General features: G+C 47.0%; 8 protein-coding genes, 1 long non-coding RNA gene and 2 other non-coding genes across 22 annotated transcripts in view; 5 read left to right on the top strand and 6 right to left on the bottom strand.

Moving 5' to 3' along the window:
- Window positions 1-5,598, bottom strand: part of LOC120897570 (ataxin-2 homolog) — a 15,680-nt gene extending 10,082 nt beyond the window's left edge. The window contains exons 1-2 of the mRNA XM_040302553.1: window positions 5,427-5,598; window positions 5,055-5,135 (exon numbers count right to left, since the gene is read on the bottom strand). Of these exons, the coding sequence (XP_040158487.1) occupies window positions 5,055-5,069 (15 nt within the window). The 5' untranslated portion in view covers window positions 5,070-5,135; window positions 5,427-5,598. The remainder of the gene's footprint in view (window positions 1-5,054; window positions 5,136-5,426) is intronic.
- A 13,667-nt stretch (window positions 5,599-19,265) lies between these two features.
- Window positions 19,266-46,096, top strand: LOC120898299 (protein kinase C). 10 transcript variants are annotated; one of them, XM_040304350.1, is made up of 12 exons: window positions 21,050-21,237; window positions 24,566-25,482; window positions 31,449-31,642; window positions 31,729-31,890; window positions 33,715-33,788; window positions 34,479-34,510; window positions 35,516-35,592; window positions 35,674-35,958; window positions 36,034-36,735; window positions 36,828-37,080; window positions 37,910-38,049; window positions 38,140-46,096. In XM_040304350.1, the coding sequence occupies exons 2-12, from the start codon at window positions 25,332-25,334 to the stop codon at window positions 38,302-38,304; spliced, it is 2,235 nt and encodes a 744-aa protein (XP_040160284.1). In that variant the 5' UTR covers window positions 21,050-21,237; window positions 24,566-25,331; the 3' UTR covers window positions 38,305-46,096. The 10 variants fall into 10 exon arrangements, with proteins under 10 accessions (XP_040160019.1, XP_040159931.1, XP_040160193.1 ...); XM_040304793.1 differs by having other exon boundaries at window positions 21,051-21,237; window positions 35,516-35,586; XM_040304085.1 differs by lacking the exon at window positions 21,050-21,237 and adding an exon at window positions 19,266-19,405 and having other exon boundaries at window positions 35,516-35,586; window positions 37,910-46,096.
- Window positions 46,097-46,485: 389 nt separating this feature from the next.
- On the bottom strand, window positions 46,486-46,567 carry Trnas-gcu. The gene has a single exon. It is a non-coding gene; the product is annotated as a tRNA-Ser (tRNA).
- Window positions 46,568-46,934: 367 nt separating this feature from the next.
- Window positions 46,935-47,016, bottom strand: Trnas-gcu. Its single transcript has one exon. It is a non-coding gene; the product is annotated as a tRNA-Ser (tRNA).
- Window positions 47,017-47,878: 862 nt separating this feature from the next.
- LOC120898699 (dynein regulatory complex subunit 5) lies at window positions 47,879-50,238 on the top strand. The gene is made up of 3 exons (XM_040304926.1): window positions 47,879-49,426; window positions 49,496-49,631; window positions 49,711-50,238. The coding sequence occupies exons 1-3, from the start codon at window positions 48,538-48,540 to the stop codon at window positions 49,976-49,978; spliced, it is 1,293 nt and encodes a 430-aa protein (XP_040160860.1). The 5' UTR covers window positions 47,879-48,537; the 3' UTR covers window positions 49,979-50,238.
- Window positions 50,239-50,605: 367 nt separating this feature from the next.
- LOC120893809 (dnaJ homolog subfamily C member 3) lies at window positions 50,606-54,210 on the top strand. Its single transcript, XM_040295922.1, has 3 exons — window positions 50,606-51,075; window positions 51,315-51,425; window positions 52,057-54,210. Exons 1-3 carry the CDS (start codon window positions 50,982-50,984, stop codon window positions 53,337-53,339), a joined length of 1,488 nt encoding a protein of 495 aa, XP_040151856.1. The 5' UTR covers window positions 50,606-50,981; the 3' UTR covers window positions 53,340-54,210.
- Window positions 54,211-54,241: 31 nt separating this feature from the next.
- LOC120893810 (transcription factor Adf-1-like) lies at window positions 54,242-55,333 on the bottom strand. Its single transcript, XM_040295923.1, has 3 exons — window positions 55,109-55,333; window positions 54,865-55,032; window positions 54,242-54,784 (listed from the first exon to the last, which is right to left on the bottom strand). Exons 1-3 carry the CDS (start codon window positions 55,269-55,271, stop codon window positions 54,468-54,470), a joined length of 648 nt encoding a protein of 215 aa, XP_040151857.1. The 5' UTR covers window positions 55,272-55,333; the 3' UTR covers window positions 54,242-54,467.
- Window positions 55,334-55,602: 269 nt separating this feature from the next.
- LOC120893812 (60S ribosomal protein L35a) lies at window positions 55,603-56,906 on the top strand. The gene is made up of 3 exons (XM_040295924.1): window positions 55,603-55,734; window positions 56,146-56,693; window positions 56,804-56,906. The coding sequence occupies exons 2-3, from the start codon at window positions 56,157-56,159 to the stop codon at window positions 56,825-56,827; spliced, it is 561 nt and encodes a 186-aa protein (XP_040151858.1). The 5' UTR covers window positions 55,603-55,734; window positions 56,146-56,156; the 3' UTR covers window positions 56,828-56,906.
- A 7,528-nt stretch (window positions 56,907-64,434) lies between these two features.
- LOC120897942 lies at window positions 64,435-128,270 on the top strand. 3 transcript variants are annotated; one of them, XM_040303175.1, is made up of 4 exons: window positions 64,435-66,690; window positions 96,856-99,023; window positions 124,523-124,824; window positions 124,904-128,270. In XM_040303175.1, exons 2-4 carry the CDS (start codon window positions 98,252-98,254, stop codon window positions 126,728-126,730), a joined length of 2,901 nt encoding a protein of 966 aa, XP_040159109.1. In that variant the 5' UTR covers window positions 64,435-66,690; window positions 96,856-98,251; the 3' UTR covers window positions 126,731-128,270. The 3 variants fall into 3 exon arrangements, with proteins under 3 accessions (XP_040159109.1, XP_040159110.1, XP_040159111.1); XM_040303176.1 differs by lacking the exon at window positions 64,435-66,690 and adding an exon at window positions 92,649-92,761; XM_040303177.1 differs by lacking the exon at window positions 64,435-66,690 and adding an exon at window positions 93,341-93,459.
- Window positions 110,096-111,276, bottom strand: LOC120897943. Its single transcript, XM_040303178.1, has 3 exons — window positions 111,050-111,276; window positions 110,862-110,979; window positions 110,096-110,774 (listed from the first exon to the last, which is right to left on the bottom strand). Exons 1-3 carry the CDS (start codon window positions 111,143-111,145, stop codon window positions 110,128-110,130), a joined length of 861 nt encoding a protein of 286 aa, XP_040159112.1. The 5' UTR covers window positions 111,146-111,276; the 3' UTR covers window positions 110,096-110,127.
- Window positions 128,271-128,290: 20 nt separating the features above from the next.
- Window positions 128,291-130,776, bottom strand: LOC120897944. The gene is made up of 4 exons (XR_005738601.1): window positions 130,416-130,776; window positions 130,269-130,342; window positions 129,864-130,173; window positions 128,291-129,788 (listed from the first exon to the last, which is right to left on the bottom strand). It is a non-coding gene; the product is annotated as an uncharacterized LOC120897944 (long non-coding RNA).
- Window positions 130,777-142,430: the final 11,654 nt, after the last annotated feature.

Raw genomic sequence — 142,430 nt, 5'->3', positions numbered from 1 at the left:
CGACGCTTAAATAACACCTACCGAACGTGTGTGTGTGTGAGTGCGAGAGAAAGAGAGAGGGACCGAGGTCAGCAAACAAAAATACCGCAGCGAATTCGCTCGTTATTTCTGGTGTTTCGATACAGGAATTACGAGCCACCGCGCTCTGGCCAGTCAATCGATCGCTCGTGTTTCGCTCTTATCTTGAGCTCCAAAAGGAGGGGGGGTTGTAGGACAGGGCTACTTTGCTGACACTCCAACCCCTCACTCGCACCCGTCAACCGATCTTCCGATCTTTGTCTTCCCTTTCGTTCGGAGGCGCTTGCGGCAGGTGAGTTTGCTTCTAATGTCCACCAGGTGGAAAAGCGGCTTCAACTATTTTGCCGCAGTTTTGTACACGACATAGCCACCGTCGTACAACATGCGCAAACGAGCTCCAAATGCTACGACGGGGTTTGTTGCCGACTTTACTCTGATTTTGTTTGCTAAACTCCACTGCGCACCAGTGCAGTGTTTTATTTTGCGATTTTATTATTGCGCTTGTGGTCGCGCTGTGGTTTTATCGCGCGCTTTGGTTTGTGTACATGTTTTTTCCCCTCCTCGCTCTCTCTCTCTTCGCCGTTGACCATTTCCATCACTGTCTGTCCGAAACCTGTCCACGGGCTGTCCAAGACCAGACTGGCCGGGTCCGCGTTACGATAGGGGAAGGCAGGAAAGATGCAGGAAGGAAATGCAGCTTTGTCGCTTGAACTCCTGGATCACCGAGCGAGTTAGACGGAGGACCGGTCAGCTAAGAAAGTGGATCCGACGCACTGTGAAGTAATTTTTATGATCACAGTTTTGCAATAATCGCTCCACATTTCCTCATTCTCTGCCTTTTCTTTATCTTTTTTGCTTTGCGAAACGTTTGGGGGTAGGAAGCGGGCAGTTGCTGTCACCTGTCCGGAGATCCGGACTGGACCGCACAACACAATGTTGCGCGCTTCGGTTTAACCGGAGAGGATTTTTTTAAAGGTACACTGCCAACTGCCCACATCGCTTAGGACAGGTTGCATTTTAATGGATTTACGCGCTCCAGCACGGAAATTGGTCGAGCTTATGATAAGCCCCAACTCTCACTTTCTAGAGTCCCTAGAGTATGCAACAAAAGAGGCATTGAAGACATCACTCTTTCCTTTACATGTTCCCAAATACGATTAATGACTGCCGTTGCTATCGTGCAACAAATTGCAAATATCGTTCGCAATAAGAATTAGCAGCAGCAGCGGCAGTAAGAACAAAAAGCGACCATAATTAACCCCGTAGACAAAAGGCAATACGCTCATTAGTGTCACCGGTACCGGTAAAAGTGAACCGTTTTTTTGTTGTGTTGGTGCCATGTAAAAGCCACAGTGCATTAAAAAAGTAACCACGTTTGGCTAACGGTTCGTGCTATTAATCATTACAACAACCACCACCACGGAGCACGGAGACGATGAATCAACACATTCCTTCACTCAAATCTCAACATCTCACCTTCCGTTTGGATTCCATTTCATTTCCCTTTTTTTTTGCTTTCTTTCTTTCATCTCCGTACACAGCGATGCAGTGACGATTGAAACAGAGAAGAGACATTCATGGAAGTAACAACCTCAAGACACATAAACACGACTGATCACTCTGCAGAGAGTGAGAGCAAATAAACGCGAACCATTTAAATCGTTCAACTGTCTTTGCTCCGAAATGGGATGACCGTGCCGTCATCGACCGAGGCTGATGGGGGAGCGGGAAAGAAAGCAACCTCCAAGGACGGAACACGCAAACACGCAAATCGGCAAAACAACTAATTTCCCTTCGATTCGCGAATCGAAAGGGACGCGCCGCGGGTATCCTGCATTGACAGTTGGTGTTTAGCGTTTTTGTTCACCAGAGTGGGTCTACTTGATTGATTTAAACAAAAAAAAGACATTCTTCTCGTAAAAGCATTAGAGATATATAGAGAGAGGGAGAACTGAAAAGGAAGTTGATGAGTGCCTTCCAGCATACCTTTGTCCCCGTTAAGGGTCGGTCATTCTTTAGTAATATTGAGTTATGTGTATGAAAATACGAAAAACTGCCAGCATTTGTAATTATCTAAACTGCTCAATCATGCGTTGATTTGTCGTAAAAAAAAAGCTCCACTCCAAATAGGACGCATTCACACTCGGCACACTGTCACGAAGCACAAAAAAAAACAAATCGAGAGAACCAACGTTTAACTGCAACACAAAAGACTTCGATGCGCGCGTGAGAAAAAGTAGGCGACGAACCCCCAAACCAGCGGCCCGGGTTCGTACTGGGGACCGTTGGGTCTGTCCCCTCCGTCGCCTCTTCCCAACAATCACACGTTGAGCTTCAACGAGGCGCTTCTCGTCTGGTTTATTGATTCATTGCTCCGCAGTTGCATGCCGTAAAACCGTGCGCCGGAAGTGCATTTGATAAAGCGATAAAGAAAGACCAGCCAGGGACATTATTTAAATTTACATCCGCTCGACCGGGCTTCACCACCACCACCACAGGGGTTTTAAGGTGGGAAGGCTCCATGGCTCCAGCGGGGTTTAAGAGTAAGTGAGCATAATTTTTATTTCCATATGCAAAACGATTCTCCCACCCGTGCGGGGCGTCGTCCACTTACATGTCCGAGGGCGCTACCACGCGAGTCGCACCGGCAGTCCGTCAAGGAACTGGATTGAGCTGTCGAAGAAGCTCACCACATTACGCTAAAGCTTACGCGCCCTCCTCCCCCATTAATGGGCCGCTTTTCTTTTCCGATCCGTTCCGGAGAGGAGGGAAGAGGTGCTATAGTGCAGTACGGTGACAAAACGGGATGCTAAAAAAAAGTGTTTGCTCAAATTATACCAATCACCCGTGCGCATAAAAATGGTAATTGGTCAAACATTGTGCGGCCGCTCGTGACGCCAGGGGACACCGGACATCATGTCGGGTTTCCTTTTTTCCGTAGCCATTTTCTCTCCCTCTCTCTCTCCTGTGACAAATCCGTGAAAACCCCTCCATTCATGCCATTCGAGCGATCGATTCGGTGCACGCGGCCGGTGCTTATGAATGAGCAGCGCTGCCCAGACACGAGTGATCAAGCGATCAATGGTCCGGATCGAAGCGTACAGCCGCACAATGTGAATGGGCGGTGGGAATTGGAAAAGCGATGGAAACATAGTGAAGTGTGTGGGAAGTGTGATGGGCCGGACACTATTGGGACTGTTCGTTGCTCTGTCGGTTTCGATGCGGTTGCTCCGCCGGGTTGTTGTGTTTGTCCGCCACTTCCCACAACGAGCAGCAATTTGTTTGCTAAATACAACGAGGAAGATTTTCCTCATTTTTTCCACCCATTTCCTTCCCATCGCTTTGGCTTTGTGCCATAAGCCGCTTTATATACCACGTTTCCTGCACCTCAGCTTACACCTCTGCTGATCGAAAAATTGAACCATTGCCGGCTTAATAAGAACATATGAGCCGTCAAATTTGACTCTCCAGCCGCTGGAAACTCCCAAATTAGGTCCGGCAAAGTACCCGGATCGCCGCGAGGCCAACGATTCAGTCAACTAGCCAGTCAAGTAGTAAATTTTCCCTACTTTTTCTCTACTTTAATACTTCCTCCGCGCGAACGATACCGGGCTCAGAGGAGAGATTGTACATTTTAAACCAATGGGAAACTCATTTCGATTGTGTCCGGAATGGAAATGAGAGACATTAGCGATTGCTGATCGGATTGGTGTAATGTGTGGGTTTAGGCTTTAGATGTGGTACAAAAGGACACTCCACTCACTAATGCGTGTGTTTGTGCATGATGCAAGCATTGGACCAACTGGCCAGCCACAGAGTTCGTCCAAACTGGCACAGGACCAACTGCGGGACCGATTGTGTAATCGATTGCGTTTTCTTGCACCACGGGGAAGGTATTATTATTACCCGTTCCTCGATCCGTTCCCTCCGTCCCATCCAATTGGCTCGATCGCTCTACTTCACCCCAGCACAGCTCCTGTCTACGGAACGACCGGGGTCGTTTATCATGCCGGTGATTATCGATCGTAGATTATTAAAGTGAAAACGGAATGTGCGAACGAACTTGCGCTGGAGCGGAGTGGACTGAGGCTGGGGAGGAAGTCATGGCAAACATTGAACGACAACCAGACAACGCGAACGGTGTGTGTGTGTGTCGACAAAACGGAAGACATTTGTCGAAATGGTTTCAAAGTCTAGACGCAGCTTGAGCTGAACGAGTTGATTGAATGCGATTAATGCGTCGATCGCTGCTGCTTGGGGTCCCAGTGGGGGTGAAGAAATTGTTCAGAGATTGATGCTTTTGTCTCTACATTGCCGTCATGTTTATGAGCTTCATCATACAAAAAAATACCAATTAGATAGAATTATAGGGAAATTCCTAAAATTTTGCAAAATTTCAAACAACATTGTATGAACCATTTTCAATTTGTTGAGTTGAGTAGTTCATTTTAACTTAAACTATTTCAAGGACTAACATAAAATTTCTTTTATCATAATAGTACTGTAAGTAAAATGGACTTCTTCTTTTGCACAACAACCGTTATCGGTCAAGGCCGTGACTGTTCATCACCATTACTGGGCTTGGTTTTCAGTCACTTGTTGATTGCACATAGCAGGATAGTCTATCCTACCGTATGGAGGCACGTTCCATTCGGGGCTTGAACCCATGACGAGCATATGTTTTTGAGTCGTACGAGTTGACGATTCTACCACCAGACCGGACCAAGCAAGCCTGATATAAATAGGGTAAAATAGGCTGATCAATGTACTGTAGTATGTAGTTGGCTACTAAATAGGATAATCAATCCGATCACTTGCCACTTTATCAACTATTGTACCAACCAGCAAACATTACAATAATTTAAAAAAACACACTCAACACAAATTAATTAAGCTAACAGCCTTATTTCAACAAGTACAACAAACAGAAAAACCAAATCCTTTTTATGTAAACATAAAATCAAGACGAAGTGCTAACTATCGTTCACACAATTGCTAATAAATAAATTGCTACATATTATGCATAAAATACTCACCATTTTGATCACCATTAGAATGGCATTAAATAAAATGTCACACTGCTTCACTGTTTTTTATGGCTTTTTATGCGTTGTTTTCTAAAAAAAATAAACAAACAGAACACGTGAATTAACACTTGCGATACACTTTTTCCCGGTTTAGTCTGACGCCAGTTCAACAACAATTGGAATACAAGTTTCCCTCACTGTCCCCCTGGGAAACCACTTGAAATTCTGCACTATTTAGCCACGTTTTTGAAATATTACTGTAGCTCACAATCAGTCTATCAGCAATGTTAATGTACACTTTCGCAATGTTTGTACGATTTTAAATCACACTCACAGTACAATTCGATACTACGCCCCAATCGTTAAGGATCGCAAACTAACCTAAAACATGCACAGACAGCGCGCTTTGTCCAGCGCTCCCGCACAAACCGACCCAAATGGAGCAAAAAGCACGTGGTCGTTGGATTATGGTATTAAGTGCGCGCGGTTTGTTTATCGGTATTCGCAGCGTTGCAAGTTTGCAGCGGGCAGCAGCACGATTTTATCCCGCCAACCGAAGGCACCGAACTAAAACAGTCCGATAGGGTGCAGGGGCAATTTATATCCGTTCCGGCGCGCGCAAAACCACAAAACCGCAACCGTCACCGTCGTCGCCACCTGCGGCCCAAACCTGCCGGCACTGGAGGCTGGCAACGCTCGCGCCTATATTTGCTTCGCTCCGGTCCCCAGGTTTTGCTTTCGTTTTCATACACTTTTACTCTCCTTCGGCGGAGAACACAACACCGCGGTGTCTCTTTTGTCCAGTTTGTCCCATGCACACACGCCGCCATGTGGCTCGGAACAAGAAGGGCAGACACATGCAACCACACTCATGGCCCGCATGAGGGCAAGGTCTTTGGCGCGCGCTCTTTCTCTTAAGGTTGCACTGCGATACGTACGTTTGCACCGCGGTTGCTCTCTTTTGCTACCCCCAGGTGGATGGTGGATTGGCTGTCCACGATCTGTAGCACATGCCGGACGGTCTGAAACCCTTTTAGTAGCGTAATGTAGTACAACATATGTAAATTGGATATTTTTATAGACTTATTTTAATTTGATCATATTTCGAATGACCGAAAGAGCTTAGCTTTAGGTTGTTATCAATCATATTTGTTCAATGGAATTTAGTTAAGTCGATCTCACCTCATGCGCCATGCGCCATGTGGTCCTTCGAACCGGATCACCATGCAGCGAGGTAAGATTTGGTCCTTCGAACCGGTTCATATGAACCTTTAGCCCTACTCGCAGAGTCTACCATATCCATTTGGACTGCTGTATCGACCAGCTTTGTTGAGAAGATCACGTCATAATACTGACATCGAACTGCCGCGAACTTGAAAGAATGAAAGAGAGAATAACTGCAACGAAAATCAATCATTAGCACCTGTACGCATTTTCGCTTCAAGGGTTAATTCATACTTACTCCCATTTCTTCTCAACCAACCGGTCTCCGGGATTGTACTTTCTTCGCTCTCTGTCGCTCTCTTTCCACCGCCCGCCCGACCCCTTTTCATTGCATCCTGCAACTCCCTTGCGATTGCGTATTGTTTCCTTTCGTCCACCACTTCGTCATCTCATCGCAAACAGCTTCCAGCGCAGACAGGCTTCCCGCAGAAGCTGCCGCTCACGTTCCATTGGCATTGGCGCTCCGGGAGTTGAACCTCGCCCCTTCACCAGCCGGGGCGTTTGCTGTTGCTTCGGGACACTTGTTTGCACTGGTTCTGTGGGTTCCTGTCCGGACCCCTTTCCTTCCTCATCGGTCCATCGGCTCGGGATTCGATCGTATCGCCGCCGGCGGGACAGTCAACCAAGCGAAGTAGGGGAGAGAATAAGGGGGGTCTGTTCCGATTTTGCGTCGTTTTTTTGGGGTGCGTTTTGCCTTCCTCTCTCTCTCTTGCTCTTTCTCTATCGCTCATATACCTGACAAAACATTCCCCCCACGGACGTGTACGTGCCCGCGATGAAAGATATCCATTTATTTTCACATCCAACGCCCGATCAGTTTGCGAAAGCTCTGGAGAAATGAAGTGATACACACAGAGACATACACACATACACGCAAACAAAAAACAAACCCCTTAACCTAGCTTTAATCATCAACGGAGCATAATAAAAATGCGCAAAGTCCACCACGCCGCGCGGGATTGGCAGGTTGAGTAATAGAAGGTAAAAGTGTCCCCCGAGCACAGTTGCCACCGGTCGCGGCCGAGGCGGCATGCTGAGTGCCCCCTTTTAGGAGTCCCACCAAGCCTGAGCGGGTTGGAGGGCAGCGCACAGACAGAACAAATCAAGTGCAAACCGGGAAGCGCATTACGTCAGCAGAGTAGTACGCCACCGACGTGCCGGGACGGAAGGAAGCAATAAGTTTGCTCTTGGTCTTGGTTTTCTTTGCCTTTGCCCAGCACTTGTCATTCTGTGTTTAGCGTGGGAATGCATGCCGTTACGTAAGAAAAACTCTGTCGGCCAGGACCACTTATTATGCCATGCCAAATTGATTAGAGTGTGTTAGAAATCAATAATATTTGGAACATGTTCATTACGACTTTAATGGGAAGGTGGTAAATTATCAGACCTCATAGCCAAGCGAAATGAAATTTGATCCGGCTGCGGCTTTTCCGGGAGCTGGAGTAATTATCCAGGAGGCCTCCAAGAACGGTTAGTTGTTAAATAAAGCTAGAAAACCTTCCTCATGACTACTTTCATCGCTAGCTGCACAAGCTTAGACAGTAAACGCGAGCTCATAAAACAATCGTCTTGCCTGCACAGTACCACCAACGAAGAGATGTTTGCCATTTTTCTTTACTGAACTCGTAAAATGCTGCAACTATTGGCCAGGAGATCGGAGTCCGGCGCACCTGAACGAAAGTAAAGTCAGCCCTTCGAATCAGCAAACGACCTCGACAGCCATCGATGCTCCCCAGTGCGTAAATGCATTTTAAAAAAACTGCTCCGTGAAAGGCTTGTGCTACACTCATTCTTTCACGTGGAGTGCGGATTTGAATACATCCAAATACAGCAACAAAAACCCCACAAACAAAAATGATGCTCTTCTCCTCAATTGCGCCATCAGGAAAAACAAAAAAAAAATGAAAACGGATCGGTTTTAGACTGCCCTTAGGGCAAAAGTCCCATCGCAACCCAAATTGCTTCTACACGCAATGCTGTCCCTTTTCGGTTTGCATGCAGAACATAAAGTGGGTAAAAGGCGGCTTCCCTCTACGCACAGGGACCACCAGCACCACCACCACCACCACCATCGGACACTGAAGCTCGTAATGATCGGTCGCAGTAATTCGTCAACGAAATGAGCCTTCGCCATCTCCTTCTCAGCACGGATCCTATTCCGGCCCTGCCCGGGCTAGTGGCATTACAATTATTGGTTTGCCTGCAAAACGAGGGTTGATTGAAAAACAGCACACAAACAACGCACACACATATGTGCAGAAAGAAAGGAAATAGAGGGAGCACTGAAAGAAAGGCGAAATGGTTTGTGTGCGCCCGCCTGGACCGACCGCTGCTTTGGGGTGCTGCTGGTGAGTTTTAATTTGCTTGCGATTTTAAAACGCGACTCTAATTATTTTAGCCTCCACCATCGAGCCGTGGCACACGCCGTCTGCCCCGTTCGCGATGATGATGGTTTGGTAAAAGCAAGTGTGTGTGTGTGTGTGTGTGTGCCACATGCGCCAAAAGCTCTTTACATCTCCGCAGCAAACTCGCTGCTCTAATTTGTTGCGCAATCCGAATCCGACCGGGCCGAACTGTCACGCCGGGAACAGGCGTACCAATTTTGTCCCAATGTTCCAAAGCCGGGGACATGATTTGGGTACAGTATGTGTTGTTTTTTTTTAGCCCCTTTGAGTGCCGAAGAAAGTTCACCTAAGCGGTTCCTTATTCAATGGCGCGCACGCGCGCCCGCTCAACCCAGAGCTGACATCCAGCGAGCAGATTTACTTTGACAGCAGTGGAAACGATTATTCGCGAGTTTACGCTTAATTTATTCATCAGCAAATGGCTCTGGAACGAGAATGGGATGAGATGGAGTAGCGAGTGTGGCGCAGGTGAGGAGGGTGAAGTAATTTGGTGGTTAGAGCTGTAGAGTGTAACAAGCGCAAGCCGCAATAGGGTGCGTGTACGTCTAGATGGGTGTATGACGAAACGGGCCTGGCTGAGCCACCCAGACGCACCAATAGCCGGCGGTGAAATGGAATCTCTGCGCCACAATGTGCCCTCCTTTTTTCTGTTTGTTGGTGTTGGAATTTAAACCCTTATTATTGAGTGCGAGCTACATTCATCCCAACGACGCAAAGGTAAGGGCGATCGATCCGAAATTTAAACGCTGGAAGCAATCCCGAGCACGTGATTCAGGTTTGACTCTCGATCCATCCCCAGAGACGCACCTCGTCAGGTACCGGTACCCCTTTTTAACACCTACGCCCCGTGTGTGGCCACACGGCACACGCCCGGGAGGCCGGCTGCTGGTAACGCCTTCACACGAAAGAAGATTTTTGGGGGTTGTAGTTTTTATTTTTTTTTTTTTCTCTCGGGGGCATTTTTTGTTTGAATTTTGGTTCATTCCCATTCCCTGTCCAAAAATGATTAACAAAAAAACGGTTCGAATTTGGTTGATTGATGCTACTCGCTCCGTGCTGCGCTTGTACCTCTTCACGCGGCCTTCAGGCGTCACAAACACGTTTGAAAGTGTGCCAAAAAGTTGATGTTTCGCACTAGTGATGGTTAAAGTTGGCAAAAATCCGGTGTCAACTCCGATCCGACACCGATACATTCGGAATCGGCTCCCAGCGTCATTCGGAGTCGTCCGGAGTCGTTCGGAGACGTCCGAAGTCTTTCGGAGTTATTAGAAGTTATTCGGAGTCGGAGTCATCCAGAGTCGTTCAGAATCGTTCGGAGTTATTGGAAGTTATTGGGAGTCGAAGGCATCCAGATTCGTTCGGAGTCGTCAGGAGTTTTTCGGAGTTATTGGGAATTATTCGGAGTCGGAGTTATCCTGAGTCGTTCGGAGTCGTGTGGAGTTATTGGGAGTTATTGAGAGTCGGAGTCATCCAGAGTCGTTCGGAGTTATTGGGAGTTACTGGGAGTCATTCAGAGTCATCCAGAGTCGTTCGGAGTCTTCCGGAGTCGTTCGGAGTCATCCAGAGTCGTTCGGAGTCGTTCGGAGACATTCGGAGTCGTCCGGAGTCGTTCGGAGATGTCCGGATTCGTTCGGAATCGTCCAGAGTCGTTCAGAGTCTTTCGGAATTGTTGGGAGTTATTGGGAGTCGGAGTCATCCAAAATCGTTCGGAGTCGTTCAAAGTTATTGAGAGTTATTGGAGGTTAGTTATTGGGAGTCGGAGTCGACCAGAGTCGTTCGGAGTCGTTCGAAGTCATCCAGGTCTGCCTTCGGAACAAAGGCCTGTATACGAAGTTCACGCGCAAAGTGAAAGACAAAAAACAAAACGAAATGAAATGCCTGATCACAAGCACATTAAACCACACGGCTCCTGTTGACTCTGACCGATTCCGATTCCGGTCGACTCCGATTGACTCTAGATGACTCCGAATGACTCCGATCGACTCCGGACGACTCCGACTATTTCGATCGACTCCGACGGACTTCGAACGACGACTCCAGATAACTCCAGATGACTCCGACTCCAAACGACTTCAGGCGACTTCGAGTGACTTTGAACGACTCCGAGCGGAACTAGTGGTTCGGATTTTGCCGGAGTCTAAATCGGACAAACAATAGCCGGAGTCGGATCGTGGGTGCGCTCCAAAGAGCACATCACTATTTCGCACAACCGAAAGCAACAGCAACAACAAAAACATGCTAACGACACTCGCTACTAAAGAAGAACACTGATGATCTGTGTGTGCGTGCGGTGTGGTTGCGCTTTATTTGTAAAATCATCAATCAACGCGATCGTCAACATTGTAAAAAAGGCTCCGTTTTGCATTTTAATCAAAGTTGCCAATGATTTTGTGTCATTTTGGAAAGCTCTCACTTTCTTTCTCTCTTTCTATTGCAGTCTTTCTTTCTCTTTCTATTGATTAGACGGTTAGCCACAACACAGCACGCATGTGAGGTAGAAAAGTGGTCACAGAAAAATAAAAATTAAAACAGCTTCCCTACCGCAAACGATCATTACCAAACGCCACCGAAGGGGGAGCTTCGGAACGGCCGGCATGAAAATAATTTTATAATATCTCTAACGAACGTATCAATCACGTGTGTAAGTATGATTAATACACACCAATCAGCATTCGGCCAGTGTTTTAGTTTTGCTCGCGCCCTTTCTTTCTTCTCAGTTTACATAATCGCCGTTCCATTGGCCGTTACATGTTGAAGTCCCATATCACTCACTCAGACACGGTAGCATGGTGGGTGCGCTTTCCATTCATATTCCAATAAATGGTGTCTCTCAGCTTTAATCAATCAACGCGATTGTCTTCTGCATCTGATTGCAGTATGCATCCCGAGCGAGCATTGTGGTTTAATTTGGCACTCAAATTAGAAACTAAAACCAAGCAGCCTTCCGTTATTGCGTGTAATTTACTGCCGTTACAACTTGCTCATTTGTGCTGTACACCAATAATTTAGCATGCTTCATAAGGTGTGGTGTGCTTCAGTTTAGTTGCTTATTTGAAGAGCAATTTTTACAAGGACAATTCGCTTCCGCCTTCCTTTACACGACGACGAAATGTGTTAACAAAAGCAGAAAATAATAGTCTTCCGTTGCCAGTGGTGTGTTGAGTGCCGGGAACGAATTTTCGACTGTGTCATACACTGTCAGCATGTTTTTTTGTGTGTGTGTCTAGTCTCCATCCCTCACTTCGATGTGCGAGTCTGTTCCGGTGAAATTGGTTCGGACGTGTAACGTGTTATGAAAATTATCAACAACAAAAAAACGGCCGCAATTCAATGTTTTTTTTATGGCAGGATGGGAAAGGTCGCCTAGAGGCCGGCTACTACTGCTGACTCGTGCTGCTGGTAGCAACTGGGGCACACTGACGTCTGTGTTAGCGTTCCCCGGCTTTTGCTCTGGTAACGGATTTGCTTTGCATTTTATCTACTTACTTTTTGACATCTGTACGACACAGCCACACGCACCACCCTTGGCGGCGAACGGATCGTAACCCGGCCGCGTGGATCACTTTCGATCATGAGCCGCGCGCGTGGCGAATCGTACAAAGCGGGGAAACGTGAAGGAGAGGAAATGTGGTGTAAAAAAAGAGATCATCGCGGAGAGATGATTGATTAGATCGTATCAATCAAATGGGATTTTCCCGGCCGGCAAGCATAGGTTGTGCTGGGGTTGCTGAAGTTTCGAGACCCGTCAGGCCAATGCTAACGATCTGCCAACGGACGGCAAACAGCTCCCAAACACCCGGGACCCGGGAACCAATCGTACCTGCTTTCTGTCACTCATCGAAAGTTGTACCTCGCTGAGATATGGAAGAGAGAGAGAGAGAAGAAAAAAAAAAGTCAACCGTCCGACCAAATCGACAGATAAGTGTTGCGAACCGTCCACATGCTTTTCCTCCTCATTTCCTCACGCCGCCTGTATGTGTGTGTGTTTTGCGTGTGTTTGCGCGAAATGAAACATTCCAAAGCACCGACCGTTTTGCGGGAGCAGCAGTGATGAGGAAGTGTGTAAAGATTGGCACCGCGTCGTAAACAAGGGAAGGAATTCCTCCACTCATAATGAAAGGCATGCTGTATTTAGTCGCTTGAGCAAGCGCTCGAAACGGCTTTTAGGATGGTTGCAGTGTGTCGTTGCGGTACATTTTAACAGGTGGAAAAATGTTTTATTTTGTTTAATTTATTGGCTTATTCCCCATTTTTTAAGACAGTTTCATGCGAAAACCGCGTTTTTGGAGAAAAAATGATATATTTACAAGGAAATTAGCATACATTTAGGCGACTTTTTGCTCAACGCAAAGGATCCTTTTACAAACATCCTTGACACATTAACCCAAATGTATGCAATCCGCAAGACATACTCTAGCAGGATGCACCAAGGCGTGGGATTTTGAAGGGGAAATTCCAGCCAACGGTTTAAACAGTTAATATACAAAAAAGCTGCCTTAAAATGCTTTAAAAATGCACATTGCTTAACGTCCACCGCACGGAGGAACGCATTATTTCATGACTGCATGACTGATTTGTTACAGTTAGGTAAGATCCAACTCTATTTTTTATCGTAATGCTCAAATTTGTCACATATTTCGGGCCCCTAAATGTGTCCCGGGCGTCTAAAGTAAGCAGCGAGAAAAAAAAAACCCAAAACGACCCCATAAAGCGTTCACCCCGAGGGCAGTATTAGCAGCAGCACAACCAAACATTCAAATGCACAACCGAAAACCGATTCATCGCACTCCAGGGTAAGCTTGCGACAAACTGGAACAGCACATACGTGAGGATAGTTTAATTTTCTTTCGCCGTGTGCTTCCTTGCACTAACGCCAGCCGAAAAGAGCGAACGAACCATCCAGACCACCTGGTGCCGGCGGCTGGCCTGGGCTGGCAGTATCGTCGTTTGTTGAATGAGTTTTTTTTAAACCAGCGTTCGAGAAATTAAACAAAAACCGAGACCCATTGGCGGCATTAAATAGCCTAAAGCGCACATGTGTAACCGGGGCGCTTTTGTGAAATGGTTTGCGAAATTCAGGCTAGCCGCTAACCAACAACAAACAACACATTGGCGCTGTGTTTGGGGAGAAGCTTCCCTCACCTCCTCATCTAAATGAGCCAAAAAATTAACTTTCTGCAAATTATTTTCCTGTCCCGACCGATTGTTGCGGAATCGGGCGACCGTCAAACGGCACACACACGCTACGTGCGTAATACACATTTCCCTCCAGGCTAGGTGGCCCAAAGGGTCTCCTGACCATTTCATTCACCAGTCCAGCCAGTGGCAAAAGAGAAGAGCGGGATAAGAGAAAGAACTCATACCGTAAAGCTTCCTGCTACCGGCGAACGAGTGGCGCGGGAGTGGCTGTCGGACTCGCCCTTCTCCCTTCGGAGCCTTCGGGCCATCGTTTCCGATCGATTCCGGTTAAGGTATGAATGCAGGTACATTGTGGGGCCCCGTTCGCGTGATGCAATCGACACGTGTGGTCGATCCAATCGAAAGGGTGCGCAATGAAAGTGTATCCTTTGTTTAGTTGCAATGGGTGTGGCTGATGATTTGTTTTTTGATGATGCATTGATTCAAGTGATGCAAGAACGGCACTAGCAGGCGAATCAGAATAATGCAGCACCGGCTTAGCGCTCCTTTTAACCCTTGCCTCAATGACCTTTGTCCGTTCAATTGAGGCAAACATGAGCGACTCAAGACCACTATCTAAACGAAGCATTCACTGCTTGCTTAAGCCGACGCACGTGAACCGATTATCTTAACTAATGCATTCCTTTCCCTTGCCAACATCAGCACCGCCTCATAAGAGAAGCTTTTACCGGTCCACCGTAATTGAATGAACAACACGCGCAATACGCTGACGAACAACGGGCTAATGATGATCGAGTTTCAATTGAACGTGCACAGGCAATGCAAACGGTCACTGGCGACAAAAGAAAAACCCGTGGCTCACAACGACTCGTGGCTCTCGACCCGGTTTGGCTCCTTGTTTTCCCCGGCCGCGGGAAATGCAACAACACGTGCCGGTTGGTGTGCTGATGTGTGGCACGCTTAATTGAATCATTCCACCGGAAGGCAAACCGCTTCCGTGATGCTGCTCCCATCCTGCCCAGGTGCTGCTGTTCGGTTAATATGTGGATGTGTGTGTATGTGTGAATTGCATGCAATCACGATATTGGTTACAATGCATAAAGGGGGAACACTTTAAATTGTGTCTTGTACATGGAGAGGTTAAGCTCACTGAGCTTGGTACAATTCAGGGTAGCGAAGACAAATAAGTAGATCGACCCGTGAAACAACTTTACAAATCACTTCATTGCATGAACTCACCAGTTGCGCAACCTGTAGAAGCATCCAAACCCTCGTTGCTGTTTGTTTTCGATCCCTTCAAAGACACACTGCCATCGCCCACACAATCGCAGCCACGCGGTTTGCTGGAAAGGACCAGCGAAAACCAGCCCCCCCTTTCCAACTTTCTTTATATTCAGTTGCTGATCGGGGTACTACACCGCGGGTTGTCATTGTGCTTGCAGGGTTGCCACTACGGAGCGCCAAAAATGTTGCCATCTGTTGCTAATCAGGAATCAAGATCCATCTCAAGCACGCATCGTTTTTGTGCGCGATCCGACGACACGCGTGATTATTATCATACGTTTTATGGCCTATTTTGCTTTTTGAACGTTGTTGCGTAATGCTTGTCCCCGTCTCCAAACGGTACGCCTCCATTGTTTGGATTGCAAAACCAGAAACAAAACATTAAATTTTGCCAACGACCCAATTTCTTCTACTGGGCCTGCCGGTTTGTTTATGTATACATTTCAAAGGCCATGTATTATCGAAAGTAGTAACAATGATGCAGAATGTGCAAACGGGGCTACAGCACTATCATCTAGCCAACCTTACATTTGCTCACCGCTGCTATCAGTTGCTGCCGGATTCCGGGGGCGAACCGATAGTTCCTGTCGCTCCAGCAGCCCGCGTATCTCGTCCAAGCCTTTGTTCTGCTTCCATTCGATTACGAAGCGCACGGCAGCATCCACAAACTCCTGCACCCGCAGCCGGTTTGCCACAGCAATCATCACACAAAACTGACGAAAGTTGGTGAAATACTCCTTGTCAAATGTGGAGCCGGTCTCACCGCTGCCCGTGTTCCGATCCATGTTCTGCTCCTGGTTGTTGGGAATCTCCGCCTCTTCGCTGGCGTCGATGGTTCTGCTTCCCTCCGATTCGGTCGTTCGCTCGCACCGTTCCAGCCACTGAAGAATGTTGCGCAAAGAGTTTTCGTCCGCTTCCGGAACGTTCATGATGGTACCGGCTTCCGAGGATGCTTCCTCCGCCAGCTCCTCCAGCTTCTTTTCCAGCACGGATGATTTCTTCAGCAGGTGTCGCTTGGCGGTGATTATTTTACCGTCCTTCGTCTTCAGCTTGATGGTTTCCATTGTGCAGCGAATAAAGTAGAATGTTACGCTTAGAAAATGTTACTTTTTCTGCGTTTTTTCAAATGTTTAATTTCACTCCAATGAAAGAGAAACACAATCTGTCAAGAAAAGCAGAAAAAAGTCAACGAAAACACGAAAGGTTCACGATTTTCCCCCAAGGTGTGTGTTGCGTTCGCCAGGGTGGCAACGGTTTTTGAACGAAGCGTTTAAATGTGTTCGAACAAACTTGACGAAAGTCGCGCGTACCTTTGCGGGCGGCCGCCATTCACCTTGGCCGCTTGACGATGACAGCTTGCACAGTTCACGGTGCATGCAGCAAGCAGAGTGACCAGAAATACCGATTTATCTGTATTCCTACCGATTTTTTATATGCCTACCGATTCACAGATGACCGCCCTAAAACTACCGATTTTCCATTTATCCTACCGAAAATCACAGATATTTAATTTTTCAGTCGTTTAAGCTTAATCTGTGGCGCTTGGGTTGCTGTTTCAAGGATCGCTATCCTCATTTGTTACTTATCGCGCTGATGCACGTTTGTTTGCCTGGCACTTTTTAGTTTTATCCGTTAAAATTTAATGTTCCTAATAAGTAGAACATGTCACTTGTGGGGATTCCGAGAATTGCTCGTCAAAGAAAATTATTTAAATTTGAATTTGAATCTCGCTGTCCGCGGTTTAAGCTCACCTGACAGACAAAGAGAATTAAATTTTCAGTCGAGGGGTAGGTACAAACACACGGTGGGGGTCCATCCCAAGATCGGATCCGAAGTCCGTTGTTTTGGGCTGAAAATTAAAAATGGCGGATGGAGCGCTACCACGGAGAGAATGCGCTCTATTGCATGCCTTTAAAATGTACGAGGCAGAGCGCCAGTGAGTACCACTAAAAAGAACGCTCGCTCGAGCTGTTTCATTGTATTTTCCTCAGAAATTGAAGAAAATGAAGAAGAAATTGATCGTTAAAATAGGGTAACTGTACCAGTTTTCGGCAGTGTACCTATTTTCGGCAGGGTAGCTAAAAACGTGAAATTCTTCACAAATGCGGTAAAAAATTTCACAAAATACAATTTTGTAGTGAAGGTGTACTTATTTGATATTCACATACGAAGTTTCACACCATTTCATTACGTATTTTCCAAAATATCAAAAAAAAAGTGCTTTTTTTCGGCAGCTTTGCTGTCAGCCAATCGTTCGGCAGGTTTTGTGACTAAGACAATCAGAACAGTAAAACAATGAAAAAGTGGTGTATATTAAAGATTTTATGCTTATTTAATTTATTCTAACTTGTTCGGAATTTTAAAATCACGATAAACAGGTTATTTTTTCACTTTAAATGCTGCCGAAAATAGGTACACAGTAAATGTTCATTTTTGACAGCTCAATGTTGTGGGCTCCTGCCGAAACTCGGAACAATAACACACTTTGAATTTGGCTGAATATTCCTTTTAAAATTGATCAGAACACTACAATGCGTATGTCGACACATAATATGACCTTTCTTGTACCAAATATCACCAATTGTACGACAAACAATGCACTAACTTAAGAGAAAAATAAATATATGTAAGCCAGTTCACACCGTACGCTATAACCATCAAACTGTCAATGGCTGCTCTGTTTAAACGTCGCATCAAAATGGCTGTCAAAACGTGCCAAAAAAAGCAACATAAAATTAATAATTAAAGTGCTTTTTAACACCAATCTTAGGAGAGTAAGAGTGTTAAATTGCTTTAAAAAATTTTTTGTACATATTCACATTGATACAAACATTTTCTGACCCGTATTCGCGCTGCCGAAAATAGGAACACAACCTGCCGAAAATAAGAACAAACTGCCGAAAATAGGAGCAAAATCAATGTTTGCATTTTCACGAATATTTATGAAAAAGGGCTTTGAACCGGCAAATAAAAAATATTGTAACATACTATGATAGTTTATCAACCAGAATAACAACACTTTCAAGAAAAATAATGAAAAATATTGATGTGTGAGCAATTTTTGTGAAACTGCTGCACTAGCCTGCCGAAAACTGGTACAGTTACCCTAATTGATTAAATTTAAATGGTTGCGTTCTCAACAGTGCTCCTGCCGAAATCTGCCAATATAATCTGGCCACACTGGCTCGCAGGGCAAAAGCTTGCTCGAAAGGTCAATAACCGTCGCAAAACGTCAAAAACGACCGTCGCCAGCGCCTCGAAATCGTTGCGAGTTTCGCTCGCTGGCGACGTCGGTTTGCAGTACATGCGACGCCGGTTTTGACGTTTTGCGACGGTTTTGCGACGGTGGCCGCCAAAAAGCTCGCCTTGCCCTGTGTGCAAAGTGACCAGAAATACTGATGTATATACAGGTGTCCCCCGAGATACGACAGTATTTGGGACCGAAAAAATGTCCCAAAGCAAGGCGTAAGTCGAAAAACGATATAGTCGAAAGTCGATATTCAAAAAAATATATCAATTTCTTGTCAATGACAACTTTTAACTGTCAAAATCAAAATCGTCGTATCTGCGAATCGTCGTAACTCGAGGGGGTCGTAACTCGGAAGACGCCTGTATATATATCTAGAATTTGAAGGAAAAAATTTAATTTTTTTTAATCATTGAACTATAAAACTCAGCCAAACAATCAAATCAATCTAAATAATCCAGCGAAAATCAAATGACAGCACGTACGATAAAGTTGTATCCAATGGAGCACTGCTGCGGCCCTAAGCGGTCGGGTGGAGCTCCGAGAAAAAGAACTTGCCACCACTGAGAAAAAAATGTGCATCTTAGTTCTTCTTTGGCTTAGAATTCCCAGGACAATTTTCACATCGACACTTCAGAAAGACCTTCATTTGTGTAACCGCTGACCCAAATCTAATCTATATCTTAGATAAAGGATGCATATTCTCGTGAGATGGAAGTTTCATTTTGCGCATTAGGTCCCCCCCCCCACCCATCCCACTTAACACTTCTTTCGCTTTTACTTTTTTTAACTCAGTTAAGTTTTGAGTTTGAACCTACCGAAAACTACCGATAAAATTTTGATGCGCCTACCGAAAACCGCCAAAATAATCTGGCCACACTGGCAGCAAGATGCTCGTTTATTTACAAAACAGCACAGCGTCGAACGAGCAGGTTGAGTGAAAGCTGGTGTGCTGAATTGCACTGAATAATCTGCTCGGGAAAAGAATTTGCAGTCGCTAAACATGATTAAAAGGTGTAGAACGTTTAGCTGAAGCAGTGTACGAGGCTGGCACCGTGTCGGTTCGTATTATTTCTGTTAAGTTTTTTCAGATTCCGTCAATGGCTTTGCGCCAATAATGTGTTGATTATGAATTCGTTGCGCTACAGCTCTCAAGTTTGTTGTTGTTTTTTTGTTTCACAATAATGTTGTTAAAAATTGTGCTAGTTCAGAAATCAGTGCATATTTGTGGTGGAAAATTATGAGTGGAAATGTATACTGCTTTACTTTGGTGTGGTGCACTGTGGAATGATGATTCGGAGTCATAAACAAACAAACGAAGGAAATCAAAAAAAAAATAACACACTCATTAAAGGTAAACCAGAACATTGAAATTTGAACAGAATTTAGCAGCAATTTGTGGATAAAGTGGCTTAAAAGTTCATTAGTTTTGTAGTGTTGTACAAACCATAGTGATATGCGTAGCTGTAATTTGATCTATGTTCTTAAAAGAGCAAAATCTTTTTTTCTCACAAAAGACAAAAGACGATCGAGAGTGAAGTGATCGATGAACGTAAAATGTTAGCAAAAACTGCTATAAAAAATGTAAATGTTCCGTTGGTATAATTTAATTATTGATTTTAGTACTAGTACTTAGCATAATAATAATCGTAAAATACACCAGAACATTAATTTCAGCATTTTAAAAATAATCACAGTCAGCACTATGGCTGTTTGAGCATCAAACACACTATATGAAAAATTAGAAGAAAAAAAAAGCTCATTGGTCAAATGTGGCCACCAAGAGCCTTCAATATGGCTTAAACTGTTTAAGTTATTTCTTCAACAGACCGCAAAAATGATTTATTTAAGGATTTATTTTAGTTAGGAGGAACTGAATCAGCCGAATTGCTTGATCGACTCCTATCCGGATCGTTCCGTTTTAAAAATGACATCGATCATTTTTCCGGTAGCGTGATAAAATAAGTGTTTTTTGCTAGGCTTAAGCCCACGTTTGGATCTTAGGCTTATGTTTATATTGAATTAAAAACCGCTGAACGAAAAATACACCTAATGTGACATAAATCGGAATGATTCCCTTTATCCATATTTTGCTTATCCACGCTGCATTATAATTAACTAACTATTCAAAATTGTAATGTTGTAATGATTAATATGTTCCATTACTTATTCTGACCTACTTGTATATTGAGTATACTCAGGGCAGAGGGACGAATGTGAAGCAATTTGCAATTATCAAAAGGCTACACCATCAGGATACTTCCAAAGGTCGCAAAAATGTAAAAAAAACAATAGATAATTAACATTACATTCTAAAAAGAAAACTTACACACAATAACGATCATGAAAAAATACAGAAAATATAGACGAATTGAAATGATTGAGGTTAAAAAAGTTTTATAAACAATATATACAAATATTTGTAACATTTGTTTATAGAGCTAAATCATGAGAATGGTGGAAAATGAATTGAAGATAAAAAAGTAAATTAAATAAATTAAATTTAACTGATATTAGGGAACATTCCACAGCTGTTAATTTAAAAAGCACAAAAAAAATCCAAATTCACAAACGATATGCAAAATGTTCACCACCCCCCCACAAATAAATGTGGGGCCACTTGCCGAACACTGGCTAGATTACACGAGCGACTGCGACTGTATTGGGGAGCTGGCACTCGCGAACGGCACGAGAAGTCCAACTGGACGGTCGGTCGAGAAACAACCGCGAGTCTTCGTTGCGCGCACATCGCGGATTGTGGTGTTCTCTCGCGAAAATTCGTGATGTGATGGTCGACGGTTTCGTGCAGCAGCAGCAGCAGAAGCAGGAGCAGACAGCCAAGTGTATCTAGGTGGCCATGGTTTTGCGCGTTCCCTGGCCAAGTTAATCAAGGGTAGGCAGCGGGAATTTCGCAGTGGGGCCTGCACGCGTTGTTCGTGTGTGAGTGTTTGCCCGTGTGCCGTGCAGAGCCCTGCATTTTTGTGGAACCGAAATCGGTGGGAGGGGAAGTCAGAGGGACCAATAACCACCACCCAGCAGAAGCAGCAGAAGGTCTGGACCCAGAATCGCAAAAAAAAAAAAGGCTGAACAGTAGTGTCACCGAAACGCCCTTTCCATCGTCCATTTTTTCGTCTCCATTCTGGATGGCAGGATTGAAGCAAAAAGGGCCATCAAAGTGTGCTTGCTCTAGTGCACAACCCCTACTGGGGAGCGGGGGATAATTTTGATCCAGTCGTATGTGGAGTGGGGGAGATGGAGGTGAAAAAAAGAATGTGTGCCTACTAGTCGTCGTTTTTCCCCGGGATACAAGTGTGCGTTCGTGCGTGCGTGCGTGAAAATGTCTAGCCCTGAAAAAATGATAGGGTTGGAGCAGTAAAACAGGGCGAGAACAGCAAGAGCAGCAGTGTAGTGCTAATTTTTCCTTCGGGGCGAAAATTTCGTGCAGCTTTTCATCCACCATACGCACACACACACACACATACACACACACGCGCAGCTGTGTGCGTGCGTGTCGCAGAAACGGGGCAGGTGCGTACGTTCGTACGCATGTGTTTGTTGTATAAAAAAAGCAGGCGATGGGGAGCGTGAGCTATCTCTACGCGCGCGTGTGTGTGTGCACGTGCGCTAGCGTGTGTGTGGGGTTTGCAAGGTGACAGAAACACACGTCCAACACACGCGCACACACACACACACACACACACACACACACACACGCACACTTACACAAATACACACGCACACACGGATCAAGTTGTTGGGAAGCAAAATGGTTCTGCAGGATCCGAAGCAGGAGCGAGCGGAAGAAAAGGCTGTCCAACTAGGCCCCCCCCTCCATCACACCAAAAGGGAGGGTTGATGGTGTAGGGGTAGGGGTGGAAAGAAGTCCAAAACCCCCAACCGTCCTCCCGATGTGTGTTTGTGTGACCTGTGCGTACGTGTGTGCGCGCTTTTCTGCCCCAGTGTGTGTGTGTGTGTGCAGTGAAACGACGATTTTTCATCGTTTTCCTTGCGGGGCAAAAGCTTCAAGCACGGCTAGCTGCGCGAGGAAAACGTTCCGTGCCAAGGCCTGCTGTGCACGTTCATTGGGTGTGCGCGTGCCGTGCATGTGTATGCGTGTGTGTGTGTCCACAGCGAATGAGGTCCTAGCTAAGACGGGCAAAAAAGGGCTCCAAAAGAATGTTAGTGTGTGTGTGTGTGGCAATGTTTCCAAAAAGGGTTTGACAGTGAAGAGATATGCCTCCGTATAGCTTTTGGGAATAGAATTTTCCACCGATTTTCCACGATCGAATGGCAAAAAAGGAAGAAGGGCAGGCACCGTGGAGAGGGTGGGAAGTGTTGGTTGGAGAGTAACACAACAGTGGCTGTGTGTGCGTGTGTATGTGTGCGTCGTGTGTGCTCTGCGCGCGCGTGTGCGAGAGAACAACCTCGACACTTGCCTATAAGTGTATGTGTGTGTGTGTGTGTGTGTGTGTGTGCGTGTCTGTTTCTGTGTGTTTGTGGCCACTAATGAGCGCAAGGCAACAGAACACCACTGAGTGTAACGGTGTGTACTACACCACTTTTGGGCACCCGAGAATATAGGGCCCACTTCTCGTAACACACACACACACGCGCGCGCGCACACACATACACTCAAGAGTGGGCTTTTCCGCGCGCTCCTGCGGACATGCGTTTTTCTTGCTCGCTCCCCGGACTCGCTGCTGCTGGACTCAGCTTCATCACCATTTCCCAGTTCATCGTCATGCAATAAATGGGGCGATGAAAGTGTCGTTGCTGTTGTTCGATTGCTGCTTCTTTTACCCCTTCTCCCCTTCCCCTTATCAGCAGGTGGGCAATGGTAGCAGGCAGGCTGGCACATTTTAGTAGCTAATCAAAACATTTCACTACTAGCACAAAGCAGCACCCCGTTTTCCCATTGTGCAGCAAGAAAGGTGACTACCGTACCGGAATGGTCTTCCAGCCAAGAACACAAGGCACTGTACAGTGTGTGAGTGTGTGTGTGCGTAATGTCAAACGTCTATCAACAACAGAACCGTGTGCTTGTCTCTGCTTTAGCGCACGGGCGAGGGTTAGCACCCACCCCCGTTCATCTCTACGAGGACAATCAGCTCTATTGTGCGTTAATAATCATGGTTTTGTTGCCGCTGGCAAGCGTACCATTCAGTTCAAGGCTGCAACAATTTGTGTGCTTTTTTCGAGTTGTTCCAAAAATCAACATCCCTAACCTAGTTGTGTCCATGCACAATCGTCGTGGACCCCTATCCTGTTTTAACAGTGCCCCATTCGTAGCAGATTCTCGCGAAAGGTTGATGGTTGATTCCCCGTTTTTGGGAAGATCCTAGAGCGCCACCATTTTCTTGGCAACCAGTTTCCTCCAAGGGCTGGCCGTGTGATTTTTCCCAGCCTCCTAGGTAGGCTACTTGCCTGGTTTGCTGTGCAGCCACCCCAAACCAACCTAAACACGCGCTGCAGAGAGGGAGAGGCTCCTGGGTAATATGACACTTGTCACGAGACGGATACGAGAGCAGCAAAACTACAACGGAAAAAAAATCCCTACACACTACACACGGGCCTGCCTAATTAGACCTACTACTGCTGAGCCTATCCAATACGAATGGGGGGGTGATTGAAAGAAGGGAAAAACAGAAGGTCGGAGGGATTGTAATGTCATGTACCGTTCGTAGTAGACAAGTGGCGTTGGCATTAGCAACAACACGCCAGTTCAAGCGCGTTGGGTAGAAATGACTGTGCTTGTACGTGTGTGCGAGCGCCCGTGTCCGTGTATGTGTGTATCATGCGGTCTAATGTGTGCAAAACGCGATGCACAGAAGTGTGGACCACACTAGTGCACACCGTTAGTGGTCATTAGGAATTGCAATCCCTCTTTCCCTTGTGTGTGTGACTGGCCCTTTGGTCGTGCAAGATACGAGGATTTGTCACGGCCACAAGGATCGTTATTGTGCTAAGTGGTTTGGAGACAGTGGAGTGAAAGTGAAGACGTTGTGTGTGTGTTTGTGAGTGTGTCTCTTGTGCGCTGGGTTTTGCTGGTTCCTATATGCCCAAAAGTGTTCAGTGTCAAGTCTGACCAAAAGCGGAGGGGGACGAATTTAATGAGCCTCCCATTCCCGTGCGTGTGTTTTGTGTGTGTGTATATGTGTGTGTGTATATGTGTGGAAGGAAAATGTGTAATGGTTGGCTTTTCTTTTCTTCCCCCTTCGCAGAATCCCGCCGTGTTGTCGGCAGTGTTGTGTTTATTTTTTAGCTCGAAAGTTCGGTGCAACGGTGACTGCTGACTTGCTAATTACTTCCACGCCGAAGTGTAATTCGGGATTGGGCGCGATTGGGAAAACTTGATCTCTGTTTTCCCTTTTCCCATCAACCCGAGCAAGTGAATTCACACCAAAGTGCAAGTGCTCTGGCGCTCTCTTTCTCTCTCTCTGTTGTGTGCGCGTGTGTTTGTATGTGTGTTGTGCTGGCAGGATTAGTGTGAGGCAGCAGTAACTTCTTCCCCCCGTCCAGTGCCGCCTAAACATCGGGCCACACACGCACGCACACACCGTCACCTACCCCCATTGACAGCGGTAGCGGAGGAGCGACAGCAGAGGAGGAAATAAGGGCCATTCGTTGTCTAAAAAAAATATCTAAACACGACGAACGGGTCATTATCCTTCCACTTGCAAGCGAGCAGGAAGAAGAAACCGTGCACACTTGTCTCTCGTACCCCGCCAGGCTGCTCATTCCAACCATCCCCCTTAACTCATCGTTGTTAAAGTGGAAAGTGAAGTGATCATATAGGGCAGCACCACCATACACCCAATTCCCCCACGGCTCCCAGAACGCCCTTCCAGAGTCAGCGGAAGCACCACCCCGCGGATACCGGGAGACGAGTGTGAGAGATAAGGAGGTAGAACACGCAGAAGAAAGGAGTGCAGACACGACAACAGGACGACAAACAGAGAGAGAGAGGAGAAAACTAGGCCATTCATCATGTTTACGGGTACGCTGCGGTTGAAAGTCTGCGAGGCGATCGGGCTGCGGCCGACGGACTTTCAGACACGGCACACGATGACATTTGGCCGGCTCGGTGATCAGCTCATCGATCCGTACGTGTCGATAGATGTCGACGAGAAGTTCATAGGTAAGTAGTAGTAAAATGTGTGTTATTATAATGGATGCGAGGATGAGGAAAACTTTTTTTGTTCTTTTTTGATTTGTTTTCGTCATGACGTGCATATGTACTGGAATGAGATTCGATCGCACGTACCGTGTTGTCTGTGGCCACGTACTTAGGCACGGCTCCATTCCGCTAATCAGTCAAGATGCGTTAAAATTCCAATAAGATTGCTCATTACAAAGCCAATCAATTCGAAAAGTGTGTTTTTTCTATCATTTAATCATAGACAAGCATAAAAAAAATCCACTTCTATCGTCCGAAGAACGATCGAGCAAATTTTCCCCCGCGCTGCAATAATTAAACCCATGTGATGATGAGTTGGAAAGGAGGGGGTGGTTGGTGTCCTACAACAAAACGCTCTTGAATTTATTTATTTCTGTTTCCCAACGAGAGCGCGAGTTGTGGGGAGAGGGGGGGGGAGGGGGCGCCAGTTTGACATTTCGGTTGCGAGAGCAATGTGCGGTACCGTGCGCGCGGAATTGGAAATGAAAATGGCTGCCCGCGGTACCCGTTTGGAGCGCCAGTCAATGCTTGGGGAGCGCAAGCGAAACCGTAGCAACAACAACAAAAAAAACACTCTCTCCCCCACACACACACACACACGCGCGCGCGTACAGTTTGGTCGGAAAATGGGAAAGCAACCACACGGCTGCTTTCCCGCACGGCCGTAGCAAATATGGTGGCAAACGCGTTCGAAGAGCACAAGAGAGAGAGAGAGAAAGAGCACGTTCTTGCTCTGGTGTTCCGACAGGTCAGGGTTTTCCCGACGGCGAGGAAAAGCAAGCGCGCGAGACACGATTCACCTTGTACATCTGTGTGTGTATGTGTGTGTGCGATCCCGCTTGGTCAAGCTTCTTGTGTTGTCAACCCAAAAGGTGGAGGAATTTCGTGACGAAACGACGAGGCGTTTCGTGTTGCGAGAATGCACAACATTACCACCAAGGCGAGTTTTTTGCTCGTGTGGTGCGAAAATTAGGGTTTTGTTTTTTGTTTGTTTGTGAATTAAAAACACTCTTGATAACTAATATACGCACAAGAGAGGGGCTTTTTTGTCATCTTAAATACCTCAACATGTGGACATTCCGATAGCTGCTCGTCTGCTGTTCCATTCAGTTCTCGATTTTCCTCGAAGCTCTGAGTTGTTGGAAAAACATTCACATTCAGTGAGAGCGAGAGAGCAAACGAAAAAGCGAGTGATAAAACGCGAGAGAATGCCTTGCTGCTGGTGTGCGTGCAACTGTTGTTTGCCTCATGGCGGAGGGAAAATAAAGTGTGTCCAGTTTTGATAAGATTTCCCATCCTTACTGTGTGTGGTTTTAGCGAAATTTTATAGAAAATCATCTTTCACAACCTTTAAAAAAAACCCTTTCTCTTTCGTCAACCCGTTGCTACATGTTTCGTCCCTTTTCATCGTCGCTCAATGGCACATTTCATCGTACCCCTCCATCTCTCATCCCCCCCCCTGTTTTTCACCCCCAAATGTTCCCCGGTTCTCTCCCATGGCGGACCTTTGCTACCGCCGATGCCGACATTACGGGCACGAAGATTCTCTCGCTCGCGCGCACCGCACCGTCTTAAAGAATCGAGCACCAAGTGTGCCACCATCAGCGACGGATGCTTCTTCCTTCGGCATTCCTGTGCGCACACGAAATGATGGTGCCCCTCCGCTACCACCCCCAACAGTGTGTGTGTGTGTGTGGGTTTTTTTTTGCTTCCTTTCATCTTTCGCACTTTGAACCAGCACAAACACACACACTCGCACGAAACTGTGCGTCTATTCGAAACGTTCGCTTACCATGTTGTGTGTGTTGTTTTTTTTTTAATTTCAATCTTTCTCGTCTTCTTCTTGCCCTTCCCCATAGCACCCAATTTTCCCTCAGTAGCTCATGTGTGTGTGTGTGTGTGTCGTTATGCCGTGCCGTTGTGTTTTCTTCGTGTTTCGGCAATGTTCCCTTTTGCAACACCCCCCGCGCACTACCGAACCGCTTAAGCGCGGTGTGTTCTGTCTCGTGCACAGAACCTCCCATCGACCCTCCCCTCTCCTCCACTCACTCCCGCTCACTGCTCACTGCGGATGGGTTCGTTTTCATTTCGGCGGAAATGCATACGCGCGTTTCGAGTTTTCTTTACCGACGAACCCCTCCCCCCGCACGGCTGGCTTTTCCTGCGTCTTCTCTCTGGGGTTCCAATCGTCTCGCGGGGGTGGGGAGGAAGGGAATACATTTTAGGGTGGTTTCGCAAGACGCTAGACCCACTCTGTGCCGCCGTCCCTTTACCAAGGTCACTATCACAAAGTGGGAAAGGTTGATGAAAATAGTTTTTCGAATGGGTCGGTCGGTCGGTCGGTCGTGTGTTGCGTATGATGTGGTGTAGCCGCCGGTAGCAAGCCAAGCAGATATGCTTTCCAGAACGATCACCAACAACGTTCTGCAGGGGCAGGGGAAGAAGTACGGGTTTTGATGAAGATGATGGGTTTGGGAAATCGTTACGGGGCCAATACGGATCGGTCTAGCTGATCTTTGTTGCTTTCTAATACTTTATGCGGTTTGATATAGTAAGAGTAGAACCATATCGTGCTTCGATCGATACCAATGTGTTGCCGTTTCTTTGCCTGCAAGTGTTATTTGCTGCCACTGCTTGCCCCACTGCCAATGTGTTCACTGCAAATGCCTTTGCAATTAGGAAACACACTACACCTGAGCTACACACCTAAACAAAGATCGACCTCGCACACCACAAACAAACGCCCTTTCTCTCTCTCTCTCTCTCTCTAACCTCCGCTACGTTCGATTATGAACTGCATAATCATTTATCGGCAGAGTGCAACCGTGCGAACGCAAGCCTACAGCCGATGCTAATCGATTTGCCAATCGATCGGACTACAAGCAACTGGTGCGGTGGATATGGGGGTCGATCGCTGTAGTGGATCGTACCGCTCGAGCCAGCGGAGTAATGACTCAACAGTACCGCTAATGTACCGTTACAACTAAGCCTGTGCGAAGGGTCTAAACAACGGACTGGCTAATGGCTGTGCGAGCACAATTGATTTTACGCGCGTATTTACTATTTACTCGATAGTGTGTCAGCAGTAGCCGGTGTTGACAGCAGCTTCTGACGTTTTTTTAAATGTTTGTAATGAATTCCAAAGAATTTTTGTAAATAAATTTTGATAGCATCATTCCACCCCAGTGCCACGGAACGTTCGCTATTTCGCGACGGAACTGGTCTGCCACTGTCCTTCAACCGCCAACAGATCGCATCTCATTATCTTATCAACGATTTGCCTGCCCTTGCATGATGATGATGCTGGTACAGCAGTGACCATAAAAACCACACACACACACTTACACTCCACACAAACCAAGAGCGGGCAGGGGATGAGAATAGAGTGAGAGATACAAACATACGGCACTACGATAACGGTGCTGCGATATCTTATATTACTGTCCAGGGAACCAGTATTAAACCCTCGCGCAAGCCTCGATGTTTGTAAAAAGTGGCCCCTCTAGCACCAATGTATAAACCCCGAATAACCTAGAACACACTTCCAAGGTCTTTCTGTGCTGTGCGGGGGGGTTCCAAAACATTTCACAATAATATATTTTGTCGCAATGCCATGCACACACACGGGTGCGCGATGGACAACAACGATGGGCAGAGGGAGAACATGCAGTTTTGATGTTGTTGTGCTGTTTTTATTATTTTTTCAAAAACACACACAAAACCATCACCCGTGGGCCAATGATGAGCTCAATTAAAGCCGATTTATTATGTAAAGTAGGTCAATGAAAGCAGCCAGAAGAAAGCATTGCAGCGGTGGTGTAAGCACGAAGCGCGAGGAAGGTTCCGTGTTTTTGTTTTTTCCTTTTTTCGATCCGTAACGTGTCGCTCAGATACGAGGACAACACGGGATGGGAGCAAGGTGGAAGCGCTGGATCGAAACATCTCCTAGCGTCTTAGTGTGTGAGATCTGCCTGAAGATGATCATCACCTTCGCAAATCGTTTTGTGTTGACAATTAAAAACACACACATGCAGTATTCCACAGTTTTTCAAGCTACTTTTTAATGTAAACATTGGGATTTGCCGCCTGAAAGAAGTTCTACCACATCACTCGCATGTTTCATTATCATCATACAGCGTTTTCCGAATCAATTTTCAATGTCAACAACATTTCTCATTGCTTTGCGAGATGTTTTTCAACAGATGTCAAATGTTGCAAATGCATCATAATAAAATTTCAATTCTTCCACATGATTTTCAACACGTCTTAAGCTGGAATGAGTTTGACAGTTCTTTATGATGTGTTGAAAATCATGCGGATGAATTGAAATTTTATTGTGATGCGTTTGCAACATTTGACAGCTGTTGAAAAACATCTTGGAGGCGGTGAATAATTATGTGCACATTGGAAATTGGCTTAGAAACCCCTCTAATTCAGGGTTTTCTAGGTCAGCTTCGAATGTAATCGTTGTTATGCACCGCGTGCAAGATGGTAAACATCAATATGATATTTCATTTCCATCATCATGATTTTGAAATTTCTTCAGCATGATTTTCAACCCATCTCCTCAAGCTAGGTTGAGTTTGACAGTTCTTTGTGATGTGTTGAAAACCATGTGTAAAAACTGAAATTTGATCATAAAGCAAATACACTATTTGACAGCTGTTGAAAAACATCTTGTATGCGGTGAATAATTATGTGCACATTCGAAAGTGACATGGAAAACCCTGTAATAAATTTAAATTTCTCCATCATGATTTTCAATACTTCAACGGTCAACGAGTGATGAGATCCGGCTTCAAACCCCCGGTGAAAAAACGATGGCAACAGACCTTTGAAGTGTTGAAAATCATACTGAAGAAATTAAAAGTTATTATGATGGAAAGGAAATATCTGCGTGATGTGGAAACACATTTTGCACGCCGGAAAAAGCAATGTTTACATTCGAAAATGATTTGGAAAAACTTGTAATGCTTCGTGTGTTGCAATCACCAAAAAGTTGCAGTCATTCTAACAGATCTGATGCTGTTATAATCCATCATGAGTAAAACAGAAGTGGGTTGATGATCACATGATCATACTTCGTTCCTCTTTACCAACACTGTGTTGTGACAGTGTGCTGTGATTGGACCTGGACGACAATCCACCCAACACACCCATGCACACTAGCAGCTTCCTTCCACTGTCCCACTCTCCCCCTCTCTCCCTCTCTCTCCCTCTGTGTGCTAATTTAAAGTGAATCATCTTGGCAGGGCGCGTAATTAGATGTAAACCATCCACATCCCGCGCGCAACAGTCTTTATGGAGGATGCATTCGCTCTCTTTCCCTCTCTCTCTCTCTCTCTCTCTCTCTCTCTCTCACACACACACACACACACACACACACACACACACACACACACACACACACACACACACACACACACTCTTACTCTTTCCTATCTCTCCCACGCTTTTTCCTCACCCATGCTCACTGAGTGGCGTGCCCGGGTTTCGTGGAAAATTGCACTTTACCGAAAGGCGAAACACTTTGATGTTACGCTTTCAGTGACGAACGGGTTATTGGAGGGTTCCACTTTACCCCGGCGTGAATGACACGTGATTTTTACGTCTCACGCGCTTAGCTATGCGCGGCCCCAGCTTGCACTACCCTTGTGTGTGTTTATGGAGGGGGTTTGTATTCCCGTTCCACGGAACTCGTTAAATGTGAGTGATTTATTTTGGGCTGCGTTAATTAGCACGCTGTGGGGACAACTTTTGGCTCAATTAAGGATCGTGAGTAATGGTTGGAGAGTGGTTCTGCAATTGCAACCTTCATACTGAATAACACTTTGTTGGTCATATTGCACTGATCGTATCAGTCAGCTGTAGTAGAAACATGGAAACTAATTGTATTTTTATGTCATTTTTTGTGCCCTCCCCCCCAGATCGGTCCACCACAAAGCCACGTACCTTCGATCCGGTGTGGAACGAGAGCTTCATACACGAGGTGGAGAACGCGAACGTGCTCGGGATGACAATCTTCCACGAAGGGCCGATCACGGACGTGTTCGTGGCCAACACGACAATAGCGTTCGATGATCTGGTCACCCGCAACGAGTCGGAGCAGCAGGATTTTTGGGTAAGGAAACACACACAACAAAAAACAACCGTCTCGATTCAGCTTTATTAACAATCTCTCTTTCACTCACTCTCCGAAATTCCCAGGTCGATCTCGAACCGCAGGGCCGGCTGCACGTGAAGATCGATCTCCGATGGACGCAGGACGCCAACAATGTAGCCTCGCAGAACTCGTGCCGCCGGGCAGTCGTCAAGGATCAGCCATTTTTAAATCGCCGCCGCGGTGCAATGAGAAGGCGTGTTCATCAGGTCAGTTCGGTGGGAACATCCTGTCCCTTCCTGTGGTCTGTCCGCACCTACCCTTGGCGGGCAGTTTTCCCCCTCCGCGCCATTCAATGTGGGGTTGGGCAATGCCCTTTGCATTTGTTCATTTGATGGGAACGAATGACGTCGTCTAGTAGCCTGTGTTGCCTGTTGAGAATGGTGGTTGCTGCTGTCATCGTAACTAAGTAGTAGCACCTACACAAACCAATGTAGCAGTAGCAACAAAAACATGTAATCAATGCTATTTGAAACGGCTGGCATGAGGGGACAAACTCAAACTCAACGTTTTCTGAGCAGGAGAGTGTGTGTGTGATGCGCTTCTGCCACAAATTGAAAAGGGGAGGGGAGGGTGCGGCGTGTATGCTACTATCACCCACCGTCGGCCGGTCGGTCGCAGCATGGATGGCAGTGATGATAGGTCGGAACAAGCATCATATCCCGCGTTTTGTGCAGTTAACGTGCGCGCGGGTGTGTGGGTTTGCGCTTCGAATTGAATTGATTAATGCGCTTCTGAAACTGAACGGCCGGAGGACGACACGACGTAGGACTATTGTTTTCAGTCGGCCGCAGAATATACCGACGACAGTGTGCAGTGTGGTTCGCTCGCTGGGACTTGGGCGAGGTTATTTTGGAATTGATTGAACAAGGTGCGCTCGTGCAAGAATAGTTCAACAGATAAGCGCGGTAAATTGTGTATGTGTGTGTTTGTGTAGCTTTGATGCAACAAGTTGAAGGATAAATCATCACCGAGCATTGGAGGCAGGCCACAAATGTATCATCTGTAAGGAAGGATTTTTACCCACACAGCCAACGATAATGCGCCTCCATCGTGTTCTGCATGAAGCACCATGCGTCTCCATGCGCCGAAGGAACTTTGTCTAATTTCATCATTTTCATCATTTTTCAACTGTGAAACGATTGGGCCTACTCGGGCCCAAATAGCAAACAATGTTTGTGCGGGAAACACTGCTGACATAAATGTCGTTTCTGGAGTTGCGCTTTGGACAGTGACGACACATGATTGATACTATTTTTGCAAATGCCAACGATATGTAATGCGGGCAAATGACGGGCTGGTAAGATGTTGCAGCGCGCGAATGATTTGTACGGAAGCCCGAACACCTTGCCCGCTCGCTTGCAGCAACCAGTTGGATGATGATGATGATGATGATGAAGGAGGAAACATCTGATCTTCCGCCCACTTCATAGCCGGCTCTACCTGTGCACGGCTCAGCCATGATCGATGGAAAGCAAACGACGCACTGTTTCTCTGTGTTTGTATATGTGTGTGTGTGTGTATTTTCTATGTGTAATCGAGAAGGAATTCTCATTTACTCTGCCATCGTGTTGTTCCCGTTTCCTTGTTTTTTTGCATTTGTTTTGCCTCTCGTTTGCTCGGTTTTGCAAGCAATTGGGTCATCTAAAATAAGCCTGTATCCGCATCAAAATGATTCACCATTGATGTGTGTGTGTGTCTGGTTGTGTGGAGTTTGTTTTTAAGCTGCCTTGATTGATGGCGAGCAAATCATGGATAGAAATTTCCAAAGCAGCAAGCAACAGCATCAACAAAAACGATACCAATACACACTGTTGCAGCTACTATCGTCCCCCGAGTGTGCAGCAAAACACAACACAGCGTTTGTTTCCGTTCTGTGTTGCGATGTTGCGATGATCGAGTTGTTATTTCCTGGTGGTGCGGAGGTTTTTTCCCCCCAAACATTTCCCAATCCCCAATAAAAACGGGTTCCACCTTAAAGGGATCGGTAACTGATCGTGTTGTTTTTTTCTCTCCCTCCCATCTATTTCTAGGTTAATGGTCACAAGTTTATGGCCACATTCCTGCGCCAACCGACATTCTGTTCCCACTGTCGCGAATTCATATGGTAATGTATCTACACTGGTGATGGGCTTTGTTTTGCAAATTCGGTTTTGGGGTTTCGGTTTTTGGTTTTTCATTTTTATTTCGTTCGCCTTGTTTTACGGTTTCGGTAGAGAATGTGGGGTGTTGATTATTGGGTTTGCGTTTAACTTCCTTTCACATCTCACAACTAAATACGGCATAAGCCAGGGACTGTCAACTAGCGTGTATTAACGTGTTTTGTTTAAAGTAAGGATTAATACATGCAAATACTAACTTCCATAATGAAGGACACTATTAAGGGTGGGAACACTACTAATTGGAAAGCTTTTAGAAGGATAACAATCATATCTGTTATCTAAATGATTAATACTGGTGGTTTCATTTTTTTGTTTTTTTGATAAACTACTTCATTTATACTAACCGTGTTGTCTGCCTTGGTTGCGGTATGAGTTTTGTTTTGTGTTTTAAACCAAAATTCAAACTTTCTAACACATTGTGCCACCTCTGTCTGTCACGTTGTCATTTTTATTTCGGCAATTTTGCCCTATCGACCCCCGTAAAACGGGCATGCCCAAGTACGAATTGTTCCAACACATTCAGCGACGAAGCTCTTCCGTCTCTCGGACCTCGTGCAGAAAAGTTGTAACCCCGTTTTGTGTGTCGCACATTTTCTTCTCTCTTTCTCTCTCTTTTTCCGGATACTCTCGTACAGGGGATTAGGCAAACAGGGCTATCAGTGTCAAGGTAAGAAGATGCGCATTCCACTCCAGCCGTTTCGCCGTCGCGGAGGAAGCGAACAGAAAGCTGGAATTTAAAAAAAACACACACGCAACAAAAGCGACAAGAAAGAGAGATGGTTGTGATGTGTGCTTTTATTTTTGTCTCATTTTCAATTACTGTCTCTTCTCTTTCATTTTCGTATTCGTATTTTGCTGTGTTTGGGTTTGGTTTTGCTGTTTGCTGTCTAACAAATCGTTTATTTGGTCGCTTAATGTTCACTTTGCAAATGTTTTATCATGTTTTATCTTCCTTTCTTGCTGTTCTTTGCCATTTTTTTTTGCTCTATGGTTTTATACTGCCTTTCTGCACTAATGTTTCGTTTATTAGTAGCACTCACACATTAATTTCTTTTTTTTTTTCATAAATGAAACACACTTTTGCCTTCGTTTGTTTTCATTTCTTCGTCTGTTCACCTTTAACACCAGCATCCTTGAGCATTCCGATCGGACTTTTTTTCTGTTGTTGTTTTCCTTCTCCGATAGTACACTTTCGACGTTTTAACATCCGTTTATTCGCATGCTGTTTGGGTTTTGTTCTGTCCTCGTTCTTTCTTTTGTATTATTAGCCGTGCGCGCATTGTCCGGGTCAAAACCATGGTCTTGGGCATTCGACTATTCTTCAATGCACTCTGCTATGCGTTAATTCATACTATTACTACTATTACTACTATCCTACCTCTGCATCTCTCTCTTTCTCATTTGCGCTGTCACGCGAGGCGCGTGATCGCGATGGTTTTTGTTTGCATTGTTCGCCCTTTCGTTCGCACGCTGTTTGTTTCTACCGTTCTGTTGCTGTTCTTCGCCTTCTGCCAACTGTCCAACGGTCTCTCTTTCTATGCTGCAGCGATCATCCGCTCGAAATGCGGATAGTATCCGTTTGCCGGTAGCTTGCCGGTAGCGTACGATCGTTCGATCAACACGCTCTGGTGCCACACCCGCAACACTACTAACCTTCCCCGCTCCATTTCAGTGTGCACGTGCGTCGTCCACAAGCGGTGCCATAGTTCGGTCGTAACCAAATGTCCAAAGAAAAAGGATGAGGTAAAGGTGAAGTTTGAACAATGCCGTTTAGCGTTTTGAAAAAAAAAATCATATTAACACATGATTCTGTCTCTGTCGTTCGTTTAGCAAACCAAACCGACACCAACGGAGGCAGCCCAGCGGTTCAATGTAAATATGCCACATAGGTTTTCAGTGCACTCGTTCAAGCGGCTGACGTTCTGTGATCACTGCGGGTCGCTGCTGTACGGCATCATCAGGCAGGGGCTGAAGTGCGAGGTGTGCAGCATGAACATCCACCGGCGCTGCGAGGGCAACGTGGCGAACAACTGCGGCATCAACACCAAGCAGCTGGCGGAGCTGCTGAACGAGATGGGTATCACCATGGATAAAACACCACCCCGTAGATCTAAGGTAGGCGAGGTTCGGTGCATTAAGATGCAACATTCCCTGCTAATGCTCACACATTTCTCCTTCATCTGCAACCAGTACTCTAACCAAACGACTAGTGATAACCTATCGATGTCGGAGCGCTCGGACGACACGAGCTCGCTGGACACGCTCTCGACCAAGAGTGGTGCGGAGGGCGAGCTGGGTGCCCACGGCGGTGGCGGCGGAGGCGGTGGCCGGGGCGGAGCCGGCCACTCCTCCAAGGTGGGCGGGCCGACCATGGGCATGCTGGTGAACCTCGGCACCGACGACGACGGCAATGCGCGGCCGATGCCGGGCAAGGTGTTCCTGAACGACTTCAACTTCATCAAGGTGCTGGGCAAGGGCTCGTTCGGCAAGGTGATGCTGGCGGAGAAGAAGGGCACGGACGAGGTGTACGCGATCAAGGTGCTGAAGAAGGACGTGATCCTGCAGGACGACGACGTGGACTGCACGATGACGGAGAAACGCATACTGGCGCTGGCCGCCAAGCATCCGTTCCTGACCGCGCTGCACTCGTGCTTCCAGACGCCCGACCGGCTGTTCTTCGTGATGGAGTACGTGAACGGGGGCGATCTGATGTTCCAGATCCAGCGGGCCCGCAAGTTCGACGAGCCGCGGGCCGCCTTCTACGCGGCGGAGGTCACGCTCGCGCTGCAGTTTCTGCACCGGAACGGCGTCATCTATCGCGATCTGAAGCTGGACAACATACTGCTCGACGCGGAGGGCCACTGCAAGCTGGCCGACTTTGGCATGTGCAAGGTGGGTGTCGGGCGGGTGGCGGGCTGCACGGGTACGGGGACGCTTACTAATACGCCATTTTGCTAATACGCAACAACACCCCGCTTTTGCAGGAGGGCATAACCGGGGACAACCTCACGTCGACGTTCTGCGGCACGCCCGACTACATCGCGCCCGAGATACTGCAGGAGCTCGATTACGGCCCGTCGGTCGACTGGTGGGCGCTCGGTGTGCTGATGTACGAAATGATGGCCGGCCAGCCCCCGTTCGAGGCGGACAACGAGGACGACCTGTTCGAGGCGATCCTGCGCGATGACGTGCTGTACCCGGTGTGGCTTTCCCGCGAGGCAGTCTCGATTCTGAAAGGTAGGTTTCGCTGAAAGAGGAAACCGTGGGAAATGTAACTGGAAGCGTTCATATTAGTTGTGGGAGCTCGGAATCGGACCTACCGGATTCCAATTCCGTGTTCAAACTGAATTGCGGAGCCGATTCCGATCCTGGAATTGATTCCGATTCCGGACACGATTCCGGAATTGACTCTGGAGACGATTCCGAAGTCGACACCGGATCCGATTGACTGATTTCGCTTCTGAAACTTCTTATTTCAATCCAAGAACTGATTCTCATTCCGGAACTAATTCCAATTCTGGTGTCAATTCCATTACCGAAGCAAAAAGCGATTCTTAGGTTTATTCCGATTCTGGAACTGTATTCTGATTCCGGAACCGACTCCAATTCGGAGCCAATTCCGATTCCGGATCCGATTCCGATTTCGGAGTCAATTCCGATTTCAGAGCCAATTCCGATTCCGGAACCGGTTCCGACTCCGGAACCGGTTCTGACTCCGGAACCGGTTCTGACTCCGGAACCGGTTCTGACTCCGGAACCGGTTCTGACTCTGGAACCGTTTCCAGAACCGATTTTGATTTAAGAGCCGATTCCAACCGAACCAATTCCGGATCTGATTCCAATTCCAGAACCGACTCCTATTCCGAAGTCGGCTCCAATTCGGGAACCGATTCCGGAATTAATTCTAGAAACTGATCCCGGTCCTAATATCCGGAATCGATTCCAGCAAACTTCCGAACTAGCCGAAACCGATTCCGACGAAAACTTCATTTTACCCATCACTAGTGTATATTGCTCATATCTTGTGTGTGTATTCTTTTACTTTCCCGCCCTGCACCGCCTACAGGATTTATGACCAAAAATGCGGCCAAGCGGTTAGGCTGCACCGATGGGGAAAACCAGATCCGCAGTCATCCCTTCTTCAAGGATATGGACTGGGAGGCGCTGGAGCAGCGCAAAGTTCGACCACCATTCCGGCCACGAGTGGTACCGAAAGCTTACCCTCCGTTGGATTCTGTTAGAACATCAGTAACAGTTTTCGTTTTTTTCTCTCATCCTTTTTTCACACCCTTACAGCGAAGTGCGCGCGATGCACTCAACTTCGACACCGAGTTCACCAAGGAGGATCCCGTGCTGACGCCGGTACCGAACGATATCATCCGGTGCATCAATCAGGACGAGTTTGCTGGCTTTTCCTTCACCAATCCGGAGTTTGGGCCGGAAAGGAAAATCGTTTGCTAAGGTAGTGGCGGCGCTGGCCCGCTCGTTGGAACGATCTCTGTCGTATGTGTTTATCTTTGGAAAGCGTATGTGTTGTGTGTGCGCGCGTGCGTGCGTGTACGGAAACGAGATGGACAGCAGTACTGGAAACTACTACTACTACTACTACTATTACTACTGTACTACTACTACTACACACAGCATCGCAGAACGCACCACCAGCTGGCTCGTCGCATCCCCCCTTGCATTGGGCCGCAGCATGAGGTTTTTGACTGACCGCCCCAGCCAGCACACACGCATTACCCGCACGTCGGTTTGTTTCTGCAGGTCCATCGATCCACACCAACGGCAGTGCCTCTCCGTTAGTTGGTTGTTATCGTGTCGGCAAAATGGGAGACAAAACGGTTTGCTTTGGATATATGTGGTGATGTGCACACACACACACACATATTCGCACCATTAGCGCATCTTCCGTGTATAGTTAAGAAGATTTACCTTTTCGTTGTTCACGCGGCAGTTCTGGGTTTTTAAGTGCAAAACAACACTAAAACATCCACCCCGGGGAATTTGGATGGTGATGGTGCATCATCAGGCACAGGGAAAATACGTCCAAAATGAAAGGAACATAGAGAGCAAGAGAGATAGATAGAGGAATGGAGATGGAGGCAATGCAAAAGTAGATTCTTGAAAGAAGCAAAACGCGTGTACCTCGGCAGTGGTTACTATCATCCGTCGTGTGGAGTGGAGGATTTAACGTTTAAGATTGTTAGCGAACCAAGAATATGTAAGTGATGTGTAAGGGTCGGTGGAGTGTTAGCCAGGACAGGTCAGATATGATATATCATTCTATACGTGTTTTAAATTAGTATTATTATTAACATCTTCCCGTTGTGGTTAGGTTGATGTGTTAGTGAATTTACGGTGGTGCAAATGTGAAATGTGCAAAAGGGGGGGAGAGACAGCGCACGAAACGCGGCAGCGGGAGGAACGTTCTAAACGGAACCTTTTCGGGGCATGTGTGTTATGTGTTGCCACGCGGTCAGACAGCCATGCTGTGTGTGGATTCTAAACAGCACAGAGCATGGTGAAAATGTTTTACTTCCCTAACCAGCATTAGCAAGCGTTTCGTTAGCGATCAATACCAACAGTTAAGCTTGATGTTAGTTCTATCGTTTTGTTTTTTTTTGTTATTATTGTACGATAATGCTTATACAATCTCTGTCTCTGAGTTTTATGGTACTGCGACTGCAGCCAGTACACCAGTGCCACTACGTAATGCAATCTCATTGGAATTGGAACACTACGTGTTATCGTTAGAGCGATTGGGCGCATTATTGGTAGGTGTTTTTTTGTGTTCCAGTCTAGCAGCAAATGTAACCGTTTGTTTTGTTGTTATGTTAGCGCGCAACGTGCTTTTGTTTGCACGAGTTGGTTTTTGTTAGCCCCTAATTTGTTGTTAACGTTAATGCACTACGTTTTGGGGTTTGAAAATTTCCGCCTGAGATTCGCATTTACTCTATCCTTACAGCAGGGGTTCACACAAGCCGTGTGTGTGCGTATTATGAAGCGATATTTAGTTTGCTGTGGGTTGGCGGGTGTGTATAGACGCACCGCTATTCAAATGCTAGTCATTATTAGCCCGTGCTACGTAAGCAAAAATCATCCCCGCAAGTGCTATAGACAAAATCCTTATTTAAATTACGTTTATTCCGTAAGTCGTAACTCTGCTAAGGCAACGTGTTGGTGCGTCAATCAATTACTCGTTCTAGATGGTTTTTATCGTTACTACTCGTGGTTTTTATTAGTGTGTAACATACTGCTACCAAAGATAACCGGAAGGCGGCTGCCAGCAAGGCAAAACCCATCGCGTCTCCTTCGCGGTGGTGCCCGATAATTGCAACTGTGCTTTAATTTGTATCTCGAACGCAAGAGGAAATTAATGTTCCCAAATCAGAACCTAAACAAAAATGAAAACTCACTCACATCACATGTCCATGCGCTTGCGGCACTGAGTGGGGTTGTGCGTTCATTCGTTCAAAGCAAAACAATAAAGAAAGGAGCCAATCTCTTAGTTAACGTTATACTCCTTCATTTTTTCTGTTGAAACCTGCGGGACGGAGGCGCATGGTGCGTGGAGTGGAGGCGGTGGTGTTAGGGAGTGGGGTTTGTGGGTTCGTGCTGGAATGACCCTTGCCATAGGTTAGCTAATTGTTAGTACACTAGAGAAAGGATATACGTGTTATAACTATGCAAATCAGGTTGCAAAGTGTTTGCTGTAAAACGTGCAGTATTCGGTTTTTCTTCTTCTTTTAAACAAACAAAAAACATAGCACAACTTATTTATAGTAATCTTAATGTGTAATGGATTGATGTTGACTAGTGAGAGAATGTTTATTGTAGACAAGCGCGTGGGGGGGACAAGCAGTTGACAAACAAAACCAAAGGCTTTGTTGCATATAGCTTGGACCGACCCCCACGACCCCGACGGTTTGTGTGTGTGGCTAAGGAGACAGGCTGTTTTTACACAGGCAGGATGGTGATGGGATGGGCGAAGGGATAGAAAAAGAACAAAAACGGATTCATTTGCTTTATCTCAGCGTTAACCTTTCTTCCAAACAAAACAAACCATAAAGCAAAAGTAAACAAACTTGTGGCATATCTATTTTGTTTTAATTATAAACCCAAATGAGAACAAGTGTAACATACATTAGTAAGGCGTCATATACTTCACACACACACACGCGCGCGTGCAAGCATAAATAGCGTATAGGATGTCCTTTGCGTTTTGTTACAATTGTGTCAATCAAATGTGTAAACAAACAAATAACCGCAACAAGAACAAAACAAAAAGAAAACCAAACAAAGTATGTAGGGATGGGCTGCTTCGCCCGTGGCACACAATAGGGGGCAATATGTTTGTATTTAGTTGTTACTATCGGTTAAACGTGTTTCGTCGTTTCGTGGTACGGTTTTATTGTGATTGTCGCATGTGTGTAGTACAGCGGCGTCTGGGTGTTGGGAGTTGTCGGAAAGAGAGAGAGAGAGAGAGAGAGAGAGAGAGAGAGAGAGAGAGAGAGAGAGAGAGCGAGAGAAGGAGCGCGCCCAAGCATAGGTAAAGCGCATACAAAACAATACAAGCACAATGTAATCGTACTAGCTCTCACTACAGTTGCAAATAGAAGAGAAGAAGAAAAAAGAGAAGAAGAAGAACTGCGCGGAGGCTTTGAGCTTTGTTATACGGGTGAGTGTGTGTGTGTGTGCCGGTGGGCGTTAGACATCGGGGCAGAAGAGAGATGTCCGAACAAGTAATAGATCTGTATGTACTATAGCATGTTGGGAAGGAATCGTTTCTGTCTTGCTTTTTACAGACACACACACATACATACATACACGCACACACTTCCACATATTTGTTTTTGTTCAGTCCTTTCTTACTGATGCAAGTGATAGCGAGGGGAAAAAAGCCGTACTCATGAACGCCGGGCGGGTACACACGAGTCATGAGAATGAATCACAAACCAAACCCTCAAGCACTTGAGATAGGCAAACTGGGCAAATGTTATAAGTAAAATAAAAGATGCAAAAAAATCCGTCTGATAATATTAAAAAAAAAAACACACACACACATCTACGATAGGAGATTTATAAAGCAAAAAAAAACAAACACTCACACACACATAAACTAGGAGCATTAATGTAAAGCACCTGAGGACATCAACAGACAGGGAGGGCTCGATGGAGCGCGGGAAAACACTAGATGGAGCGAGCGTGTAGTGTATGCTTTACTGGACAAAATAGAACAACATACACTCAAAGCAAATAGCATTGTACGGCATCATCCGTACGCAGTTGTGGGGTGCGTGCTTGAGTCGTGTTGAGTATTTAGTGAAATATTGTAGCATTTTTTGGCAACAAAAACAAAATATAGCTCCCCGTGCGACGGAAATGCCAACGACACTGAACGCCTTCATTATGCTCGTTGTGTTTTTTGTTTTTTTTTCTCCTTTTTTTTCTTAAACAGAGTGAAGTGCTGTACAAAATAAACCTTCGCTTGAACTCAGCCACACGTTTCGTTGTCGATTCGGTGATGATCAGTATGGACAATTGTAGATTTCACATGTTAGATTTCTGTAACACTGTGGGTCCTTTTCATTCAAACAGCTCGATCCTGAATGGAACGCGCCCTCTCTCGCTCTCTCTCACTGCAGTGTAACAAAGGATTGTAGAATTAATGTTGGTGTATGTGTTTTAAATAAACAAAAAAAAGAAGAAAAAGAAGGAAAACACAGATAGCCACTGCTGTAGATGGCAGTGAAGCCATCGAAGGAAACCATCAATACAGAATTCAATTGGCATTGAGAGAACGTGGCAGATGGAGAGGGGATCCGTGTAAGTAGGTTACATATTAGGTAGATTACAAACACTCCAAAATATTCCGCAACAATGCCATAATTGTCCCGAGACCGTGACCGGTCGCTGTGGCCAATGCAACCGAGAACAAAACAAGAGAAACACGCACCCACACACACACACACACACACACACACACACACACACACACACACAACAATTCTAAAATCGAATCTTGTTACTGCTGTAATGATCGGAAACAGAAAATGTAAGAAAACCCACATTAAATAGAGAAAGAAACAAAAAAAAAACTACAAAACACACCACACCTCAAACAAGGCGTTAAACATTGTGTAATTGAGCATAAACCAAAACAAAACGGGGAAAACAAACACAATGGGGGAAATGGAAACAACCATACAACAATAAAGAAGCAAAATATGGAAAGAACAAAACCAAACAACAATAGTATAAAGAACAAATCTAGCAAAACAGCTGAACTCGAAGCTTGCTAGGCGGTGAAAACCGAACAAGATATGAAAACAGAGATGCAAACAACAAAAAAACAAACAATTAAATGGATCGTATTGTAAAATGGAGGGGGGAAACAGTTTGTTTCTATTGTTTACGAAAGAGTGTAAGCTGTAAGCGTTGTGTGACTGGGAAAATTGAACATACACACGCAAGCATCTAATGAAAAACCACCAAGCACTGCGAAAAACATACACACACACACACAATTAGATGAGGCAAAAAATCATATAAACACATAAACAAAAAAACACATACACCCAAAAGCAGCAGTAGAGACGATTTGTGTGAGTATGTGTGTAAACGTAACGCAAATACAATGGGGAATGGGGCGAGCAAATATATTGCAAAAACAGAACAAAAAAAACATATATACATAGATATATACATATACATATAGATATATACAAATAAATATAAGAAAAAAGTAAAAGTGAGAAAATAAATTAAGAAATTTGTAAAAGCTGAAGCGAGCGGCAAAAGAGAGAGACACACACAGTCCCCAATTTAATACAGTTACACACACACAAAGAAGGAGAGTGCGAGAGAGAGAGAGAATGAAGACGACATACATAGACAAACAAAATAGGCAAAACCAAAAGAGTAAAGCAAAGTATTTAGTACACAACCCCTCAACAAAAAAAAGCACAAGAAAACAACAGTGCTACAGCTGGGGCAAAACATGATCTAACTCTCCTCCGGAGCGGAGTGTGACGCAGGTTTAGTAGTTTGGGCTTTGGAACAGAAACACACACACACACACAATGGCGCGATACTTTAGCGCCTACTGAGAGTTTATCCGATCCGTCAGCGCAGCCATGTTGTATGCCCTTCTTCCCCCTCCCTGCCATCGAAATCGCTGTTTTAGGGTATTACAATGTATGTATCGGATGCGTGTGCGCGTGTGTGTGTGTGTGATATCCTGTTTGTGTGCTGCAGTGCATTTACGATCGAATTAGCACTTGCGGTTCCTCTCGGTTCAGTGAAGAAGCATATCCGTGAGTGGCAGGAGAGAGAGAGAGAGAGAGAGAGAGAGAAAGAAAAAGAGAAAGGGAGATAAAGAGAGGAAGAGAGAGAGACAGAGAGAGATAGAGAGAGAACAATTGAAGCAAATCAAAATGTGTCCCACCGTGTACCTAAGCAAAAACCACCATCCCTCCCCCAAATCTTATCCGATCTGCTCCGACCTTTAGAGATATCGTTAGAGAAACCTCCATTGCAAGAGGTTTGTTGGTGTTGGGGTCCCGTTCGATCATTTCTTCCCTATCCTTCAAATTCATTGATGTGTTTGTGTGTGCGTATGTTTGTGATACTTCTAACAAATTGTGTGTATGTGTGTGTGTGTGTGTGTGTGTGTGTGTGTGATGCGGTTGGAATGTTTACTTTTAAGAATTACACTTAGGAAGCATTTTTGAGTGCGTGCATGTGTGTACGGAAATGTTTGGAAATGTGCGTGTCTATGTATATGATTGGTTGAGCTTAATCGGAGTGAAAGTGATAAATTAAATAAGTCAGTTGTTGCTTTTGTTCTCTCTCTCTCTCTCTCTCTCTCTCTCTCTCTCTCTCTCTCTCTCTCTCTCGTGCTCCCTCTCTCTCTCACTCCATAGTTTGGAACCGATGATAATTGAACGATAGGATATGCCAACAGGTGTGACTGTATGAGTGTATGTGCGCGTGTGTGTAAGTGTAGTTTTTGTTGTTGTAATACTGCGTCGTTTTCCTTCACCTCCTTGTTCAAATGCTTCTGTCATTCTGTTTGGCCACTGTATAGTGTGATAAAAGTATATTTGAAGAAGAAAAAAATCCCCCCTTAAGCAGATGAAGCTTTTACTGTTAAAAGAAAACAAAACAGTTAAAACACAACAAAGCAAACTGGGTGGTGAAAAGAGCTAATCAAATTTTAGTACGATGCGTCCGGGGGTGGTAGTCCAAGATTCCCCCTCATCAGATAAATTTTCCAATTTTATCTTCCACGTCCTGCAAAAACAAAAAACAACACATGCAAAAGAAAAAAAAAGAAAAGCGAAATTGTAACAACAGTCAATGGGGGGGGGACACAATTGTCGTCGCAAACGGAACGGAAATGGATTTGAGGCAGGGACGCAAGAAGGGTGTCGATGGGCAATCCAATCGCTGTTTCTATTTTTTGTTTTGTTTTGTTTTTTTTTATTGGTAAAATAAGGGACAAATTAAAAGGGAAGAAGGAACAGAGAAATACATACACCTTTCATTGACACAAGGCACGACACCAGCTTCTCACAGTAGGCCCTGGAGGTGAGCTTTGAGCGTCGTAATATGTAGATTGTCGTCCCCCTTCCCACACACTTTTGATTTTTGGTGCGTCCTGCCCCGTGTGAGTGTGTATGTATGTATGCGTGTGTGAATATATGTGTGTGGGTGTGTGTGTGTGTGAGTGTGTGTATGTGTAAAGGCGCAACAGTACGCGGCGGACGAGAAAAAGCGCAAACCTTTGCGGAAAGCAAAAGAAATATAAAGAGAAAAACAACAAACAAACAAACAAACAAACAAACAAACAAACAAACAAACAAGCAAAATATGATACAAAACTGGGAAAAGCCTGATACAGAAAAACCCCACTTTTATGGAGAAAAATTGATATAGGAAGAAGCTAAACTAAACAAACAAACAAAAAAAGCAAGTGAAGAGACAAAACAAAAGGAAACCCAAAAAACTCCTTTAACCCGCCACCGGCCGATGAAGAATAGAAGCGTCTCGGTGTGTAAGAAGAAAGCAGCGCAAGGAGGGCATGCATGTGCGTGGAGTGGTGGGTGTGTTGGGTTGGGTATGTCTGGTGTCCGTGTGCTTATGTGGGCGGCTTTCCGCAACCCAAACGGTCAAGGGAAAATCGCGCATAGATGATGGACAGCAGCAAAACGGAACACAGACATACGCTCACGAACACATCCCCGGGAAACCAGGCACAAGAAAAAAAAGGATAGGCACACAAAGCATATAGGATGGGTCGTGCGTGTAGGGGGAGGAAGAGGGAAGATAGAACAAAATCATTCATTCGAAACAAGGAGCAAAACAAAACAAGAGAAAGAGAGAATGAATATATATGAATATAAATACCAAAAAATATTATATAACAAGAAATAAATATATATATATACATATATAACAACATGTGATTATACCACGAGAAACATGCTGACGAGATGTTATTTGTTTGTTGATAGTCGTTGTCGTTCTTTCATCGTGTTCCTCATTCCGCATCATTCCCCGTAGTTTCGCACAAAAACATTTAAATTTAAAGACACATCACATCCTACGTAACCATAAAAAGAAAACTTGTCTGCTCGACGAGGATGGGATTCGAACCCACGCGTGCAGAGCACATTGGATTAGCAGTCCAACGCCTTAACCTCTCGGCCACCTCGTCATGTGGTGGCTTCGGCGCCCTGTTTCAAACTGGAAACATACATTTATTTTATTGTTGCATTTTCTAATGTATTTTTCTAATAGACAAGCAGCAAAAAAGCGGCCCATATTTTGTTTAAACAATCACTAAAAAGAAGAAAAAAACTGTATTTGCGCATTGGCTTCTTCCTCTTAGAAGTACTACTACTACACACAAAATTCCGCTCACCCTTGCATTTAACACACGCAACACACACATACAAATGCACAATCCAATCAAATTTTGTAAACAAAGCCTCACCTCACCCTTCTTTCTTTTTCCTCTTCCACAACACAACAGCTGTTCCAACAGTGTGTGTAAACAAAACACAACAACAAAAAGCATCGCCCGACGAGGATGGGATTCGAACCCACGCGTGCAGAGCACATTGGATTAGCAGTCCAACGCCTTAACCTCTCGGCCACCTCGTCTCGTGTCCGAAGGTCACGCTACGTACCAATATAGGCTTACGCGCCTGATTCTCGCTGCTACGCTGTTTGTAGCGTGTCCACGGCTAAATGATTCGAAGATAATTTTTGTACATTTCGAGCGATCCAAAAGAGAGAATAATAAATAAACTATTATTTCAATGGCCTTGCCCATTTCCTCACTCTCATTTAAACACATAGATGTGATAACGTACGCGAGAAAAAAATGGATGTGTTGTTAAAAATAAATAAATGTGCCCCCTTTCGCCGAACTCTGCCCTTTCGCACTTCACTCTTTCTCACCCATTCTCAAACCGTTGGCAGTCCCGTGCCAAATGGGAAAGCGTATATAACAAATTAACTGGTTGGCTTGCGACCGCCACAACCCATACGCCAGACCGGTCAGCAATAAAACAAACAAAAACACAGATGTGTGTATCTCCCACGCCTCAAAGATCACGCGCGGGGGGCCACCAATGATGCCGGATGATAGGTGGACGTCATAATTTTCAAGCGGATTTCCGTCGCAATGTTGTCGATGCCCACATGGGAACGGGGAGGGTAATGGCAACAAACAACGCACACACACACACAAAGAACTTGGGCGGCGGGGGCATTTAATTTTAGCCAAATTGCACGCGACACCGTGTCCACGAGAGCGTCCACTGAGCGGCGATGGTGTTCTCGTTCGAAGATGTGGGATTATGGATTGAAGGCGATCCGTGCCGTTGTATGTTTACCAACGCTGACAACACCGCGTTCAAATGCTATTAAAGTTCGGTTTATCAACACCAGTGGGGAGGGCGCAGGAGAGGAACGTTGGCCACCGAGAAACCGACCTCGAACTAGAGTAAGAAAACAGACATAAAAACCTTGCTGCTGCTGCTGCTGCTGCTACCCGCCTGACACGGACGGTTGAGAACATCACCGTACCAAGACGCGGCCAGACAGCTGGCGTTACCATGTCTGCCCCGCAGTAGTAGAGACGTCGTTGTCTCGCGAGTTTGTAGCAATAGCAACAAAAAAAGACCCCGTGCTCTCTCACATATGGACTTGCTGCGCGCACGGTAGGACCTCGCGCAGCCAACACACGTAAGCGCGCGAGTTTTCCGCAAGCACGGAGCATCGAAATATCGGCGAAAGAAAACGCGCGCGCCAGTAAACGGCAGTTTGTTGTGTCAGTGCCACAGCAACGGCCGGGGGTTTACACGTTAGTAGTGGAACGCCGCATAGTGGCCTAGTGCAACAAGTGGCAACGCAAAGTTTCGTGCAAACGGCTGGAGGAGGGTGGTGGAAATATCGTATCGATTAAACAATCCTAGTCCTCCTAGCAAGTAATTCTGCAAACCCCGGGAGTTCTCCAGTCTGTTGCTCCTGGATGCGCCGGATTGTTTAGTGCGTCGGAACGCTTCGAACGGACAACAGGGACACAACATTCTCAGTGAAAAAAAAAGAATAAAAGTGGGATCAAGTGAAATTATTCTTCTTGTTTATCGTCCTCATAACTAAGGCACATAGGCCACCATGAAGTATCCCAACACGCTTGACCTCAACACGTACCGGGCGTACATGTGTGCGAGGCACCTGAATCGCGACAAAACCCGCCAGCTCGATGCCATCAACCTCGACTGGGACCTGAACGTGCCGGAACCGCTGAAGGTGCTCTGCCTCAAAGCGATTGCCGACAGCTGGATGACGGTGCCGTACTTCCGGGAGCTACCGCTCTGCGAGGATCGCCAGTATCTGCTCGATCTGCTCGATCTGAACTTTCCGCTCGAAACGCTGTGCGCGCGGGTCCGCAGCGATGCCTTCTGGAAGCGAGCCTTTCACCACCGGTGGCGCACGTTCGTACCGATAGAGGTCGGCTCGAAGCCGTGGATACGGATCTACCTCGAGCAGCATCTGGCCGAGCTGGTGGAGCACCTGAAGCCGAACGAGTACGACCAGGAGAGCGTGAAGCGGATCGTCGATCTGTGTTCGCCGTTCGTGCGCGAGCTGCGGCTCGAGCGGCTGCAACCATCGCTGTCCGACAACAGTGACCACGTGCCGCTGGACGCCGTGCTGGCGAACTTGCGGCGACTGCAGCGCATCAGCGTAACGTACGACGTGAAGGATGTGGGGCACAATTTCTTCCTCGGCTGCGCCACGATCACCGAGATGGACGTGAAGCTGATGACGCAGGGCTTGGAACGGTGCGGCGAGCTGACGGAGTTCCGCCTGCACAGCAGCAAGCTCGAGCCGACGATGATGAAGCGCATCAGTGCGGCCCTCGGGAAGGGCTGTCCGCAGCTGCGTACGATCGCGTTTCCGCACTGCCGCTGCGGGGACATCGGGCTGCGCGCGTTCTGTGATTCGATCAAGCCGCACTCGTTCCCGAACATACGGGAAGTCGTATTGACCAACAATTTCTTATGTAAGTAGACGACGGACAGACACTTCCAGAACTAAGGCCTTCAAAAATGTCTTTGTTTTTTTATAATAGCTCCAGAAAGCGTCCAGGAGCTAACCTGGCGCCTTCGGCATCGTCGCATCGAAAAGCTTGATCTGAGACTCAATCCAATCCTTACCGAGGGTGCTATGTTCATCATAACGAGTGTGTTCTACATGCCACTGCAGGAGTAAGCATGTCCACCGTCCACCGCAAGGTTACCTAAAGTCAACATTCTTCTGTGTTTTTTCTCCCCTTTTTCCTCCCAGACTCAACCTCAGCTGCTGTTCGATAGATGAACAGATCGAGGAGTATCTGTTGATGCTGATCCGCTTCAACGACACGATCAAGCGGCTCGACATCTCCTCGAACCGTCTGTCGCCGGCCATGGGGGAACGGTTGCTACAGCGCGTTTACGAAAATAAAACACTCCAGCAGCTCGATTTGCGCAACACGGACATCTCGTACGATGTGCGGGCGATCATCGATGAGGTAATACTGGAAAATCGCGACCCGCACAGTTTGCATACGTGGTAAACCGGGTGCGAAGGTCTGTTGGAGTGTGGATTTGATAGATGAGGGCGTTAGGTGTTGTGGTTGGATGTTTTTTGCGGAATTTGTACAGGAACTTATTATCAGAAAAGGATGATAAGATGTAACTGCAACCATCGTATTCTAGTTTTGCGCCGTACTCAAACACTAATGCTATATGCTGAACAGAATAAGAAAGTTGTACATTTAATCTATGTTTGTAAAATAGTGTCAAAACCAATAAAGTTTTAACTTAATTCACATGATAAACTAGTGATTCACTGTGATAAGCTAGGCTCTTCATAATTAATGTTTAATAATGCTTACGATTACGATTACGAAGAATGGTTTAGTAAGTTATAATAAGCTCGTTTCAAAAGTGCATCAAATATAACCGCCAATTCGAATTTCAAACAAATTTGTTTCCGCTTAGAATCGCTGTAGTTTTGTCACCCTTGCGTACATCAACTTAAAATTTACAATTTAATCAGACCATTATTTTAAAATTCAAACAAAGAAAGTTTTATAAAAAATCGTACAACAAACTGTCACCCACGCTCGTTTGCCGGCCGCCCCACTGTGCTGCCTTCCTTGCCGACCAATCAGCGTTCAACACACACATTTTCAGCTGTCACTGACGCGCAGTGCGAGGCAAAATGTCAACACGTCCAGTGCGAATGGAATGAAAAAAGGCTACAACAACGTACGAGCAAACTCGGCAACAATACAGTACGCGTGCATTACTAAAAGCAGGAGCATCTGTAATTTGCGGACGGTGTAATGCAGAAGATCTCAAAACACTCTCGTAAGGCAGCGAGACAGTGAACGTTTTCCAGCCGAAACATATCAAACATAGCAGTCTCTGTGTGTACGTGTCGGCGTGTGTGTGTGCGTGTCTCTGGTTCCCCTCAAATTCGTGGTACGGGACTTTCCCGGTTAACTTCTACAGTCCCGCTGGGCGGAAGAAGAATATTGAACGGGTTGAGGACGGAGAAAGCACAGACTCAGTATGTTGTTAAATATTCACGATTCATCACAGCTGGCCGATAGCCGGAGGTTGGGAACCGTCCTGCTCTTCCTATTAATAGAACTGTTCTTCGAAGGTACGTGTTAAATGTGCCCCAGTGGAGGGGGGAGCCAGAAGTGCGTTCCCACGCAACGGTGTTTCTGCACCGTGTGGTGTGTACAAGAGCAGGCACTGACGTGTCCTACAGCAGCCAAACAGAGCCACCCCTTAAATACCACTACTGGCGCCCCCCATTGAAGTCGAAGGCTTTACCCAAAGCAACTGCGAACGTACGTGTACGTGAACCTAATCGTTATTATTGTTTTCCATTTGCAGGTGCCGAAACTGCCACACAGGCCGAAATCGATCGGCATCTAGAAATCGGCCGAGACTTCCTAGCCCGGGGTCAACTGTCGGACGCGCTAACACACTATCATGCAGCTGTCGGTAAGTGGGCATGGCTGCTTGCGACCATCATCATTTTCGCGGTCAAGTCGGTTAAGTTCTTGTCGCGGTTGATTAACAACAAAGGGAGCCTGCTGCTCCTTCATTGTTTACCTTGCAGACACGCACGTTTCTTCGTCAGCTGATTGCGCTGGAATGCAACCGAGTTGCAGTTATGTAGAGAGTGTGTGTGTGTAAAAAGCCTTTTTTGTAATCGCTTATGCTTTCTAGCAACGTTTGCACAGCTGAGTTTGAATTACCCTGGTTTGTTTTGAAAATTTTGATTATTTGCACAAGTGAAAAGTGCCTTCGGTGTTGTAACGAGTACACTCACACTATACTCCCGGGATGTGTGATAGCACTTATCAAGCGAAGCTTGATAGGGGCAAATCAGCATCAGACACGTACCGTTTTTCTTGCTCTATGTGCACACACACACTGTCTGCCTCAAGTGACGTGTCGTTTTAATTACTTTTGGGTCGTCCGACGATGAAAGACTCGCGCCGATTCGATGATGATGGTTTGCAATGATAAGCGACTAACCTATCTAATCTCCACATATAATTACCGTTTTCGTGTTTTCTCACCGATGCTTCGCATCTTTCTGTCCGTTTTCCGTTTTCTCTTTCTGCAGAAGGCGACCCGAGCAATTACTTGACGTACTTTAAGCGTGGCACAGTTTACTTTGCCCTCGGCAAGGCCAAGTTTGCCATCAGCGATTTTTCGCGCGTGCTCGAGCTGAAGCCAGACTTTACGGCGGCCCGGGCCCAGCGCGGCTCCGTGTACCTGAAGATGGGCGACTTCGACAACGCCGAGCTCGATCTGATCAACGTGCTGCGGTTCGATCCGCACAACGCGGAAGCGAACATGCACTTCAGCCGGATCGGCCCTGCCCGCGACCAGTGGGTCCTGTGCGTAGATCTGATGGAGCGGGGCGATTTCACCACCGCCATCGCGCTGCTCAGCCAGCTGCTCGAGGTGTGCCCGTGGTCGGTACCGATCCGGGAGTCCCGCGCCCAGATGTACCTGCGCATCGGCGACCGGATGGCAGCGGTCAGTGATTTCCGCTCCGTCAACCGGCTGTCGCACGACAGCACCGACGGGTACAACAAGCTGGCCCGCATCCTGTACGATATCGGCGACTCCGGTGCGGCGCTGAAGGAGATCCGCGAGTGTCTGAAGCTCGACCCCGAGCACAAGGATTGCTTCCCGTTCTACAAGAAGATTAAGAAGGTGGACAAGGTGTACGTGGACGCGCAGACGGCACGGGAAGAGCAACGGTACAAGGACTGTGTGGCGGGCGGCGAGAAGCTAATCAAGCTGGAACCGGACGTACCGATGATCGTGTACAATGGCAAGCAGCTGCTGTGCAGCTGTCTGGTGAAGGAGGAGGAGTTTACGGATGCGGTCGTCCGGTGCCGGGAGGCGCTAGACATCTACCCCGACCCGGAAGTGATGTGCGACCGAGCCGAGGCCCTGATCGGGGCGGAAATGTACGACGAAGCCATCGCCCAGTACCGGGAGGCGCTCGAGATCAACGACAATCTGCAGCGGGCGAAGGATGGCATCGAGCATGCGCAGCGCGTTCAGAAGCAGGCGGAACGGCGCGACTATTACAAAATTCTCGGCGTGAAGCGAACCGCCACCAAGCAGGAAATTGTGAAGGCGTACCGGAAGGCGGCCCAAAAGTGGCACCCGGACAACTACCAGGGCGACCAGAAGAAGATGGCGGAGAAGAAGTTTATCGACGTGGCGGCGGCGAAGGAGGTGCTGACGGATCCGGAAAAGCGGCGACAGTTTGACGCCGGCCAGGATCCGCTCGATCCGGAGGCGGGCCGGAACGGGTTCGGTGGGGGCAATCCGTTCCACCACTTCCACCACGGGTCACCCTTCCAGTTTAAGTTCCACTTTACGTAAAGGGTGTGTGTGTGTGCGAGTGTACGCGTCCTAACTTCCTTTTCTGTGCGCACCACCACCACCAGCCCCATTCAATCCTTTCGTTCCTTGCGTTGTCCGGTGTACCATTGCGCGCGGTACTAAGGATCCCATCGGTGACAGTAGATGGAGAAAAAAAAAGAAGAAATCCTAAATCAAACCACGCAACCATTTGCGCTCAGGCTCAGGTAATGACCCATATTTGTTTGCGTGTTTTTGCTACCGAAGGAGAAGGCGGAACCCTTTTCCCGCACACAGTTGCTCTAGTGGGTTACAAATCCATATCGAGCCCCCCGGGTGCCAGATGTAATTTATTCTTTATCAGTGGAGGTTTTATGCGGCCTTCTCAACTACATAAGCTAACTAATGGCACCTTTTTTGTTTAGTTTAAAATCGTTAAAATCGTTTAGTTTTTGCCATCAATCTATCACGCAATACGTAAATGCGATCTTACACGTGCGTAAAAATGTATGAAACGAAAAAGGGTATCCGGAAAACATGTCGATTTTTCTTAACGAACTCTTAATTTAGTGAAACACACCTCGTTAGCAATACAAGTGTGCGTATGCTGAGGGTGGTCAGCAGGGCCGAGCATTGGTGCCGCACCAAGTTGCCTAGAAAGCGCCCATCTTTCAGGCAGGCAAAGGACGCGGCAGGATAGGACATATAAAGCGAGTTGCATTTTTGCTGCAAAGAGGCACTGTCGATAGACTGAAAACTGGTTGATCGTAGGAGTTGAGCGTACGCGGCATGAACGGCTTGTTAACGCAATTTTGTACATATTAATAATTTGCTTTGATCGCAATCTAAAAGCTAAACCAATACAATAAAACCTCTTAGTGATACTTAGTAAGAGATATAGTGTGTTGGTTTTCTTCTCTATGTACAGTTACTAGTTCAATAAAATGTTTATTAGCTTGTAATTTAATGTACATTAAGGTAAAATAATTTCGTTTCCAATGTCGGCACGCAGACACCAAACGCTCGGTGCAAGGACCAGGGTAAAAACGACCGATATATGCAAGACATTCCTAAAAGTATAACTTGATTTAAAATACCCCCATGGGTACACGTCTCATCCTCATGCAGGATGTGTACCTTTCTGCACATTCACGAAAAGTTATTAATATCTCCTTGCCCAACCTCTTCCTGCTCTGTAGGAAACTCATTGATCTTGGACAGGATAGCTATTCGGGCGGCCAGTTGGTTACGCTTCGGAATGGCATTTAACAACTCCACTAAACTAAGCGCAAAGTAATAATTACTGTTATGGGCAACATTGCCAGCCGCCGGTGGGATTGTGTGTGTTGTCTCCTTTTGTTCTTCTTTGGCCACTACTCCATTCGAATAGGGCGAGTCGTACAGTTCCTCCATGAAGGAGCTATTCTGTTCCATCGGCGTGTCGGACCGCTCAATGCGGATTGGATCTTCAGAAGAAGAAAAAAATGCACGTTCTATTAGTAACGGTGGTTGAGAGCAAAAAAAAAAACAGCGGTACAGCACTTACCATCGTCTTCCCCTTCGGAATGGCCGCTGCGTGACTTCGCTTTGGAGGTTAAAACTTCCGCAAGGAAGCTCAAGCGCTGGTAATGTTTCCACTTGGAATTTTTCGTTCGCAAAAGCTCCCGCCGGTACTGGTTGCGCAGACCTTGCCACTTTTTCTTACACATTTCAACTAAAGCGGGGGCAAAGGAAGCAAACCAAGTTAGCAAACGTATGCCCGGGGGAACGCTCCAAGCGGTAATACTCACTGTCCGTTTCTAGCAGATCGCTTATTTCCGCCCAACAATCCTTTTCCAGCTTCCTGTTGTTGTAGTAGGGATCTTTGTGGTTCCATAGTAAAGGTTTCCGTTTCACTAGCTCGATTAGCTTTGGTTCGGAAAACAGCGGACTGCCGACGATGATGCTATCCATGATTGCAGCAAGCAAGCCAAATGTATACCCCGAAAGCGGAACGATAAACAAACATAAACAAGAGCTGCCAGACAAGATTAGCAGAGAAAAAGGTGTGACCGGAGCCGCGCAAATCAACATTTGCTCATCGTGTCGTATCGCTGCACATCGAACAAGTTAAATGTAATCCGTATTTTGATAAGCGAAGAATATAAAAAGCAGTAGAAAAAAACTCTACAAAGCGGCAAATCTCAATTCAGATTTCAATTACGTTTAGAAAGTTTTGCAAAACAAAATAATTTCCATTTTAAGGCTACGGTACACGTGTTGAAGAAATCAATCCGCAAGCCTATCCGCTCGAAACGTTTCTGTCACCCGAAAGCGGAAACAGTTCAAACGTCATATGACAGCGACTTTCTGCCCCTGTTCTGATCTCTCTCTTTTTCCGGCATCGTGTATGCTAGCTGGACACATTTTGTTTAAGGTAGAGTCAAAAATCGGTGTAAATATCCATGAAACTGGTCGAATCTGGTGGCAAATGGTGAATAAACGATCGCTCGCAATGCAACGCTTGTGGTGCATCCCGAACGGAGCGGATTATACCGTGAAAAGTCTGTGAAATACGGTGCTAATCGTGGATTGTTGACAGTCGGAATGTGCCGCAGGTGGAAGCGTTGGCCGTGTTTCGGTGTGGACCCGTGGCCAGCGATGGGAGCAAACGGTTAGATCGTGAAATCCGCTCATAAGCCAGTTTATTTCGACCGCCCCAGATGATGCGACTGTATTCATGGATATTTTGGACCATTTTCGCACGGCACATTCTCTCTCTTTCACCGGCAGCTTCTTTGATAGTTTGGCGTGTATTGAAAGTGTATCTTCTTCCTTCTCGTTGTAGCCTAACTGATCATGGCTGATACCGCCACCGCTGCCGCTGCTACTAAGAAGCCGGCCAAGAAGGCCGCGCCAAAGAAGGCTGCCGCTAAGGCCGAGGCTGGTGCCAAGGCTGATGCCGCGAAGGCTGCCCCGAAGGGAGACCGCAAATCGCGTCAAACTCCGGAAGCGATCCGTGCCCGTGTCAAGCGTGCGAAGGAGCTGCGCACCCCGAAACCGAACCTGCCGCGCCCGAAGAAGAGCTTCGGCCGTCTGTGGGCCAAGGCTGTGTTCACCGGCTACAAGCGTGGGCTCCGCAACCAGCACGAGAAGCACGCTCTGCTGAAGATTGAAGGTTGCCGCAACCGCAAGAACGTCCTGTTCTACATCGGCAAGCGGTGCGTGTACGTGTACCGCGGTAAGTCCAAGCAGAACCACCCGGGAAGCAACAAGAAGTCCACCATCCGCGCCATCTGGGGCAAGATTACCCGTTCGCACGGTAACAGTGGCAGCGTTCGCGCACGATTCCGCACCAACCTGCCCGGACACGCCATGGGCCATCGCATCAGAATCGTGAGTATCTTTGTTATGAACAGGAAGGTGGCCTGCACGTCCCCTCCTAGACGAGGCCGTCCAACGAATTGGAGCTGATTGGACACGTTTTTTCTTCTTTTCCTTTGCAGATGCTTTACCCGTCGCGTATTTAAGCGCAGTAAATCGTGTGTACATTTATAATGGAATCCCCAACAATAAAAAAGCGCGAGTGAAGACGTGAATCCTCCTGGATATGATGATGTTTTGTTGTGTTTAGTGTATTCCTCTTTGCTAACGTCCAATTTGGGGAAGCTTACAGTGTCACCCGGTTTTGGAAGAAATTGACCGCCCGATAGCATGATGAGCGATTGCGAATTTTCCGCAGTTTTCCTTGGAATTTCGTTCAATATTTTGGTGTAATTTTTATCTTACGTTGTAAACTGTTGTGCATCTGGGAGACAAAATATGAGCAAAGCTGAAAACTCAGTGTTGTGAAAAAATTTGACATTAGTGATGCTGGAACATTGTACACAGGAATCGTTCGCGATTCCATAACCAATTGTTCCTTTAAATTGTATTGGCTTTGCTTGTTAGTAGCAGGGCTCTGTGCGTGGCATAACATATCAACCCATTAATTGGTGTTATCAAAGACCTTAGATTTGTTTTAAAGGAACATCAAATAGTGTTTTTATACCAAACCAAACTTTTTTCATATTTAGAGTAGCTTACATTGTCGAATCAATCTACCATAAATGGGATTGCATGGGGTAACTGATATTTGATTACGATCACAGGATGATTATGAACGCTTTACAAACAATATGTTCCAAATTATTGTTACTTAAATTCTGTGTTACAACAGAGCTAGCATATTTTTGAAAGAAATAATTACATCTTAGCCACCCAGTCTACCAGTCTAGTTACATGAACTGGAGCTTAAACCTTACAAAAAGCGGCCCTATTTAATGGGCCCATTTTCTCCTACAAGCCGGAATGTGGCTCCAAGCCCATTTGAACCCTGTTGACTGAATGTTTTGTTTTGGGTAAAAAGATCGTTCCCGTGATCCGTGATCAATAGAACTAGCCCAGCTTAGTTGGTCTGGCTTCCCAGATGATTCGGTACACGAAGTTGTTCTCCCAGCATGTTCACATCAACAGATGACTTCTTGTATTGAGCATTAACCATAGTTGTAAGATAGCAGGAATGGTAGCTCCTTATTGAAGATCGCTTATCCGGCGTTCTACCGTTTGGCGGACCTGTAGCTATATCAGCCAATCTGTTATAGAGCAATAATAAGAGGCATCTTCCGTGCCATCTTGCAGTCTTAAGCTAGCCCTACCACACCAACGCTATCCTGTCGAGCTAGATACACACACTCCTCGACAGTGTCGATCGCTGAAGCACAAAACTCGATTATGTAGCAATACAAAACGAAAAAGCGATATTGTTTAGTGGCTAGTAAGAAGGAGTATTTGATTTATTCAAATTAATTGATAAAAAAGCGCACCATAAACTATCCACATGTGATTAAAGTGCAAACTGCAAAAGATTGTCCATTTTAATTCAAACACTTCCGTTAAACGATTTTCTCCCATCCCCATCGAAATTGTCCTCTTACTGGAAGTGAATGGAACAGCATTGTGCCAGCTATCTCTACATTGCCTCTACGCCCACCGGTCAACTTCCAATGGGGAGGGGGGTCATGCTAATCCATCAAAAACTAATTAGGAAATTGGATGCTTCACCGTTGCACCGTCGGCACCGGCACAAGTGAAAGCGCTATCGTCCTTGTCCGCAAGGACGACCGATGATCCGCTCCAGGAAAGGTGTAGCAGAAAAAAAAACAGAAAAAGAAAAAAAAACTGAAGACATCATTGCTCGACCACTAACCAACGTGCATAACCTTGCGGACGGACGCTTTATGCTTGCCAAAGTGGAAATATTAAACATGATTTATATCCCAATCGAAGAGCAATTACGAGACGACCCTCCCAGTGGGTGTGTGTGTGTGTGTCTAGCGCGTCTGGGTGGCAGGTGAGGGGTGTTTTTCACGCGCACACCCAGGATCAAAGAAAACGGTCCCCATTTGCATGCTGATCTTATGTAACGCTGAATGAATACAATTTCATTTAATGCAAAGTGGGTGGTGTGTTACCGGGCGACAATCAAACTATATCCCCAGTTTGCAACGACCGGGGGGAGGGGGGAGAGAGAGAGAGAGAGCGACAGTAAATTAAATAGAAAGAAAAGGTCCCTTAGAGCCTCTCCATCGCCGCCGGCGTGCCATTCAGTTATGATTATAAAATTAATTGCACGCGACATTCTATCGCCTCGTGCTCTGCCCTTTCTTCGTCTTTCGCTTGCACGTGCCGGGAGGGGTGGGGGATGGTAGTCCTGCTGGTCAGTCCCGTCGCCTAGAACGGCGTGTTCCGTGTTCTGTCTGCTGGCGTACCGCTCGCCCACCGCGTTCTGACTTTCTGCCGTTCCGGATCGCTGATCGAAATTAATTAATTGGAAATTGATACTGCCGATTGACAGTCCGGCGATGTTGCTGATGATGATGACGATGACGATGATGATGAAAATGATGTTCAGATATCTGATTTCAAACAAGCAATTCGTATTAAAGTGTAGAACAGCTCGCTGAAGAACGAGCTAAAGTATGTCGTTTTTGAATGCGTTTGCTTTTGTTTTTAATCCAATCAACCAAAAGCTTTGAAGTATGGCTGAGAGAAGTGACAAAGCTAAGTGCTACAGGATTAGTAGAAGTACTTCTCTATCCAACCAATCTATAGAGAACTTGGTTGAGCTGTACGATGTGTTAATTATTAAATAAAGCCAGCCTTCAGCCTAGCTAAGGCCGCATAACCATGGTCTGCAGACGTGAATGTAAAATTGAATTTAGCTACGATTGCATTCGTGTGCCATCTTTGAGGCAAAAGCAAGATGTATCTTTCATTTTCCCAAAAATTGACGGTGAAAACTAGTGGCACCAGCACCAAACTCCTATTGCAAACTCCTTTCCGTGCTGCGTGCTACTACCACCCGGCTCTAAGTGTATTAATTATAGCAACTAACAACCATCGCGACCATTTGCCGTTGATCACTGCTGCTCTCGCATGATCGCACTCACGATCGTGAGCAATATTAGTATTGCGAAAAAAAACCCACACAAACGAAAGATCCAAAAATAGTAAACTCTAAGTAACTTGCGCGCACCCGTGAGCGTGTGTGTGTGTGTGCGGGTAAACGCATAATGCACGTGACTTACAATTATCCTGTTTTCAGGCTGTCAGCAAAGCTGGTTAGGGCTACGTCGGCGCGTACAAATTGATTTCTCTACACGAACATCCAACGAAAGCAGACACAAAATGGGCAACAAACAAAAAAAAAAATTAAAGAAAGAAAACGAACCCCAAAAACGATCGCACTTACGTGCACGATCATCGATGGCGCACACATCTCGTGAGTGCAGGAATTGTGTGTTTGAAATGTAATTTTCCATTGCAATGGTAACACGAAATTATTTCTCCGTGCTTTGTGGCACTTCCCTTGAACGAAGTGAAATCATCATCATCGTTGGCTGGCTGGCTGGCTGGCTGGGTTGGAAGAAAAAAGCGTGATTATGTTGCAACAACTGAGCAGACACATCCTCGCACGCAAAACTGCATCGATTGCAGGTCCATCATTGCATAATGTTGCACTCAGGTCAGCTGAATTGAAGGTAGATCGGTTTGCAAATCGCTCTCCCCTATTAGTTGACAGTGAAAAACCAACCTTTGGAAGCAAGTTGGCCCACACAGAGCATCCCCCCTTGACTTGAGAGGAAACTTCTCTCTCCACACTCCATCCAAACCGCCCCGGAGGGTTTAACCTTGGAAGAAAGTGGCCAGGCCGGAGCGATCACCCAGTTATGCAAATGCATCATAATCAGAAACAATTTTCCAATTCCACACCCTCCGTGTGGACAGAAACCTTTGAGGTTTGGGATGCTCCTCTGCACCAAGGTCCAAGATTGTACCAAAATAGCTCCCATTTTGGGCGAGAGGGTTGCGAGAGGACGATCTTCTTACAAGCACCAGCGACGGCCGGTTCCAATTTTATTGCCCACATCCGTTCCACACGCCACACGGGCTTGATCTTGATCGTCTCGTGCGGTGTGTGCAAGGGAGAAAGTTTTGAAACCATAAGGAAGTGGCCACCCTTCTGCTGGAAACGATCTGGGGGGATTTTTGATGGGACCCCAGTTGAAGTTCTAAAAATAGCCAAAGAGGGATGAATATGATTAGATGGCGTTGATGGCATACAGGGCGGGGGGGAGGGGGAGGGGTGTTGTATATTCATATCTAAACGCAGTTGTGATGGAGATTGATCAGAGACGAACCACAGAATCCACCGACGCCGTGTGCGATTAACCGCTCGCAGAATGATGATGCCTACAGGAAGTGTGTGGCAAATGTTTACGCGAACGAAATGATCGGCACAGCAATGATCAAACACGTGCTTTTGGGGCCGATGTCGACAAGAATCTGCACAAACACTTTTGATTATGATCATTCATATGATTTTGCTGAATGTTCTGGAATTTATTCCGTTTGTTTTTCTGGCGATCTTTACTGATTGGAAGCAAGAGTTAAAAAAACGTTTTTTTGTTGGCATTATAAATTAGTAAGCAGCGAAAGTACCGGGCTCGGGTGATGAGCGGGCACGTTGACGATGTGTTAACGGAAAAAAGCCAGCTTGTTTGCCTAACATCAATGTTTTGGGCAGCAAAAAAAGCGGTTTATTGGACAATGTTATTATACTCCCCTGTGGGTGTGGTAGGGTTTGGTGTAGGTTCAACGTGCCAGTAACTAAAACATCGTGTCGTTTTTTTTTTAAATTTTATATAACGTTTACTAACGACCTTAATTGATTTGTGTACATGTCTGCTGAGGATCTAACGGTTTCGGGAAACATTCATGAAGTAATTGCATGATCAAATCGTAATCCTTTGGCATCGCTGGAGACTTGGGCTAGTAGTTTTTGGGGATGGAACAGTAATGCCCTATCAGAGGTCAGAGTGCCTCTGCCGCCAAGTGCAACAGTAGTGCTGTAGTAGTAGTCCAAAACAACAAACAATGCACTCCCGACAACACACCATTAAGTGTGCACGAGAAAGTAATAATGGATACGAATGTTTAGCTTTAGCCAGCCTTTAGCTCGTTGCTAATTGCCAAGATGCAACCATCGCGCGTACCGCTCGCGGAAGTCTGACCGCCTGTGGGGACAGCTGACAGCACAACGTGAGGCACTGCGCAGTGAATGGTGCATTCCGGTGTTCAGTGTTGTTTGTGTGAGTGTTTTTGAACGGTTCGTTTCAATCAAAGTTTGACAAAGATGACCCGATGCATTTTGAAACAGGTGACTCCGGCTTCCATGTATACCGGGAACACCAGGAAACGCTCGTAACAAAAAAGAGAGAGAGAGGGAGCGAGAGGGAGATATAAACCGGTGCTTAGGGAAGTCAAAATGGCACCACGTGCGGTGGCAGCATCAATTTTGAAGTGATCATAAATCATCTTCTCAATCTGCTCATTAGCACCAGCACTTTGGCCCGGGCAAACAATAGCTTGGCGGCACATTTGTCACGGAGGTGGATGTCGCGAAGGTTTCAACTGTTTACCGCACATTTCGGTTGGGGTGGGAAAACCGGAAACGTGCTTTTTCTAGACGCAAATAAACCGAGCAGCGAGTTGTTGGGGTTTTCAGCCACTGTGTCACAAAATTGTGTCCATCCGTACGATCAATACACGATCGCTGTGCAACAAACTGCATTCATTAGCGTCGGCTGGGCATGGAGGTGAAAGGGGTGGAATTTAGCAATCGTACCAATACCACCTGGAGGTAGAATGAAATACGCACACAGAACGCTCGGGCAGCACAATTAGCCGGGGCTGAGGTTAACGAGCGTGGCTTATGCACCTTCCGTGGCCTGCCTGCGCGTATCGGAATCGGATGAGCGGGTGCCTCCGCCGCAATGCACAGGCGAGAGATGCACCGTGAGAGATGCACTACGCTGCAGAAATTTAATCCACTGTGGCGGCTCCATGTATGTGCAGTGTGTGGAATAAATGGTATGTGATAAATGTCGTACGAAAGAGTTGTTTTATTTTAAATATTCAAATAACAGATTTTACCTGAAACTCTCTCTCTCTCTGAGTGCAACTTTATGGAGAGATTAATTTTAGGCAAAATAGAGAAAAAGAGAAGCAGAGCGAGAGAGAGGATGAGCAAGCGAGAGACTTGCATTGGGTGCGTGGGCTCGCTAGAAGAGTGCAGATCAACCTGTGGAATTCCTTTGCCGTGAGTAGCTCCCACCGAACTCCATTGTACAGTGCTAGCCATGGATTTGTAACTGATTGCTCGTTAGAAAACCTAAATGATTTTTTTGAAATAATAAGGTCACTTGTGTATACTTGTATATATGTACAGGCGGTCCCCGAGATACACTGTTAATCGGGATGGAAAACGGCCGCAAAAAACCGCGCATATCGAACTTTCAGCCGTGACTTTCAGCCAAACTATCACTAATTTTCGAGTGATTTTGTAAGTAAGGGATGTTTTTAGCCACTTAATTCGTTATTTCATATTATTCTGACTGAATATAACAGTTTCAAACTATTGAAATGGTTTTTAACATTCGATCAATAGGGACATTATTTGGCAATTTGCAATTTGGCAATTTGGAATTTGACGGGCATGTTTGTTAAGTCGTACGGTTAGTCGTTAATAATTAAATATATGTTGAAAATAGTGCACTAAAATATGATATAAAACTACAGTATGAAATATACTTAGCGCTATAATCACAGTCCCTTTAAGCCTAGGTTGAGATCTACCGTATTTTAGCGTATATAGGTTGAAAACGTCTGAAATCAAATTATGGAGTGGGAAGGGGGTTGGTTGTCTAAAGTGCGAATTATCGAGCGTGCGGATTTAGAAGGTGCGGATAACCGAGCGTGAACTGGCGTTTGGTGCATGGTTAACCAAGTAACCAATTATTATATTGGTCAAAATCGGCGAAATTCGACTTACGCGGATATTGGAGTTACGCAGATTCCTCGATAACGCACAAACCGCGTAACTCGGGAACAGACTATGATTCAATACAAAGGTAAACGCATGGCCTTCCATACGTTTGTCCTAGAAGCATAAAAAGTAAATTAAATTTGTTCTGAATTATTCAAAGTCATTGATCAACAAGTCATTGGCAACATTGGCAAAGTTGTTTGCTGTTTTTGAATTTTGTAAAATTAAAAGAATAAAAACAATAATTCAAAAATATTGAATAATCTATCAGGGGATCGTGATACGCGCTAAAATACGGTACTTTATTAGTCGTTACTAAGTTACTGTGTGGCGGTATGACATGCTTTTACAGGATCGAAAGTAAATTTAGTTCATAACAGACTTATAATAAAGTGGGTTTGAGGGTTTTATCACTTATCGAGGTTGTACTAAACGAAAATGCAACACTAAATACTGATTCTAGTTCTCTAAACCCCGCCTTTGATAGCCATTCCATTCTCACCTCGCTGCTTGACAGCAACGGCTTATCTGTGGCTTACAGACAAACCGAAACCAACGCCACCCACTGTAACGGAGAGCGAAACACGTTCTCTCACCAAAAACTACGCATTCCACTCTGCTCGCTCTCTCTCTCTCTCGCGCGCGCCGTACGTTTCCCACTTTCCAAGAAAACGGCCGCAGCAAACGGGGCCGCACGGCCAGCAAACACGTTGTGGGGGTTTGAAGTTGCAAGTTTGAATCGTAACCTCATCCGACGTGGACGCGACGTCCCAGCGCGCTCCTCGGTGTACGCGAACGAAACTGCAAGAACAGGCCAGCGCACCGCACAACTACATCGCTGAACATTTTGAGCTGCACACTCTGTTTCAGCCGACGATCGAAAGGTAGATGCAGTTTGCTGTGCCACAAATAGCATCTCCAAAGTACACACCAACGTGAAGTGGGAATCACGCTGCATCAGTGTTTTTTTTTCATCGTTTGTTTCGGAAGTGGAACGCTCTCAAAACGCGCAGGTTCGCCATGACGGCCCGTTTAAATCTCCCGTGTAATGTGCGTACCCGATCGGGCCCCGCGTAGTGAGCGAAACTTGAGTGTGAGTGTGAGTGGTGCTGTGTAGGGGTGGAATGTAAAAACAACGACGGCCACAGTCAGATCGGAGGGAAACTTTTCTGCTGCTGCTGCTGCTTCGCAGGTTGAAAAGTCATCCGGTGGCCCCCGCGTCGTTGATCGTGTCGTTTGCACCAACACACCGAAAGCCACGATCACACTCACATGCTCGTGTAGGGTAGGGTTGAGGAAAACGGTTTTGCGGAAGAAAGGGCGTACGAAAAGCTACAGCAAGTGAACAGGGTGAAGACACAAAAAAACACCAGCAGTACAAAAACACGCACCACAAAGCGAAGGAAAAAGCTTCCCGTGATCATTCTGACGGAACGGGCTTTAAGTGAGTGAGTGTGCGTGAGTAAAGTGAGTAAAAGGTGTGTTACACGATTGAGGTGTCAGTGGCACAAGAAGCAGAAGAGGAAGAAGAAGAAGAGCAACAACACAGAACAATCTCTTCTGGGGCAATCCTAGTGAAAGAATCGAACAAGCGAAAAGGAACGGAAAAAGGAACGGAAGTGTTTGTCGCTTTGACTCCTATACCCCTCTTACCCCGCACCAGTTCGGTACGCTTCTTCGCGCACAGGTGTGTATGCACGTTTGATCAGCACGACACCAACACAGGAACAAAACCAAGCACACACCTGCACCCTCGCCCCTCCGGTGCCCTGTACGCTGCAACGCGGCAGGAATTTAAAGTACTCACGCTCACCTCCCAGCGACCCGATCTCCAGTAGAGTAGGCTCCAGAAAACCGGAAGCTAGCAGCGATTTAAAAACCGGAAACCGAAACGAAGCAATAGAACAAAAGAAGCGGAAAACCAACAAAAAAATCACAACTACGATCGAACCTGTGTGTACACAGTTTTCTCTTTAACAACAACTAAACAAAAGACGTGTGTTTTCGTAGTCTGAACTTCGCAGTTTTTCCTACTGAAGGCGCTACTCCACGACTACTTTACACGCCCCCCTTCCCTCCACTCCCTCTTTGCGTCTGTGCACCTGTTTTGTTTACACACAGTGCACCCACTTCCCTGAAAAAAAAAAACTGCAACAAAACACACACAGACACATTTTACGAGTACAATTTTGAATTTTCTTCGCGCTCCTGTCGAAGAACAAATTTCAAGATTGATAGTTTTAAAACAAACAAAACAAACAGTCCGCAACAGAAAACGTACCACGATTGGTGCCGCATTCTCGCCCTCCTTGCATCCCTGTGCGAAGGAGTACACAGCTTGGTGGTTGTTTGTCACGGGGCCAAACAAAAACAAAACCCTGCACAGCGCGGTGTGCGGGTGTGACAGCTGCCCAAGTGTCATCGAGTGAAGGCAAAAGGTGATCTTTTGGTGCATTTACATCCCGTTCGGTGGGACAAGCAGGCGCTGCCAAAAGGCGTGGTGTGTGCCTTGCTCTAAAATTTGTAAAGTGAAAGACGGTGACACCGCGCAGCTACGAGCAGTTTGCGACTTCTTGCCGCAGCTCTTGAAGTGTTCTGAGTTCAATTCGTGATTCTTCACAGTGCGTCAGTGAGTGAATGTTTGCGTGTTTGTGTGCGCGCGTGTGTGTGTGTGTTGCTAGCCACAACGATCCCGTGGCGATCTTGTTTGGCTGTCATGTTTTGGTGTTGCTTGCTGGAAGTTGGTGAATCTTCGTGAGCCATTTCCCGGTCCCGGCTCATACAGCGTAAAGTGCATTCCCTGAAGCAGCTATTGATTGTGGAAGTTTCATAGAGGCTGCTGTGTTCGAGCCACCGTTGCAGTGAACAACAGTCCAGACACCACACCAACCACCAAAACAAAACGCGCTACAGAGCAGCAGCAGCAACAGCCCACAACACTCGCCGTTGAACGGAGTTAGAAAGGTAAGAGGAATGCGCTAGGGCTAATTCTTCAACCGCAAAAGAACGGCACACACACAGCGCTGTTCTTGCCGCTGTGTAAAAGATGCGCGCCGTTGCCGTTAAACCTAATCGTCGATCGAGGACGACGACGACGGCGTCGGAGATCTAATGAGACCGACCGGGTGAGGCTGGAGCCGGTTCTGGAAGGGTGAAAATTTAGGGAATCGAGAACACGGAGCAGATCCACAAACCACAGATAAGCATGCCACATGCACACCGTGCATCAACCGTGGTACGTTCCGGTTGGGCAATTTTGTGTGTGCGTCACTGCAGGGAGAGAAGGAAATTGCCCTTCAACGAAGCGTTTTTTTTAGGGCTCAAGAGGTACAGGTGTATTTCTTTAGCAGAATAAAACCTGCCCCATTCATGCTGGGAATGCACGTTAATGTTGAAAGTTTTCAAATGCATTTCTCCATTTTAACGTTCCATTTTAACAAACTTCGATGTGTGTTAAATCACGTGTCACGGTGTTTATGGCTAAACTACTGTGAAATGATAGTACCGTTTAATACGATATATATAAGGCATGTTTTGGAAAAAATGTGCTCTATTTAAATATATTTCATACTTTTACACAAATTCATCCGTTTTTGATCACAAAAAAGGACTCTTTTCAATTGTGTCAAACAACAGTAGCAATCAACATCAACAAACCCATTAGCACCACATGTATGATGCGCTCAATGGGTGGTGTTAGCTCAAACTTTGATCTCATAGTAATAAACTAAATTTATCAACAAGTAATGGAAAAAACATGCCACTTATTTTGCATTCATTGTAGCGTACTGCATTTGCCCTCCTCGTATGTATAATTCAATTTATTTGCGCATCAACTTCGCCTCCGATCGATTGACCACCGTCCAATGTAAACTGTAAAACGCACTATTACTGTACCCAAAACTCCAATGAACTCGTATGAATTGTGGGTGTGATGACCACCTGTGGTTCTTTCGATTTTCTAATTACTCTCCAATTGTACTGAGCAAACCACCTCGACCACCAAAACCACTATCGGCGCATGGGTGTGCAGCAATTTGCAATTCGAACTATAATGACGCATGGGGCAACGGTGAATTTTGGATACTGGCAAAGTTCAGCACAGGTTGTGCTGATTGCCGTGTGCCCATATCAGCAATGAGGAGCGAAAGAGATAGCGAGAAAGAGAAAAACGAGGTGTACGAACAAATATTCCGTTTTGGAAGCTTTGGGAAAGTCTTTTTTTTGTCGGATGTTTTGGAATTGTTTGCCGGGTGTTGGGAAATTGAACGCTAATGGTGAAAGAACGGATAGAAGATTGCACGAGTGACGCCAGTGGGGGGAAAAGGGGTTTTTAATGTGATGTATGTTTTTTGAACGAAAAACCACAAAGAAGAAAAAAACAACACAACAACCGCAACAACAGCACGATATATGCAAACAATATTAATTCTGAATAAATATTCCCATTTCCCATCGGGTTGGCGAGCGCATTATTGCATGGGTTGGCTCTCAAATTTTCCGCTCCAGAGCATAAAATGTGTGCGTGCGTGTGCGGGTATTTGTTTAAAGCATTCGAGCGAAGGAAAAGCTAAATGAATTGAAGTTTGCTTTTATGAATGAAAGCGGAAATATTATTTAGCAAACTTTCCTGCCGCGAATCATGCATTGGCCGTTACCGTGGTTCTGGTTTTTGGACTGTTTAATGTATTTGGAGCACTTTGATGGTATATATGGTAGCAAGGGTAGCACATGGAAGGCAAAAGACAGTTGTGAGTTGCAAATTAGGGATAAATGTGAATCTTTTCACTTGAGAAAGTTGTTCTGTTTCCCCTTTTCTCAATCGTGGTTTGATCTGAAATTTGGATGTGTCCTGGGGATCAATCAATAAACAATAAAAATTGTTACTGGCGATACTGGCAAAGGATACTAAAGTATCTCTAAACACTAGGACAACTATTACGAAATTGAATGGAATGAGTTGTGTTTGTTCGTTTATTCATGCTTCCATTCCTCTCTAGAATGTTCTTGGGAGCAATGAATCACCGCTTAGAGGAGAGACATTTGTGGACACAAGTGTGGTACCATTTGGTCAAACTAACGTAGGTTAAAACAGAAAGTATTTTGCTGTTGTTGTTGTTGTCATAAAAAAGGGGCGTTCAGGCAAAGGAGCTCCGACCTTTCCCTTAAAAGGTTGTTATCTTTATTTGTTTAACGGCTGAAGATGCCCTTTTTTACCATGCTCCGGTTCTTAATTTAATTTTAAATTCATCACTCACATAATCCATCTACCGTCTGCCGGAAGCATCCATCAACCGACCCGAGACGACAAAAGCGATACCAAAACCTGGCAGCGAGCAAAACAAAAAAAACGAAGCACAACGACAATGTTTGAAATCTTGGGCCAACAACAAAATGGGATGTAATTAATGTTTGTCTCCTTTGGCACACCGGAAACCTACACATTTCCCAGCATATTATGTGATGAAATTAGACTTTAATCCAATAACAAAACATCATTCCACGATGCGAAGTGTTTTTTTTGTTAGGTGAAGCAAAATTTATCCTGTCATGTGTTTTGGCGCTCAATGGCGCAGGATGTAATCTTTGGCGATATTAATCTTCCGATGTCCCACACCAGAGTATGGTGAATTTGTTAGACAGAAATTAATCTAAGCTCCACGTATATTGATATCTTACACCCTCAGTTCCGAGAAAATTTCAATCCGTATGCTACTGAGATAGCAAACCACAAAAGAACCTACGTGACAAGTCAAATATCCTTCAGAATTCTGTATGAACAATGTTATGCGAAATATGTTTAATCGAATTCCGTAAAGGTATGACACTTTCCTATCTAAGTTTCATTGTTCTGCTATCGTCTCGTGCGTTCTTTTCCTTGTATTCTTCAACGTCTAGCCACAAGTAACATCTCTGTATATAGATTGGCCCGTCATGCAGTCCGACCGAAGCTAACACCACCGTTCTGACGTCTAAACTTTGTTCCTTCATCCAATTGGCTACCTCTGGTATTACTGCCTCGCTTTAGACAAAGATGAAGTACAAGGTGCGCCATCATCATCCGGTCCCAATATTGCTCCTGAAATGTACATTACTTTGACCGGCGTCGTCAAGCAACGCTGCCCGTGGAGTATGAAGTTAGAATTTCACAGACAACTTGTCCCGAAGTGTCTCCCTCGCGCCCCCCTCCTCTCGAATGACGGGTGCCGGTGACGGTTAAAAATAAAACATTCTTGAATAACAACAAGCATGTTCCCCCATACGAGCGTGATCTTTGCTGGAAGCTTTCGCGGAACTTCTGGAAGCCACCGGGAGCAAAGGGAAGCGTGCTGCAACAGCATGCCACTGCCGGTGGACGGGAGAGTTTGCCAGAATCTTGCTAACGTGACCGGCAAAAATGTGCCGTGTTTCTTCGTGCTGGATTCGTTTGAAGTTGAGTTTCGGTACAGGGAGGACGCCGGACGGGAGCCGGACGTCCACCTGACATTGGGATGTACAACGACCACCGTCCCGCCGCCCCAGTGCGCCGTGCAGCGTGTGAAGCATAAAGTAGTGTTTTGCATTAAATTATACTTTCCTTTCGGTAAGCGATGCCCACCGGCAAACCGGAGACATTCTAAGGGCCCGTGTCGGCCCTTTCAAGCCCATTCAAGCTCCGGTGCAGGTCTTCACACAAAGTTTGCATGCGGCTGTTGCTGTTCGGTACCTTGGTTGGCTTCCTGGAAGAGTTAAGGGAAAAGGAGAAGTTTTAAATTTCGGTTCCGATGACTTGCAAAGGGGGAGTGGAGAAAGAAATGCTGTGGACCTGTTTTTGTGGTGGAATCCGTCATGCTTCACGGTTTGCTAACGAATGGAAAGGGACAACGAATTGTTTTTTTTTTAGAGAAAAAGTGAGTTAATGTTGTTTATTTGGTTTGATTTATTATTCGGTTTATCGTGTTCATGAGATTGAACTTTTCATCCGAAAGACAATCAGTAAATGTTGTCTGAACAAGCATTCCAGGATTTAATCTTTTCTTGAAATACATTTTCTCATGTAAACATTTTTATCCTGTAGAGCAATGTGTTTCCAGAAAAGCTCCGATTCGGTTTTACGTACTGCTTTTCATATCTTTTTTTTAATTCCATCTCGCAATCGACGAAAAGCCAATTTAAACTTCCCCGTCCAGCGCTTCCAAAAGCGCTGTGTGCCATTTGTGGTCCGCTGTTTGTGTGTGTGTGTGTTTCGTATCGGAAATGAAAAGTGTCGGACAGTGGGGAAAAGCACTGACAGGGAAATGATTTTTCGGTCAACTGGAATGGTAATGTGGTAGTGCCGCACCAGCGTGCCATTTTGCCTAATTTGTTTCGCTTTTGCAATCACTTTATCCCCCATCCACCTTTTCGGTGGACGGAGCAGTATCGGCTTTCATCCCCACGGAGTGTGACATGGCCACTAGATCCTCTGCCTTCCCCTGTTTTGGCCGATTGTGCTAGCCAAAAATGTAAATGCGACTCGGCGATGGTGGTGGTAGTGGTAGTGGTGTTGGATGGACCGCGATGCGGGAAAATGGCTTGAATCAACATAATTTAGTCTGACAAACCCCATTTGTGACTGAAAGCCATCATCCTCCCCCCATAGTGCAAAGCGTGCAAATAGGTCAGTAGAATTAAGAACGACGACACGCTCAGGGGGAGAAGGTTTTGAAGGAATTGAACCAGGGGGGTATGTGGGGTGATGGATTGAAATGAAGACATGGGAGGTAAATTGACGCAGAGATTGAAATGTGAATGCATATGACCACAGCGTGTTGAGGATGTTGTTTGGGAATATAGATTTAGATTTATGCCCGGGACAGTTATAATAATACTAATTTTATTTATCCAACAACCCTTTCCCCTTAACGCCTTTCTCCGGGCGGTGGTCCGGAGAGTAAGATCAATTTCCACCCTTAAGATCCAATCCCAGATTCGAAAAAATAAAAACATCAGTTTCACTCAACAATCAGACATTGAAATGGCTTCCCGATGGGCTGGCGATTCGTTACGACGGGGGTCAGTCTGGTGCTTCCACCCGGCAAGAAAAGAAAAGTGAATGGAAGCATGGTATGTGTGTTGTCTGTACGTTATTGTTTATTGTATGGCATCCCCCGAACAAGACTCGACGCTGTCAAGGGCTCGAACTCGAAGGGCACTCTCGCAGAAAGCAGTTCCAGTTCGTTAAGGGTCGAAGGGTCATCAACGAGCATCACACCACCACAAACGGCAAGCAATTTGCTCAAGTGCATGTTCTGCACTAGCTCGGATATAGCGCACATTCCAATGGAAATCACTTGCAAAGATGGGTTCGTTTTTCCCCTAGATCGAGCTACATTGGTTCGTATTCCTTTCGCCGGAAAACACTCACACGCCAAACGGCTGCACGCGCTGCAACTGCCAGCTTTCATTTTCCGTGTGTCTGGGACTGTGATATTTTTCCCGGAACAAAACTGCACTTTTACAGCGGGTCGCTTTTATTGCCCATTTCACTGAAAGTGGAAGCGTCCATCAGAACGGCACACGAAGGCACGATGAAGGGGCTGTTCGTTCGGACATGGATTTTCATATTGCAGCGCGTGCAATGCGATATGTGTGCTACCACAAAATGGTTTGCGTGGAAAACTATTAGAGTGCAAAACGCTCTCTCACAATTTTGGCCGACTGTTTACTTTAGTGATAGTTTCAACAAAATCCGGTTCGAAGGACTAAAGTCTTTTCGGGACAGTATGGTTATAAAATTGCACGCGATGAAAGTGTGATTAAATTTAGTTTAAAAACTCCTCTCCACACTTTTAAACTCTACTCACTTTGGCACTGCTTCCAACAAAATAAGCCTAAAAAAAAAGACAAAAACGGCGCAAAAATCTCACGCGCGTTTTTTGAAATCTGTCCTCAACCGAAAGCCATTAGCGAACGGAAGGCGTTGAACTTTTTGGGGGGAGCTGTGTGATCGCATCGGACATCGCACCGAAATCTTTCACCATCGGCCGCAGCCTCCCAGCCTTCGCCTTGCCAATGCCGTCACATTGGCCCCGCCCTGCACTCCCCCCTCCCTCCTCCAACACTGCCCACACCAGGTGTCTAATGCTATATTAATAATAAAGCTATTAAACGTGAATTACGGCAACGATCGTTTCCCTCGCTACCCTTCCCCGGTTCTGCCGCCTGTGTGCACGTGTGCACACCATTCGGCACTGCAAATGGAAAACAATAAATGCGGGCTCTGTGCGAAGATTTGCTTTCCGCAACATTGGCGCGAAACCTGCGCGAGAACCAGTTTGGCAACGACAACCGCCACGATGCATTAGTGCAGACTCTCTATGTGTGTGTCTCGTATTTGGCAATGCTGCGAAACGGTGGCAATACCGCCGAGATAGGTGAGGTGTAATTTATCTTCCACGAAATCACTCTCGAGCCCAACGAGGATAGGGGGGACGGGACGGGAAGGTAGGCAGACCCAACGCGGAGCCTTTGGGCGGTCAATTTGCGACTGGTGATGAAAGTTGGTGCCGCGATTCGATATGCGATTTTGTGCGAAATGTTCCCGCCACACCCGAGTGGGAGGGCGCAAGTGTTTTGTTTTGTCGTTGGCTGGTGTGCTGGGAGCTTCGTTGCACGGCGGCACGTGGCTGAACGTAGCTTCGAAGCACTATTACTCGCTCCAGCCGTTTGCTACAGTTCATGTTAGGTTTGGGTTTTTGTTACCTTTTTGCTGCTCCTTCTATTGCTCTCTTTCGTTGTGTGTGTGTGTTGTTTTTGTGTGTGCAAAAATCTACCCTTATCCCAACCAAGGGGTACAGAGAGTTTGCAATCGCGCCTGAAATTACCACCGGCTGCTCAACCACTGCCCTCCTTGCTTTCATAATTGGAAGCGCCAAGAGGGTACGATGTGGAGCGAGCGCGGGGTTTTCGGTATCCGAGGTGTGGACCGTGGATTGGAGTTGTATTGAAGCGACCCCGGGCCGAGGTCAATTGATTAATTAGACCAGATGCCAAACCCCGCACGGTGGTTCGTGCTCGGCAAGCGTACGAAGGAATTTTCATCTATGAATATCAACATCGATTGCACAGGGAAAGTGGCGAGAGAAAAGTCCGGAATCGTTTCCATGCATAGAATTTGCCCTTAATTCGATGTGCTACTGCCGCCTCAGTCGGTATTATCAGTAGTAAACGGAATTGGAACGAGTAAACGACAACGTTTGCGCATTTGCCCTCTTCTAATCCATCATGCTTTACTGCTAATGAGATGCTCACCATCTCACCATGATACATTTGGGATAGGTAGCGGTGTAAAGTGTACCACGAGTAAGGTAAATATTTTGCACCCGCACATCATCATTTGCTGGACCCGCTAGATAAGCTCAATACTACCGTGCAGGAGGTCGTTTGCATGCCAAAATAAATCTGTTGACAGCACAATACGCAATCTAATCTCGGCCGATAACACTTGTCCAATAGTGAGGTGAGCAGTGCTAACGGATGCTACAGTATTGTCGGAGAAAGAGGTTGTTATTATCGGGTACGTGAGGCAAATGTGTACAGCAAACGTGTGGCTGGTGTACGATTTTTTAAGCAAACATCATCCAATTGGTGCAGCGGCAGTCAATTCCAAGGGTTCGCAAATAAGAAGCTGCCGGACGTGGGCTACGATAGCACGCCCGAAGCTGTGTCACAGAAAACAATGCTAAGTGATATCACAAATCCTTTCCAACTACTGTGCGCTGTTGTAAAGTAGCTGCAAGGGCAGTATCATTGCCGGTAGAGCACAACACGAGAACTTTCCAGAATGCATGCAGCTCGAGGTGCTTTGGTGCGAAACGGTTAGAGATCTCGCTACAACATGCCAACTCCAATGCAAACGGCGTATCTCGATCCTTGACAATCGAACGTTCGAGCTTTCACGACCGCAGGAGATCACTACTTCCTGAGATCGTTGCCGAGCGATCGTGTACGGCAGTGACCCTTTGGAGCAGCGGCTCAGCTGTGATCGGTGACCGTGACAGTTGCTGAATGGCGCCCAACGTCCTCTCACGGACAGCAGCTAGCGGTAGTCCGAGATGCAACTTCCGAATTCTACCGGCTCCGCATGCGGAGTGCATCTTCAGAATGCCAACGGTTTTTGCTCCACGCATCGGAACGTTCGAAGGACGTTGGCTTAAAAGGGCTTGTAGGCCTAGAACTTCACCTTAGCTAATCTGTACAGGCTTGAAGGTCAAACACTGGCAACGTTGGAGTGTTTGTCTGACTGCTGATGGCGACTACAGCTCAAACCCCGGGGGTTGTTCCTGTGGCTTCTTTGTTGTCGACTTTGAACTCTTGTTGGGTGCGCCAGGATGGATTGTTTACGGAGTGGAATATCAAACCCGACATGTTTTACAAACGTGCCCGGTAGTTCCTGGGGTTTGTTTTACATATGCTGAACAACTTTTCAACCTAAGCCTTCCTCCTCCCCGCGCCTAAAGTTAGTGGGCCAGTGGGCAATTCCTGGAACGCTAGATTCCTAATACGCTTTCTCAGCGCTTATCGTTGCAAAGCGATGCTATGCCTTGATAAGATTGACGCCAGTTTATTGCAATTGCAGTTTTATAAACTGAACCCCCTGCCTTCCACCGTTATCGTAATGTGCAATTGCGCTGCAGCAGCCAGGACGATTGTACGCGAACGAGAACTACTCGGACGACCCTGACACCCCTGCTGCTTCTTACCTTCGGAGAGGGAACAGCCGGTGTTTGTTGTTTCTATATGGGTATTCCTAGCAGCTTCCCACCTGAAAACGATACGCCACCGTTAGTTTAATTAGCTTTTCATGTAGTTTGTAGTTTTCCATTGGCTTCTACCTATTGCTGTATGTGTGTTTTTTTTGCTTGCTTCTTCCTTTCAGGTAAGCCGCAAGGGTCCGCCAATTCTCCCACTGTGTCTGATGGAGTGCTTCACCCCTCGTCAAACCTCCCTCCGCTGGGACGGGGTGTTATTATACTGCTTACGATGTAATAATTGGTACAGTATGTGTGTTATGGTTAGCTTCGCAGGGTGTTTGTTTTTTCGATGCACTTTTTTTGGCCGCGGGCACCTCGGTCGGGGATGGAAAGATGGATGAGCTGCTTGTTTACCGTTTATATGATCGGTAAGCAAAACTCTATGATTAATCAGCCGGCTTGTTATTGGAGGCGCGCCACAGTGTGTGCTAATTGCGTAGTGCGGGTTGTGATTAACGATGCGAGGTTTTCTTCGGAAGTGGTGCTGTATTTCGGCAACCTGGTTTGATAAGCCTGTGCCGCGCAGGGGAAGTGGCAAACTTGGGATGTAGGCACTCTGATAGAGAGTGCCCTTTTCGTTATTTTTTTCGGAAAATAATTAAGCTAATTAATTACTTGCGTATTAGAAGGAATCATCAGGTTTCATCAGGTAATTGAAAGCTGGTAATGCATCGAACGTGTTAATTTTGGCTTTTTCACTAAAGCACATACCCATGCCTTAAGTTTATTCTCTGAAATGCAAGTAGTCATTGGAGGGGGATGAAACACTTTTAGCTCACATTGATTAATGTGCCACTGCTTCAAACGAAGAAACATACATTTTCAATCGCTACACCGGTAACATTCACAAAAGCCTTCCTGCGCTGATATTGGCTACGATTCCCAATCCTGACACGCTTCTCCGTCCATCAGGCCCATCCTAACCACTCCAGAAGTGGGCACTTGAATGCCACAACTTTTCGACCACTCAACTGCTTCATTACAGCCTCTCGATTCCAAGCAAACGCGGCAAATGCTGCCCTTAATGTCGGCAGTTACAGTATTTTACGCCTCACCCCCAATAATAATAATAATCAGCCCGCAGAGAACGAGAACTTATCTGTTTCTTCTCCTTCGCCGTGCTGGAGTTTCATTAATCTAACGCTTTCTATCACACACCCACACACACACACACATACTCATACGAGAGCACCGTCTGGCGGTCGATAGATTTTTATTTGGGTTCGGTGTGATTTCTTTTCCCTTTATGCTTTCATCCGGCGTTTGGAGCGGGAAGGGAAAGTGCTAGAATGGAGCAAAACCATCCGGCATTAGTTCAATGATCGATGGGAGTTTATTTGTGTCTGTGTTGGTGTGCTTGGCACTGAAAAGTTCTTGGATAAGAAGTGTTTTCTGAATTTGGACGTTTGGAAAGGTAGGAGAAACCGAAAACATACAACCCAAAATCCATCAACGCGACGAAAATCTAAACCTCCTGTGGGATTTGGATTTCCAAGCTGGTGCAGGAATGTGTTGCTTCCTTTCTAGCTTTGCCTTAACTGATCCCCAGTTGAGGTACACTGGTGGGGGGCCGGACGGACTAGCGACCGAACCTGTTCCAACCAGCGAGCCCCGGCTTAACCGCAACGATCTTTCCAGCGATGCGATAGGCCATCTTGACGGGGTGGGCCACTAACAACGGCCGAACCGGTTCTGTTGCCTTTTTTACGTCCGTCTTACATGCTGCAGGGGGAGAAGAATGCCCTAGCATGCGGCGGCTGGTGTAATGTGTCGCACCGAAGGCAACGCTGCCACGCTAAAGAACCGACCAGCCACCATACACGCTACGTCACAAGTGCGTCGAATCTCGGTGGCGCCGTACGCCGTTGAAGCAGCTACGGGAAAGTGTAGCACCCGCCTTTAGGACATACGGTACAGTAAAAATAACCTTCAACTGCGGGGGCCTACTGTCCAACTGTAGCCGAGGGCATGTGTTTTCGAAACAAAAATAAATTCATCCAGATACTGAAGTGTGTGCTGGTTCTCAGAGTGGATCTCACTGATTGCATTTTAACGCTGTGTGGTATAAACGATATTTTCGCCTTCTGTTTGTCTAACATAACCACACATTGAATTCACTATATTACTCTACATTGCTTTAGAACTCGTCGGCCGTATCGGAGTTTCCCGCCGATCTTGGGAAGCAAATCCGTAACTATGCCGACCTTAATTCACTGCAAATTTATGCTAAATTAATAATTTTAGTGCATAGATAATATCATCTCGACCCTCATCCGGCCTGCAGGGTGGCTTTTAGCGAAGAGAAACAGTAGCTTCCATCATGCAGCCGGCGACCGCGAATGAGAACACCACAAGATCGGTGCTAAAATCACTCTCCGGGGCCACTCTTCCGGCAGCTGCACTGATTTGATATCGTAAATTATCCACTTCAAGAACGCAGAGATCCGTTAGCCTGGAACGCGAACGGCCCAGCTCTCCACTTGGCGAGATTCTAAAGCATAGGAAAATTGAAAAGCCAAACCATCCCACCCATTCCCAAACTCCATCGTAATTCATAAATCCCAGCATAAAACACTACAATGAATGTTGAAGAAAAAGCCGTTAAATCATGGTGGATAAGCATTCTGCTGGACGAATTGTTTGTTATTAGTATACTTTAAGTGGTCTAGTAATGAAGATTTGTTGTGTGCCATGGAGATGGAGATAGACGTTCGTATTAGGGTTTGAAATGTTTAAATGTAATTTCCAAAGCCCTAATTTAAGATATTCCATTCCAACATGTAAGCTGTTGACCGTAAAGAGAAAGTTGTCCCCAAACAGTACCTTTGTCCAGCTACGTGTGTGGCCATATGCCTGTGTCCACTCGAGTGGACACACGCACATAAAACCTAAATTAAATTTCGATTGATTAAATAATTGCTAGGCCTGTCACATAAAAGATAATTCCCATTTCCGAGGAACGATTGGAAACTATGCCGCGAAACACGCTGAGCAGTACGCTACCGACACAGTGCACAATTGTCTTGCTAGCGGAGAAACCTTGGATCGGCGAGGACAATATCGTACACCCCGCGGATCACTGCTGCGTGACGTTGTTACACGCGATTAACCTTCCGTCAAGTCTAACAACCGAACCGAAGTACCGAACCGCGAGTGCAGTCAATGCGACGAACCCTGACGTAAGATTGTGGCCATCGCAGCACAGCACGGCCAAGACTCTAAGTTGAAGTGTCACGAGAAGCAAACGCTGCTGTGTCACAAGGAGTGGAAGAACGGTGTTTAAAATCTTGCTAGACTTGAAAATGGATAATAGTAATCGAGGGATAAAAACCATTCAATGTCAAAGAAGCGATGATGTATTCTGATTATTGAAGCGTGCATTTAATATATTATGATGTTATTATGTGTTCCATCAGACAGATTTGGACACTCGGTGTGATTTTGGTGAAACCGTTGATACTACTAAGATGGTGCAAAATGTTACACGAAACTCAATTGTGAAAGACGCTGACGAACGACCAGGGCCATTTGAAGATTAAACTTTTGATTTATGTGCCTTCCCTTTACGCTTGCGTGATGGATTTTTCAGCCAGATTGAGCACCCATTAGGGTAGTATGATTTAACGTGTAGAATATGATTACTGCAATGGGACGCCTTGTTGTAAAGTAAACAATACGAGTTTACGATGCATTTGGCAGACTACGAGTGCCAAACAAGAGGCAAACAAGGTGTACGTTCCGTTGTTTACATCCAGCATTCCATACAAACTGACGTATTTGCGTCAATCGATGATCGCAAAGGAGCTACAAGAAAGATGATGATATTATCACCATGAGAACTACCGCTCGTAATAATGATTAGTTAATCCTTTTCGGTCTGCGGTTTCATAAGCTGTGTCGGGCTGCTTAATTCAATCATTCGTATGCCCCTCTCAACAATCAGCTCACTATAATGAGTAACGCATTCATTATTCATACAATTAGCGGTCGAAAGTTACAAAGCTCCCATAGGCGGCTTCTAATCTAAGCTCTCAATCTTTTCAGCTCATCTCACCGCATCGGCGGGTCACAGTTCGGTCAATGTAATAGTGCGAAAAACCTGTGCCGAAAATCGCGGTCATCTAGCGGTGACATACGAAAACCTTGAACTTTAGTCTCCGCCGGCGTAATGTGCCGATGAAGACTTTCAAACGATCTGTTTTGTGGCCACCGCTTACAAAATTCCTTCGCCGAGAACAGGTTCCGCTGTATACATTATAACTTTTTTGTGGACACCTAAGGCGATCAAACTCCCTCCCCAAAACAAGGTGGACTATCATAGTGGCACTACACACATACACACAACGCTTGGGGAGTGAAAAAGAAACATGACAGCACGAAGGTTGAAAACTGGTTTATTTTGGGAATGGATCGTCTCTCAAGGACGGTCACGACAGACATGGATTTGCACATTTTGGACTTAGGGAGGCTTGGATTTTGGACTCTGAAACGCCTATTTATTGCTATACTCCTTTTTTTGGGCAGGACCGACCGACAGTATTCCCACACGCATAGACACGAGTGCCAATGATTGGAAAAGGTGTTCCGTGATCAGTAAGCAATTGGCGGTTCCAAACATCGGTACTTACCGGCTTTTTGTGTTGTTTTGTTTGGTCCACAATCCTTTGACCACGTGCACTGTAGATCACGATCACTGCCGCTGAAAGCTATGGAAGTTTGAAAGTAAAACCTGCCACAACATGACAACACCTTCGATTCTTTCGTTGGAGAACTCCTTTCTGAAACTGCACACACATACACGCACCATTCACACAAGCACTCGGCTCGGACGCGAATGTTTACTTCCCCCTCTGGGGGTAGCAGCAGTGTGACAGGACCTGAGAACATGACAGCATGTCCTCCAGTAGCGGTCCATTCTTGCCGGTTATTCACTCGCTTGTTTAGCGCAAACCCGCCGGGTACTGTGCTCCCTTTCCGATCGATCGATCCGGCACGATGTGTTTTGCCGGCAGTAGAGTAATGGCATTATAGTAGCATAATGGCATTTGGCAGTAGGAGCACACAAAAAAACTCCCAGTGCGCGCCATAGGAACGAAAAAAGGCATCGAACGTTGTAAAACGCCGTGAGAAAATATTTCAACAATTTGCAGCGAACGATTTAGTCTTCTGGTTGGAGTTTATATTGCTTTTAATTCTCGCATGTGAACTCACGCCTTTGGGGAGGCCCTACCTATTGCACTGTGGTGGAAGGAGCCTGTGGAAGAGGGGTAAGGACCAACTGCTACAGTGATCGTAGATTTGATACGAGGGTTAGACGACTCGCTCGAGCTCTCCGTAGCGAAAGGTCACTGCGAGCGAGTACAACGGACGGAGGAGCTGTACAGCTGCACTGTATACTCTACGCTTCATGTCCGATCGCTAATGCTGATCGTTCGTCATGCGATGTGATCTACTGTGCACAAAGTGTGTGTTAGATATCGCTCTGGAATGCGTGGTCGTGTGTGCGCGGTAAGTAAAGCGACACCTACACTCTAGACGACGGATGGGGGAGGGTAGGAATATGGTGCTAGAGATCACCCAGACAAAGACCTAGACACATCGGGTGTAGTACGGCCACACAACATACTGTTGAGTCACCAATGGCGCCCGTAGCGATCAATTCCTCGCACGATACGTGTCTAAAAAGGCATCGCTTAAAAATCGATCGCTTCTGTCAGATTCGTGCAGCAGTTCTTGACGAAACAAAGCACCTACGGGGGCATCCATTACGCTGTACGGAGACGTCCGAACGCACGTGGGGCAATGGTTTTCTGATCGTGGTGCTATCGTGTCTGCCTATCACACAAAACTGGTTGCTTCATGGTTTGCATGTCGAACGCATTTAGCCAGCTCGATCGGTTACTTCTCCGACACCAACGCTGACGATACTGATGTGCAATGATGCCGATGGGCAGAAGAGCAACTGATCTTGTGGCATGCGTGACGCTGTTTGCAGCCCTTCCTATGCAGATCGTGATCTCCGACTGCTACTAGTTGCGAAGTTGAGTGTCTCGAATTGTATCTCTGTCAGGCAGGTTATCAACAGCATGCAACTTTTTCAACACCGCATCCAATGGTGCCGCAGTATTCTACTGCGAGAAAGATTTGCTGGCAACAGTGGCGAATTGAAAAATGAAGATGTTCAAGAAGATGCTGTGTCAGCTAGAGCGTGTAGAGGTGACCCGATCGGTACAATCGGTGCAGTTGTGCAGAAGAGCGACTGAGCTTGAGCAACTAATAGTGTGCTTCCGTAGCCAGAAGCGCCACGAACAATTAGCACGTCCCAGCCCGTTGCACCCGAAATGCGAGCAGTCTTTGCAGCAGTTGGGCACTTTCGTTTTTTTTTTGCTTTCTGCAAACTCTCCAACTCAAACTTCCGGCGCGCTCCAATCTGGAACACTCTCGGGTGCAATCTCGAGCACAAAATCGAGCCGTTTGCTGCAAGGCCTCACGATAATGGATTCGAAACAAATGCGCGTCTGCTGCAAAAGATCTCGCCCGAAAGGAAGACAACAGTTTGGAATCCCGCTGTCATTAGGCGTGCTGTTTGGTAATTACACTTCCCACCGGCAATTATCGAACATTTGCGTTTCCTCCTCACTGCACCGTCTGTTGGTATGGTGGTATGGTGGGCAAGAAAAAAAAACCAACACATCAGAGGTGGACTTGCTGGAGCGCGTGCTGTCTTACAAACACCTCCAAAGGAGAGATCTTGTTTTCGACTCCCACGGAAATGTGTTTAGCGGCGCCAACGCACTATTTTGTACAACATGAACAACCCCGCTTACGGTTTATGTAGTCGAAAAGCGGGCATCAATTAGCATTGTAGGAAGTGTAACCTCATCGATCCCACCGCAACGGCTGAGGTTGAATGTTTATCAGGTTTATGTTGGGAACCAAAACAATCAATTGGAAAGATTTATAGGGTTTATTTTTATTCAAATTCAACCCAACACTGTTTGCAATACACTTCAATGTCAATCAGGCAGCTATGGTTTGTTTTGCTTATTTCGGTAAAACGAACTTTTAAGTGGCCTCCGGGCCTGGCTGACTGCAGGCGGCAGAATATTTATCATCCCCCGCAAAGTGATCAATCAAAGGTTCAAAAACATTCGCGACTGCCTTACGATGCCATAAGCTGGCAGTAAAAAGTACGAACTTCCTTGAAAGTCAAAATGGTACCCCCGTCATCATCTGGCAGAAGAGTTCTTTCTTGCTTTTCTTCCTTAAATGCCGCAATGTCGTTTCATTCCCTTTTCAACGGCGCAATTTAATTTTTGGCGAACTCGAATGAACCACCAAAACCACCAAACCTGTCTCGAGTTGTTTTTTGTTTAAAGTCAACCTCATCAGATAAAATTCCTTTTCACTGTCAGTGGTAGTAAAGGATGGGTACACAAAAAAAATATATATACGAACCTAAAATCACCGATCTTGACGTCATGTGACTGATCGGGGAATGAGCGAAGACGCGCCCGCGTCCGAAGACGACAACAGGGAATACATTAATCCCGCTTGAACTCTACACCACCTTCATCTACACCCCTGAATCGAGCACCGGATTCCAAATGAGGGGATTTTTTTTCATTTCGTGTAAAATATAGCCCAACACGTCAAGATCGCTACGGGGATGATAAAAGGTAATGACACCCTCCTCCCACATGGGATTTACGAGTAATATATGCGGGCTTGTTACTTTGGCAAGCACACACCTTCAAGTTCTTACCCAAACTGGTTCCAATTCTGCTTTAGGGGGTTGCTTAGAATATCATTAAAAATAGTGATTTCCATAATGGAAGATAATGTTTTTGAAGCGATTAAACATTTTACGATCAAAATCCCAGAGACTTGCACAATTCTGGCATTAAATGTGGACCTTTGCAAATGACCTTGCATCAAGGTTTGCTGTCAGAACTCCTTGACCCCGATGTGCAATGCACCACACAGCTGCACCTTCCGAATGCTTCGCATTCTCAGAACGGGAAGTTAATTATGCAAATTCTGAACTGACAATGCCAGAAACTCTTGAAAAACTCTTCCATACCTACGAGCGTTTCTAGGTTCTCGTTCAACGGATTTTTAAATATTCATTAGGAAGTTTCATTGATTGGATCGTGGACGTAGTAATGGACCGGACTGTGAATGGCAGCCGGTCGCACATGCACATTCCGAATCTTGACAGATGTAGCCGGAATTCTGAGCGCAGAGCAAACTCCGACGGTCCGTGCTACGGCCACACATGACTGTGACACGGAATTGTGCGGCCCTGTCAAGGATGAGTTCCGTTGCGCAACGATTTGTAGCCCGAGTTCTACATTGTGGTGCCCAACTGGCCCGACGAGCCTTTGGCAACCTTGCTCAAGGTTCATCGATAACTTTGCAACCGAAACCAACTCAGACGTGCCTGAGATTCGCCAAATGCTGCTGCTGTTGCTACCATGCACATATCGAGGAGTGGGGCCACGTACCGATGTGACTGACGTGCCGTGTGTGTAGGTCACGATGTGCACATAGTAGCGTTGCTGATGGTTTAGCTGTCAGGCCGATCCCGGTCGCACTGACATTGATGACATTGTTTTTAGGATGTTGCCCGTGGTGGTGGGTACTGCCTGGTGAAACCTCCTCCGCAGTCTCTGCGTGCGATGGAGTACAACGTTCCGAAACGGTTGCTGTCATTGCAAATGTCGGAGACAATGCCGGAAGCGGTGCAAAATCAGGAAACCACGAGGACGAACACGAGTCGCATTTGTATGAGGGCTTGGTGGCTGCGCTGGCGCGTTTGCTCAAATCTGAGCACCGGAAAGGTCTTGGCTGACGATGGGAACCGGTTCCGAGCCCGGTGACAATCGTTTGTTCCTCCAGCGACGTGAGGTTTATAAATAGAGCTATTTCATTCCAACGGATTTGTGTATCGAGAAATGTACAGACATGGAATGGGAAATGAAAAGAGTAGTGGTGGAGTAATAGAACTATGTGCTAACTTTAGCAAATGCGCTAATGTCGCATAACAAAACCTTGAAGATTACTTGAAAGGCGTTGGAGAAGCGATGCTATTATTATGAAGACATAGTATGATTAAGATAGTGAATTGAAAAATTACTAGAAATCGCGTATATGCAGTTCCACGTGCATCATCATTAACCACAAGTAAATTGTACGCTATAAACTGCTTCTAATAAAAATTCACCACATTAACCTTGCCCGTAAACACTCCAAACAAAACGCTGTGGTTACAAATTGACCTCCAATTTGACGTGTTTCTCGTAATAAATTGTACTCCCTCACACACACACACACTGCTCTAAACTAACAGCTCGTCAAGCGAGGCATCCTTTCGACTGGAGGCATCCTTCCATTGTGCTCGTGCACGGCTAATGCAACGGTTTCGCTCGCTAATATTGGGTGCCAGGTCGGACGCCAGCGGATTGTTAATGCTTCCGGTCCGTTCCATTCCAGCGCGCACCGCGCACTTTAGCCAGTGCAGTGAACGATATAGTCGACCGATTGCGCTGAATCATGCGCCCGCCACAGGTTCAGTCCAGTTGCGCAGCTATCGGTTGGTCACGGTTGATCTACGTCTGCGGGTGCGCACCTGCACCATCGAGAGCGGCTCAAAAAGGGGTGAAAACTGGCTTAGCAATAAATTTGCGTTCATGGTGAAATACTGCACCAACTGGACGTTAACCAAGTGGTACAGGGCAGGGCATAAAATGTAATTAATGGTACGATACAACATGAATACATTCGTCTAATGAAGACTGCATCCAATTGGCACGTTCTTGTAATCAGCACACTTTAATCGGAATCGAAACTGTTGTGCCGCGCCACTTCGACAACACACCACATCAACGCGAATGATCTGGCGAAGGGTGGGAAATCCGGCAATGGGGGGAAAAAAGCGAAAGCATTTCCCAATCGGTCCACTATTGGGCGGAAATTATTTTTCCACAGTTTTTCGTTCCAATTTGGTTGCTAGATTGTCGCTGATTGAGCAAGCTCAAGGGTGTGTGTGTGTCTGTGCGTGTGCGAGCGTGTATTTTGGGGCGGTTTCAATCACTTTCATCGCTCTCATTGTGTTTTTCCCGGTCCGGTTTCCACCAAACGTTGGCCATACACGAGCTGCCTCTACCACTTTGTTTTTATTTCCATTTGATTGTTTTTTTTTATGGACACCACACGATCCACACACACACAAACACTCGTCAATCACTCGCACGATGAAGGCTCTCATTGATAGTGAAAATTGATGAAAATCGCCCGCCACGGCGATAGAGTTTGGCTCGTGCGAACGACGCGAAAAGCAAACGACGCAAAAAAAAACGGCGGCGATGATGTTTTCGCCAAATTTGAACCAAACAGGGGATGATGATACACAGACACACTTGTGGGTTGAGCAGATGGGGTAGTGACTGGAATGAGAATGAAAACAACAACAGCTGCCCGGTGGGGTAGAGCAGTGACCATTCGGTCCGGTTGTTTGCGGCTTTTCCATCCCCATCTTCATCAATTTCCCTAGCAACGGGCATGTGCTGCTGGACACAAACATTCCATAACAAAGACAAACATGTAATCATTCGATAGAACATACAATAATTGCTTCGGAATGTATGCTGTGCTCCCCATTGTCTATCACTTTGATCTTCTGTGGCAGTTTTTATCATCAACGAGCTGCTGTTATGTTTAGCCGCATTTTTATGTTTTATTTTTTGCGCTGTAAATGTAGCTCAATTATTGAAAAGCATTGAGCTATTGCAAATCTTTGAGCGTAGTTTTTGTGCTCGTATCGTAGCTACCAATTTCGAATTTTCCTTGCATTTGGCGAGTGCTATAAACTTTCACATGACCCGGACGGCAACGCAAGAAGCTTTTCTATACACTTTTCAAAGCTGCACACAAAGTGAAACCCGCCCACGGATGTTGGTGTGTTGTTTTTTTTTCTCGTTCCCTACCATGGTGTGGCGAGCAAGTAATTTTCGGTACCAATTTTCAATCTCATCCATTTCTACGCGACCGCCGGAAAAAACGGCGCCCTCTTTGATAGCGATGATAGCAGCGCGTTTGGTTGGGGATGGATTTCTGTGTGTTTGTGTGGTGTCCAGCCGTATATTGTTTCACACTCGTTTCCATTTCCACTATCCGTTTCAATCGCAATGGTCGGCAAAGTTTCACTGGTCCGGTGCGAAAGGTGAAAGAAAACTCACTTCCCGCACGGAGACTCGGTGTCGATACGCGCGTGATTTCGAACGAACCATAGCCACAAATACACACACACACACTTTGAAATGATGCGCCCGCATGTTGCGGGCATTGCTGCGAACGGATATTCGCAATTTTCTACCTTTTTTGTGTTTGGCGTATGAGAAAATTGGACGCTGTGCCGAACGGACGACGTATGTTATCACGCAAACATGAACTCAACAAAAAAACCAGCGAAACCCCGTCAAAAGGATGCAAGCTTTGATGAGCTAGTGATGGAACATCGAACAGAGGCAAGGGAGAACCAACCAACGATGTGAGAGGGAAGTGCGTAGAGGGAGGAAGGGGGGTAACGTAAAGCACATAAACGTTAAAGGCATTAAAAGCTCTTCCAGCCGTTTGTTAAACATTTCCAACAAATTATTTTTCACCCGCCAACCGGTCTCGGCGTGAGTGCTTTGAACGGGAAGCTTCTTTGCCACGGACGATGGTGTCGTTGGTTTGTGGATGCCGATTTTAGAGGTGGGTTTTTTACAACTTGTTCGAACAAACTCGAACAGTACAGAAGTTGGTTATTTATTAGGAAAGAGATGGGTAAAGTGCTTCTGTATGATTTGTGTCGTTTTCCGTATACCAATGGTCCAATCGTGCCATGTAACCAATTACGTTTTAAATATTAATCGATCAATCAATCGTCGATTCGATGTACGTTTGCTGTAATGATCCCTTTGCTTCAAGTTACTCTCGAAAGCTTCATGCCAACTAAAAGGAAACAGAAAGTGTATAATAATACATATAATAATAAAAAAAAACTTGGATGGTGCCGTGACTAGGATCCTCCAAGTACTTCCACCCTAGCAAACAGTGCAATGTGTGAACAATTTTCGAAGTTTATTTGCTGCCATGCCATTCAAAGGTTAATTCGATCAACACACACAGTCACACTGCCCGCCATTTGGCGATGCGAAGGACCGCTCCCGGAGGCCCACTCAAAGCCCCCGTCGTCGCCGGCAGAATGGCCCTTTAATGCCTGCGTTGGCATGTGTCTGCGGGCTCGGTTGCCCGCCGGCGGCCCTTGTTTGTTTCGATTATTGCTTTCGTCGGTTTTCCCACGGCCGAAGAATGTTCTGGTGGCAGCCTACGGCGGCAGCCGGCCACACGGGGAAGGTGTGTTTTTATGTTTACTGCCAACTGCTCCAATCTCACCGATATCTACACATCGATCAGCAGTCGGAGCATATATTTGTTGGTCCGTCTACACACACACACACACATGCATTCTCTCTCCATGTGCATGTTCTCGGCGTCCATCGTGAGGTTTATGTTATATTTCTAACCGACCACAAACACCCCAAAACCGGTCGATCGTCGTTGAATTGGACGCTGAAAGTGGAACACTCGCCTCGCACACAAACTGGTATGCGGGAGTGTGCCTGTTGCGGCTACACAAAACCGTCAGTCGAAAGAATTGGAAACATGTTGCGTAGCGTTAAGCATTTATGGTAATAATTATTTAATATTAATGGAACGACTAGTTTCACAGCAGAGCACATCATTTAAATTATCGATTCCATTTAAACAAAAACATTCCTTCTGTTTTAAAGCACGGGGAAAGATAACGCCACTATTAGCTAGTTAGAAAACTCCATGTATAAGCATGGACCAGAAGCTTTTTGGAGGCAAAAAATGGTTTACGAAACGTTAAACAAAACAGAAGGCAAGAAATACCATCACCGTCCAGGGCGGCATATCGTAGGGTTCCACCGTTTTCCACCACTACACTACCACTACACCATACATACACAGTCACATGGGGCGGGAAGGTCCATTGGAGCGTGAGTTTGGGGTCTCGTGTGTTATGCATTCCCGCTGCACAGCGATCTATCTCGCGCACACTCTCCCAAATTGCCATCAAGCCGTCTTTATTCCGCGAGCGCGAGCGCTCGCGCGCCCTCACCGCCAGTACACAATGGGCAAAAAGTGAAAGTTTGACCTGTCGCTATTTGGCGGGTTCAAATGCTCACATTCTTCGCGGCTCGTACTGGTGTGTCCGTCCGGCAACTCGGCCGCCACAGTTGCTTGCGACTGCTGTTGTGAATGAGAGGCAGTGTGCTGTTTTCCATTCATGCGAGCATTCATCTCTCGTTCGCGTTTGCTGCTGCAGCGCTGCGGCATCGGGTTTTTGGTATGTCTGGCCTGGCTGTCAATGAACTTTGGTTGAGTCGCGCTCGAATCGCGGTATTGCCGCTCGGTTTATGTTAGAGGAGGTCAAAGATTTTCCACTCGCAAGCTGATTTGGTGTAATAGTTCTGAATGTAACATCGATTTGTCGTTGTTGTTATTGAAACGCATAATAAGTCTTGCCGGCCTAGATGTTTATTTTTTAATGATTATGCCTGAAACGTTATAGTTACACGACTTCAAACTGATATGGTCAGTAAAAACTCCTTCTAATGTTATGCTACACCTTTAAGTTAAACAACTATCCAATTTCTTGACTGCAATCCGCGTTCGCGCAATCTTACCCCCGTGTGCATTTGGTGCATACAAACACGGTGTGCATTTTTGAAGTGAAATTGATACGATAGCGTACGGCTTCGTGCATGACGTTTGTTCAGTATTTGCTATCTGCAATCTACGCCACTCCTTCCCGTCGCATTGCTAGAACTCAGCGCGTACGTGCCATTTGATTAGTTTACACCTACACACCGCATCCACATTGCTTCTGTGGTGGACGTGATCATTTAATGAAACAACAACCTTCATCGAGCGCTAGCACCAGTCGGTCTACCTTTCCCTCTCGCTTACCAGCCGCTAACACGACCAGTAAAGATTAATGTTCCGCTTTTTCACCTATTTGTCCGCAAACGCTAAGATAAGCTGGGTTCCCCGCTTTCCACAATGGCCTCGTTTGTAGGTCAGCCGTTGAAATGTACACCCTGTTTTGCCTGTCGAAGGGAAGATGCAGCGTATCTCCGGTCTCTTGTGTCCGAGGCGCGTCCGTAGCGTATGGGCCGAAAGTGTATGCATGTTATTCAATTTATCTGCTGGTGTTTTTCATGTACCGCTCAGCTTGGGTGGAAAACCTGTAGGTCCGTAAGTCGATACCATCGACTGTGCATTGCATTGAAGATCGATTGCAAATTGTTCGCACTTTCGTGGAGAATGGTCGAGAACCTGCAGGGAATTGAGAAGGTGGGCACGGAATGGGAGGATGGCAGCGTACCAGCCAGGGTTGATGATTTCTCGGAAAACTACCCACTGATGTTGGAGAGCGGTGTGGCTTCAATCGAACCAGTCCCGTCGGAAAAGTAGGGGAATAACTATCTAATTCCCTGCTAAATCACCTTACACCGGCTATACTATTCCCGTGCTCAACCCGTATAGATGCGGTAGCGTGTGGCGAAGGGCGATCGGGAGACACGTTTAAGTGGGAGACTGAACCGGCCCGAAGTGTAGCCGTCGCGTAGTAGCCGATTATTCGTGATTACCGTCACGTACGTCCTCATAAAAACTAGTTACTATTCATACTGAGGATCAACCCCAATCCCCCCCCCCGCCCAGGATACTTCCCGTGTCTCCAGTGTCACGGAATCGCGACACGGCACCTTCAGTGCGCACGTTGCCTATTCTACGCTTCGGGGACAGTTTGGTGATTTGCATGCCGCCCTTCCAGCTGCCAAGCAATGGAATAGGATAGGTATGGTGGAATTTAACCTACTGCGGAACACAGAAAGTATCGAGCGTTCAGTCCCGGTACACAAATCACCGTGCGCTGCACACCTCCACAGGAAGAGTCGAAAGAAGGCGGCCAGACTTCAGCTTCCAGCATCGAGAAATCGATGGATTACTGTCCCAGTCACGGACGTCACGGTCAACCGGAGTGTGACAAAACTTCCGAGTTGCTGCCATTGTTGCGACTGCCTACCTGTGGTGTTGGCGGTTGCCGGCTGTCGCCATTGGAGACCTTTTTATGTGGTATTTGAACCTGGGTGAGAATTACGGAAACAATCGTCAAACACCTCATCTGCAAGGCTCACGAGGCAGGCTCGTGTTTGCGGGAGGAAACAAATATCAAGTATGCAGGAACGTCAAACTGCAGGATATTAGCGGGCATTGTAATTTCTCACACAATGGGATTGCCACAGATAGCTCCAGGTAATGTCTCCGGTAGCTGTGCATGATCAGAATACTATCTGATGACCCCAAGATGTGATCATCGTGCTCGGCCCATCATCACGTAGGTTAGGCATCGCATCACTCGATTCTTTATTATCTGACAGACACGAGAAGGGTGCTAACTAACGACTGCTGAGCCGTCGACGACTACTCGCATCCCTGCAATAAACTCTCGCTGGCCAACGTGAGACGCGCTACCTCTAATGTCACATGTTTCGGAGCATGATGATGGTGATGATGGGGGAGACTCGCCCGATACGGTTACGGAAATTTACGGCCCTACCGATGGCCCGAAGCGATACCGACCGCCGGACCGAAGTCAAGAGGTCGATCAGCTACGGTGATCTTAGGATCCGCTGGGTACACGTGACAACTCCCTCGTTTACTTGAAGCACGGTAGGAATGAAGCAACTACACCGATCTCGTCTAATGTGCCTCCCAGTTCCTTCTATTGCACCGCGCAATCCCTGTTGCCAACACACCTAGCAATTAAAACCGATCGATGTCGGCACGTTTGCGTGTCCCTCCCGAGTCGAGATCTTAAGATATCTCCGCGCACAGCTACGAAAAAGCTTCGATAGTGGAAATTAACCAACCGAATCCTCCCAATCCCGTCCATTCTACTGAGAGTGCATCGTATCTTCACAGTAGCTGCTTGCTTGAAAACACGCAACACCCGGGTCATGAACTTGCAGTCGAAACTTTCCACGCGTTTGGGCCGGGCAGGCCTCTAAATAAACTGTTATTGCTTCGGCACCGGTAGGCAACCTGCAACATCGTAAACCTTGGCGAAGGTCGTAGGACCGTGCGAAGATAATGGTTCCGGAACTAGAAAACGTTACTGCGGCCGGTGCACAAATCACGACCCCGCGCGACTGATCACGGGTGTTTACCTTGACGGTGCGAGAGGGGGTCGCATTAGCAGTCGCGACGGAGTAGCGCGTGTTGCCCGAGTCCTGAGATATCATCTAGCGCGCGCGTCAGTCGGCGTTCCTCTACCGCCGTATCGAGAACCAGGCTTGATCGTTAGATAGGTTAGGTGGCCGACGTGCCCGGCCCGATTACACACTCGGAAGGGCCGGGTTATGTAAGTCTCGCGAGATGGTAGTTGCAGGGGTGAGGAAAGCGGTAAATTGCGGCAAAACTCCTTGGATAACAACACAACGGGCGACAATGGGCGAGTCGTTGGTCAATTATTGGTAATGATCATGCAAATTGTTGCAAACCTGTAACAACGAGCGGCGTCTGCCCACCGTCCCCACCTCTCCCTCTCACTCCAAAACGTCCTCTACCCCCATGCCGTCTCACTTTTAGTACACGTGCCCTACTCGAGCGTTGCCGGTGGATTAAGATGAACCCGCCGGGGTGGTTAGACCAAACGATCACACACATACATCATGTGGCGCTATCAGTACCAATTCAAAGGCACAAAGGGAGGAGGAAGGTGGGGGGGGGGGAGGACCGAAAGGCCCATGCAAAGCGGGTGGAGTGCGCCGTAGGGTTGAGCACAAGATGAGCACACACACTACGCGAGTAAAAATAGCTGAACTAAAACAAGAAAGTGAATTCAATAATAATCACGCTGCGTTACGGTGCCCTTCGCCGGAGAGGTCACCAAATGATAATGCAGCTGTGTCAGTTCGTTGCAGATTGATCCGAACACGACGCCTGCTGGCCGGGCTGCAGCGGTGCCTGACGATGGTCGAACGGGATGGCCTTTCCAGTCATAATTTGTCCGTCGGTTAATCGCTTCGCGCATACGGGTTTCCCGATCGGTTGGGCAGGAAATTGCAGGCCCCCGGTGCTAAAACCGATCTAGTTAGGTGTTTTTTTTTCGGTGGAATTAGGTAATACTAATTGCTGACCGCACGGCGCCGGTACATCAAGTCGTGTGAGACGCATGTGCTGTTCTGTTGGTAAACAAAACCGACGTCATCGGGCGTAGGCTATTTAGCGTATGCGTACGATATTTATTTCACCGCGTACCGGCATTGTGGCAGATCGTGCGTGAGTCAGTCCGGCTGGAAAGAAAGGCACGTTGGGGGCTATTTTTGGGTGGACCGATAAAACGATTCGCTCGTGCTGCGCGCATCAGAAACAGCTCGCTAAACGCCACGAGCCATGGACGAACGCACTCGGGGCTCGCTGGCTAATTGCCCTAATTGCGATGTTGCTGTTTTTAGCCCAAAATATTGACCGTAGACTTATGAAGGTAGATAAATAAAATCCACTCTGGTACATTAGTGGCTGCGCTTTCAACGCCCGGAACGATTGAAGTCTAGCTGCTGAACCGTCGGGCTGGCCAGGTCCACCGTATTGGGTGCGCTGGAGGTAAAACCCAAGTCTACGGATAGTTTCACACTGTTCTACAAACTGGTCAGAATGGTCCAACAAAAGCAAGTGGATCGGTCGAGCGCTGTCTCATTCAGTACGGATCGTCTGTTCGATGTGGTTGTGATTGTGTGGCTAGTGACAGTGACGGATAAGGGACAGGAGTTTCGTATCACACGTAGAAATCAAACCAAAATTTGTTGCAAAAGTGTCTGTGAGTGTCCTTTTTTTCCAGTGCTACTCATCTCACTGTCCCAATTGTTTTGCGTGCATTCCGCGTGGGCTTGCAGCCCTTACAAACGTGGACGGTCGAAAAACTTTCCATACCCATTACCCAATACGGCCCCGATAATGGGATCGCCAATCATCTCCACCGCACATCATGCCACCGTTCGATTGTGCTGCGGCCAACCAATTTGCCAATGGGCCGCTAAAAACGAGGGCTGCAAAAATAGTTTCCGGTCCGCACGCTTCGATGGGTTCGCGGGCACGCGCTCACGCTTTTGATGCCACACCTTCACCACCTTCCCCGCGAAGGTACTTGGTACTTCCGTCAGGGGTGGGCGTGTAAAGTCGATCGGATAGTGGCGGACGGCGTACTGGCGCACGGCGGGGACCCGCCGCGAGGACCCTGAAGTCTACGGTGCGTTTCCGTGGAATTGCATCGGCTACCACTGGGACACTGGGCTACTCCCTTCCTTCGGCTTCCATCGCGAAGGGTGGCGGCATAGTAGGCAAAGGGAATACAAATGCAGCAGCACGCTTTTTGTTCGCGGTTCGCGCTTTGAAAGCTTTCTATGCCGTGACGTGTACCCGCGACGCCGGGGAAAAAAGGTCCCTTTCTCTTCGAGCAAGTTCCCTTTTTATTGTTCCTTTCTCCTGGTGTTGGGTTTTGCCCGGCTAGTTTGGGTGTTTGATACTCTGATGTTTTTGTTGTTGTTGTGCTGAATTCGGGCTACACCCACCCACGGGCTCAGAAACTTCGTAAAGTCAATCTACGGCGACGGCGCACCGTACATTGCACAACCTTTCCGCTCCTTTTTGGAACCGGCTTTACAAATTAAACAATCGTCCAACTAATAAGTTGTTTCAAATTTTCCGTTCCTTTTAAGGGATGTTTCGAAACAAACAGTAGATGCGAAGTTAAAAGTGGTTTCCTAACATCAAAATGGGATCCGGATGGTATTGAATCATGATAAAATTAATGACAAATCCTCCCCTTTGCTGCTGGAGCACAATTTGTATCCCATACGCTCGATGTAACAACTTTCTTTCGTTCTTTTTTTTTCTTCAGTGGGCTAGCGGTTTTAGCGTACCATTGCCATACCATTCCCTCCTCGAAGTGCGTTTGATCGATAAGTAATTTCCCGCTGGGCAGGAAACTGTTCCTTTTTCGTCGGTCCTGGGAACAGTCAGAATTGCGGCGGAATATTTTGCCACTCCTTTCCCTGTGTACATTTCGTCGGCGGACATTGCATGACCGGCGGCACTTAACCCTCCCCCCCCCCCCTCTACCCATAAATTTGCCCACTGTAGATGGTATAGCCGGGCACCCGATGATCGTTCGCCATTTCGAGCGTTTTATAGACGCATTCCCAATGTTCCCGTTTTTGGAGGGATGGGTTGGATTTAGCATTCCACTCGCGTGCCCACCACTGGCGAAAACTGTCGTTTCGGCAGCAGTTCATTTGCATCGGCACATCCAACTCACCACAGTTCGATGGCCTCCGTCCGCGCCGGGGTTGCAAGAGATATGACAGCTGTCAGTTTGAAGTGTGAGGGTAGTTGAGAGCTAAGAAACGAACCCAGCGCACTACCGATGGTACGTTACATCTCTGTCACGAACGATCTGATTACGAGCTGTCTGTAAGGAAAAGGGACATCAGGGCCTTTCCCTTCCATCCAGAAAGCTGTGCCTTGGTATCAGATCTTGTCGAGCGTTACATTGTATGGGCTGAAAAATGGTGAATAAATCATACCTTTTGTCTGAACGAAATTAATTGCTTACAAAGGCAATAATACACAAACCTTCTGCGGATGTGTAGTGCGTGATCATGATGCTTGTGATCAACTGTGCTTTCAAGATGAAGCTGCATATCGAAGGTGCATATGATGCAGCTGAGTGGTATGAGTGGTTTTTCACCCAAATAATGATGCCATGAATTTGGTCCGTACTCGGCGAAAAGAAATGGATCACAATGCGCGTCTTGTTCGCGTTCGTAACCGGCACGGTCGGTCTCTCCGCTAATGGTCAGAAATCGCTCACGTGCCATTCCGATGTGGCCAATGCCGACGCATTGAGATAAACGAGCGATAATCAATCTCAAGCGCTCACCTTTTTATTGCGTTTCGAGGCCGTCCACTGTTTTCGTCGAGCCGTGCAATTTCGTACACTTTATTTGCTGTTTATGCGTTTTCTCTCTTTCTCTCTCTCTCACACACACACACACACTTACACACTCATTGTCTATCTCTTTCTTTCTTTTATGCTCTCCACTAACCCACAAAACCGCTCAGAATCGCTAGAAATAAACTCATAAATGTGAGTTTATGATTTGCGGCGGTGCAACATTCTGGCTTTTGTTATTTGGTATGCCCATGAGGGCCAGTGTCTGAGCACTCGAAGTTGTTTCCCGCGTTTCACTTGTCTTCACGGGTTTGTGGTCATTTTATGCTCCATAACTTCAGTTGGAGGCGATACGCGAACACCGAACAAGAACACTGTGTGAATGGTACTTGCAGTCTTTGAAGTTTCCCTTCGGCGGCGCCATCCCACTCCACCGACGGAAGAAGTCGTTAGTTCTGATGGATTGCACTTCATTATGTAATCGGGTTGGTGCTTCCCATTCAGGCCGTGGATTTATTTTCCCTATTAAGTGGTTCCAGTGATTGCCGCAACAGTTGCCGAAATGTGTGCTGTGTGTTTGGAGGTATTTTTTCTGCGAAAAGAATGGCACCGAGTCCACTTCTCACCGTTTCAACCGTGAGGTCTTGGTAGTAAACACCAACACACATTGTACCGATTTAAAGAGCAGAGGAGGTTTATGTTGCATGAATGCTGCTCGATTCATTGTAGAACTGGGGAACGATAATCAAACCATGTGCTCTGCTAGGCTCCGTGATGGCGGTGCGGCTTTTGTGGAGCATTGAAAAAAAGTTTGAGACACACACACGTTGGATGGTGGCATCTGCTTTTCTCAAGGGATAAGACGCAGTACGCAGAGCGCAGTCAGATGTTACGGTGGAAGGCTTTAGTATAATGCGTCACATTTTGCAACCGACTGTAATGGTTCGAATGTATGGTTTTTGGCGGCGCTAATGGTCAAAACAAACGGTAACAGCACCGTTTTGTTCAGCGTCCGGAAAGAATGCCGTGCGGGAGGTGCTTTGTTTACTGAATCTTAACGACCGGGGGGGTTCGTTTTGACTTGTAAAGTAGATTAACCATTCTGTGCTTAATGTTTGGCGCTTGTTATCGCAGAAGAAGAGCATACCTTCTTTTAAGGCTGATAAAGCGCTCACAACAACAAGCACTTATAGAAAATTACAGAATTCTGACAATGAAAATAATTGCTTTCTACCTTTCTCTTACTTCCTTCTTTCTCTACAGGACAGCAGCACCATAGGACATTGAAGAATCTACACTCAGACGATCCTCACATCAGCAAACTGCGTGTGAAGTGCATTTGAAGGCACTCACGATCACATACCACCGTAACCACGCGTGATAGACGACCGCACACCCGGTCTCCGGAGTGCAGTGCGCGTGTAATTAACGCCATTCAGTGCGCCCTTTCCGCCCTACCAGCCCTTCCCGGTTGTCCTCGAAATAGCGGCTCGTGATCGTAACGAAGCACGGTAACACCGGACAGCTGAACGAAGCAAACGGCTGAGGGCGAAGCAAAACCGACGCCGCCACCGATTAGCTAACACACCAGAACGCAAGGATCGCAAAAAAGGAAAACTCCGCTCGGCAACCGACTTGTGCGTTTCTGCTGTATGCGTGTGCATCACCGTTCCACCACCCACTAGACCCACTAAGACTGCACAGTTGCATCACATCGAACGTGAGCCAGCCTACTGCCACTACCACTAGCAGTAGGCAGAAACCTACCGAACACGACCAGCACAGTAGTAGCCGAGTGCCAACGCACCGATCCGTACCAGCGCGCATTCGGAGGGAAATCTGAGCGATCATTCCGCGAGAACTTGACGCAATCGAGTTCAAGGCACCTGTACCACAGGGCGCCACACTGCTACGCCGCGCTTAGAGTCAACGAACGCCCGCGGGCCGAACAGCGGGTCGAGAATCGGCGGCCCATCAGCGGCGGACCACCGTTGGGCTTCTAGTTTCTAACAACGGGCAAACCCGAACGGTGCTCGCGATTTCTCCAGTGTTGGATCGATCGTGGATCAATCGAGACCGAGATATCGGCGCAGTGTTTGGAGCCGCCTAACTCCTGTTGTGGTCGTTGCAATCGTATCTTCAGGTTGTTTGGAAGGCTTTTGACCTCTGCTGGGTGTCACCGTCAGTGTTACGAAACCGAAGAAATAATAGTATCCAGGTGTGAAAGGTGTTTCTGTGCCGTTGGAAACGGCGGGCAAAGTGACAACAAGTGCGCCATTCTGCAGTGTTTCTCTCGCGCAAGTATCTCGCAAAAGACGAGTGCCTAGATACTCGCAGCACAGGTAGTGTTGTTTTCGCTAGTGCTTTCTTTGTTTCTGTTTCAATGTTTACACTCTCGTAGCTTGAAAGGCTCTCCGCGGTAGCTTACCAATTTCCAAAGTGGTTCCGACACAGTGCTGAACATGTAGCTAGAAGAGCCCCTGCCTGTACCCCTAAGTGCAACCAAAAAAAAAAGGGCATCAACATACTTGTTGCTTAAAGTTGTTTAGAAATATCCCGCTTGCTACTGTGCAACAGCACACAACAAGTACGGCCCTGGGCTGACGTTTACAGTGCGTGTTTTGGCCGTTCAAGTGGCTGATTTGAAGGTAGAATAAACATGGCGGCGAATCGTAAACACTACTCCTCCAAAGAGGACATCCCCAAAGAAGGCGACGAGGGCGGTGGTAATGATGACAGTGGTGGTGGTGGTGGTGGTAGTGCCAACAGTGGTCATCCGATCGAACCGATCAAGCGTGGCAAGGATGAGGTGGACTTTGTGTTGACCGCGTCGAAAGCGAACGGCACCGCTATGTCCGCGGGAAAGAAAGGGCAGGAGGACACCGGCACCAAGGCTGGCACCGGTGTGACGCTGGACAAGTTCAACATATTTCATCTACGCCGTCGACCAAAAAGTGACCCCGGCACTGGACCGATCGCGAAGCATGCCGCGGCCCAACAGATGGGCCCGGCCGCGAACGGGGGAGCCGCTGCGTCCGGTGCGGACGAAACGCTCAAGAAGAAAAAGTCACGCTTCGTCAAGAGTGCGTCGATTGCGCGCATCTTCGGCAACACCTACAATACCAAAAAGTATGACGATAGCAGCGCCCTGCTGAAGCTGCAGCAGTTCAAGCGCAGCTTCCTGAACAGTGAAAAGTTCCACAAGAAGGACAGCGGGGCCGGTGCGGCCGAGGAAGCGGACGACGGGGAGCTGCAGATCGGGGACGCGTGCTACGTGAACGACAGCGAGAGCAGCGCAAAGGCGATCAAGTCGATTACGCGCGGGCTCGGCAGGCTGCTGCGGCGCAACTGTCACAGCATCGACATCAGCCGGCCGGATCCGGAGTACAAGGTGTCTTACCTCGGCAACGTTCTTACCGGATGGGCTAAAGGTAGGTGAAAGTATTGATCGTGGGTTAGATTTTGGGGTTTTTTTGTGTTGGGAAAGGTTTTAGAGTTTACAAACTCCTTGGAGTTAGAGATGATTGTATTTCAAGTTTTGTTGAAGGAGCTTTTATTGAACTCGCTAACGAGGGTTACAGATATATTGATTTATTGTGCGGGGTAATTAACGCATAACTCGACAAGCTCTGGTCCAATCGGCTTCATCCGGTCACCTGTCGATATGCCGTTCGGATTAAGCCTCCATAAGGCGCCATTACGTCGTCGAACCGGCAGTGACTCGCACCGGCAGGAAAATCAATCGTCGGACATTCGATTGATTGCTCGTGCCGGAATGCTATGGCGCTTCAAGGTTTGCTGGTTCTCCTCCACTCTGCAGGTCGCACTATGTGTATATGTGTGTGTGTGTGTGTCCCACGATCTCGTCCACCAGATTTGTCGCTGATTGCGGTCAACGGTGGAGTCGCGCAGCATATCGCTGCTCCATCGGATCTCCCTAGATCTGTGCTGGTCGGTGTGGCGATCAAAACAATGACCCATCGTTCAGCCTTGGCTGGGTTGATTGGCTTGATTAAGATTTCCATTCCGCTCACTTGCTGAGAGTGCAGAATACTGGTCCCCCGATCAGTGCGGCTCGCGAGGCTGCCAATCGGTCGTTCTTTGTGCGCTACAGTGTGTTTAGGTCTTATTTTGGGACCGATTGAGAAACACGCACCCCAAAGTCGAGGTCTCGCCCGATTCCTTCGTGTAGCGTGTGGTAGCTAACGGCTGCAAAACAAGGGAGAGAACCAAACCCGAGAACCTTATACTTTTAAGCTACTCGCAGGTTGTCCTACAAACTGACGACGGCCGAGGCACGTTTCGTCCAACGGAGCGTAATAAAATAGCACCTTCCCTGGCGGGTGGCATTGGAATGCATTCGGCGTCGCGCCTCCCCCAACGTGCCAGAGCGAACCGAGCAGAAGGTGCTCCACTTAGACAGGTTGGAGCTGTAGTTGGTGTTGTTGGGATGACGCCGTATTCTTGATGACTTTAGTGCAGCTCCACGAGACCTGGATTGAGAGCGATGTAATCGTGGTCACTACATTCCGTTATGCCAGCATGGTGCATCATGCTGATGAATTCTTTCTTGTTTCTGTTTTTTGGTTTTACGGTATCTTAAGGGTTATACAAGTACAACACTGCTTTCGGTTCATTATCGACCCTAAACACTATCAATTATAGCTCTATTTGACAAGTGGTCCCTGGGTGGTCCTTGAGGAAGGTTTCAAACATTAGTACCGAGTGTAAATTGTCACACATTGGCGATTATTGTATGTGCTAATCTGGCCCCCATTGTACGACAAAGCATCTGTTAGGTTCCCATCAAGAACAACGGGTTCGTTCAATTATGACCGTTTGAGGTGAAGAACCATGCGCTGTGGACATCATGATGATTCGGTCGCACGATGCAACGTCACCCGCGGTTCGCCATCAAACGATGATTGATGTACCAATTGTGTGTCAATGAGGCCCTAGCCGTGTTGTGTGTACTTAAGGCACAATAATTTACCTTGCCCTAATCGTCACTTCTCATTCATCGCGTGGCACTTACCGTTCGATTTCTGCCTGGTTAGTATGCTCCGCTACCCCGACGACGATGCACTCGGCGGCGCGGTTGGCTGTTGCTTTGAAACCAATTTTGCCGCCAAAGATGGGAACCTGATAATCGACGGATGGCTGCGCGTCCTGGCGTCCGCGGCGGTAAAGCTCCGTTACTCCAGTATTCCCGTAAGGGCGGTGGCACAGCATGGGACGCAATTATGCTTCACGCCAACTTCCTTCCCGTGCTAGCCGAGGTACTCCAGTTCGGGATACAACAAGAAATGAAGCAGCACACGGCACTTCCAGCGCTTAACCTGTTAGGATGGTAGAATAATCGAGTGTGAAGCCGGTTTGGGAGCATCTCCGGAAGCGGTACCCGTTTGTAGCGCTTGGTAATCGCGTAGAACAAGCTAGAAATTAGTTCACCGCGATAGGGTTTGCATTCGTTCGGATGCTTAACAATTGGACCTATAGCTGTGCAACGTTTGAAACAAATCCACGTGTCCCGCTGTGCGTTAGATTGCGTTCAGAGAAAAGTCTGCTTTTAGACCAATGGTTTAAACATCTTCGTAACAAAACTCTGAACACAGTGACACATGCGCTCTCGCATCTCTCAAACCTCTACGATAACCTTCATTAGGGTATCGCAATAACTACACATTGTCCCATCGCTCCACACTGATGAAGCACCTAATGAAGACCCACTGCTTGACCTTACGCAACGTCAACGATGCCGCGAGAACACGCGACAGTCGCGAGCGTGTGGGGCGACATTCGTCGTGGCCTCAGTTGCCACATCGCCACACACTCGCACGTGCTGTGCTCCGCTTCCCTCGTCAGCACGATCACTCGACGATCGGCACGGACTGCTTCTAAATTGAATTTAGCCGTGAATCATCCATCGTTTGGCGATCGTCTTGCCAAACGGACCCCAGCCGGTGCCTCATCCTCCCGGCCAACTCTTCGCCAGCCACTGCTGATTACACTGACCACGAAACGGGGCTGGCAACCGTTACGAACTCGTGTCGTTTATTTTTTCGTTCCTCCCTCCATATGCATGTTGAAACCGTTGCAGGTTGAATTTGAACAAGTTGTAGCCTTTTTTTAGTCGATAAGATCGCTGCGGGAACGGGCTGTGGGGCTCTTCGCATCGAAAGCCAAACGAGGACACCATCACTATGCGCCTTTAGCTGGTGGTGGTGCTGCAGCAAGCTAGCAAGCGACGACAACCTGTGCAGGCTTTGCAAGCAAACTGACCTCAACCGACCACCGAACCGGTTACTTTCGGAACAGGCGGTGCGGCGTCCAGGTGGAGGTGGGATCGTACTGGGACCACACGCGATACGACGACACGGAATGCACGAACGCGTGTGTATGGTTTCGGGGGATGGTTCACGACCGATCCCGCTACGGATGACGCTGATGATACCCTGCGCGGTTGCGCGGCTCCCCCAGCAGGCAGCTCCTGATGTAACAAGGCATCGTAGGTTCGCCAGTTTGAGGCTTAGCTTAGCGGGTTTGAGCATCGCCAAACTGCACGCGGGAACATCTCGCAGTGGGCGCAGAGAGAAATGGAAGCATCAAACCAGTTATCGTTCGGCGGTTGGACCTGGGCGTGTAATCTACGACACCCGAGCAAAAGTTCACCTAGAATGAGGCACGAAATAAATAACAAAATGAGCGGAATACAAAACTGGGCAAACCACGGCGTGTGATGCACGCGATGACCGACTTTTGGCTCAAGCATCCAAGGGGTGTATCAACGTTACGTGTAGCTATGCCGTCCCTTCTGCAGCGCACGGCCGATGGAGCGTTTATCTTTCCGACCAGCATAAATTGAAGGTCACCAGGGCAAATCAGGGTGTTGAGTTGTGGCGGAGAGAAAAACAGAGCGGCGAAATGCCTCTCGAAATGTAACGATTATAAAGACTTTCAGATAAAATCCTTCACTTCCTTTCCCATACCACTGCCCGATTGCCCAATTGCCCAATGGCCGTAGCTTGGACGTGTTAATTAAATCTTCCGTTGGCGGAATAGGGCTGTAAAGACAGAAAAAAAAACACAGCATAAACAGATTTCATCTTCCGTCGCAGCACCATTTACACGAGCACCAGTTTCGGTTGACCTCTTCCCCCGTGGTGTTTCGCCGACCAGCGCGCCCCAAAACGATTGATTGCGCATGTATCGAATTCAGCCGTCCCCGCACCCGAATCTCCCGGAGCTTCCATCGGATTAATTCGGAACGGCGCCGCGTTTAGGGCGGTTGCGGGTGACTCTACCCTGATTATAACTGTAAATAGTTTTATTGGCTTGTTAGATGGCGTTTTAGGGGATCCGGTGTAAGGGGCGGTTTAAGGGAGCCTTCCCGCCAATATGTTACCCACTTATCGATCGGTACTGCCCGCTGACTCACAGCAAATGGGAACGCGATCGTTTCGTTTAACACGCGCGAGAGACAGCGAACAACGAGCCTCCGGTTCAAGTGATCCTATTTCTTGACCTTTTTGCGGCGTCTCCGGACGGTGTGTGTGTTTGTGTGTAACTAGGACTTGAACGGTCAGGAACGCCGCAACCCTGGCGCGCCGACGCTCCCAATCTGCATTCTTCTGTTTGGCACGTTTGGGAAAAGTCAAGAGAAATCATCCGACACCATCCATGCGCGCCCCATCACCATCATCAACCGGCCCGGTATCGCCTTTGGGAATGGGACGTGTAGCTAAAGATAGTAATCATCTGCCCTCCGCACTCCGGGCAGTGCCTAATTGGAAGGTGTGAAAAATCGCTTTGCCATCGAGTGAGCAGCATTGGGGTGGGATTAGATGAGTTGCGAGCAGCGTCGTACATTTGTTTTGAACGTTCAGGTGCCAAACATTGGGAGGAGTTAATGGTAGGTTTTGAGACGCGAGCGTAAGAAGGTCAACTGTTGGGCAGTGAGGCACGTCCAACGAGCAGCAGCCCGTTGGAATGGCGAATCGAGCCGTAATTCAGCCGCCGTCTGACGATATGAAGCAATTCCGATTTCGAGATGCAGTGCAACTAACGCTTTCGTTGGTATCGATCTCTATCTTCGCAAGTCGGATTTTGGAGCTTAATTGAACGTCCACACATTGATATCACTCTATCATGCCATAACCACTTACGAAAAGACATAACCGGAGCAGCTGTTGCCGATTATCTGCACACACAGATTTGGTAACCGAAGCTCAACGTTGCTTGTTTTTGTGGTTTTTAATGTCCATTTAAACCATTCCAATTGGCTACCCTACAACCCCCGTTGGACGATCACGTTGAACAATGTCCCGCAGTTGGTCGGTCATTGGACGTTGTCGAGCGTTGGAACACCCGGGCAAAGCAACACGTACCACGCCAACGAGCGGTGTAAGACATCAACGAACGAATTAAATTAACGATAATTGACATTTTAATTAAAGTCGCGTTTTCTTCCTCGCTGCCATCGCGCCATATTTGGCCGATAGCTGGCCTATACACTACAATTGGTATGTGTGTGTGTGTGTGCGTGTGTCGTGGGGGGTTCACTGTGTTCGCTACGTTGTCTGTTTGTCACTAAAAGGCTCAGTACTTCTGCACACTCCGTTCGAACTGAACGCTCGGTTATTTGCCCCTTAGACGTTGTCACCTGCTGGCATTTGGATGGGTATCAGATTTCCTTCTTCACAAAGAACAAGAACACAAGAACGAAAACTTTATTTGAAAGTAGAAGCGTACCATCTCGATCAGGGCATAAGCAACTGCTCTAGCTGCAAGAGCACTAAATGTCCAACAACCAGGCTAGCACTGCTATCAAGAGGAACGGCAGGATTATGCTCGACTGCATCGCCACGATTCATTGCCACAAACTCCAATCGTCTCCGTGTCTCGTAACAGAGTGGTACAAGAAGAGGAAAAAACTTTTCCAAACGTGAAAATATGACTGTACACAGCATCATCATCATTATCATCATCACCAGTACTATTATTATTACCATTATCAAACCCGGCGCCCGAACGGGCCCGAGAAACGGTGTGTTGGTTTTCATAGGATTTCATTTCCTTTTCGTTTCTCCCCCAACCGGGCTAATACCATACCCCAGTCTCACACACACACACACACACATAGACACACCTATACTTAGCAGCATAACTTTTTGATGCTTGCCGGTTTATTGTTTGGCGTGTTGCTTCCGTGGAATGGAAAGCCTCTTGAGCAGCAAGTTCCGCCATCTCGCTGCCAGGTTCCGGTACATTGGGCTGAAGTACGCTCCAAAGGGTGGCCCAAAGAAAGATGACAGAGAGAGAGAGAAAGAGAAAGAGAGAAAGACACATAGGAAGCGAAACGAAAGGGGTGACCCGCTTGTCTAGCGATACCCGGGTTGGGTGCAGCTAGCAAGTACCGTGACGAATTTTCCACATCGATCTGCATCGCCACCTCGCGCGGGAACTTACCAGCAGCCCGTTGGGTGGGTGGCTGACAGAGGCCGGGGGGGGGACCTGTTCGCGAGGTTAAAAGGGATCCCGGCCGAAGAAAAATGACACCGCGCGCTCACCGCACATCGGCGCGGCGTTGTTTTGTCATTTGCTAGCGCGGGAAAATCGCGCCCGCCGGTTCCATTAAGTGCTCGGTGCTTCCGCGTTTGAGCGCGTTTTTCTCCGCCTTTCAACAACGGTTGACACAATGGCAGGAGGGATGGGAGAGAGAGAGAGGGGAGGGATATACAGTGGTTTACCATTTAGTTCTTGTGTGGCGGAAGTAGGTTACCTTAATTACCACCATCGGTTGAAGCAAACTGATCGGGAGGGGCGAAGCAATGGGACGCAATATGTACCGAACGAATAGAGCGCGTATTCCAGTGGCAGTTTGTTTATTCGATTATTCGTTTGCAATAGTTTAATAATAAAAGTCAATTGAAGTGAATTTTGGAACTCTTTCCAATCCAATAGAAAATCTATATCGATCAATTTCTATTTGAGAGTAGTACGCAGGCTATTTCCAACCTACTCTAGCTGCAAAGATGTTTTATTCCAGTAATGTCCGCTTGCTGCTAGTCTTCCTCTCAATGATTCGATGTCCTTCAGGCAATCAGGCAATGATTCCATGCTCTTCAGTTCCGAACTTCCTCCAAAAAAAAAAAGAAGGAAAAAGCAGAACAATTCACAGCTCTCTTCGTTCGTTTATTTGTTTATGGCCGTGAATTACGTTACTGCGCTTTTCGATTGGGAAGTGTAGTATTCCTCCATAGCGATGACGCAGCGCGGAGCCACATGCAAAATTGATGACCCAACCCCTACCCTCCACCGAACGGCGACAAATCCGATTTGGGACGGCGAATGAGCATTTTATTGTCCGCTCGGCAAAGTTATGGCTCTGTGGCAACGGCCACGTCCGGCGACCATCCCTAACCCGGGATCTATACATCCTTGGCTGCGCTGCATGCATCCATGTTCCAATGTTCCGATCCTAGCATGGCAAATACCACTGAATGCGCGCTGGCACAATGCGTCGCAATTTTCCGGCTGCCATGAAACCGGAAATCGTAAAGTTGCCTTTTTAACGAGCAAAGTTTTGTGGCGATTTTTTCCCTTCAGTATTTGTTTTTTTTTTCTATTTCAACGAGACACTCATTGTCGGATCACCAGGGTGTCTCTCGCATCATGCATCCCACCACTGCTGCTCCGTCTCCCGAGACGGTGGTGTGGTTGAGAAAACAGTGTCAAGTGGCAAACCGCGATCCGATGACAGTGTTATGTGCCGGAGTCCAGCGGAGTAGCATGGCAAACGTCAAGCCCCATCTTTTTTTCCCTTTCGGCGTTTGACCTCCCATTGGATGGTAATAAAAGTTGTGCCGAAACGTGACCGATAGTATGGTTTACAAAAGCGTACACAGGGAAAGGAAAGAAGGGCATGACCGAGCACTCGAAAGGGGAAAACAGACACATCAATTTTATGCGCCTTCCGCACGTCCTGCAGGACGAGCGCAGGATCTGGCCATCAATGCAAAGAGGCAAGCCGTATCCTGTCTCCACCGGAAATATGATAGTTTTGTGTGCTATTTTGTGTGCCCGGATCGTCTTACACATCAGCCCAATTGGTCCTACTTGTCATTCATAGCGTGTCGGTCGTTGGAAAGCGCTTCGCATAGATTTAGAAGCTTTCGTGTAGAAGCGAACGCAAAAAGAACCCGAGAACGGCTCCAAGTTTGCAGCCAATTACGTCGTTTTGATCGATCGAGCATCGAGCGTAGAGAATTGATGTGGAAAGTTGGAGGAACTGCAAATAAGACGGGTGATAAATGTGATTACTCTCGTTTCAATTTTTAGACTAGTCTAGTTTAGACTAGTGTTTGATGCGTACCAATCCCAGACAGCATGAGTTCTGCCCCGTGGAGCAAAAAATTCTCGCCAGTAGTTGGCGTCAGATCCTCCATGTTGAACAAAGCAAAAAAGGAACATCACAAAAGGGAACTGCCAGCGATCTTTTGAGGAAATAAAACATTTAACAATTAAGATGCAAAACAAGACGAACACTTCAAAAACACGATGATTTCACAAGCATCAGACGTAAAATATTAGATTTTCCTTCGCCTACATGTGAACAAATTGATGACCGGCAGTGCTCGAGCACACCAATGATTTGCACCAATTATGGTTGCCACATGGTTGCGAAGGTGGCGAAAATTCACACACCCCGTGGTTTCCATTTTGATCTTCGCCGTCTTGCTGTCACCGCTAGAGAAGGGAGGGTGGAGCGGTTCTCTTCAGTGGGTGGTGCGAGAAAAAAGAAGAAAAGAAACACATTGCATAATAAGCATAATGGTGCACCGGGGCGGCATCGATGTAATTTGGAAGCGATGCTTTAAAGCAGAAGAAAAAACGGTTTTTTTCATTGCTTGGCGACTGGTAAGGCCATATTGTGTCATTTGTTTTTTATATGTCTGATGTATACAACACACACATACGTAAAAGTAACAGAGAGAGAGAGGATCAATGGAAAAATGATCCTCATCGAATTGCACCAATGCACAATGTGTTCGGAAAACGTTCGTGTGCACACGTTGAATTGTAAGCGCGTGTTCCCGCCGTCCGCGCACAAGCGTTGGCTCGCACAAATTCTAATGCACGCAACAACATGACGCAACACACACACACACACATGCTGGAGTATGTTCCAAATTCCATTGCAAGCGTAGAGCGCGGGTTCAGCCGTTCCATGATCGCGACCTGCCGATGGCATTCTTACCCGCCGACATCCCTTCGAGCGTTCGATGAACTTTACCTCGCACTATAATTATCCGGCGCGTGTGAAGATGATCTCCGGACGACCAGCAGTCCAAAACGTCCCAAGCAGGGTGACGAAATATCGGACCGCGTAAAACTGCTTCGCTCTCCGGTGAGTGTTTCTAGGAGCGGGAAATTACGCTAGCCCAACACAAAAGGAGAAGAATCTCGAAAAGATGAAGCCATCCTGCCTTACTCACACGCGAGGAGGTCTTCTCTAGTATCCAGTAGCCGGTTCGAGTCACCGAAACGTGGGACCAAGCCCCCCCTTCCCTTTTTTTGGCCAGAAACCTATGCCGATCGAACGGGGATGTTCTGCCAAATTTCTCGCCTTCGCGTCGCACAAAATTATACGTGGCGGATCGTGCACCGCAGCACCGCAACCATCAGCAGCCTCTTCTGCCGAATCGTTGTGCAATGCCGCGGCACCCTTTGGGAAGCCTGAGTATCGGGCAACTCCAGCAAGGGTTGGATTCGCGCAGCCCGCGCGGAAACTTTGATGATTCATACACCCAACAATGGGCGACGCGTACGACGCGGTGTGGCTGACTGTGTGAAGGGACACATACGGTGTGTGGGCCATTCGGCTAGGAGCATAAATGATTCATGAGCGTAATTTGCGATCGGTGGAAAATTATGGGTAAGACCAAAGCCCTAATGGGTATAAAATCACTAGCTGGTGGTATGAAGCGATCAACGGGGTGGCTCTGTTCGTTTGTGGGACAAATTCATATTTAAACAATTTACAACATCAACTAACTGGGTTTGTTATTGATAAAATTATCTTCAATTCAAGCGTCACTGAACACGCTCCCAAAGAAGAAGAAGAGAAAAACAAATTAATTTTCCTTTTGCTCTGAAAAGCACATCGCCTGTTTTCCGCACCGTTGCAATTAATGCATTCGATTCCGGTTTTTCGCTCCTTCCACCCTACCGTAGGTCCAACTCACCGGCTTTATTTGTGATGGCCATTTAAATTTGAATTCAATTCCTACCACCACCCTGGTCGCCTCTTACCGCATCACCCGTTCGGTGGTGCCATTCGCCGAGCCAAACAGGTTATTTCTCTTGCGGAGGTACATAACTGGAACGGAGCGGTTGGCTTGAATCTGCTGTAACCGGGCATGATGATGCATATGAATGTTCAGCTTCGATACACATGCACACACGCGGCATCGGCACGGAAAGCAACAGCAAAAAAAGCAAGCCATGTTTCGTAATCGATTTCTGGCTGCACAAACATTACATCTTCCCCGTACCGTTTGCCCAGCGTTTGGCCGTGTGGCTCCGGACACCGGAGATGAGCTGGGTGGATGGATTTTTTATTCCACCGAGGACATACAGGATAAGTGCATACAGCTGTCAGCGGATTCGATCCGTTACACTGCTGGAGGGCATTTGTGAAGCATTCGTTTGAAATTGCATTGATGTTTGTATCCATACAAGGATAATAGCAGATCTACCTGTTGCATGGCATGGAAATGGGTCATTTCAATACGGTATTATCACGATTTGCATCCAATTGCCAATACTTACCCTCTGCGCGATCGGGTATTTTTGGCATGTTATGCGCGTGACACTTTATTGCGCTGTTATGCGATAAGAAGGCGCTATTTAACCACAAACCAAGAACAACATTTTCTCACCAATACAATTATAATGAACACGATCTGATATACAAACAAGTATAAGAAATGAGACACGATACGCACTGCAGAACGCACAGTAATATAGAATGTGAGTTAAGTGGATGAACCTTTGTAGCAAGCCCAAAACTAACATCCCAATAAAACTATGCACGCTTTTGTGTGGCCCAAGTGACGCTCGATGTTTTCCTCTGTTTTGCTCATTGTATGTGGGTACATTTTGACAGCGAATGGCGTGAAAGCAGCTCACTGTGGATGTGGTGGTTTGGCATGTGTCAAGATATGCCCTTCCATTCCAAGCAAGCTGATAAGGGCACACATATGAAAAAATACAGATCACGGAGCACAATACTTTCGTCATATCTATGAAAGTAATGAAACATTTATGAACAGTCAAAAATTTACAAGAATAATATTTATTTGCATTTTGCCAAATTTCATTCCATGTTTGCTCCATACCTAAAATGAAAGCAATCAAATATTAATTGATTGTCTGGTAAAACATGTTTCATATTTATTGTCATGGTGGCAGGCATCGGGATGCAATTGTTACTGGCATATAATATTCAAAAAAATTTAGATCACAATTTATTTAATACATAATAATGGTTAAATCAGACCGATCGACATCTATAGTAGTTGGCGGCGGTTCTTTGTTGACGATACGTTTACGCCAAAGCAAAAGTCCTACGTTGAGGCCGTGCAGCAAGATGGATAACAGTAAAATCCAATAGCATACCCCTAGGGAAGCTAGCCCGTCAGAGCTGTAGGGAATCTGTATTGTAAGCGTATCCGTAATGGCGATGTTTTCGGTTAGAGTACTAGCAAACAATGCTCCCCACATTATCATGCACAGTGCCGTGGATCCAAGGGCCACCCCATTCCAGATGTACAATCCGAAAACGCTGAACACCGGTTCGATCGGATTAAAGAGCACGTTAATGATGGAGAAACTGGCCGAAATAGCTGCAAAACTTATAGCAATTCCGATAAACACCACCGTCGAAACCCACAGTCCAGTGTTGATAAAGTTACTGCGATCGATGTTGGCGGATGCTTGACGATTTTGGGGGAACATTGGTGGATCGATCCTATGGACAAGGGGGAGCATCCTTGAAGAACTGCTGGGACAATCGGCAGGAGGCAATCCTTTTAAGAGTTGCAAAACTTCCTCGGTTCGTGACTCTTCATCTTCTTGACAGCTGTATGCACACACATATTCGTGATAAAGGCAGGTAACTGTAACAGAGAGCAATGAAATGAGATTATAAGTACACACACTACGGTCTAGTATGGCAAATGCGTTTGCATGAGGTTCATTCTTACGTGTTAAAGTGTAGTACCGCGAATTGGGCAGAAAGTTTTGAGTTAAGGAACCCGAAAACAGCCCGTAGTTTATTTCACTATTCCCGGACGCGTTGCTTTCATATGCCTCCGATGTTATCTAGAACGGAAATAACATGAATGATGTAGAACGTTCACACTCTCATCACATTTTGCTCTACTGTATATACCCAATACGGTGTACAAAGTGAGACTATTAACACAATCAATGAAACACATGATACAATAAATGTGGCAAAGATTAAATTCCATTTCGTTTTAGCCATTGCTTAAGCACGTAGCTCTTTACACATTGATGCCTTTTGAAGAAACCGTTTGCAATTTAATCACTTCAATGTGTATAGTTTCTAGTGAAGATGATACTTCACTCGTAGTTCCGCTTAAACTGAGTCATATGTTACAGCTGAATGTAACATTCACCCAGTAGAGGTGTGCACGCGAGTAGAAATAAGATAAGAGTTTAATTTGCCATTGAGGACTGATAACAGGTATTGGTGTGATTATGAACATGAGGATGTTCGTTGAATCTTCACATGAAAAATGTAATAAGAAAACCTATCATCGTTAATATTTAGTCTCTTTTCTATGCTTCATAACGCAGGTGTGTGTTTTTTGTGGAATATAAAAACGAAATTTTAATTTGTTCTATTTCGTTCTTGGATACTAATGTACTTAAAGTTTATTATTCATCTAATTCATCTAAAGAATTTCCAAAAAAAGCAACATTTACTAAAGCTAATTTCTCCAAAAAGTTAAATGTGGCATCTACATCAAACTATCTTGCATATATAAAACGTCCGCATGCAGTTATTTTGAATTATTTGCCATGTGTAGTTATAACTCTCATCAAGCAAATATGAAAAGCTTCCATAGGTGCATTATTAATTTACTCTATCTCTCTCGTTCTCTGTAAATTACTCCTTTGGGCCTTGCTAGAAGAAAAAAAAGGACAATGCACATTTTCTACCACATAGTTTGACCTACTTTACGAAACGCTCGTTTGCGCGGGCAGGGCACAAAACTGTGCCAATGAGCGTCGGCTAGCAAGATGGGCAGTGGTTAGATGTTCACGCCAAAGGTAAAAGTTCCTTTGTGTCAATTCAAATCCAAACAATCCATCCCCGCGATGGCCCGGTTGTGTCGTCTGCCGCCTTGGCAAATCGATCGTCACCAGTTGATTCATCGCCGCTCGTTACTTAGGCTCCCTTGTAAGCAGCCCGTAGCGACTGTACGGACACACAAAGAGACACCTTCTCGTTTCCTCCTGGGAAAGATCGTCGGGCACGGTATCGTGGGGGTAAGTGATGGTTTAGATCAGGAGTATCGGCACGATTTCGAAGCCGCCCAGCTAGGTATGCATCGGAGCGCCAATCGAAGCCGTGCCCCCTTCGCCTGCCGCTGATAGTGTCGATTCTTTTGGGACCTTTTAACCGCAAGTGAAACCGTCCACCACCGCACATCTAAGTAGAACGGGATCATTAATAATCGGGACTGGTTACAATTGGGCGCGGTCGTCCGCATGGGTGTGCAGGGTGGCCGTGTTTTGAAGGCTCGCCAAAGCCTAGCCCGCTCTCCGATCCGCCCTTACCCCAAGGGAGTGAAACGACGAACCCCCAAAGCACGACCAAAGCGGACGAGAAGGAAACACATTAAATTCTTCGTATAAGGATAGTGCAAAACGGCGACGAGGATGGTTGGTTGATGTCCGTGATGCCGGCAGCGAACAATAATGTTGCGGCCGTGCACCACAACCAAGCCAAGTGTGTGTGTGTGTGTCTTGCGGTGTGAGCAACGGGAACGATGCGAAAGGTGCCTTTTCTCATCGACACTCGAAAAGTGCACCAATTGATTACTCTCTCTCTCTCTCTGCTCAGCTGCGGTTTTGCTTTTGTTTGGGCCAAGATCATCAACATTCGAGGGCTCGAAGTAGTAGGGCTCGGGTGGGGGGCGCGAACACAAAACAGATAGCGGCAAAGATAAGCGCTCGGTGGCAAGAGGGGGTTCGCATGGAATGCAACCCGGCATACCCGGTACTCAAAACGCGGTGACCTCGTTATGCGTGGTAGGGCAATGGAAAGGAGAGAAAGGGCGGACGGGGGCAGGTGCGGTTTTCGAACAACCGCTTTTCGCGTATTCCGATGATCGACCACGATCGAACGTGAGCCCCGGAGCGGCGCGCATTCCTGTCGGAACCGGGTTGATCTTCACGAAGGGTGAAAGTGTGTGCAGTGACCCGACTTCAGGGACGTGCCGATGGGTGATTACGACGTGCGCATCGCTAATCAGTGCAGTCCCGCTCGCTACTTCCCCTCGTGCTAGTGGTGCAACACAATCCGAAACGCATTGTGAACGGAAACGTGAAAGAAGCGTGAAGCCCAAATTAGTTACCCCCGATGTGAGCGGATCTTCCGTTCAATGACACACACACACGTGCACTGTATCCCAATATTGAAAGAGACTTCCAACTACACACACACACACACACACAACAAACCATAGGTATAACTACCTCTCCATTAGCGAGACCATAAAACCACGGACGGGTGTACACAGCTCGTTTTCAGCTATGCATGATTAGCATTCAGCGTGGAATTGCCACGCGAGATCCTGCGTTGGGCCACATTGAAGATGATCTCACCTTCGATGCTGTGTAGCGCAATCACGTTGCGGATGGGTGTTTTTTTTTTGTCCAAGTGAGGGCAAATGGTGATAAAAAATAGCCCCGGAGAGTTAATCCAACGTTACCATGACATAAGGGAGGGCTTTTAGTGTCCCGGCACTTCACTCCACTGGCAGCACCACACCTGACTGCATAGTTGTGAAAAATCGCCGCAAGATCGCTAGCCACTGCGCCGCTCGGTTACAACATATTGCCGACCACTTCAAACCCTTTTTGGAGGTTTTTATCTTTTACTTTGGCTGCGCTGCAGCGGATGATATCCGAACAGCGAGGGTAGCTTGTTGGGTAGCCGTGCTTTACAAATGATGCTGAGAAGTAACTTCCACCGAAGCTCTAGGTCCGACGAGGAATGTCTGGGAAACTTGTGGTCAGCTTGAAGTGGCCATACCTTGGAGACCTAGCCGAAGGGCTTACGCAATGCCCGTACCACAGGTATGCCACGACCGGTTTTCACAAGCTACGGTACACCCTTGCTGTTGTGTCTCTGTGTCTGTGTGTGTCGACGGAAATCGATGGTTCAGCGACGTACTTCCTCTGGCGGGCAGTGTCATTCGTCGTACCTCTTGCTGCTTTATTACCAGCAACAAAATGCTGGAAACGGTTTGCAGTAAGACACCCTTGGCGTACACACAGCCGAGCTGACAGCCACCTTGAGCATAGTAGGTAGCTGCTGGTGCGTGACATTTCCCCCATCGAGCCCCGGCTCCCTTCTCGCGCTCGATCCGCTCTACGTGGATCGGAAATACGCGCCAAACCGCGCAAGAAAAGCAAACAAAATGAGCACAAATCATTTCGTTACGCTGCGCTGCTTGCCGAACGCGCCTCGCCGCCCTAATCCGATTGGGTACGCAAAGGGGGGGGGGGGGGGGGGGAGGGGATTTTGGGTACGCGCCACTGCTCACTTCCCGACTTTAACTGATCCGAATTCCCAAAGTGTTTCTGCTGAACCAGCGTTGTTGTTTCTGTCTTCCAAAAGATTGTGTCTCTATTTCGTGTGTCGTGTGTTTGCTCCTCGTTGCTTTGACAGTTTGGTTCCGAATTGGCACCATTACTCGGGCAGAGTAGTGAGCGCACGGCTTGTCTGTTGGTATTGTTTACACCGAGACGCAACAGCCGCTCACCTTCAGGCCTCCGGCGGACACATTACCTAACAAGAGCCACTTTACACCAGCTCGGGTCGCGCGAAAGATGTCTCGAAATAACCGCACCGCCACCGTAGGTATCGTAAACCGGTTCGGCAGGGTAAAAATACGCCAAAATTCAACGCACGACACCGACCACGTCCCAAAACCGGACACCGGGTGGAGCGGAGCAGGCACCTTGCCGCCCCCCAAAGTGAACCAAACTTTCATAACGGCTTCCACTGGTGGTGGCGGTCCACTGTTTTGAACCCAACGCGGTCGCCGCCCTGCGCATGGGTGCGGCGGGTGCAGTTTTCGAACTCGATTGCCGAATTTTTGAAGGCACGCGGCACGCATGCACTCTCACGCACTCTGTGATAGTGGCCGGGGTTGTGACTGGTGAAAGTAAATAATTGTTATTTTGTTTTAATAGACACTGCTGCTGCTGCTGCTGCTCGTCAGGTGCTTCCATGCTCGGTGCCTAATCTTCATTTCTCCATCGCTCGGCTCTCTTCAGGCTACATTGGTTTCCAACTGGTGTACACTATTTTATGACAGGTGTCTCAATAGGCTCGATCCTCGCACCGAAAATGGGGGAACGCTTGTACTGTTTGCATGCAAACTCGGTTAGCAAAAGCGATCAGGCCGTTTTGACAGTCGCTGATGGTTGGCATGGCAAATTGATGACCCGTTTTCCACAAGCTGCTGCTCCAGTCCGCTGCTGTCCCCACAGTATGATGTAAGCTGGGGCAGGGTGGTGTGTGTGTTTCTTTTTTAGGAGAAGCTTTCGTTTCGCTGCCACAACTCCCATCGACGGCCGATCAATCATGCTTTCGCGTGGCGAACTGGAAAAAGGAAACAGCAAAAACCTATCAATGGAGCCCGTCCACCTATCGGCCACACTGCGCTGTCATAAACCTTCGGCTTATGGTCACAACGCACTACACCGATCGATAATTCCCTGTTCCTTCCCCGACGAAACGCTCCAGTTTCGGTGAATGTCAATCGATGTCAGTTGGGCAACTGGCTGTGTGCCTACTGAACCGGATTACATTTATGCAATGGTCAACGGGATTAGTTTGGCACAATTAAGTGTGGATTTTTGGGCAGGCAAAAACAATAGAAAAGCCCAAAAAGAAAAAAAAAACAACAAAGAGTGAAAGGCAAAAAAAATGATCGTAATTCTACCTTACAGTCAGCAACAACTACATAAGCGAAAATTGGGTTGTTTAAAAATATTTACACTTCTTTCCCGTTTTTTTTTTTGTTTGATTGGTTCCCCTACCACACAACGATAGTCACTGGTACTGTGTCTGGACAGGCACTCAGACAATTCGAACACATTTCGCTTTTTTATGTTTTTGTTCGTGGCGTTGTTGGTGCTGCTGTGGCGCTATCTACATCATGCCATGGCTGTTGAAAACTAGACCACCAACTGATTTTCTTGCCTGTTGCTTTCCAATTTTTCCTTTCTTTCTCCGTTCTTTACGCAACTTCCATCGAACGCCGCGCGACTGTAGGCGAGTTACAGGTTTTGCTCAAACCCTGTCCACAGTTGGTTAAAAATAAACAAGCAAAAAAAGAGGCCTCAAGGAGAGCGTACGGAACGCTTCTTACGGCCAATGATTCGGCATTCGTTCGATGCACTTTTGTGATGATTTTCGCGGTCCGAAAAACTGCAACTCTTTTGTTTTTATAACTGACCACCATCGAACCAGTGACGACACTGCGTCGCGTATCCATCAGCAATTTATTGCGTCTGGCGTCAATGTAGGTAGGTTTGTTGGTTTTGGTTGGGCCCCTTCCGAATCCTCAGTGTGCCATCGGTATCCAGCTCGGTGTAAATTGTATAAAAAAGTATGTTGCGCAACGTCACTCCTCAAATAGCTGCCTGAGCTGGCATGTTTGCATGTTTTGTGCCTACCATTCCTTAATTATCCTGAATCAAAGGATCCTGCATAGTAGTTCCGCAGGGCATTCAAGAAGAGACAACATCCCGGTAGCCCGAGGCCGTTCGTGTCACTGGATGGCAACTGATTAAAATAATGATTGCCTTTTTCCAACGATGTGTGGTGTGTGGGGGCTTCCTTCTCTGGTGGTGCTGATCAGCTTGCACCCCGGTTGTGTTGGGCGTGTGTTTTTGTTTCGAACGCCCGTTGTTATGGGCAAAAACCGCACTACCACCGAGCTTTGATGTCTATTCCTGGGCCTTGTGGGCTTTGTGTACTGATGAAAGACTTGCACCATTTATCGTCGACTGTTTTTTTTTTCTTCTATTCACTGGGCAAGAGCTTGTGTGTGTTGCTGTGACTTGTCACCAGCAGCTCAAAGGGCTGGCGCCTGCTAGAAATTATAACCACTCCAAGTAACTGTCCTGTCCGCTCATTAGCTCGGCACGGCTCGGAGAGCGATGCGGAACTGCCGGGGCATGGTGAGTATCCAACAGGATCTCCCTGGACGTGTTGTGCTTGTGAGCTTCGTGATCCGATAAAAGGTAGAATAATATGAAAGGCGCACCGAACGCCTGGAATACATTATATCTTAGCCCAACCATCGTGTGACAGTGAACGATTGATTTAATCGATAATTATAGACACTATCCTCGGTCCCGATCAACCACCTGCCGGCCGGGCACGAGTTCCAGAGCTTACGCTGCTGCATCACCACTGCGTTATGCAATTTCACCATTATTGCTTCCATTTTTCCGCCGAGCAGTACCCGTCGCACACACCGCTAGCTCTGCACGTAACGCTTACATCCCTCCCCCTCCCCCTTCCCCTGCATCCATTGATCGGTGGCTGTGCACACGCTGCTGCATCCGCTTGGGATCTTCTCGTTACACACAATCGATACCTTTTGTGTTGCTCTCTTTCCCTCTCAACGGCCACCTGCGGCCACCTCAACGATTGAAACCTGCCACTACACCAAAGGGGCGCACCAATAAATCCATGATTAATGATCGATGACCAACAAACCACCCCCACCGACACAAACACACACATCGAGACGTTACGAGGCTATTGGGCAGAGCTGAAATCGAAATCGTAAACCACGCCGCTTTCCTGTACCTCCAGCACCGTGCAGTGCAGTTGCGGTTGGCGAAGGCGGAAATAAACTGCACACGATGTGCTTTTGGCACGCTTTTGATCGGGAAAGAAGCATTTCATCATTCAAATGCACACACGTGTGATTAGCTTTCCTGGATCTCTGTTTGGCAAAGGTAGAGAGGAGAATGAGTAATTCTAAAATTTGTATGCCTCTTTTATGTGCTTTTGTGTGTGTGTGTTTTGTGTTAAGAGGATTGGAATGTTTTCAAATAGGATTTTATCTAACCGAATAGCGTTTATTTTCGGTTTTTTTTTTGGGATTTTTTGTTCGAAGAGAGCAGCAATATCATTTATCTAATCCTCGCTGCTGAACGCATCGCTCATATAAGCGAAAATCGAAGCTAACACCCGCGGGCACACGTAAAAAAACACTGCTTTCGCTATCGTAACGAAATTGTTACGCTTTTGAAGATAAATCAGAGTAAAAAGAACAACACTTTTTACATACAAATTGTTCGCTGGTGGGTCGTGATTGCATTTGCTTGTGTAACAAAACAACCAAACATCGAGATGGAATATGAAGAGAACGATACATGATGCGCTTTATTTGCCGTAAAATAGTTTTTCATCAAAGTTACTTCAATTTAAGTAGCTTAATCGAAGAAAAACTATATCGAAAATCTTACATGCCTACAGTAACTAAATGGCTGCTTACTACCTTCACTACAAAAACTCTGAGGTCAATCGCAACTTCCACTGACGGCATCGACCCGCTTTCATTAGCGATCGCTACTATCATCATTGCACTAACCGAAGTAGAAAGTAGAATCTTCCCCTCACGTGTATGACGCTTTCTACACCCCCTAACTGGTAACCTTACCCTTACCCTCGGCCACACTTTCATTGTTTTACGAGACCACTACAAACAAACACACGAGAAACAATCACGCAACCCTTGCCGTGGCCGAGGGTCATGGAGACGTCCTTCCCACTAACAATTCACACCCATGCCCCCCCCCTGATGATGCATGGTGAGGTTACTTTTTCGAGTGCGATCGTGCGGGGAGATATTGTGGCCGATGTGTTTAATGTTTGCTTCTTTTTTTTTCTTCTTCGAGTAGTTCGAGTGTGTGGCGGATCTTTGAAGGGTTCGTGGCGGAACATCACACACCCAGCGCAGAGGCAGGGGCGAACCCTTAACTCTCCAGACTGTTGCTCGGTCGGTTGTAGTAGTGGTGGTGGTGATGGTGGTATAGCTCTCGCCACCCTAAGCCAGACACCAAACAAGAGATTTTGCGCAGCAGATAATTAAATCCGTCCAGGCAGATTTCGAACATCTCCTACTGTAGCATAATTATGCCATTACACACCATTCGGGTACGCAACATTCGCGTATTCCTACTGCAGGCTGCCACTACTACTGCCAGTGCCGATAACGATTGTGAATGTTTTTTTTCTTCTTTGTTTTTGTTTTGCATCCATGGGAAAATTTCTCCATTATTAAATCGACCGATCCTCACTGATAACGTCGTAGGCTGGTGACCTTTGTCTGGCTTGCTACCTCTTTGTCTCTCTCTCTCTCTCTCTCTCTGCTGCCTCGTGTTTATCTGCCGCGTGGTAGTGCAGTGCGGTGAACTAAAATTAGCAAGTTTCACTTGTTATCGTGTAAATATATGCCTTTTTTTACGAACAGAAGGCAAACTGTTGTGCTTAATGAAGGTGCAGAGGGAAAAATATTTGCCGTACAGATTCACAGACGCCGTGTGCGAGAATAGATGGCGCAAGTGACTTACAGAGTTTCAATTTTTCAACAAATCTGTACTACAGATCCATACTTCCCTATTATCATGCATTATTGTCATGATCATGATCGATCTTGATCGGGGTTTTATCCTCGAGACAAAAGCAAACACGTGTATTCACGTGTTTGATCAAATAAAGACAAGACGTCTCCTGCCGTTAGAAACGTTAGGAAGCTTCTAGGCATTGTCAACAGAGAAGATTCACCCTTTTGAAGTTTGTTGGTCAAAACCTCGCTAAGGTTAAGTATTGTTTGCTAACTGCATACCGCGAGAATTCCAACCCTGTCTTGGAAAGGGGGACGGCAGGGACAACGATATGGTGTTGTTTTTTTTTCGAAACAACATCAGCTTTGATTGGAGTACATTACAAGTGTCAGTGTGGCGGATGGTCTACAATGTTTGCCAAAACTTTGGTCAACCTGTAGATCTTTCGGCGATCAAGTTGCTACTCGCGAGGGAGGACCGTTTCTCAAAGCCTGAATCGTTCCTCTTGTGGCCGGACGACTGCTGTCTTGTTAGATGCAAATATTTACCCAAGAAGTCTGCCGAACTCCGCAACGTTCCCGGACACAATGCTCGGGCTGCGTGGAATCTCTCTTTTAATAAATACCTCACACAGAACTCGCATTGCGGTGCGCCGAGAATGTTTGTTCGCGAAATTTTACACGCAATACGAGCTATAATGTGCGCGCCTGATGTCAACGTCCATTGTACTCCTACAATGTTTGGTAGAATAGCCTTGTGTTGCGATGAAAAAAACGATAGGGTTTGAGCAGTCAATTATCACGACGTCACTTTAATGAGATGTCAGACATATGCGCTCGCTGTGTTTACTTCCGCCTGCAAGTCGCGGTGATGTGAACGCTTTATTCTAATGGCTTGCGATTAGCACTCCCCGGGGACGTTCCCATCGTGCCGTGCTGAGCCATTCTAGCTTAATTGCATTAGCCGATTGGTATTAGAAAGCATTAGACAAAGCTTGTCCTGTCCCGCTCTGCTCCCCCGAATTGTCGATCAGCTCTCGTTGGCGGACCACAGAACTGATTTATTAGCCCCGTTTGCCCACTCCCTACCCTTCCCGGGGACGGTACACAGCAGGTGGACAATAATTTATTGGCATATTTTCTATCATCGGCACGAGGGTATGTGCCGGTGTGTCGTCTCGCGTAATGGCGCCATTACCATGGTGCGTCCAAATTGAGGTTATGACAGGTGACCGCCGATTAATGAATTGGCTCACGTCGAGCTTTCTGTGCCGTGTCGCCGCTGCTATTCTGAAACGGGTCATCGAACGCATTCCGAAGCCGGAGACAGCTGCAATAGCGGCGGGATCGGGATATTATAACTTAACCCAGCTACGTGTCACGCTGGAAGGGAACACACACCCGCAAACCCTGATACGTCATGGTGCGTTGTGCGAAAGTGTCACAGCTGTAGAGAGGGCACGCGCACGTGCAAATGGCCGTTGAAGCGTTATAAATACGGTGGGCAAAACAACAATTTCTTCAATCATTTAAGCGAGAAAGCAGAGTTTGAACACCGCCGTTTGAGTTTGGCTGGTACTTGCAAGCGGGTCACAAACGGTACCAGACGGCGGCACCGTGTCCTCCCCTATCAAACACACACACACACCACGTACCAGACCCAAGATGGAGAGAGGAGTGGAGGTGGAGGAAGCGCGCGAATATCGTCAGCCGATGATAAATAGCGAGAACGTGTTTGAGCGTACTGCAAACCTGTATGCGTATGCAAATTAGCCAGCCAGAGGGCATATGTGTGTTAGGGCTCATATTTTGTGCCTTCTTCGGCTTGTGTTTTTTTTCTGTTCTTTCTCAACTGTCACTGCTTCCTTTTGTGCCCCCGCAATAAAGCAACTCTCTGTAGTTGCGAAAAATTAATAGCATTATTGTTCCAGTTTCATTTTCGTTTCTATTTGTCCGGTTGTTTCTTTTTCTGTTTCACTTCTGAAACAGAATTAAACGGTCGAGGCGAGTGATGAGTGAAGTTATTGTTGTGCCACAACCGGGAAGCGTACAAAGCGTGATCCTTTTGTAAGCACGCCGCCCTCATTAGTAAAGTAAACGCGTGCTGCAATACCGAAAGCTCGAGCTAAGTTCGCAAAAGCTCGCTTGTACCACTACCACCACCCTGTGTACCAAATTGAAACGGAAACCTTGTGGATTATTGTCAATCGACAAGCCGTTGCTCCGAGAAATGCCACGCCTTCCGGGGTTTTGTTTTATAAATAATGATGACTACACTGTGGACATACCGCTGAAAGCTACGTTCTCGATCGAAAGGAAAATGTGGCCATGTTTTTTTCTTCCGTGCTCTCTAGTTGCCTCGTGGGAAACCCTTCCCTTTTGTTGCACCCGAATATATGCGATCGCATTGGTTCTTTTGGTTCGTAAAGCAACACATTCGTCGCGAATTCTCGGTAACTCCGAGGGTAATTAACTGCCAGCCAATCACTGTTTCCACCACCTCAAGTCACATCGAGGAACCATAGTAACGTAGCGATCGATAATTAGTAGCGCGTGTGTGTGTGTGTAGAGTCACTGTTTTGCCCGACGTTCTTCCCGGAGATATTCGTACTGGCTGGTATTTATCCTTGAGAAGCCGGTCGGTTTTTTTTTGCCTTCCCTCGCATGCTGATCATCTCTGCTAGTAATTTGGATAGGCGGGTAATCCCTTCGGGTCTCCTGTAGTGAGCAGCGTAGCGTAACCTAATCAAAGCGAATCAACGAATCGTCGGTAGGGGAAGTGTTGAAACCGGTTCCTGGGACTTGAGACACCCGCTTCCAGCGAACCGTAGTTACGTAGTCAAGTTTTTTTTTTCTGTTTTCCACCCATAACGTAGTCTAACCCGCAACCCGCCCCTCCCGCTCCTGTGTGATGGTCGATCGTGTACGATTAGCTCAGGGCACTGGGGAAACGTTACACACACAAAAATCGACTACAAACAGCATCGCGGGTCATCTGAAAGACGATCACTGTTTCGTGAGCCGGAATAATGGTGATGTGCGAAGATGATGTGAGCGTCTTGAAACCCTTCCCACAGGTTTGTTCTCTTCCATCCGTTTTGACCTTGATAGGGTGATACAGCTGGAGATTTGCATACACACAAACACACGGTTAGGGACATTTTTTTAAATTCTCCGTTTGTCGATAATGCACAACCTGATTAATGTAACAGAATCGTTTTTTTGTTTTGTTTTTTTTTTTTGGCTTCCACCAGGTGGCCTTAATTTACTGCCAGACATATGTTCCCTCTTTCTCTCTCATCTACACACACACAGTCTAAAGGGGGCACGAACCACCCCGCTGACACTGACAATTAGCGCTCAATTCGCACTCTTTTCGTGGCGGCAATCAGACGACCAGCCAAACAAGCCATCGGACGGTGACGGCAACTATTGGTGGATGCTTCCGCTAATAAAGCTTTGTAACGGCACCAATCCGGAGTTTAGCATTTGGTTAACAGTCTGTTAAAGAGACGTTATTCATTTAGTAAGCAAATAAACGAAAAATGTGATCAAATTAGGAAAAAAGAAAAGAGCAAAGAACAAAGAGCATCGAACGTGTTACAAAAAGCACCATTTACACACAATTTGGCTTGCTCGAGTGGATTTGTGAAATTGTGACAGCAAAATGCAACCCTGCTGTCACTCAGCAACCCATCGAAGTGAATGATCGTTTGGCCACGAATGATGTGTCATACAGTGAGACCTTCACCCTGTGGCTGTGTGCACCATTCATGCCAGAGGCACCTCCGTTATCCGTTGTGGCATTTGTCGCGATGACCGCAAACGGTCGTCAATTGTTTGACTGCGGGTGTCGTGGGTGGACGGTGGGTTTTTTTTCAATGCTTTCTGCCGGTGCACCACATCGCAAAGCATTACCATCAATATGGGTCACTGCACCAGCATGCATCGATTGTATGGGCATGTGTGTGTGTGTGTGTGCATTTTAAAATGCCCAACCTGCAGATAATTTCGGCCGCTCCCACGGGTACACCGTACTACAGAGATCGCTTTTATTCTGTTCTGTGGTCGCTGTTGCATTCCCAGTAACCTGTCGGAACGCTTTAGGTTGGGCAGTGTGCAATTGCAGCTTGGAAGGGAAAGGGAATAATAGAGAACACGTTAAATGACATCCAGAGGAGAGTCTATAAAACATTCACCAAACATTAATGGCCCTTTATCAATCGGTACTTCCGCTCCGATGGTAGTAATTTTCCTTTATCTGGTTGTTTTCTTTTGCACCACAAACTGTTCACCGCCACCGAATGGGCCGTGGGTGCGTGCGCGAGTAAAAGGTTCCCCTCTTACTAGGCATGATATCGCTGCCGCAACCTAGACCCTGCAGGAAGGTTACTGCTTGCGCGTATGAGGGCACCCCGACAGCGCCCTCAACACAGAAGCCTTCAAAAACAATGGATGGAAAAGTACCGGCAGCATGATGATGATTTGTTTTGGTCGCCGACAATGATTTCCAATCATTTTGCTTTCGACAAACGACAAACGGCATGATCCGCTATTTACGTGCCCCACAATTGCATAAGCCGGGGTGACGCACCCTCGCGCACGCCATTTGCCGACCCTCGGACACAATGGCGTTGTCACGTTGTTCTTTAAGGCACGACGACGCCGTTTGTTACTTTTAAAATATTCCACAAATTTGGAAATGTCCAAGGTCCAAAGGCACACAAATCATACGCAACACCCACCCCCATACGGAGGGGTGGCTTCTGTCACCGGCTAACCTTTCTGTCCAGGGCGTGTTACGGCGTGATCACAATGCGCCCAATTGTTTCCTTCGCCCTCGCTAATGCCAGACCTTTCGGGGTAGATTTTGGGGCATTTTTTTTTTCAAGGTTCTAGCGGCTAGATTGTTGCTAGATTTTGGGATTGTAAATCATTGCACAAAACACACAGGCACCTTGTACTAATCAAATTGTTTCGTTCCATTCACCTCTCCCCATTTCCTGCAGGTGATGGATGTGTGGAGAAACCGCTCGCCACACTGTGGCGTAACTACACGCAGAACAGCAAACCGGACGTGATGATGAAGCTGTGCCTGTGCCCGTCCGGGCTGAAGGCGACCACCCGGCAGCACGGTCTGACCGAGTACTGGTCGCACCGGATCACCTACTGCAGCTCGCCAAAGAACTATCCGCGCGTGTTCTGCTGGATCTACCGGCACGAGGGCCGCAAGCTGAAGCACGAGTTCCGCTGCCACGCGGTCATCTGTTCCAAAGAATCCGTTGCGCTGGAGATTAGCACCATCCTGAAGGTAAGGGGACCGCAAACGGAAGCACCCATAAGGTTTCCAACACTAACTCGTTTCAATGCGGTGCTCTTTTCTCTTGCAGGAAAACCTAGCCAAAGCCCTGCGAGAGTTTAAGCGCGACAAGCTGAACCGGCAGAACGCGCGCCTCAGCCTAGCGAACAGCGTGTACGACAATCCGAGCATGCCGCGCCGGAAGATCATGCTGAGTGTCGGCGCGAACAACTACCGGCCACCGCTCGAGCGCTCCAAGTCCGCCCCGAAGCTGATGGCCATCGAGGAGATGATCGGCGAGGAGGACGAGGAGGAGGAGGGAGAGGACGACGGGGCCCGCGCCCTGAAGGTGGGATCGTCCACGGCGGCTGGCAGCACGGCGCTGGAAGCCTGCTGCCGGGAGGATGCCCTGTTCCCCTCGACCACGCTCGGCCGGCGGCGCTGCCGGCGGGGCCACTCGATCAGACGGTCCCGGTTGCGGAACTCGTTCAAGACGCCCAAGGACGTGGAGGCGCGGGCACCGCGCAAGAACGAAAACATCGTGCACATCAGCCCGATGAACAAGTCGGTCGACTCCATCCTGGACACCATTAGCCAGGAGGAGGGTGAAGAAGAGGAGCAGGAGGAGGAGGAGCGGATGAACGATGGCGAGACGGCACCGGAGACGGGTGGCTCGCAGCCGCCGGAACCGTCAGCCAAGCTGGGCAAAGCGTCCAAGCTGTCGCACCACTCCGACTCGTCCGAGGATGACTTCGAAGCGTTCATGGCGCACTACAACTACAACTCGAGCGAACCGCTCTCGACGGAACTGATCTCGTACTTCGACATGAAGCTTAACCCCACCGCCGTGTGCAGCATGCACGATCTGAGCCAGCACCATCACGGCAGCCTGCCGGTAACGCTCGAGGACACCCAGCGGCTAGCGCTCAGCCTGGACGATCTGGACCACTACTCGCTGCCGGACGGGGTTGGCGAGGCGGACGACGCTGCGCTGGCCGGGCTGCGCACCCGCGAGCTGAAGGACCGCGAGGACGAGCTGGACCGGGACGAGGTGTTCTTCAACCAGGACGAGGTGCTGGAGATGCTGCGCACGGCGGCAGAGTCGGCCGCGTCCGCTTCCACCGCCCAGCGCCGGCTATCCGACGACCGGCTGCTGCGCCATTCCGGCTGCCTGCACGGGGAGGACGATACGGCCCCCCCGTCGCTGCTGTGCGTGACGAGCAAGCTGCAGGCGGCCAACGGTGGGGCGGCGCACCATCCCGACAGTGACGAGGGTTCCATATCGAGCGGGTGCGAAACGTCCAGCACGGTCACGACCAACACGGACGACTCCGGTGCAAGCGGCCCTGGCGGACGAACCGGTGCCGTGGCTGCCGCTGTCCTCGGCAAACCCGGCTCGGTGCTGGAGCGCGTGCGCAGCTTTGAGCAGCTGGCCGAAAACCAGGTAATTCACGTGCCGCTCGGCGAACGCACCGGCCATCAAGGGCAGCCGGACACGGGCAGCTGTGCGGGCTCGCCGGAACTGATCTTCAAGCGCAGCATCACCTTCCCCGCGCCCGGTGTCAAGTCGAGCTTTCTGATGCCAATGACGACCGGTGGCAGTGCCGCGCAGCCGGCCGGACCGAGGACCGAACCCATCGATTCGCCGCTCGACTCGTTGAACGGGTCGCTCGTTGAGGCACCGGCACGAAGGGAGGAGGTGGTGGAGGAGAAAGCACACCACCACCCTCACCACCACCAACATCAACCGACCAAACCGAAGGTGCGCCAGATGCGCCTCAAGTCGACGGTAGCCGCCGTCAACACCGAGCTGATCAATCATCTGCAGGCGATCGATTCGGACTCCGAGTTTAGCGACGAGTCCGGGTACGTCGAGTTTCAGGACAATCAGCCGTCGATCAAATCGGTGACGGCTTGATGCCACGTGCCCTAACCGGACGATGTTTGTTAGTGCTGTGCGAGGCGGAGTAGGGCAGTAGAGTTTACAGTTTTTTTTCTAAGGTTTACTGCAGCGGCAATCACTGTGAACTTTGTGTGTAGAACTTGACTTTGTTAGATTTGCAACCCCTCGTGAGGAGGAGTAGGAGAAGGAGGAGGAGGAGTATTTTTACAACGCAATACCTTCTTAGCTAGACATAGGTGGCTACCGTTAATGTTACTCCTACACTAATGTAATGCACTGAAGCAGCTGTACGATCCTCGCGCTTGAGGTCAACCAGAAAGCGTCCGTCGCTAATTAGTACATTGCAGTGAAAGGTTGAGTGGTTAGTTAGTTTCTTTCTTTCCTCGTTTTGTTAAGCCTTAAACTTTGCTACATTGTTGTGCAGTGTGACGAAGAAGCAGAGCTGTGTCCGATTGAGGACATGATAGGTGGGAGTGCAAATGTGCAAACGGGGAGAGGATGTAGTACACTCCCCGCAGCTCATTTGCTTGCTGCTTTGTTGTTACACATTTAGCTTTACACACAGAGGTTAGCCGATTAGCTTAGCCGTTAGTGCAGTTGCGAGTTGCGAACGTAACCGCGCCTGAGCGATTTGGTTTCCCAGGTTTCCAAATCGCCCGGTCAAAAGAACGGGACGATTCAATCAGATACCAAATAACTTATTTTATAATCAACAATAACACATAGCAAACACCTACAGAGAGCACAGGATTACGCTTAGTCCTTATGTGCGCAACAATGCAATTCCAGGCTGACAATGCGGGTAGGTTTTCGTGCACTAATCGAATGCAGAGAAGCATCCAATGCCTAAATGATGATATTATCGATAATCACACGCATCCCCAATTTATAAACGAGACCTGCGACGTTGCTAAGAACAGCATGGTGATCAACTCCTCCGAACATGAATCTAATCACTTCCCCCACCAGTTGAGGATTGTTGGGCCCATGTGCCGCTACGCGCTAGAAAAATCTAGTGTCTAGACTGCATCCACTGCTACGCACCATTGGCAGTAACCGCCCGTTGGTAGGTGGTGGTCACTACCACGGCACGGCTCTGAACATAATCTAAAACAGCGCATAATGGGGAACACTTGGGAACACTTACAACAGATAGTTAACCGCGGGAGCAAAGATAAGTAGCAGTAGTAGTGATAGAAGTAGCAGTAGTGATAGTAATATTGTACTAAAAATAGACATCTACATGTGAGGACGTCGATGTGACACGTGATGGACATTGTACAGGGTGGGCTTGTGCACACCGGGTGCTGCTAAATGGAAGCTGGAAAACCAAGACATTAGACTATATACAATTAAGCCAGTGGAATTGTTGTTTATCTTTCTCTCGCCTCCTCTCTGCTCCACTACACGCTACGGGAGGGGAGGGGGTGTAATCATGGTTAAGGACCAGGGGCAGGGAAAGAGTATATTTATTGATAACCCGTCACGTTCGGAAATGTTATTCTTCCTTCGGATTTGTCACAAGTTTCTATGAAAAATAAAACTTTGAACTAAAGTGTGGTTACGCGTTGGTACTGGTATATGGTAGGGTTGTAGTTGTATCTTGAATTGGCGATTGGTACATATATATGTAGTGTATTTGGTTTTACCTGTGACCTTGACGATGCGAGAGCCGATCAATTCTGGTATTGAAGCAATATTTGTGCAATGCTGGTGGTTGCCGTTCCGTGCCGTTTCTGATGTGGCCATTTGATCGCCATGAGGATCAACGGTTATGAAGCCAATTTCAAACGAGCGAAAGTGAAAGAATAATTCCGTACCGTAAATTTGATTTTTTATCAAGTGTGATACTCCAATGTTGATCTCAACCCGATGTAAGCTGGTTTTAACGGCCATATGAGATAATGTACTCATGTGTTAAAAAATGTCGCATTTTTTTCTTTCCTGATATTCCCGAAAATTGACCCATAATTCAAATACGATTTGACTATTTTCATTGATTCCTCATACAACGCATGGAAAGAGGTAAACTGGCTTCGCCAATTCATTCATCTCCGCTCCCAACCATTCATCACCCGAACCACCCACAATCTCATCATTCCATCCACATGCAACGACATTTCCCTCTTCTTTAACAGCAAAGGTCTCAACCGAAGCTTCTACAGACTGCTGCTTTCCATTTTTCTGTTTCTTCTTCTTCTATTTGTCGTATCCATCTACCTGGTCATGCCAGCCAATGCAAGCTTTAGCGTCTTTTTTTAGTACCACACACCCGGCTGGCCAGTCCTTACTACGAGGGGACCGTCTATATGAGGCTTAAACCTATGACGGGCATGATATTATCATCCTTTATGTATCCAGTGGCGGACCTAACGGTAGGCGGACTAGGCGGTTGCCTGGGGCCCCGCCGATTAAGGGGCCCCGTAGATCGCCATTCTATAGTATGCCGTATGGACAGAGTACCAGCAACAAGGGCCCCCGGAAGGATGGACGTTAGGGGCCCCGAGGCTGGCGAATCAATTTTAGAGCCTGTGACTGATGATCGTAGGGCTCCCCGACGGCGTTCAAACTCTCAACAGCCAGTTTAATGCCGCTTACACCCTCCCCCCCCCCTCCTCCCGGACCACCATTTACCATTTACAGGGGGCCTCAACTCGTCTTACCGCCAAGGGCCCCCGATACCCTTAATCCGCCACTGTATGTATCCTGACCACTCTGACCACTGGGTGGTAGGTTTTTTCCTTTTTTAGGGCCCCTCAAGACCACGGGGCCCGACGCGGCCGCTTAATTTGCTTAGCGCTTATTCCGCCCCTTGACACACACGCGCTTGTCAAAACATTTAACTTAAAATTAGGCATATCGATTTATGCCTTAAAGCGTACTTAAGTCTAATCTTAACCCACTTGCGCGCATCTACACGACATCACCATAATAGTCTTATCTTGTTAATTCAAATTTTTAATGTTAACACTTCGACGGTCGCGCACACCACAGAACACTAAGAACATCGTAGGCCGCTGGGGATGAATGTTTGTCGCCTTTTCGTGGTTCGTCAGCAGCCTGTTCGATACACCTGAGGAAAGATAAAACATTTGGTTTAGAGACAACAGATCTAGATGTAGCGATTGTGCATCTAGAAGGAACTCACTTGTGGGATTTTTTCTCCTGCCAGGACCGCAATCAGTATTTGACCGCAATCAGTAGTGCGGTCGGTTCGGTCCTGTTACTGCTGCAGCTATTGTGAGGCAGAGGATAATGATCCGAAGGGCTGAATTCCTGCCCCGAACGTTTTGAACGAGCGCGCTCGACACCGTCTGGCGGCGCAATCGGAGCACCCGGTGACGGCTGGGCCTCTAGCGTGTTGTGCTGGTAGAGCCCGACTCGTCGCCGTACAGCTTCCGGGGGATCTTCTTGAACGGTTCCTTGTAACACCACGTTCCAGAATAGAGGAAAATTGGCTGCAAAAAAAAGGAATTAACACCATGATTAGCATCCTAGTCGCTAGCTTCGCCAAACAATCTTCTTCTTCTTTCGTGGCCCACTTACAACTTACCGAATCATACACAATCATACACAGCGCACAGTCGCAAACACCTGAGGCAGGCCCATATCATTTCTGCATTATATCTGCAAGTTAAAAGAGGCCATAGTCTATTAAAATAATGTTTCTTTATCACTATAATCGCTGGATAACGCTTACCCACTGTCTTGTGCTGTGTTGTCCACCACACCACTTTTCTATGCCGGTACATGCACGTACCGCTTCCGACGGAGCCAGCACGCATTGGGAAGGACTTCTACCACTTACTTTTGCTAAAATGGCACTTACTTACGTAAAATTAAGAACTTAATTATTAAAAAACTTACTAAAATTGATCAGCCAACAACACTGTTTACGTTTTTTTACACACACAACTTGACTTCTACAGTGACAGCAGCCGCATAGCACCAACACAACGAAAGGTGTCAGGCGAGACGTCAGACGATCTTAGGCGAGGGGTAGGAAGGAGATCGGTGGTGAGGGACGTGAAAGCTCAGCTCGACAGAATCGCTATAGGGTAACTGTACCAGTTTTCGGCAGGCTAGTGCAGCAGTTTCACAAAAATTGCTCACACATCAATATTTTTCATTATTTTTTCTTGAAAGTGTTGTTATTCTGGTTGATAAACTATCATAGTATGTTACAATATTTTTTATTTGCCGGTTCAAAGCCCTTTTCATAAATATTCGTGAAAATGCAAACATTGATTTTGCTCCTATTTTCGGCAGTTTGTTCCTATTTTCGGCAGGATGTGTTCCTATTTTCGGCAGCGCGAATACGGGTCAGAAAATGTTTGTATCAATGTGAATATGTACAAAAAAATGTTTAAAGCAATTTAACTCTCTTACTTTCCTAAGATTGGTGTTAAAAAGCACTTTAATTATTAATTTTATGTTGCTTAGTTTGGCCCGTTTTGACAGCCATTTTGATGCGACGTTTAAACAGAGCAGCCATTGACAGTTTGATGGTTATAGCGTATGGCGCGAACTGGTTTACAAATATTTATTTTTCTCTTAAGTTAGTGCATTGTTTGTCGTAAAATTGGTGATATTTGCTACAAGAAAGGTCATATTATGTGTCGACATACGCATTGTAGTGTTCTGATCAATTTTAAAAGGAATATTCAGCCAAATTCAAAGTGTGTTATTGTTCCGAGCAAAGTCTATATAATACAGAGGTCGAGTCGTCCAGAACATTTGATCAAAAAGCGTGGGAAAGTTTTGACAGCTGGATGAAAAAGCTTCAATAGTTTCATCGTAGCATACATTGAGGTTTTAGTTGTTGTGCATGCAATGGTCTGAAAGCATTTTCGGCCATTTTTACATCGTTTGTTTGTAATATTGTACTTTAAAAAGTTGACGAATATCAAGAAAAGATAGAATTATAGTGAAATTATCAATTACAACAAGATCAGTGCCCGAAATTACGACGAAATCTTGTGAAGCTCAAGAGGGTCAAAGCTAAGAGGCCAGATTTCTGATTGTGGTCATTTTTAAGTGATGAATTACTGAAAAAACTACTCAATGCCACGTTCATGAGAAAAAAATTTTTAGTTAAACTAAGTTTTGAGCACAAAATGCACAATTAGCCCTAAAAAGTGTATGGTTGTTTGGAATCGTTTGTGAACGCTTTTTCATCTAACTGTCAAAAATAAGCTTTCAAAATGGTGGACCAAAATCTAGCTATGCATCGACCTCTGTATTATATGGACTTTGGTTCCGAGTTTCGGCAGGAGCCCACAACATTGAGCTGTCAAAAATGAACATTTACTGTGTACCTATTTTCGGCAGCATTTAAAGTGAAAAATAACCTATTTATCGTGATTTTAAAATTCCGAACAAGTTAGAATAAATTAAATAAGCATAAAATCTTTAATATACACCACTTTTCCATTGTTTTCCTGTTCTGATTCTCTTAATCACAAAACCTGCCGAACGATTGGCTGACAGCAAAGCTGCCGAAAAAAAGCAGAATTTATTTGATATTTTGGAAAATACGTAATGAAACTTCGTATGTGAATATCAAATAAGTACACCTTAAATAAAAAATTGTATTTTATGAAATTTTTTACCGCATTTGTGCAGAATTTCACGTTTTTAGCTACCCTGTCGAAAATAGGTACACTGCCGAAAACTGGTACAGTTACCCTAGATGTGAATAACTAGTAAATTATGAGTTGAATCTTCCCCCTGTAGGTGAATATTCATTTAAACTATGAAAATGCTTCATTTTCGAGACGAAAAGAAAGGCGTATTGCAGTGCATCATGACAGGTCTATAAGACATCGAACAGCTGACAGAGCACCTATCGAACAGAGTCGTGTTTGTTTGTCTCGTTCGATTGGTCCCAGAGCGCCGCCTAAGGCTCAGCCCTCTACGTTACGCTAGCGTTACGCGTAACGCCTGTTTATCACAAACCCAAGCAGCATTTTTGAACGCCTGTTTTAACCGCCGTGGATAAGCAAATTATCATAGATTATCATGTCTTAATATTATTTATTTTTACATGATAATTAGAAAAGCAACAATTTTTGAACAAACATAAAAAAGAACAGCAATCGCTAATAAAGTTAAAACTCATTGATAATTCATGAGTATATATAAATTATAATATTACTATTAGGCTATCATTTTTAACAGCAATTAGAGTTGTAACAACTTCAAGTATTATAATTCTAACAATCTTTTACTTAAAAAAGGGTTACTTATCAAAAATGATTATTTATTTATTTTCCCAACTATTGTCGCAATGTTTGTTAACGGTATTTTTAGGCGCCACAACAGCTTGCGAGCATTGACCACACGCGAGAAAGAGATGGCGCTATGGAGGGAAAAAGCACGGACGACGGCTGACAGCGTTTGGTCGTCTGACGCACCAACACATTCAAACCTTCGACAGCGCGCTCAGGCGAGGGGTACGAGGCGGTGCCAGGGACGGGTAGCTCGACGAGCTGCTTGACAAATTTGCCGTTGGAGGGAAAAAGATGGCATGATAAAATTCTCAGAACTCCATGATTTCTTGAGTCGCTTTGCGCAGCGGGATCTGTTGGCAAAATGGACGAACTATTTATGGCGGCGGAGCAAAAAAAAACGGTCAAAAAATTTAAAATTATTGGCGCCCATTTTTTCGTCCGCTTCTTCTCCCTCCCTCACTCTGCCTCGCCTTACTTGCGCTTCTGCCCGTGCCTTCTTCCGCCGCCAGCTGATTGGCTGTTGTGGTGTATGCGTTGATTCATATATGTGCATTGCGGTTGTGTATTGTCATTGGTGGGTGTTAGCATTTATTAATTTGTGTGTGACCTTGAGACGCTGTGGGAGAAGCTGGATTGGGATTCAAAGTGTTATCGGTGTATTGATGGTTTATTTTATTTCGTGCCGCTGCTGATGAGACCATTCGATGCCCCTGCCAGTTGAGGGTGAATAAGCCTATTTAAAACAAGCGTACGAGAACGTCTAACACTAATCTAATATATTTTTATTTGAACATGTTTGATGCTTCAACGACCTTCTAAGCATCATGTTGCACGATGTATAGTGGCAATAAAATATTTTTTTTTAAATGTGCCGAAATCTATCTCGAGTTTTCGGGTCACGACACACACACACACATACAGCGCGGGGAAAGTGATCGTTCACTCTATCATGTCGCGATTCCCCACCCCGCCCGGCGCTAGGGATGAGGATGCGCTATATGATAGCTGATGATAGCAGAAGAGGACGGGGGGTTTTGGTGGGGGGTGCGTGCTTGCATGCGCGCTTTCGTAGGTGCGTTCTCGCGTGCGCGCGTTCGTAGGTGCCTTAGCGCGCGCGAGCGCGTTTGTGTGTGTGTGTGTGCGTGTGTGTGTGTGTGTGTGTGTGTGTGTGTGTGTGTGTGTGTGTGTGTGTGTGTGTGTGTGTGAGTTTGCGCGCGTGTTTGTATGTGTGCGTGCGTTTGGAAACCCCAAAACTATTTGATTCTGATGCGTACATTTTCATCCGCTGCGGCTACAAAGTCCATGCATTATCGATCTCGCTACTTGAGAGACAACACAACCATTTAATTGGCACCACCATCTTTGCGACCAGTTCTGCTGTTGGGGGTATTAAAAAGACACACGATCGAAGCAAACGTGCATGTGATATGTTACACATTTCTTTCCAATTCCGCTAGCGGACGCAAGTGGAAACAAAACTTGAATTGAATTCATACAAAAGAGAATTCTGGTTTGGTTTATTACGGTGCGCGTATGATACTGCACCTGTCCGTCCAGAATCTGGTGGCTTGTTGGTTTTGAGTCGGTATCATGACGCCGTGCGACCGGCACTGCCTTGGAATGGGTTCGGATCGGTAGGTTCATGTTTTGGTCGAGTGCATTCCGTGCATTTGTCGCGTCACAGCGGTAGCCCGGCAGCAACAAAGTCAAGACAAACTCTTACCCGGGTGTGGACTGCTATGCTAAGTTCTTGTTATTATTATTGGCGTAATAGCCAACGCGATCATGCCGGCCTTTTCAGGACTTGGGTACCACGTAGCCGGAGCCGGTGACTAACCCCTTGCTACGGCGGATGGTTCATACGCGACCCACGACGGGCATGCAGATGTGCGGAATGATGGCGGTGCCGCGGGCCCGCTCCTATCCAGTGTGCAACTTGCATACTGCCACACTGTCCCCTGCCCGGTGCATACGCAGCAGGCAGGGGATGCACCTCCACCATAAAAAAAAACACCGTCATGAACCAGCGGTGGATCTAACGGTAGGCGGACTAGGCGGTCACCGATGATCTCTAGTCTTTGATATGCCGTATGTCTACAAGGATTAGCGAGGGAATGGTGGGAAGGAGGGAACGAGGGAACGAGGGAACGAGGGAACGAGGGAACGAGGGAACGAGGGAACGAGGGAACGAGGGAACGAGGGAACGAGGGAACGAGGGAACGAGGAACGAGGAACGAGAGAACGAGGGAACGAGGGAACGAGGGAACGAGGGAACGAGGGAACGAGGGAACGAGGGAACGAGGGAACGAGAGAACGAGGGAACGAGGGAACGAGGGAACGAGGGAACGAGGGAACGAGGGAACGAGGGAATGAGGGATTCCCTCCCTCCTTCCCACCATTCCCTCGCTAATCCTTGTAGACATACGGCATATCAAAGACTAGAGATCATCGGTGACCGCCTAGTCCGCCTACCGTTAGATCCACCGCTGGTTCATGACGGTGTTTTTTTTATGGTGGAGGTGCATCCCCTGCCTGCTGCGTATGCACCGGACAGGGGACAGTGTGGCAGTATGCAAGTTGCACACTGGATAGGAGCGGGCCCGCGGCACCGCCATCATTCCGCACATCTGCATGCCCGTCGTGGGTCGCGTATGAACCATCCGCCGTAGCAAGGGGTTAGTCACCGGCTCCGGCTACGTGGTACCCAAGTCCTGAAAAGGCCGGCATGATCGCGTTGGCTATTACGCCAATAATAATAACAAGAACTTAGCATAGCAGTCCACACCCGGGTAAGAGTTTGTCTTGACTTTGTTGCTGCCGGGCTACCGCTGTGACGCGACAAATGCACGGAATGCACTCGACCAAAACATGAACCTACCGATCCGAACCCATTCCAAGGCAGTGCCGGTCGCACGGCGTCATGATACCGACTCAAAACCAACAAGCCACCAGATTCTGGACGGACAGGTGCAGTATCATACGCGCACCGTAATAAACCAAACCAGAATTCTCTTTGTATGAATTCAATTCAAGTTTTGTTTCCACTTGCGTCCGCTAGCGGAATTGGAAAGAAATGTGTAACATATCACATGCACGTTTGCTTCGATCGTGTGTCTTTTTAATACCCCCAACAGCAGAACTGGTCGCAAAGATGGTGGTGCCAATTAAATGGTTGTATTGTCTCCTAGGTAGCGGTAATCGACCGGGCGGCGTACAGTGCGTTTTCTGAGAATGCATGGAGTGTGTAGACGCAGCCGGTGACAATGCACGCATCAGAATCAAACAGTTTTGGGGTTCCCGCACGCACACACACACACGCGCACGCACGCGCGTACGCGAGAACGCACCCCCGAACGCGCGTACACGCACGATCGATTTCCGCTACCTTATCGGTAGAATTGCTGGCTTAACTTGTAGCGCATCCTCATCCAAAGCACCGGGAGGGGAGGGGGATCGCGGCATGATAGAGTGGACGATCACTTTCCTCGCGCTGTGTGTGTGTCCGTGTGTGTGTGTCGTGGCCAGAAAACTCGAGACAAATTCCGGCACATTGAAAAAAAAAATATTTTATTGCCACTATACACCATGCTACATGATGTTTAGAAGCTCGTTGAAGCATCAAACATGTTCAAATAAAAAAAAAATTAGATCAGTGTTAGACGTTCTCGTACGCTTGTTTTAAATAGGCTTATTCACCCTCAACTGGCAGGGGCATCGAATGGTCTCATCAGCAGCGGCACGAAATAAAATAAACCATCAATACACCGATAACACTTTAAATCCCAAAATGAACCAGCTTCTCCCGCATCGTCAAGGTGTCACACACGAATAAATAAATGCTAACACCCACCAATGACAATACACAACCGCAATGTACATATACACCAACGCATACACACAATCAGCTGACGGCGAAAGGCACGGGCTGAAGCGCAAGTATAAGGCAAGGCAGGGAGGGGAAGGGAGTTAGAGGAAGAGGAGGAGGAAGGAATGGGCGCCAATATTTTTGAATTTTTCGGCCGTTTTTTTGCTCCACCTAGCGTATATTTTTGCGTATTTTTTGATACAAAACGACGCAAAAAACTACGCAGAAAACTGCTCGAATTTGCGCAGCGGGAATCCAAGTTTCTCAAATGTATGGTGGTGGGTCATTCGATTCATTTCAAAACCCGACCCGGAGCCGGGTGCGAGCCAGTCGGCCGACGGTGCAACGAGTTGGGGTTGACCCAAATATTTAGTAGGTGCGAGAAAACATACTCCAACCGGTTGGTGCAGCGAGTTCGGGTCGGGTATTTAACCTACCTTGGCCCAACGGGTCGGAGTCGCTTGTGCTTTCTTGCACCTACCGGAGTCGTTGTACCTGCTGAACGTACTTCTACCTTGTTCGTGCCGACCCGAACGACTCTGGGTCGCTAACGGATGGCTCCGACCCGATAGGTTCGGATCAACTCGCCCATCACTAGTGTCCAAGAAAGCCATTTACAACCTCTGGTCGATGGGCCGTGCTGTCTTTTCAGCGTTACGATTCAAAAAGACAGTTAGATGCCTCTTTATTACTTTAAAATTGGACTTCGAGTCAGTAGGAAAATAATGCCATTAAACTGTTGTTTGGGGTCGATATTCTCTATTGATGATAAGACTAATCGAATCGAACTTCTAGATAGAGATCGGTATAATGTACGTGATATTAGAGGTCACGTGTCACTACGAAGTGCTACATAATAAACTGACACTTTTCAGAACGGATTTAATGTAAAACTATTTTATCTAAAGACAAGCGTATTGGATCAGCAAATGAACTTAAAAATATAAAAAAAAACAGTAAAGGAACAAAAAACATTACCTCCTTTGAGCTTATAGGTTGTCGCTCTAGATAAGTCTCGCCCCCACTGCCACAAGCCGATTGAACCGCTTAGCTGCAGCATTGTCCTTCCAACCATTTCCCGGAATGAGAGCAGCGTCTCCCGCCCATGGCTACTACGTTACGTTATTTTCACACGCATGTATGATGACGCCTGTTTCTTATCGCACGGTTGGGTGCAGGGAAGGGTCGTGCAGCCAATCTTTTTGCAATTGCTGACATCATAACGAGCCGTGAGGATGGCCAATAATAGTGTAGCATGTGGTTGGAGGAGGAGGAGGTTTGTTTGGTTTGGTGCAAGCCGTAACGTAAGTAACATTAGCTGGCACGCACGAAGAAGAAGAAGAGGAGGAAGCAGAAGCTGTGGTCAATATTTAGACAAACTTCATTAAGATGACCGTGATGGGAAGCTTGGGAAGTAGTAGTGGTCACCGTAAGGAAAAGAAATCCTACCCCATTATGGGCGGATTTTCTGGCCACTGGAGCATTGGGAGAGCCGGGCTAATGAACGACATGTTTGTTTGAAAAGGAAATAGTTGTGTGTGTGTGTGCATCCTAGGAGTGAGATAAATTAACGACGCGAGAAGATTGCAACGCGCGCTGCTCCACACGTTCGACACGACCGTCGGCGGCAGGAAGCACAGCGTGAGGGCAAAAATTACGCCCGTTGCGTGTTTGCCAAGGTGCCATGTCCAGCCACGTTGTGTGTGTGTGTGCATGTAATGAGAACGATTTTTCCTGTACTAAGCGGGAAAAAGGACAAAGAGAAGCTTATCACTAACGAAAACACGATGCCACGTGGCGGGGGCGTGGCGAGAAAGTAAGCCGGAGGGCAAATGGCCCTCTACCACAGCAACCCTACGGCTACAGTATCCTCCCAATGGTGTGTCGTCTGCATTTTTCCGGAAACGTTCGAACCCCCCCCCCCCCCCCCCCAAAACGCTGATCCGGGGCTGATGATGGTGGCGTTACGTCGTACATCCCCCCGAAAAGCCAAACATTTTATCGCGATCCATAAAGCTAACCAGTTCCTCAAACAATATGAAACGGCAGTAACATTTAGGTCACAGCAACCGGTGCAGCGCAGGAGGGCCGGTGCGCTTTCTCTGTCTCTGGTGTCGTTACCATCGCTACCGTTCTGTGGTGCACGCGGGTGCCGATCATGCTCTTGCGTATATGCGTTTTTGTTGCCGTGTTGTTATTGCGCTGTCCGTGCGGATTGGATAGAATGCGGTTCATTCTGGCAGTTCACGGTTAGCGAGTGCAATCGTTCCCTGTTTGTCTACATTCTTTCATCGTTTGCTTCCGATGGTAATGTTAGCCGTTGGCTCGTATCATCGCTACTATCGTATTGGGTGCTACTAGGTGGGTGGTGGACGATACGGATGTTTGTGCATGTAGAAACCCAAATGGACAGGATATTCTACAAGCTGGATCTTTCCTCCACGTAATTTGATACGTTCAATTGATGCATTTTTTAAAACAAAATCTAACAACGGTACAAAAACAGGAAATGTACTGTTCCGCTTTCGGGGCTCGATTGTCGGTCAATGGGGGAAATAGTGATTGAGCAAAGCAATATTCGCTGCTAAAAGCGAGTATAGGAGCAAGCGCGAGATGTAGTTAGTGCACACTATTCAAAAATGGTACATGGAAGCCATGCGAGTGATTGTAGGTTGATTGTGGCGTTTCGGTTGTTTGCCTCGTATTCGGATGTTTTTGTTTGTAAATTGAGCTCATGTGCAAATTATAGGTATGCCAAATGATCCAGACCTGTACGGTTCAATCAGTTCACGTGATAAAATGAATGAAATGGTTCGCTTGGTTCTTTTGACGCACCAAAATTAAAAAAAATCATGAAAATGAGTGAAATCATTCATGATAATTTTGGAATAACGAACAGAAAAACGTTACTATATTCGCAAATTTAGAGAAAAAATAAGAAATGGTCTATTCTAATCTATTTGTGTGAATCGTTTTCCAAGGTCAAATGATAGACTGTTAATATTGGTTTGCTTTTCATACGATCAGATCAACGGATTAATGTGTAGTTCTACCAATTTTCAAATAGTGTACCGATTCACAAACTCTTCTTCTTCTTCTTCTTCTTCTTCTTCTTCTTCTTCTTCTTCTTCTTCTTCTTCTTCTTCTTCTTCTTCTTCTTCTTCTTCTTCTTCTTCTTCTTCTTCTTCTTCTTCTTCTTCTTATTCTTCTTCTTCTTCTTCATCTTCTTTTTCTTCTTCTTATTTTTCTTCTTCTGATTTTATTTTTTGCGAATATGTCGCATCTTTGTTCCATTTTCCATTATAAAACATTTATTCTATAATTGAATTGTGAGTAAAATGCATCGGAAACATGAATTTCTAAATATCACCATTCCAAACAAGTAAGTAAGTACTCTTCGAACACCATCCCGTCTTTTCATATTCTTATGATTTTTAGCGAGGCACTTGCATTTTTCGTAATATAGTTGAAGGCAAACGAAAAAAAGAGAAAGAAAATCAACAATCGAACGTCGAACGAATAATCCATTAGTTATTGAAAAAGTTAGACCAGCGTGTGTGTTTTGCTGAACTCTTCTACCGGCATCGCACAATCGGCTTCCCCTTTTGCGTCCTCCCTGCTTGCATGGATCGTTTGCAGCTTTGATTTCGATGGCCAGCGTTCGAACACGCGGCACGATTTACGTTCCCTACTATCGCCGGTATCTGCTAGTAGCCTGGTTGTACACACCCCGTATGTGTTTGCTTTCGGTTCGTTCTTTGCCTCCCGCTTACAACAGAGAATGAGCGCCCCGGTGCGGGAGAACAGGCACAGCATTCAACTGGACCGTTTCTTATCTGCCCCTGCTGGTCGGCCCACCGATCGCTTGTGGCGTTCCGGCCTAGCATCGAAAGAAAGTGCCCTATGTCCTTGCAAATCCGGCCCAGTAAGGAGGGGATTGCGTTTTCTTTTTTCGTTTGTTTATCTTCTTTTTATTTTTCGTTCGGCTCTGCGGATTACCTCTACAGCACCCACGCGCGGGCAAGTGACAATCCGTACGATGGAAAGTTGGTATCAGCAGGCGGAAGGGATGGTGAGCAATGTCCACTGAATCTGGCGAACTTGGCGTAGGTTGGCAACGAACGATGCGCCAATACAAAGGGAGGGGGGGGATTGGGACCGTTTAGCCCGATTCGCAATGGCCATGGTGACCCGCAAACGTATATTAGCTATTGTCAATGGGCAGAAACGGATTATCGAATGTTTAACTGGAAAGTTTGCTGCTTCTATCTTCGGGTGCTTCGGGTTATTCCCTTCCCTTTTGCAAGTGTGCGCATTGGATTTTGCGCCAATAGCAGCGGGATACATCTCGTACACACACGCTCGGGCCGTTGGATGCGGGAAGTGGAAAAGTCAGCAATCGAATTATTGCGGAAGAAATGTTGCTGATGTTTGCTGATGCGCGGTGGTGACGGTGGAAAGCACCGAGCGCCCGGTTGGTGGGCTGGGTGAGTGTGATTATGGAATTGATTGTTTTGTTTGGAATTCCTATTGATTTCGTAGGTCCCATTATTAATGGACATTTGCTGGTGGAAGTCTCACGGCTGGCAACGAGCGGTGAACAATTGTGGCGGCGTTAGAAGCGTCTTGTTGTTAAGCTTTGTTGTGATAAGCAATGCTTGGATTTGATGTAGAATAATTCGTATTTTTTCATATTATTAGTTTGATTGGCTCGGCTAGAACTTCCTACTGATCTTCCCGGATGTACGTAATTACGAAGATGGCCGTAACTTCAATGGTGTCGAACGCTTTTGCGGAAAAATGAGGGAAATGTTTATACGGATAACACCTTATAAACATTACGAAATTTTTAAATGTTTTAATCAGTTCAGGTCAATGTCTCCTCTATATGATTATTACAGATGTTCCTGTTTCTGTTCCACATTTTTGAAATTGGTTCACTATTAAGTCCTTCTTTTAGTGAATCGAGTGAATCGCAATTGGCAATTTGAACTTACTTATGGGTGAATCGAAAGTATGCAGTAAATGCAGTGAAATAACTACATTAAGACACGTGAATCGAGTGCAATGTGTATCAATTCAATGCGATGAAATGCGTGTGAGTGAATTCGCTTTTCGACGCTTGTGACGCTTGACTCGCGTGTGGGATGCTTGGACGATGGACTGACTGTTTGGTGACTATTTTGTGGTGTAAGTATAGGGTTTCCCTTGGATCCCTTAGAAGCTTTACATCAGTTTCAACTCGTGTCACATGTACTGACTGCTGGACACCCTGTTTTAAGAATCGGTCCCAAGATTAAATGGTCCCTAAAGGTTAGAATAAACCGGTCTCATAGTACAGCCGTTAACTCGTACGACATAACAAACATGTCCGTCATGGGTTCAATCCCCAAATGGACCGTCTATCTTGCTATGGGGGGAAATAAATTAGTCACTGAAAGCCAAGCCCACAAGTGGTACAGGCAGGCCTTGACCGACAACGGTTGTTGAGCCATAGAAGAAGAAAAAGAAAGGTTAGAATATGGGTGGAGAACGATAAAAATCGGTAAACATCCGAAAGTTGTTGGCAATAATGATGGAAAACATTGCAAGTTTAGTAAGAATGAACAATAAGAGT

The sequence above is a fragment of the Anopheles arabiensis genome, chromosome 2, assembly GCF_016920715.1.
Source record: "Anopheles arabiensis isolate DONGOLA chromosome 2, AaraD3, whole genome shotgun sequence".
NCBI classification, from domain to species: Eukaryota; Metazoa; Arthropoda; class Insecta; order Diptera; family Culicidae; genus Anopheles; species Anopheles arabiensis.
Note: the sequence above shows the minus strand (reverse complement) of the source record. Positions and strands in the feature narration are given on the sequence as shown.

Coding starts and splice junctions, on each gene's coding strand:
- LOC120898299 (XM_040304085.1), top strand. CDS start 25,332: ATGTTTACGGGTACGCTGCGGTTGAAAGTCTGCGAGGCGATCGGGCTG. Junction 31,891..33,714: donor TGAGAAGGCGTGTTCATCAG/GTCAGTTCGGTG, acceptor ATCTATTTCTAG/GTTAATGGTCACAAGTTTAT. Junction 35,587..35,673: donor GTCCAAAGAAAAAGGATGAG/GTAAAGGTGAAG, acceptor TCGTTCGTTTAG/CAAACCAAACCGACACCAAC.
- LOC120898699 (XM_040304926.1), top strand. CDS start 48,538: ATGAAGTATCCCAACACGCTTGACCTCAACACGTACCGGGCGTACATG. Junction 49,427..49,495: donor ATTGACCAACAATTTCTTAT/GTAAGTAGACGA, acceptor TTTTTATAATAG/CTCCAGAAAGCGTCCAGGAG. Junction 49,632..49,710: donor TTCTACATGCCACTGCAGGA/GTAAGCATGTCC, acceptor TTTTCCTCCCAG/ACTCAACCTCAGCTGCTGTT.
- LOC120893809 (XM_040295922.1), top strand. CDS start 50,982: ATGTTGTTAAATATTCACGATTCATCACAGCTGGCCGATAGCCGGAGG. Junction 51,076..51,314: donor AATAGAACTGTTCTTCGAAG/GTACGTGTTAAA, acceptor TTCCATTTGCAG/GTGCCGAAACTGCCACACAG. Junction 51,426..52,056: donor ACACTATCATGCAGCTGTCG/GTAAGTGGGCAT, acceptor CTCTTTCTGCAG/AAGGCGACCCGAGCAATTAC.
- LOC120893810 (XM_040295923.1), bottom strand. CDS start 55,271: ATGGATAGCATCATCGTCGGCAGTCCGCTGTTTTCCGAACCAAAGCTA. Junction 55,033..55,108: donor CGATCTGCTAGAAACGGACA/GTGAGTATTACC, acceptor CCCCCGCTTTAG/TTGAAATGTGTAAGAAAAAG. Junction 54,785..54,864: donor TTCCGAAGGGGAAGACGATG/GTAAGTGCTGTA, acceptor CTTCTTCTGAAG/ATCCAATCCGCATTGAGCGG.
- LOC120893812 (XM_040295924.1), top strand. CDS start 56,157: ATGGCTGATACCGCCACCGCTGCCGCTGCTACTAAGAAGCCGGCCAAG. Junction 56,694..56,803: donor TGGGCCATCGCATCAGAATC/GTGAGTATCTTT, acceptor TTTCCTTTGCAG/ATGCTTTACCCGTCGCGTAT.
- LOC120897942 (XM_040303175.1), top strand. CDS start 98,252: ATGGCGGCGAATCGTAAACACTACTCCTCCAAAGAGGACATCCCCAAA. Junction 99,024..124,522: donor TCTTACCGGATGGGCTAAAG/GTAGGTGAAAGT, acceptor CATTTCCTGCAG/GTGATGGATGTGTGGAGAAA. Junction 124,825..124,903: donor AGATTAGCACCATCCTGAAG/GTAAGGGGACCG, acceptor TTTCTCTTGCAG/GAAAACCTAGCCAAAGCCCT.
- LOC120897943 (XM_040303178.1), bottom strand. CDS start 111,145: ATGGCTAAAACGAAATGGAATTTAATCTTTGCCACATTTATTGTATCA. Junction 110,980..111,049: donor CACTTTGTACACCGTATTGG/GTATATACAGTA, acceptor TTTCCGTTCTAG/ATAACATCGGAGGCATATGA. Junction 110,775..110,861: donor GCGGTACTACACTTTAACAC/GTAAGAATGAAC, acceptor TCTCTGTTACAG/TTACCTGCCTTTATCACGAA.